This window comes from Equus quagga, chromosome 17 (genome assembly GCF_021613505.1).
Source record: "Equus quagga isolate Etosha38 chromosome 17, UCLA_HA_Equagga_1.0, whole genome shotgun sequence".
Classification (NCBI taxonomy): domain Eukaryota; kingdom Metazoa; phylum Chordata; class Mammalia; order Perissodactyla; family Equidae; genus Equus; species Equus quagga.
This window is the reverse complement of record NC_060283.1, coordinates 51166137-51304852: the sequence shown is the minus strand read 5'-3', so window position 1 is coordinate 51304852 and position 138716 is coordinate 51166137. Positions and strand designations below refer to the sequence as shown.

The following is a 138716-nucleotide window of genomic DNA, read 5'->3' as shown; positions in this document are numbered from 1 at the left end:
CAGCTGCTCCCAGCAGCGGGTGTGTGTCCCCCGGATTACTCCTCCAGTATTTCACTCCCTTCTCTGCTGGAACGTGAACCCTGCACTGTAATGATGTGTTCACATGGGCCCTCCCCGCTGGACCCTGAGCTGTAGAGAGCAGGGACCCTCCGATTCATGGTGGGCTCATCTGCCGGGGAACAGAGGACGCGCTCAACCGACGGTGTGGACTGGGTGACGTCAGACGGATCTCGTCTGATTCACGGAGCCTGGCTCAGCACCACCATTCAGCGTCTGCCACTTCCAGCCACAGCCACACGGTCGCACACAAGGTGCCCCTGAAGGCTCCCCCACCCCCCACCCGCCCGGCCGCCAGCCTGCTGTGTCTGCCGACGTTCTTTCCCAATCCTCCTGTATTGTTTAAAGTCAATGCAAATCTGTTCAGGTATAAAATCCGCCCCTAGTAACACAAAGGCCAGATTTATCACCCCTCTGGCGCCTACAGTTCTGCCACCGCGAGCATATTTTTTAAGCTGTCATGCTCTCCCCCTGGGCTCTCAGATCATGGATAACTGGGAGCAGGATGTCTGAGGAGACACTTGCCCTCAGGTTGCCCATGCTTTGCTTGTTGGACTGCTGTGATCGGATGCCGAGACTCAAAAGGACTTGCAGACGGGGTAGTCGCCGAAGGGCGTGGACATTCCCTCTGTGAGTCACCCAGGGACCCGGAGGCTCCTGGGGCGTAAAATAGTGACTGGAGCCACAGGAGAAAACAGACTGTCTGGGGCCTGGCCTGCGTGTGCACCAGCGCAAAGGGAGGCGATGGGGAAGTGCGTGTCTGCCACAAGGGGGCAGCAGTGGCTGGACAGGAAAGTCCTTGCAGGGGACCCACTGCGAAAGCACAGGGCTGGGGCAACCCCATCTGATCCCTCGTTTGGAGCTCCTCTTTGTGTGTAACTCCCTTCTGCTTTTCCTAAGCCCTCAGTCAAGGCGGCTCAGCATTCCAGTCTATTTCAACGAATGACTGAGGTTTGGAGAAGGGTCTGGTCCAGCCTCAAGCTGGAGGAGTAAAGGGGAACAGCCCTCCGGGTGCTGGTGGGGGCGGCAACCGCAGCAGCGTAGGTCTCCAGTGGGAAGATGATCTGGATGACAAGAGTTAGAAAGACTCTTTCCCCTCGTGGTAGGAAAGAAAATTTCACAGAAGGAGGGGGAAAAGACACCTAGAGATGAGCTTGGAATAAAATTTCACCCACTTGAAAATGTGCCAGCGAGTTCACCCGCCCCACATGTCTTCCATACCACACCTCCCACTTACAACGGCTCCCTCGTCAACAGATCCATGACGTTCCTAATGGGAAAGCATTTCCCCATTCCGTGCAGAACATCCAGCACCAGAGATTGTTGTGACACGTGCAGCCTGAATGCCAGTCCGCTGGCAAACCCAGAGGCCTCTCCTTGCCACTGTGTTTTTAAATGGCAGCTTCTAAGCAAGAGCGTGTGAACGGCACGGCATGGCTGTAAGTACGTCTGCTGTGTCCCAGTGGCAGCTTTGATGCCAGCATCAGCATCCCCTCACATCCCTGCAGAAGACCCACTGGGGACCAAAGCAGAGACCAGAGAGATGGAGGAGAGAGCTCACACCTCTCCCCGGTCCCCATGCCCATCGGCACAGTGACAGGTCCGGGGGTGAGTATGTGACCTAAGATGACCCTCTCCGAGCCAGGTTCAGGTTGTTTGATGACTGCAGGAAAGCAAGTGCATAGTCGTCTTGCTGCTGGAAGCCATTTGCCACCATAAACGGCAAACCCGTCCGAGGACAGAAACTGGCGTGTGGATGGTGGCAGAGAAACGGCACCGGAGTCCTGGAGGCAGGTGCCCAGAGGACATCTCTCGGCACCCTCAGTTATGCGAGCCAGTGCATTATCTCTATTGAGATGACCTGTTCCCCACAACCCACCTCTGCCCAACTGAGGGAGTTCTGGAAACCAAAAGTGACCTAGGCTGAGAGGAGAAGGGAGGGATGTCAGCGCGTCACAGGGTCCAGGCTGCAGTGGTCAGGATGTGGCAGGACTTGACAGAAGGGTGACCCAGGAGGGCTGGTGCGGACCTCCCAGCCCTGCTCACCAAGCTCTGGTGGAGGCCAGACAGGAACCTTGAAAAGCGACATGGGAACCCATCTGAGGACACTCTCCCGGATGAATTCAGAAATCCTCATGAGGGACACAGAGATCCCTGCTTTGCAGTCAGACAGACCAGGATTCAAATACTGGCCCTCCTTTATTCATTTATGACCTTGGGCAAGTTCCTCAAGGTGAATTGAAAGATCTTCATCCATAAAAATGGGAATAATAATGTTTGCCTCACGAGCCGTGTGGTGATGAAATGGGATAAGGTCGCGGGCTCTAGGACCAAACCACCTCAGGGCAAATCCCGGCTCTGCCCACGGCCAGTGTGTGCCCTTGGGAAGCATAGATAGTCACTCTGTGCCTCAGTTTTCTCATCTGTAAAATGGATATAAAAGGAGGACCTAGCTCATAGGATTGGGATGAGAATCAATGAGTTAACACGTGTCAAGTGCTTAACACAGTATCTGGCAGATAATAAATGTTCCATCACTTTTAGCTGTCTTTATACACGCCCCCCAGGGTCCTGTTGGGGGAATACGTACCACATACACTAAACACCGCAGACCCTCTGACCCCGTGATCCCACTTCATGCGAGGAGAGGGAGGGACGGAGGGAGGGCAAAGTTCATCACAGGGTCGTTTATAATGTCCTTCAAAAAACTATTATCCAAATTACAGTAGATTTATAAAATGAAACACTGTGCTTCTATTAAACACAGTAATCTGTAGCCACAATTAGTGCTGTGGGAATGTATCTATACTAGAATACCGAGCAGAAACAAAGGCTCACAAGCTGAATGTTCCGTATGAGAACCTTTGATATAAAGGTGTGTACGCAGGTACACGGGGAAGACACCGGGGAGAGAGGATGAAAATGTCAGCAGTGGTTATCTCGTGGTGCTGGGCTTACTGATATTTGCATTTTTGCTTCTATCTTTTGACGTTGCCCAACTTCTAAAATGAGCATTACTTTTGCAATCAGAAAAAAAAACAGGTATTTAGCTGTTTTCATTAAAAATTAATAAGTAACTCTCCGATGGTCATTGTCCCTCTCCTCACTCAGATCTGCCTGTCCAGCTCCCGGGCCCCAACCCAGTCCCCTGCTGTCAGAGTTTTCAGACTGTATGACGTTCATCTTCAGGCGTCTTTCCCGCTGGACTGTGACACAGAATAGTGATTCAGACAGCACCCCTTCCTTTTCTCCTTGCCCCTCTGTAAAAGAGTCTATTTTGCATCCCCAGTGCCTGAAAAGTGTGTGACACACACCAGTAGACACCTAACAGGGAGCAGGCGTGTGACGGGTGCAGGCGCACGGGGCCCGGCGCTCAGGAGAGCCCGGCAGTCACCTCCTTGAAACTGTTCATAATTTTGTGTTGGACTTTGTGTCTCACGAATGAAGTCTGACAGAACAATGGAGCTTGGAGTTCAGCTCATGTGCTGTCCCACCTCTTGTTGCCTCCCCGGGACGGGGGGCTCAGCCCTCCACTCCCCCATCCCAAGAGCATCTCATGCCTCAGGGAGCACAACATTAAACAACAAATAAAAAAACACTGGTCCCCTTAAGAGAAAGACCAAGGAAGAAAAAGAAACAAGCTTTTCCCCTGCTTTTTCAACAGGGGCCCTCCGTTTTCATTTTGCGCCGGGTCCCGAAAATTACGCAGCCAGCCCTGACACCAAATAAATATCTGTTAGATGGATGAAATGTTGAAGGAGTGGAGGGAAGGTAAACGGCAGGTTGGAACTTTTATCTTAGCTCTGCTGGTGGCGACTTCTTCCTTCCAACAGCTCAAGCCGAAATTCGTGGACTCGTTGTCGACAGCTCTTTATCCCTTACACCCAACATTCAATCTACCAGAAAATTCTGCGGACTCTGCTGGAATAAACTCCGAGTCCTATTGCTCCTCGCCTGCCCTGCTGCTGCCCCGGCCCCGCCACCGTCCCTTCTCACCCAGGTGCCTGTAACGACCCCCAGACTTCCCTGCGTCTGCCCCTCCTCTCTGCGGTCCATGCGCATCGTGCCAGCCAGACTGATCCTTTTACCTTCTAAGTCAGAGCACTACGCTCCATGTCCCAAAGAATGAATTTCGCTGCTTTAATTTTTTTAAGTGCGTTCTAAGTAACTTCGTGGTGGAGAAATCTGGCAAACACCGCCTTAACCAAGTGAGGAAGGCTGACACCACCAGGGATGCTGTGTGGGTTTCATGCGCCCCCCGTACACGTGATGAGAAGGGCACCCACCTCTGTCATAGGCCCTCCACCCATCTAATCATGAGAAAACACCCGACAAGCCCAGACGGGGGCGCTCTACAGGACCCCGCCAGCACGCCTCCGCACCACCAAGGCCATGAAAAACAAGGGGAGGCTGAGCAAAACCCTCTCAGGCCTCAGGAGACTGGGGAGACCTATCCACTGAATGACTGTGGCCCCCCGGGCTGGATCGGGTACAGGAAGAGGAGATCATGGGAAAACTGGTAATGGTGAAATAAGACATGGAAATAAGAAATGGAGATAATGGTGAAATCCAAATAAAATTGGGAGTTCAGTTAATACTTGTCTTTAAAGTTGTTACCTATTTTATTTTATTGAGTTTTGGGGGTTTTTTTAAGATTTTATTTTTCCTTTTTCTCCCCAAAGCCCCCTGGTACATAGTTGTGTATTTTTAGTTGTGGGTCTTTCTAGTTGTGGCATGTGGGACGCCGCCTCAGCGTGGCCTGATGAGCTGTGCCATGTCTGCACCCAGGATCTGAACCGGCAAAACCCTGGGCCGCCAAAGCGGAGCGTGAGAACTTAACCACTCGGCCACGGGGCCGGCCCTGAGTTTTATTTTTTAAATCATGAATAGTTATTGAATTTTGTCAAAGGCCTATGAAGATATATGAAGATAGAAGGCATATGACTTTTTTTCTTCGATATTTTAGCCTGTGAATTATATTAATGGTTTTCTAATATTGAATAATGCTCGCACTGGGGGCATATATCCCACTTAATCCCAAAAAAAAGTGAATTCAGAAAAAGCTAGAATCCTTAACATAGCCTTCAAGGCCTTCTCCACCACTCCTCCAGCCCCGCCCCGGCCCTCCTCGTTATCCTTCTGTACTGGTCCTCTAGAGCCCCACGACAAAACACCACAAACTTGATGGCTTCAACAACACAGATTTACTGTCTCGCGGTTCTGGAGGCTAGAAGGCCAAGATCGGGGTGTCAGCTGAGTTGGTTCCTTGTGAGGGCTGCGAGGGTGCATCTGTTCCACGCCTCTCCCCTGGCTTCTGGGGTTTGCTGGCCATCTTTGGTGTCCCTCTGTTGTAGGAGCGTCACCTCAGTCCCCGCCTTCATCTTCACGTAGCGTCCTCCTTGTTTGCCTGTGTCCGTGGCCAAGCTTCCCCTGTGATAAGGACACTAGTCATATTGCATTAAGGCTCCCTCTAATGACCCCATCTTAACCGATTACATCTGCAACGACCCTCTTTCCAAATACGGTCCCATTCTTGTTTTTTCCTTTTCTCTTTAATAAAATATCTTGTACACCACCCAAAGACTAATTACCATCCGTCCCCGTACACATGTGTGGTGTGTCCTTTTGCCCTCCCCCCTTCCCCACTGGTAACTGACAATTAGTCTCTATGTCTGTGTTTGTTGTTGTTGTTGTTGTTTTTATCCTCCACTTAGGAGTGAAATCATATGGTATTTGACTTCCTCCAAATAAGGCCCCGTTCTGATGTACTGGGGGTTAGGACTTCAACACACAAGGGAGGGGCACAATTCAGCCCACGGCATCCTCTGACCGTATCCTCCTACCGTGCCCCTTAGAGCTCCTCTCCAGCCATACGGGCCTCCGGGCTCAGGACCCTGCCTCTGCGGCTTGCTCTTCTTGGAGTGCTCTCCCGTAAATATTCCCACAGGTGCCTCCCTCACCTCCTCGGAGCGTTTTCTCAAATGCCACCTTCTCACCAAGGCCCCCCATCCACCTGTTCACACTTGCACCCGCCCTAGCGTTCTTGCTGTCCCTTTTGATGCTGTATTTTAAACATCTTCCTCTTTCCACCGCACTCGTACTTCCTAACATACTGTACACTAGGGTTTTTTCTCTCTCTCCTCTCTAGAAATATAAGCTTCACAGGGCAGAGATCTTTATCATTTTAATCACTGTTTCTCAAGTGCCTGGGAGACAGCATGGCAAGGAGGATGCCATAAAAAGTCCTCGAAGAAGGGGCCTGCCTGGTTGCATAGTTAAGTTTGCATGCTCCACTTCTGCTGCTCGGGGTTCGCCGGTTCGCATCCTGGGCACGGATACTCACCACTCATCAAGACATGCTGTGGCAGTGTCCCACATAGAAGAACTAGAATGACCTACAACTAGGATATACGACCATGTATTGAGGCTTTGGGGAGAAAAAAAAGAGAGGAAGATTGGCAACAGATGTTAGCTCAGAGCCAATCTTCCTCACCAAAAAGCAAAAGGAAAAAAAAAGTTGTTGAAGAAAGAAAAGCAAAGGAAAGGAAGATGGATTCTATCTCTAGAGACTGGGAGACCCACAAGTGACTTGGCTTCTGTTGGTCTCCGGCCTCTGGGAAAGTGCACTGGAGGGAAAATTGATACCACCAGCGCTGTAAGAAATGACTTGCGATGCATGATAGCGGTACTGACAACACCTGAGATCAAGCAAGGACGACAAAAAATCTACACCTGGTGGCCAGGGGCTGTATTTGCAAGATCAGTCCAGGAGAGGGCAGCATTACCTTCAAATCAAAGCAAACAAGGGCAGGCGGCGGACAGGGAAATAACCCCAGTGAAGTGGGCTCTACCCCCAGAAGTCGGGTTAGGCAGCGACATCTAGAACCTCGCCCCACCCTTTAAGGTTTGCAAACCCTTTCACATACCTTCGTCCTCCCCTTCAGGTCTTCCCAGATGAGAGGTTAGCAATGGCCAGAGCGTGCGCACAGTTTGAGACAAAGTTCCCGCCCACAGTTTGAGACAAGCAAAGTTCATCACCCCTGTGGTCGCACGTCAATCACAGGCTTGTTGCTTGTCACAGGCTTCAACTGCTTAATAGCCCTGTCGCTGTGGTCACTGCCCTTCCTCCACAGGCCTTTCCTCCAGACCAGCGGCTCTCAGCCTCACGGTGGGAACCCACACTTCCAAATACAGCACGATTAAAATACAGCGAAGCAGTTACAAGCAATCAAAATTAAATTTCAGACAACTGAAAATCTTTTCACTGTTCTCTCACAGCTCACTTTTTGTTCTTCATCAGCCCAGGCTGCCATCACAAAATATGGTAGACTGGGTGGCTTGGACGGCAGGTATTTATTTCTCACTGCTCTGGAGGTTGGAAGTCTGGGGGGTGCCAGCATGGCTGGGATCTTGGTGAGGGCCCACCTCCCGGCGTGCAGAAGTCCGTCTTCTTGCTCTGCCCTCACATAGCAGAGAGAGCTCGGGGCCCTTCCTCTTGTTACAAGGACACCAGCCCCATATGGGGGCCTCACCCTCATGACCTCGTCTGAGCCCAACTGCCTCCCACATGCCCCACCTCCAGATACCCTCACATTGAGGGTTAGGGCTTCAGCAGATGAATTTGATGGTTCCGGCAAATTTGGTGTCTGGCAAGGACTTCTGATTTATCCTTCCATTTTTGTTCCTTTTTTCTAATTCTACTAAAATGTAATCACAAGAAATGATCTCCATTGCAGTATTTTATTTTTCAAAAAACAAAAATATGAATTTTGAGGGGACACAAGTATTCAGTCTGTAACAAGCACCACGTCATGGTTTGAATAGAAGAATTTCCTCCAAGGCAAGAACCGAGGCAAGGTTCTAGCAAGTTCCAACAAACTTCAATCTGCCTTGAATGCAGCCTTGCTTATTTTCGCTTCCGTGCAGTCAGCTGTGCGAGCTCTGTGTGGCCCAGCCAGTTTAAGCAACATTCTGTCTGACAGACACGGCTGGCAGCCTGGCATGCTTGGCCACCGTAAAAACACGCTGTGCGAACGGCTCCCTGGCGGTGGGAGGGCCGGAGGTGGGAGCCGGCAGATGGGGGACAGGTGGGGAGAGGACTTTCCATTACTACTTTTTAAGATGCCTTCTTTTTGAAACATGTGATGTGGTTCCCGTTACAATTTTTCACTGGAAAATATGATCTTAAAATGTTAAAAACTAATTACTGAAGCCTGCGGGTGGGGGGAATGTGGATACTCTGAGGACACTCCGTAAGCTCTGACATCTGCGGATGTGTGTCTTCTGGCTGCTCTGTGTCAGCTTCCACCCAGAGCCAAGGGGGCCTTCAGCCACTTCCAGGAGACATCTTCACTTGTCACTTATCTTAGTTCCCTCCACTCCCACTGACTCCAGATCAGCTCGCTATGGACTCTCTCGGTCCCTGTCTCTTTCCTGTCACTGATCTGCCTAGATCCCCACGATCTCAGTCCCTCCACTGCCATCCAGGGCCTCCTGGCCACTCCTCATCCCCCACTCAGCCCCCTCTGCCTGTACCATTTCCAGATGCAATTCCAAATACCCCAGCTCCCCCAGGCACCAAGGGAAGCGCACGCTCTGGGTTTCCGTCTTGCCCTGCCAGTGAATTCTCCCTGACTGGTGTTGACTACTGAGACCCACCTCCTCGCCCCGGGAATAGTCCCATCTTCTTTCACTTAAAATAATGCCCTTGACTTGCACTTGCACATGCATCCCTCCAGCTTCCTGCCGAAACCCCTCTCCCGGGGCCAGCATCACCCACCCCAGCGCCTGCAGGTCAGTTACCTTGGCTGCACAGGTTGGTTTCTTTGTAATTTGTTCATTTAAACTGGAATTGGTTTCCAACTTTTTTAAAGTTTTGACTTTTCCTCATTTAAAACAATCTGGGTTTCTATGCTGTCTTCTAAAATTTGGAAGATCTAGCAATACTGAGCCCATGGCAAAAAATCGGCTCAAATCTGTACAGAAAAGAGATCCTAGGAAGAGAGCAACACTCACACCGTCATTTGATTTTCAACAAAAGTGCCAACCCAGTCAAATGGGGAAACAAAAATTTTATCATCGAAAGGGTACTGGAACAACTAGGAATGGGAAAAACATGAATCTTGACCCCACATCATACCCAAACATTCTTTTGAGATGAATCATAGGCCTAAATGTAAAAGCTAAAACTGTAAAGCTTTTAGAGGAAAACTTGGATGAATATCTTCATGACTTGGGCGGTAAGCAAAACTTTCTTAGATCAAAGAAAGCAATAACCATTAAAACTTTTTGATAAATTAGACTTCATCAGAATTAAAAATGTCTGCTCATCAAAAAGATACCCTTACAAAACGTAATAGATTAACCTCAACCTAGAACAAAATACTTGCAAAACATGTATCTGACAAAGGATTGGCATCCGGGATATACAAAGAACTCCAACAAGAATAAGAAATAATAAAAGACAATTCCCCAAAAATGGGCAAAAGATTTGAACAGACACTTCACAAAAGAAGATATACAGATGGCCAATACGTACAAGAAGAAGTGGTCAACGTCATTGGTCATCAGGGAAATGCAAACGAGAACCACGATGGAAACACCCCTACACCATCACCAGAATGACCCAAAATAAAAAACAGTAACACTAGCGCTGGGGAGGATGTGGATTAACTGGAACCCGCATGCACTGTCGGTGGGAATGTAAGAGGAACAACCCCTTTGGCAAAAGGTCTGGTGGTTTCTTACAAAACTAGACATACTCCTACTCTATGACCCAGCAACTCTACTCCTAAGAGTACACCCAAGAGACGTGAAAATATATGTTCACGAAAATATTTGTACAAAAATATTAATAGCTTTATCCCTAAGAGCCAAAAACTAGAAACAGCCCAGGTGTCCACCCACAGAAGGATGGATAAACAAACTGTGGCGTGTTCATACAGTGGAATACTTCAGTAATACTACACTTCAGTAATAAATACTCCAGTAATAAAAAGAAATGAAATGGGCCAGCCCCATGACCTAGTGGTTAAGTTTGGTGTGCTCTACTTCAGCAGCCTGGGTTTAGATCCTGGGCGCAGACCTACACCACTCATTGGCGGCCATGCTTGGCAGCAACTCACATACAAAATGGAGGAAGATTGACACAGATTGGCTCAGGGCGAATCTTCCTCAGCTAAGAGCGGGGAAAAAGGGAATGAACTACTGATATACTCAACAACATGGATATATCTTTAAAACGTTATGCTCAGTGAAAGAATTCTTACACAAAAGAGCACATTCTGTGTGATTCCACTTCTATGAAGTTCTAGAAGAGGCAAAACTAACCGTGATGGAAAATGACAAGAACAGTGGTTACTCAGGGGGTTGGAAGCAGAGACAAACCGGGATGCTACATGAGGGGATTTTCAGGGATGCTGGTAATGTTTCCTATGTTGATGGGAATTGGGATGATACAGGAGCATGTATTGGTCAAAACTTAGTGAATATTCACTTAAGATTTGTGCATTTCAGGGCCGGCCCCGTGGCCGAGTGGTTAAGTTCGTGCACTCCACGTCGGCACCCCAGAGTTTTGCAGGTTTGGATCCTGGGTGCAGACATGGCACCACTCTTCAGGCCACATTGAGGTGGCATCCTATATGCCACAACTAGAAGGACCTGCAACTAAAATATACAACTATGTGCTGGGGGGATTTGTGGAGAAAAAGCAAAAAAAAAAATCGGCAACAGTTGTTAGCTCAGGTGCCAATCTTAAAAAAAAGAAAAGATTTATGCATTTCATTGCATACAAATTTCACATCAAAAGAAAAAACTATTAACAAATATTCATATCTAGTTAATGCTGTACATACTGATGTATTTAGGGAGAAGTGTACTGATGTCTGCAATTTACTTTGAAACACATCAAAAAATAAAATGGATTAAGAATATAGGGACGGCTAGATGGATAGATAGGAGATAAAGCAAGTAAATGTTCATGGTAGAATCTAAGTAGTAAGTATACAGGCGTACACGGTAAGATTCTTTCAACTTTGCTGCATGTTTGAAGTTTTTCATGATAAAATGTTGGGGAGGGGGATCAGCTGGCACTCAGTCTTGGCTGACTCATTTAAATAAGGTGTGCACCATCCAGTTTGCCACACTCCCTACCCCTCCTTATTGCCTCGTGCCCACACTGCTTCACTCATTTACGTTACCTGCACCCTTCGGTACAGGGATATCTTATCCTGGGCACACACGGCACATCCTAAAGGTTGTTAAATAAATCTCTGGAGGAGGCAGAATAGCGTTGTACCAATCCCACCACTTACCAGCTTTGTGATGTTGGGCCAATTAATTCACCTCTGTGCCTCAGTTTCCTCATCTGTAGAATGAAGTGAAATGGTGAATGCAAAGTTTCTAGTACCCAGTGGGCACCAGATAAATGTTGATTATCAATACACAGTTTAATATATTGACTTTGTAAATGTCAACAGATAGAGTGATGACTGATTTTCACAGTAAGAAACTCTATAGAGTTTGGACTCACAGGGGAAAGAACAGGAACATTATTTTCCTGGAAATTGAGCTATTTGCTTTCACTAAATTTCCTCTCACATAGAAAAAGCCGTCTTTATTCAACAAGCATTTTAATAAGCACCTCCTGCTACTACAAATGCTACTTGTACCTGTGGGCTAAGCAGAGTTGCTGCCATAGAGAAGTCAATGAGGTAACTGCAGTAGTAAACATATGCTCAAGCTCCAAGGGTGGCCAATTGTTGGGGAAGAGGGATCGCTTGAGTTGGGCCTTGCAGGATGAATAGGAGTTTTCCAGGTAGACGTGGGGAAGGAGGGCTGTCCAGGCAGAAAGAACAACATATGCAAAGGCACTGAGCAATAAAAAAGCAATGGGATTCTCAGATTTGGCAAATAGTTTGTATTATCAGAGCCCAGGGAAGGCAGGAAATGAGACTGGAGAGCGAGACAGTGGCCACTCACACCCTGTTTGTCATGCTATACAGTTTGGGTTTTGTGCTGCTGATAAAGAGCCACTGGCACGTTTTAGGAAGGTACTTCTACAGCAGAGCAGAGTTAGAGTGACAGGAGAGAGGCCTGAGGCAGGAAGACCAGCTAGGGACCAGGGCTCCCCTTGCTGGCAAAAACTGCCCGGGGCACTTGTTAAGCATATGATTCCAGGCCCCGCCCCAGGCCTATCAGATCAGAGTCTAGGGGAAGGGCCTGGGAATCTAGATGACTAACCAGCACCCCAGGTTTCCCAACCACCTTGGAAAACCCTGAGTCAGGAAAACAGGAGATCGCAGCTTCCATCCTCTGAGGGGAAGGAACGCCTGAACTGAGAACTCGGGGAAGGGGAGAGGCGTATTACAGTGTGACATAGGAGAGAGAATCTACATAATGTGGGCCATGACCGCCTGGCATGGCTGTGTAGACAGCTGCACCATTTACCAAGACAGGGAATGCAGGAGAAAGGTCAGGCTCAGGGAGAGGAGACAAGGACTTCTGCTTGACCGGGATGAATCAACGCCCTGAGAGCCGGCGCTGTCTTGGTGGCGGCAAAAGTCACCGCTGGCCGAGGTCACCGAGGGAGAGACTATGGCATGAGGAGGGGGAGGGCCACAGCTCCCAAATGCGCTTATTTTTTCCTCTGCTGCTCACACAGATCTGTAACTTGAATGCCTCAGGTACATCTTCCAACCACGTGGAATCAGCACAATAAATTACACGCATCAAGCTCGGAGATAGACAAGCAGAAACCTAAACACCCGCTAGGACTCCGGAACTCCAATGCCTGACAGAGCCAAGCTGCCTCCTGCCTCCCGCCTTCCGTTGGGGACAGAGCCGATGAGTGACATCGGCAGGCCCCAGAGGAAATGCCGTCTCTCATGCATTTATCCCTTTGTCCTCTGGACGCTGTTTAGGGAATAAACACTTGCCCTTTAAGAATGGTCCTCCTAAAGACAGCACAAAGAATAAGCTAGTCCTCGGAAAACCTGGGTTAGAATCACATGAAGTTGGGCAACATAATCTCTCAGAGCTTCTTTTCCCTCTTGTGTAAAATATGGATAATAATAACTGCTATAAAGAACAAATGAGAGCCAGCCCTCATGGCCTAGTGGTTAAGTTTGGCACACTCCGCTTCAGCGGCTGGGGTTCAGTTCTTGGGCGCAGAACCACACCACTCCTCTGTCAGTAGCCATGCTGCGGCAGCAGCTCACAGAGAATAGCCGGAAGAACTTACAACTGTACACAACGATGTCCTGGGGCTTTTGCAGGGGAGGGGGGAGGGGAGAAGGAAGACTGGTAGATGTTATCTTAGGGCAAATCTTCCCCTGCAAACAAACAAACAAAAAGAACAAGTGAGAAGATACACCTTAAAGCCTCTGCTCCCGGCTATAAAGAGTAGAAACCCACTCCCACTAGCTCAAGTCAAAGCCGTGTTCACGGAAACGATACAACAGGCAATCTCGCCAACTCGCGAGAACAGGCAGTGAAGTACAGTTTGTCACTCAGGGATCGGAGCAGAAAGCCTGTCATTGCTCCCACCTCGGCGTTCTCTCTGGGGCCATCTGGTCTCCCGTCTCTGCTTCTTCCTGCAGGTCCACACATTCCCACATGGCAGACACTGCAGTTGTCTATCCACTACCCATTCCCCTTCCTTCCTCGATAAGGGGACCTCAGTTTGATGGGGATGGTCTGAGCCAATTACAACAATCTGTGGTCTGCCTTCCTAGCCTCCTTTTCACCCGGCAGTGGCCATGCATGTAATCTGGGCAAGTGAGGCTTAAGGAGAAGACTGCTGGGAAATCTGGGACAACTCTTGCTTTTCCAGACAAAAGCCAAAGATGCTGCCTGGTGCCACCTCTTCTTTTTCTTCTTTTTGGCTGTGATAGCCAGAGCTGCAGCAGCCATCATGGGACCATGAGGAAAAGGCCATCAGACTCACAAAGAGTTCTTTCACCCTTGGACATCACTGAGCCCCTGAAACAACATTAGTGGACATTGCGTGTAAAAATAACAAAACCAAAAAAACTCTACTTCTGGGTTTTTCAGGCACTTTGAGTGAGGTTTGTGTTCCTCGCAGCTGAGGGCACTCTTGACTAATAATATTATTGTCTAATTTGGGATTTCCCAAACTTCAATCATCCTCAAACCACCTGAGCATTTTTGCCACGTCTACTCAAGTACAGGGCTCTTCTTAGAGTTGCTTCCCTTTTGCTAACTTAAAGACCTACTTTAGCCTTTGGCTCTCACGTGTGAGTTTTATTTACTCTGATACCCATCAATATAAATATGCAAGGATTAAAATTACAACAGGTTTCCGAATTGCTGAGTACATTCGCCTGCTGGGAGGGTGGTGCACCCCAGCTCCGCAGGGAGCTTCCAGGACCCTTCCAGACACACTGTTCATCTGCTGTCCATTCGTATCCTTTACAATGTAAGTGAAAAAGAATAACAATTTTTAAAATTGAATTCAATTAAATTAAAACAGATTCACGAAGGACCACCCCAGATCATCTCGTTTCTACCACTGGAGCGCTTTGCAAAAGCAAAGCCAAAACCAGTTGTTTCTTTCTCTGATATTCCTATTCCAGATTCCCAGGAGGGAACTTTCCTGATCAGGGTCTTCCCTGAGCCACCTGGTACCTAAGGCCACACACAGCTCCAGGAACTCAAGGGAGAGGGAGATAACTGGCAGGTCAACCACGACCTTATAAAGGATGAGGATGCTGCTGCTGCTGATGATGATGATGATGAAATAGTGTCATTTCAAAATCAAGATTTCTGTGTGCCTGGACATGAAACATTGAGGGAATATTGGTCAATCCTTTATGTCTGTGCAGAGCAAGCTACAAGGCCAGGGAAGAAACAGGAACGCCAGGGCAGCTGGTACTGCTGGTACAGCAGAAGAAGGGCACGCCTTCATACGCTCCTCAGCACGTCGCTACGTCCATCTCCCAACACGGTCGATCTCGTGTTCATTCAATGGTGAAGTAACATTTCAAGTCAGTAGAGGAAAGATGGGCTGTTCAACACATGGTGTCAAGAGAGTTGGAAAATTATTGGGGAAAAAATAAGTTATATCCCTAATTCACTTTACTCACACACTCACACAAAATTCAGATGGATTGAAGACGAACATAATGATGGTACATTAATCCAACAGGCTCTCACGCAGCCAGCAGAAAAGAGGTCAGTCCATAGGTACTGACCAGGAAGTGTTTAACCAATGGTCAAAGACAAAGCAGGTTGCAAGTAACATGTATAGAATGACACCATTTGTGTTAAATAAGTGTGAGTGAATCTCCATGCGGACATATGAGTGTAAACGCTTTAAAAGTCTGAAGGAACACACCTTCATCAGGTAACAGTCCTTATTTCTAAGGTCGTGACTAGCTTGTAATCACATATTGACCATCTAATCAAAAAGAAGCAGAAAAGGATACAATTTTAATGAAAAAAGTTAAACTACGAAGCAACAGAGAAAACTGAAGAATTTTTTAACAATTTTAATGTGACAATCTGCTTTCTCAGTACTATGCCAACGACAAAAACCATAAAGGAAAAGATTGAGAAATTTGACACAAAAATGTAAAATCTCTGTATGGCAAAGCAAACCAACAACATAGCTAAAAGCCAAAGGACAAAATGGAAAAGATGTTCGCAACACGATGGAGAAAGAGCAATATTATTAAACCATGGATTATTTAGAAATAAATAAGATAATTACAAGCCTAATACAAAATGAGTCAAAGGCATAAAGAAGCACGCATACAAGACAGGCAAATGGCCTAAATTCATATTCAAATGTTCAACCTCACTAATAATTACAGATAAGCAAATGAAAATGAGATCTCATTTTTCACTTAGATTGACAGGATTAGAAAGATTTGCAATAGCCAGTTATTGGCAAGGCTCTGGGGAAACAGGCACCTTTGCATTCTGTTGATGGAAGCTGAAATTGGTGCAGCCTGCTGGAAGGTAATTTGGAGATGGGTATGGAAATTTTAAATGTACATGCGTGCTGCCCTCCTCTAAATTTATTTTAAGAAAATAATGGTGCAGTTGTGCAAAGTTGCATGAACAAGAATGGTCATTGTATTGAAAAATTACAAACAACCTAGATCATCAAAGGGTTTTTGTTAAATGAGTGTATGCGAACTCAGAGGTGTTATGGATACCAGGCAGGTGTTGTGAAAGACAGGGCGATCTTTACATATTGACGCAAAGGATACAATGTTAAAGCGAGAAAAACAACCCACACAGTCCGCTCCTAAGGTGATCCTCTCTTGTTTAATATGTAACCCACTGGCAAGGTAGACGCCATTAACAGTTGTTATCTCCGTGGGGTAGAATTTCAAGGGAAATTTTCTACATTACTTAAATTTTTTACAGGGAGCTTTTGTTACGTCTATGAGATCTAAGGTTGATAAGGATTTCATTTTGAAAAATTAAGAAGTATGCTATTTATGCTGTCCTTCAAAGGATTTCTTCACGTACTCTTTCCTCCAACAAATACTAACAGTTTATTATGTAGAAGATGGTGTCTCGGGCGGGCATTGGGGTGGACACAAAAGACAACGGGACCTGAGCTCTGGGAACCTCCCTTCGACGTCCTGACACCCCATCACTGGGACCGCCCCACGCCTTCCTCTGTCACTCATGCTGTCCTGTGGCCACCCCAAAGCCAATCCTGTGCCCTAGAGTCCATCTCCCCGCCATTTCCTCAGAAGCCTCACACTATTAATTATCATCTTCGCTTTCTTTATCTTCAACTTCTTCTTTCTTGCAGCCTACTTGTCGGCAATGAAAACTGCTCAAGTCTCTTCTATACTAAGGGAGGGAGGGAGGAAGGAAGGAAATAAGTCCTGGACAGAATTATTTGGGAGGAGGGAGAAGGCAGGGGACAGAAGGAGAGAAGCGGGGAGGAAGGAGCCCTCTTGAGCATATTCTCCATTCTTAGCATTCTTAAAGAAATATGTCAGCTTGACTATAATAAAAACATGACAGAGAAAGAAGTATACAAGCAGACCATGAGACAGGCAGAGAAGGTGTGCTCTCTCCCCCAGACCAAGAAAGCTGATGCAGTCCTGCGTGCCCCAGCACCTGCCTTGGGCTGTGCTCTCTTGAAGTCAGAAGCTGGATGATCTCAATGGTGGATGACTCATCTCTCTCCTGTTATTACTCAGTCCCTCCAGCCAGACTTCTAGAAAGACTTTTCCATTTGCCCTCCCTCTCCCCACCTCCTGCCTGTTCCTCAGCCCCTCAGGTTGGCCCCTGAGCCCCACCACTCCACCACAACCATTTCTCCCATGGGCACCTCCCAGTCCCGTCTCAACTTCCCAGCAGCATTCGGCACCCCACTCTTGTGTCTGCCCTTTCTTGGTGTCTTTGGCCAGTGTTTCCTCTCCAGCCCAACCTCTCAATGTTGGGGGTCCCAACACTCAGTCCTGACATCCTTGCTCTCCTCCCAATACCCTCTTGCCTAGGCAGGCTCGCCCAAGGCAGCGTGTTAATCACTGCACAAACACCGACGACTTCTGAAAATGGGTGTTCAGTCAAGACCTCGTTGTTGGCCTCCAGGAGATATTGACCTCCTCACTATCTCCACTTGGATGTCTCAGACTTCATTCATTCATTCATTCTACTGAGCACCCACAACGCTGGCAGGAACTACACTAGGCACTGGATAAACAGTGAAGAACAGAATAGGCGTGGTTCATGCCCTTGAGCAGCTTAACTTGACATGTCAACGCCTGAGCTCATGATTTTCCCTCAAGCAACATCCTCCTCCATGTTCTCTGTCTCAATAAATGGCAGAATTTCCACACACCTGCTCAAGCCGGAAATCTAAACATTATAGCTGGCACTTCACTTTCCCATATCCCACCTGTGGGGGACACACTCTAAAGGGATTCCCCTCCAGTGAGTCATAATCTCACTGGAGTTTGCCATCCCCTCCCCTTGAGGCAGAGCCAAAGTGAAGGATGTCAGCCCCATGTTTAGGTTGAGTTATATTGCAAGGGTGACGGGATGTCATGCCTGGGATTACATTAGGTTATAAGAGTCCATCCTGCGGGTTGAAGTGAGAGAGACTCTCTTGCTGGCTTTGAAGAAGTAAGCTGTCCTACTTGTCAAAAACCGTGGCGGGGGGGGGGGGGGGGGGGGGGGGGCTCCAACAGCCAGAAAGAAAATGGGGACCTCAGTGCGACCACTGCAAGGAGATGAATTCTGCCAACAACCTGAGGCAGCTTGGAAGCAGATCTTTCCCCACTTGGGCCTCTGATGAAACCACAGCCCCAGTCAGCACCTAGATTGAGGTCTGGTAAGACCCTGCGCCAAGGACCCGGTCAAGCTGTGCCCACGCTCCCGATCCACGGAAACTGTGAGATAATAAGTTGGTGTTATTTTAGGCTGCTGATTTTGTGGTAATTTGTTCCTCAGCATAGAAAACTAAAGTAGTACCTACCCAGTCCATCACCAGAACTTCTTTTTTGAGTTCACAATAATTTACAACATTGTGAAATTTCAGTTGTATGTTATTACTTGTCTGTCACCATATAGGTGCCCCCCTTCATCCCCTGTGCCCTCCCCCAAGTCCCCTTTTCCTGGTAACTGTTAATCTGTTCTCTTTGTCCATGTGTTTGTTTATCTTCCACATATGAGTGAAATCATGCAGTGTTTGTCTTTCTCTGTCTGGCTTATTTCGCTTAACATAATACCCTCAAGATCCATCCACGTTGTTGCAAGTGGGATGATTTTGTCTTTTTTTATGGTGGAATAGTAGTATTCCATTGTGTATATACACCATATCTTCTTTATCCAATCATGGGTCATGAGTCACTTTGAATTGTTGATTTTAAGTTCTTTGGATAAATACCCAGTAGTGGGATAGCTGGGTCAGATGGTAGTTCTATTTTTAGTTTTTTGAGGAATCTCCATACTGTTTTCCACAGTGGCTGCACCTGTTTGTATTCCCAACAGCAGTGTATGAGAGTTCCCTTTCCTCCACACCCTCTCCAAGATTTGTTGTTTTTTGTCTTGGTGATTATAGCCTTTCTAATGGGTGTAAGGTCATATCTTAGGGTAGTTTTGATTTGCATTTCTCTGATGATTAGTGATGTTGAGCATCTTTTCATGTGCCTATTGGCCATCTGTATATCTTCCTTGGAGAAATGTCTGTTCATCTCCTCTGCCCATTTTTTGATTGGGCTGTTTGTTTTTTTTGCTGTTCAGCTATGTGAGTTCTTTATCTATAATGGAGATTAACCCCTTGCCAGATAAATGATTTGCAATTATTTTCTCCCAGTTGGTAGGTTGTCTTTTTGTTTTGATTTTGGTTTCCTTTGCCTTGCAGAAGCTCCTTAACCTGATGAAGTCCCATTTGTTTATTTTTTCTTTTATTTCCCTTGTCTGAGAAGACAGGGTATTCAATAAGATCCTTTTAAGATCAACGTCAAAAAGTGTACTACTTATATTTTCTTCCAGAAGTTTTACGGTTTCAGGTCTTACCTTCTAGTCTTTGATCCATCTTGAGTTTATTTTTGTGTATGGTGTAAGATAATGGTCTACTTTCATCTTTTTGCGTGTGGCTGCCCAGTTTTCCCAACACCATTTATCGAAGAGACTGTCTTTTCTCCATTGCATGTTCTTGGCTCCTTTGTTGAAGATTAGCTGTCCATAGATGTGTGGGTTTATTTCTGGGCTTTCAATTCTGTTCCATTGATCTGTGTGCCTATTTTTGTACCAGTACCATGCTGTTTTGATCACTATGGCTTTGTAGTACATTTTGAAGTGAGCGATTGTGATGCCTCCAGCTTTGTTCTTCTTTCTTAGGATCGCCGTAGCTATTCTGGGTCTTTTGTTGCCCCATATGAATTTTAGGATTCTTTGTTCTATTTCTTTTTTTTTTTTTTTTTTAAAGATTTTTTTTATTTTTTCCTTTTTCTCCCCAAAGCCCCCCGGTACATAGTTGTGTATTCTTCGTTGTGGGTTCCTCTAGTTGTGGCATGTGGGACGCTGCCTCAGCGTGGTCTGACGAGCAGTGCCATGTCCGCGCCCAGGATTCGAACTGATGAAACACTGGGCCGCCTGCAGCGGAGCGCGCGAACTTAACCACTCGGCCACGGGGCCAGCCCCTTCTTTGTTCTATTTCCATGAAGAATGTCATTGGGATTCTGATTGGGATTGCACTGAATGTGTAGATTGATTTGGGTAGTATGGACATTTTAACTATGTTTATTCTTCCAATCCATGTGCATGGAATATCTTTCCATTTCTGTCTGTCATCATCTATTCCTTTCAATAATGTCCTATAGTTTTCATTGTATAGGTCTTTCACCTCCTTGGTTAAATGTATTCCTAGGTATTTTATTCTTTTTGTTGCAATTGTAAATGGGATTATATTCTTGAGTTCTCTTTGCGCTAGTTAGTTACTGGAGTATGGAAATTCAACTGATTCTTGTAAGTTGATTTTGTACCCTGCAACTTTACTGTAGTTGTTGATTATTTCTAGTAGTCTTCCAATGGATTCTTTAGGGTTCTCCATATACAAGATCACGTCGGGGCCAGCCCGGTGGCATAGTGGTTAAGTTTACTTAGTGGACTTAAGTGGTTAAGAGCTCCTCTTCTCAGGACCGGGGTTTGCTGGTTTGGATCCTGGGCACGGATCTACACACTCCCACGTATAAAATAGAGGAAGATGGGTGCAGACGTTAGCTCAGGACCAATCTTCCTCAGCAACAGAAAAAAAAAAAGAGGAGGATTGACAGCAGATGTGAGCTCAGGGCTAATCTTCCTCAAGGAAAAAAAAAAAGATTATGTCATCTGCAAAAAACCAGAGTTTCACTTCTTCATTTCCTATTTGGATTCATTTTTCTTGCCTAATTGCTCTGGGCAAAACCTCCAGTACAATGTGGAATAAGAGTGGTGACAGTGGCACCCTTGTCTTGTTCCTGTTCTCAGAGGGATGGCTTTCAGTTTTTCCCCATTGACTATAACGTTGGCTGTGGGTTTGTTCTATATGGCCTTTCTTACATTGAGGTAATTTCCTTCTATCCCCATTTTGTTAAGAGTTCTTATCATAAATGGCTGTTGGATCTTGTCAAATGCTTTCTCTGTCTCTAGTGAGATGATCATGCAGTTTTTATTCCTCATTTTGTTAATGTGGCATCACCAGAATGTTTTGACTGCCTCACTGGAATAATTTTTGAAATCATCCAGTTCTCTCCATCTCCACAACTCCACCCAGAGCAAACTATCATCCTCTCCCACCCAGACAAAGAGCATAGCCCTCTGATCTCCCCAGTCGCATTTGCCCCTCCCGGCAGAACTGGGCCAAGACATGAGAGCACTCCTGGCAAGCGAGGAATTTGGCATGCCTTCAACCCAACATTTACTCTACAGAGATGAGAAATTGGTTATCAATAAAAGTAGTGTGCCTCACTTTTTAATGCCAAAATAAGAGGTTCAATACATGTGATCTTCCAAAACAGATAACTTTGGGGGAGGCACATTAAACCACGTAAAATTTAAATAATGAAATAAATCGATTTCCTGTAAATAGCACCACCCAACCCATTACTCATATTCAGACTTTCAGCTGACTCCACGTAATGACAGCTCTTGGCTGACTCATCTCAGGTTTGGAGGTACAGCTTGTGTGTGTCTATCACAAGTTTTATTTAATTTTGATGAAGAACAGTTTATTTTTTCTTTGATTGCTTGTGCTTTTGGTGTCAAGTCTAAGAATCCATTGCCAAATCTGAGGTCATCAAGATTTTACACCTAAGTTTTCTTCTAATAGTTTTATAGTGTCGGCATTTATATTCGGGTTGCTGAGCCAGCTGGAATTAATTTTTGTATCTGGAAGGAGGTAAGGGTACAGCTTCATTCTTCTGCATGTGGTTATCCAATTGTCCCAGCACGATTTGTTAAAGAGAGACTCTTCTTTCCCCCGTTGAATGGGCTTGGCACCCTCGTCAAAGGTCAATTGGCCGTAGATACTGGGTTTATTGCTGGACTCTCAATTCTATTACATTGGTGTATGCCTCTCTGTCTTTATGCCAGCACCACACTGTTTTGATTGCTGTAGCTTTGTAGTAAGTTTTGAACCTAGAGAGTGTGAGTTCTCCAATTTTGTTTTCCTTTTTAAATATTACTTTGGCTATTGTGGGCCCCTTGCAGTTCCCTATAAACTTGAGAATTGGCTTTTCCATTTCTGCACAAAAGGCCACTGGAATTGTGACAGGGATTGCACTCAATCTGTAGATTCCTTTGGGGAATATAGCCATCTTAACAATATTGTTTTCCAATTCATGAACATGGACTGCCTTTCCATTGATTTAGGTCGTCTTTAATTTCTTTTAGCAGTGTTTTATAGATTTTAGCGTACAAATTTTTCAGCTCTTTGGTTATACTTATTTCTAGGTAATTTATTTTTTAGATGCTATTGTAAGTAGAATTGTTTTCTTAATTTCCTTTTCAGACTGCTCATTGCTGGTGTATAGAAACATAACTGGTTTTTGTGTATTAATCTTACACCCTAAAACTTTGCTGAATTCATTTATTAGCTCTAGTAGGCTTTTTTGGTGCAGATTCTATGGGATTTTTAAAAATATAGAATCATGTCATCTGCAAATACAGATAGTTTCATTCTCATTTTCCAATTTGGATGCTTTTATTTATTTTTATTGCCTAATCGCTCTGGCTAGGACTCCCAGCACAATGCTGAATAGAAGTGGTGAAACCAAACATCTTTTTCTTGTTCCTTATCTGAGGGGCAAAGCTTTTAGTCTTTCACCACTGAGTATGATGTTAGTTGCGGGGTTTTTTTGTGAATGTGCATTATCATTGTAAGGAAGTTCCCTTTTATTCCAAATTTTCTGAATATTTTTATCATGAAAAGGAGTTGAATTTTGTCAAATGCCCTTTGTGCACCTATTGAGATGTTCTTTTTCCTTTTCCTTCATTCTATTAATGTGGTGTATTACATTGATTGATTTTCTTAGTTGAACCACTCTGCATTCCTGGGATAAATGCCACTTGATCATGATATATAATCCTTTTAATATATTGTTGGGTTTGGTTTGCTAGTATTTTGTTGAGGATTTTTCTATCCATATTCATAAAAGATACTGGTCTGTAGTTTGCTTTGCTTGTGTTATCTTTGTCTGGCTTTGATGTCAGGGCGATGCTGGCTTCACAGAATGTGTTAGGAAGTTTTCCTTCCTCTATTTTTACTTGGAAGAGTTTAAGTGGGGTTGGTAATAATTCTTCTGTAAATGTTTGGCAGAATTCACTAGTGTAGCCATCTGGTCCTGGACTTTTCTTTCTTGGAAGGTTTTTGACTACTGATTCAATATCTTCACTTTTTTAAAATCTGTTGATATTTTCTATTTCTTCTTGAGTGAGTTTTGGTAATTTGTGTGTTTCTAAGAATTTGTTCACTTCATTTGCATTATCTAATTTGTTGGCATACAATTGTTAATAATATTTTCTTATAATCCTTTTTTATTTTTTTAAGATAGGCACCTGAGCTAACATCTGTTGCCAATCTTCTTTTTTTTTTTTTTCCCTTCTTCTCCCCAAAGCCCCCCCAGTACATAGTTGTATATTCTAGTTGTAGGTCCTTCTGGCTCTGCTATGTGGGACTGTCTCAGCATGGCTTGATGAGCGGTGCTAGGTTCAAGCCCACAATCCCACCAGCAAAACCCTGAGCCACTGAAGCAGAGCACATGAACTTAATCACTCAGACATGGGGCCAGCCTCTCTTATAATCCTTTTAATTTCTTTAAGGTCCCCCATTTTAATTTCTGATTTTAGTTATTTGTATCTTCTCTCTTCTTTTTCTTAGTCAGTCGAGCTAGAAGTTTGTCAATTTTGTTGATCTTTTCATAGAAAAGAACAATTCTTTTGGCTTCATTGGTTCTCTCTAATGTCTTTCTGTTCTCTATTTCATTTGCCAATGCTCTAAACTTTCTCATTTCCTTCCCTTTGCCAGCTTTGGATTTAGTTCACTCTTCTTTTTCTAGTTCCCAAAGGTATAAAGTTAAGGTGTTGATTTGAGACCTTTCTGCTTTTTTAATGGAGGCATTTGCGACTATAAAGTTCCCTCCAAGCACTGCTTTCACTGCATCCCATAAGTTTTGGTATATTGTATTTTCATTTCCTTTCTTCTCAAAGTATTTTCTAAGTTCCGTAGTGATTTCTTCTTTGATGTATTCATTGTTAAAGAGTGTGTTGTTCAATTTCCATGCATTCATGAATTTTCCAGTTTTCCTCTGTTACTGATTTCTAGCTTCATTCTCTAGTGGTTGGAGGAAATATTTTGTACGATTTCAATCTTTTAGAATGTATTGAGATTTTTCTATGGCCTAACATATGCTTATCCTAGAGAATGTTCCACGTACACTTGAGAAGAATGTATGTTTTGCTGTTGTTGGGCGGGGTGTTCTATGTATGTGTGCTAGGTTTAGTTGGTTAATAGTGTTCTTCAAGTTCTCTACTTCCTTATTGATCTGCTGCTGTCTAGATGTTCAATTCACTATTGAAAATGGGATTTTGATGTCCAACTCCAACTATTATTGTAGACCGTCTATTTCTCCCTTCAGTTCTGTCAGTATTTGCTTCATATACTTTGGGGCTCTGTTGTTTGGTGTGTATATATTCATAATTGTTATATCTTCTTAATGAATTGACCCTTTTATAAGTATATAATGTCGTTCTTTATCTCTTGTAACAACTTTTAACTAAAATCTATTTTTACTGATGTCAATATAGCCACCTCAGCTCTCTTTTGGTTACCATGTTCATAGAATATCTTTTTCCTTTTTTTTTTTTTTTTGAGGTAGATTAGCCCTGAGCTAACATCTGCCACCAAGCCTCCTCTTTTTGCTGAGGAAGACTGGTCCTGAGCTAACATCCATGCCCATCTTCCTCTATTTTATGTGGGACACCTGCCACAGCATGGCTTGACAAGCGGTGCGTAGGTCCACACCTGGGACCCAAACCAGCAATCCCTGGGCCACTGAAGCGGAACATGCACACTTAACCACTGTACCACTGGGCCAGCCCCTCTTTTTCCATTCTTTCAACCTATTTGTGCCTTTGGGTCTAAAATGAGTCCCTTGTTTTTTTATTCATTAGGCAAATTTCTGTCTTTTAATAGAATACATTTAATGCATTTACATGTAAAATCATTACTGATAATGAAGGACTTACTTCTACCATTGTGTTGTTTTCTATATAGCATATCTTTTTTGTTCTTTATTTCCTTGAATACTACCTAATTTTGTGTTTGATTGATTTTTCTAGTGTACATTGTGATCCCTTCTTCATTTCCTTTTCCATATACTTTTTAGTTATTATCTCAGTAGTTACCCTGGGGATTACAATTGACATCTTAAATTTATAAAATTTGAATTTGAATTTATAAAATTTGAATTGATTCCAACGTACTTCAATAGCATATATTAACTCTGCTCCTATCCAGCTCCATCCCCCTTTTATCTTGTTATTGTCACAAATTACATCTATATACATTGTGTGACCATTAACATAGATTTATAATTATTGTTCTACACATTTAGCTTTTAAATTATATAGGAAATAAAAAGAGTCACATTCAAAAGTACAATAATACTAGCTTTTACATCTATCTATGTAGTTATTTTTACCAGTGATCTTTATTTCTTTGTAATACTTCAAGTTATCATCTAGCTTCCTTTCATTTCAGTCTGAAGGACTCTTGTTAGCATTTCTTGTAGGGTAGGTCTGCTAGGAATGAACTCCAATAGTTTTTGTTTATCTGGGAATGTCTTAATTTTTCCTTTACTTTTGAAGGATAGTTTTGCTGGATATGGAATTCTTGGTTGATAGTTTTTTCTTTCAGCACTTTAGAGATATCATCCCACTGCCTTCTGGTCTCTATGGTTTCTGATAAGAAATCTGCTGTTAATCTTATTGAGGATCTCTTATAAATGACAAGCCATGTCTCTCTTGCTGCTTTCAAGAGTTTCTTTGTGGGGGCCGGCTCCGTGGCCGAGTGGTTAAGTTCATGTGCTCTGCTGCGGCAGCCCAGGGTTCAGATCCTGGGTGCGGACATGGCACTGCTCATCAGGCCACATTGAGGCGGTGTCCCACATCCCACAACTAGAAGGACCTGCAACTAAGATATACAACTATGTACAGGGTGGGGTTTGGGGAGATAAAGCAGAAAAAATAAAAAAGATTGGCAACAGTTGTTAGCCCAGGTGCCAATCTTAAAAAAAAAAAGAGTTTCCTTGTCTTTAGCTTTCAACAGTTTGATTATAATGTATTTCAGTGTGGATCTCTGAGTTATCCTGCTTTGAGATCACTAGATGTGTATATTCATGTCTTTCATCAAATTTGGGAAGTTTGTGGCCATTATTTCTTCAAATGTTTTTTTCTGGCCCTTTCTCTCTTTTCTTCTGGCACTCCCATAACATGCATCTTGATACACTTGATGGTATCCCATATTCCCTTAGACTCTGCTCATTTCTCTTCATTCTTTTTCTGTCTGCTCCTCAAACTAGGTCATTTTAATTTACCCTATCTTCAAGTTCACTGATTATTTATTCTGTCTACTCAAATCTGCTGATGAACCTCTTTTGTACTTTTCAAGTCAAGAATTTCTATTTGGTTCCTATTTATAATTTTTATCTCTTTATTTATGTATTTATTTATGTATTTATTTATTTATTTAGCAAGATTAGCCCTGAGCTAACAACTGCTGCCACTCCTCCTCTTTTTGCTGAGGAAGACTGGCCCTGAGCTAACATCCGTGCCCATCTTCCTCTACTTTATATGTGGGATGCCTACCACAGCATGGTTTGCCAAGTGGTGCTGTGTCCACACCCAGGATCTGAACCAGTGAACCCCAGGCCGCTGAAGCAGAATGTGCGCACTTAACCACTGTGCCACCGGGCTGGCCTCCAATTTTTTTTTTTAAGATTTTATTTTTTTTTCCTTTTTCTCCCCAAAGCCCCCCAGCACACGGTTGCATATTCTTCGCTGTGGGTCCTTCTAGTTGTAGTATGTGGGTCGCTGCCTCAGCGTGGTTTGATGAGCAGCGCCATGTCTGCACCCAGGATTCAAACCAACGAAACACTGGGCCGCCTGCAGCGGAGCGCGTGAACCCAACCACTCGACCACGGGGCCAGCCCCTGGCCTCCAATTTTTATCTCTTTATTGATATCCTATGCTTGTTAATACATCATTCTCCTGATTTCCTTTAGTTATTTGTCCATGGTTTCCTTCAGCAATTCATGTATATTTAAGACAGCTTATTCAAGTATTTTTCTAGTAAATCCAATGCCTGGGTTTCCTCAGGGATGGTTTCTAGAAATTTCTCTTTCCTCCTCCTCACCTCCCTCCTTTTCTTCCCCCCCCCCCCGCCGCCTTCTTCTTTACTGTGAATGAGCCATACTTTCCTGTTTCTTTGTGTACTTCATAATTCTCTATGAGAATTGGGCATTTTGAATGTTAAAGTGGTAACTCTGGAAATCATATCCTACCCCACACATGGATTATTGTTATTGCTTGAAGGCTGCAGTCATCTGTTTATTTAGTGCATTTTCCAAACTATTTTTGCAAAGACTATATTCTTAGTTGTGTCTGATCACTGAAGTCTTGTTCTGTTATCTCTGCGGTCAACCACAGTGACCTGACAGAGATTTCCTTATATGCTTGTATCCAAAAAGGAAAAAAAGAAAGGAAAAGAACGAAAAGGAAATTTTTTTTTTAAAAAAGAAAAAGGGTGTTCTGTCTCTTTAAATCTTCTCAACTGACACCACTGGAGAAGCCACTTCAGCCCAGCCTGGGGGGGTTAAAACAATGGCCAGCCTCTGTGCCTACCCATTAGCAAACTTCCAGCCAGGTCAAAACATACAACCCTGAGTTTTGGAGGACAAGGTTCCTACTGCTCCCCCTTGCATCAGTGAGCCACAGTGGGGAGATGGACCACCATCCACATGACTACCTGCTGCAGGGATGGGGGATGGTAGCTGCTCCATAAAACACTAAGATTCACCAAAGGCCACCAGCATCTTTCTTCCTCAAGTACTCCCCTGGCTGTTGCGAGTGTCCCAGTAGACTCCAGAGTTCCACAGAGTTGATTCTCACAGTTCTTGCCAGTTCAATAGTTGCTTCAGTGAATGGACCAATTCTGGGAGCTTCCTACTTCACTGTCTTCCATGACATCACTCTCCAACCCCCATATTAGTCTTGCTCCCACAGGAAACAGATGGGACTTACTCAAGACAGGATAATTCAAAGAGAGTGTATTTACAAAAGTGTGGATGTAGGGGAACCATGAGAGAGAGTGCAGTAACCCGGGACTAAGAGCCCTCAAGCCGATATCACTCAGTGGTTATCAGGAACTGGAAGGAAAGAAAGAGTTGTGCTGAGGTGGCCACCTTGAGAAGAGCAGTGACATTTGGTTGAGGGACACAGTTAGCCTGAGGCAACCTCACAAGGAGAAGGAAGCAGGGGTTTAAATACCCTGATATTAGCCTCTCTCTCTCCCTCCCTCCCACCATCCCTCCTCCTGCTGGGACTCCCTATTGGCCAACTAAAAACGCAAACGCAAGGGAGCCCAATTGATCTGGTGGAGGAGGAGGTTGGAGAGTAGACGCAGAGGATTAACGCAGGATAGCCAGACAGCCCCCTAACCCCAAGACAACCTCCAGCCTCTGTCTTTAAGACTGAAAGCAGCCAGTTTCTAGCTGTTGTAGAACAGTCATTTTCCATACATTGACCACCAGGGTTCAGCAGGATGAAGTTTCAATCAAGAAGCTGTTGTCTTTTTTTTTTTTTAATGCCATGTCAGGTCTAGTTTTTTATACTTTGATTTTATCACACAGGAGACTAAAATCCAGAACTATCCAATTCAGCACTGGATACCCGTATTGCATAGTGGTCCAGAGCATGACGTTGGAGTCTGAATCTCAGCTCAATAACCAGCCACACATATGACTCCGGGTACATTCTTCAGCCTCTCAGCATCTCAGTTTCATCATCTACAAAATGAACTAACACTAGTACCTACTTCTTAAGAGTTGTCACAGGGATTCGATGAGATGATACATGCAAAGCTCTTAAAACAGCACCCAGCACTGACTAAATCCACAATCTCAATAAATGTGAGCTGTTATGATGTCTCCAGCTGTCCATCTCTTGGCACCTCTCCCCTCCAGCTCTACCCCACAACTTATTAGTCTGCTTTCACTGTCTACAAGATGTCATGTTCTCTTGCCTCTAGGCTTTCATACACGCCTCTCTATCTGCCTGGCTAATTCTTATTTTAAAAACAATCAGATATATTTTTTTATATCCATCCATTTCAAAGTCTCACAATGCCAAGTGCTAGCAAGGACCGGGAAGAATGAGAACCTCTTACATTGCTAGTGAAGTATAAATTGGTACAACTACTCTGGAGAGCAATTTGGCAACATCGAACAAAGTTGAAGATGTCTGTAGCCCACATCTCAGCAGTTACATTCCTAGCAACATACCCTAAAAACACCTTCACACCTGTACACTTGGCTATTACAAGCACCAGCGCTTGTAACAGCAAAAATATGGGAAAGAACTTAAGTGTCCTTCAACAGGAGAATGGATAAATATCTTGATAACCATAATGTATAATCGTACATTGGAACGCTGCATCACAGTTAAAATAGCTACATGTAACAGCATGGGTCAATCTCAAAAACAGAATGTTGACTAAAAGAAACAAGTTTCAAAAGCAGATGTACAGGATGATCCTACTAACAAAAAGCTGAAAATCATGGAAAATATGTTATACATTGTTTATGGATACACGCAGATATAGTAAAAGTGTAATAACACGCATGGGACCTATAAACACTAAATGCAGGGTGATGGGTACCTTTGCTGAAGAGGGAGAAGGAGAGAAAGGGATGGAATTGGGTGAGGTTCACAGGAAGTTTCAACTGTACTTTTTTAAAAAGCTCTGAAGCAAGTTTAATTACAAAATGTTAAGATTCAAGAAAGCTGCGTGGTGGGTACCAAGATCTTTGTTCTATTAGTCTTGAGTTGAAATAAACCAAAAGCAAGATGAAGAAAATGGGAAGATTGGTTGAAAATGTGTATAAAAAGCCTTTGGTGTTCTAGGTCCCCAACTCGACCCAGCCCATTTGCACCCCTTCCTCCAGCTCCACCACTGGAGTCATCTTCTATAGACTCTACCAGCTAGTGGAAGGCAGGGGGGAAGCAGAGGACTGACAACGGGATTCAGTATAAGTCAGCATTCCTCCCTGGTCCCACACACTCTGGGAATACGCACAGCCATGCTTATAAGCCCCAGACACAACCGGAGGACTTTTCTCTAGAGAAAAGACCCCCCAATATTGACATCTGTACGCCCCAAACGAAATCTAGCACATCATGGGTGCACCTTATAGTGCAGCTGCAAATCCAGTGCTTCTCACGACACAATGTGCATTTGAATCACCTGGTGATCTTGCTAAAATGCAGATTCTGCATCTGTAGTTTATAGTGGGGACTGAGATTCTGCATCTCCAGAAAGCCCACAAAGGAGGCCAATGCTGCTGGTCCCTTTCCAGCAGCAAGGCGCTGGTCAACTCATCTTGCCCACACTCAGCTTCCACTCAGCTTGTTAGAGTCTCATCCCTAAATATGAACAGACTGCTAAGGTAGCCAGACTTCTGAGGACGGCCATTAACATAAAAGAGAGACACCAAAACAAATTAGCATGAAACGGGATCCAAAGAAACAAATCAAAGCAGAGAGCAGAAGACAAACTAAAACAAACCCACTATCATATCCTCAGAGAGAAGATATCCCTGTCCGTAAAACATATTCTATCCTCAGAAAGACAAAAGATATTTCCATCCATAAAACAAGAATAGAATAATACGGGAAGGGAGCAGTTGGGGAAAAAGGTCTCTGGAATTAAAAATAAGAAAACTGAAACTTAATATGGTTGAAGATAATGACAAGGAAATATCTCAGAAAAATAGAACAACAAAAACAAACAGATAATGGGTATAGAGTTTCAGTTTTGCAGGATGAATAGAGTTCTTGAAGATTGGTTGCCCAACAATATGAATATACTTAACACGACCAAACTGTACACTTAAAAAATGGTTAAGATGATAAATTTTGTTACATGTATTTTGTCACAATTCAAAATAAAAAAGAAACAGAAAAATAGAGGAGAAAAGTAAAGGATCAAATCAGAAGTCTAACTTCTAAATAATAGGCATTCCAGAAAGAGAAGAAAGGAAACGGAGAAGTTATCAAAAAAAAAAAAAAATCAAAGAAATTTCCTCCAAAACTGAAGTACGTGAGTTTCCGTTTTGAATGAGTGCTCAGTACAAAAAAGGTAAAGCAAAGCACATCACCATAAAATTTTCAACCAACAGTCTAAAGAGAAAATCCTAATGCTTCCAGAGATGCAGAAGATGTAACATGTGAAGGATCAGGAATATGAACAGGAATCAGGCTTTTTAAAGAGCAACCCTGGAAGGTAGAAGAAAATGGAGTACCTTCAAAATTACAAGGGAAAAAATTTTTTTTCCTGCTTTTTTTTTCTCCCCAAATCCCCCTAGTACATAGTTGTAAATTTTAGTTGCGGGTCCAAAAAATTATTTTCTTTTTCTAAAGATTGGCATCTGAGCTAACAACTTTTGCTAATCTTCTTCTTTTTTTTCTTCTTCTCCCCAAAGCCCTCCAGTACATAGCTGCAGATTCCAGTTGTGAGTGCCTCTGGTTGTGCTATGCGGGATGCCGCCTCAGCATGGCTTGATGAGGGGTGCCATGTATGCACCCAGGATCCAAACTGGCAAAACCCTGGGCCACCGAAGTTGAGCCTGTGAACTTAACTACTCAGCCATGGGGCCAGCCCCAGGGAAAATTATTTTCAAACTTGAAGTCAATAACCAGCCCAGCCACAAATCAAGTGTTAGAATAGAATTTAGATATTTTTAAATATGCAGAGATTCCAACAACATATTCCCTATCTCCCTTCCTTAGGAAGTTACTAAAGGAGGTGCTTTAGCAAAGCAAAGAAGTAAACCAAGAAAGAGGAAGACATGGGATCCAGGAAATGGGCAGAACCAGCCCAGAAGAGCCATGAAGGAAAATCCCAGAATGACAAATGTACAGCAAGTCTAGAGAGTAATCAATCTAGATTGAAACAAGAGGAAGGACAGCTCTGGGACAAAGACTCTAGAGAAAAAGTGGAACTTACGTATTTGGGTATGTTGACGAAAATAATCCATAACCAATCTATAAATGAAAATTTGGGTGAGTTTATTCTCAGCTGAAATCTGAGGACCATGGCCCGGGGCCTTTCTTCCTGAAGGAAGAAAGGGCACCAAAGAAGTGGGGTGCACAGAGTGGTTATATACCCCCAGAGAGGATGTTTCACATAGGATTGAAATGTCCCTTTTACAATAGTCACAAGACTGCTCTGTCAGCACAGCGATTGATGGAAATAGCAGGTAGGTCTTCTGTCTCAGTGAACACAGCAGGGTGGCAGTCTGTTGTCTCCAGCTGAGTGGTCACAGGTGAGCTGGGTGGTCAAAGGTGAGTGCAGCAATCAGTTCCTAGCCTAAGGAAAGATGCTTATCCCTAAGGAAATGCCAATGTGGGAGGGGGAGGGAAGTTGCACCTTTATCTCAAGGGCCTTTGTTCTGGTCATAGGAAATGTCTAAGCAGATATACAATGCGTGCTCAATAGCCACAGTCAGGCCCTTTTGGAAAAAACAGTCAGGCCGAATTAGGTTTATACCAAATGGCTTCCTCATATACTCCATCCTATTGCTTGCCATTTTTATTTGTCAGGTAAATGGAAAACATTGCTAGTCTTTTTGACAGTCTTAGAGCACTTGTGGGGTAGAGGGCAGTCAACTGTAGGAAAATACAGAAAATTGACAAGTGAGAGGAAAAAAAGGCAATAATTAAGTCTAAGAAAAATGAAGGGCTGTAGAAGGAAGAAGGTATGGTTGTGGTCCACTTCTTGGCTCACTGGTAAACAATATTTACATACATAATAATTTAAATTATTACTGATTACTGGTTTAACCAAAACATGTTATATCACTATGCGGAAGTGGGGAACAGAAGTGATAGCGTCTTGTTCTTATCTATCACGGCAGGAGTCAACAGACAATCCTTAAAATTAACAAACCAAGAATTCGTAGCATTTATTCTGATGAATATGTAAAAGAGTAGAGGATATTGCCTCTAAGGCCAGGGAACTGCTTTTTTCATTACAAGCCTATTACCATATGTATATATTTTAAAATTATGTATCTGCGTTATTTTAGCTCAATAATGTTGAAACGTTAGCATATCATTGGGGGAATCTGCAATGTCTTGAACCTTATCCATGGCGTGTAACACAAGGCACACAGGCTGAAGGTGCAGATGTGGTATCAATTGAGTTCAGACTGCACGCAGATGAGTAAGAAGGTACGTCTCTGGCAGAAATACTGGAAGGTAAAGGTTTCAAAGGCAGAGAAATCACCTTCGGGGATCGGGAGGCAGCTCCCAAGACACAGAAGTGGAGGCATGACAGTAACCCAGAGAGGCCTATTCACCAGGGTGACTTCTCGTGCCTTTCCTTCGCTGCCCTCTTAACAACTTGCAGTTACATAAACATAATTGAGAGTTTGTAGTCAGTTTCCTCTACCAGCCTATACGCTCCACGAGGGCAGGACCTCGCCTATTTCATGTGCGCCCGTGTCCTCAGCACAAAGCTGGAGCCCGCTAAATATCTGTTGGAGAAATTAAGGCGTGGTGGTGCCGCTGGAGAGCCACAGGAGTGGGATGAGGAAGGGGCACACCCACAACCAACAAGCGGAGCGCAAAGAAGCCAGCTAGGAGACGACGAGGGCGAGCTTCTTGCAGAGTCTCGGAAATGACAAGAAGGAAGGGTGAAGCTGAACCTCTGGGACGAGCGCGAGGGAGGCTCTGGACAGGCAGCCAGGCCTTGGGGAAAGCCGATTGCCTGCGAACCACAGTCGCAGGGGCTGGAAGTGAGCAGGTCTGTGGGAAAGTGGAGTCGAGGAGACGACACCGCGCATGCGCAAGCGCGGCCTCCATGCCCCGGCGTGCCTGCGTGCGCGCGCACTAGGGGTCGGAGCGGAAATGGCGCCGCGGAGCCGTGCGTCCGGGCGGCGAGCGGAAGTGGGTGTGAGAGCGGAAGTGGCCGGCTGGAGCCGGGGGCTGGGCGGGGACCGGGCTTGTCGGTGAGGCGGCAGCGGCGGCGGCGGCGGCTCGGCAGGCGGGTTCAGGCTTCGGGGGCCAGGTCGGTCGGGTGGTGGGTGTCTCCACAGTCAGGGCGTGCGCGGGCCAGCGCGCGCGTCCTCCCCTTCCCCCCAGCCCGGCCCCTCTCCCCTTCTCCCCTAACCTCCTACCCCACCCAGGCCCCTCCTCAGTGGCCGCGGGCCGCTCCCTCCGTCCTTCCCTCCCTTACCCACCCTCACCTGCCCTTGTTTCTCCTTCCCCTGCCCGGGGCAGCCGCCGCCATGATCCTGCTGGAGGTGAACAACCGCATCATCGAGGAGACGCTCGCGCTCAAGTTCGAGAACGCGGCCGCCGGGTGAGCGCGCGCCCGGGGCCGGTGGGTGGCGGGGGAGGTACAGTTGACCCCCGCTCGTCCCCAGCGTCCTGCAGCCCCCCAGGCCTGGAGGAGAGAGATGGGCACCTGGCCGCGTGCGGGGACTGCCCGGCGGAGTAGACGTGGGAGGCGACTGGGCGCGGTGGGGTGAGGGGCAGAGATGCGCGGGGAGAGGCCGGGAGGAGGGATGCGGAAGCAGTGAGTGGACAGGAGTGCGCGTGCTGAATTGGGGCCGGGGACCTGAGGGACGCGAGGGCAGCTTGGGCCGGAATTGTTGCCGGAGGAGCCCACTGCCCTCTGGAGCGAGCCGGGGTCCCCTTTCCTCTGTGTTCCCTGGCATTGTTCTGAACCCGAAGGGAGCCCGTTTGGGGTTGAGGCGGAAGGAGTTTTCAGGAATTCCCGGGACAGGAGGAGGGAGGAAGATGCAGGCCCAGGTCACCACCAGCCTGCTCGCTCCCCACCCCCACCTCCTCGTCCCCGGGAACGGGAGGGACGACTGAAAGCAGACCCAGTCTTGCAGCCAGAAAACCGCGATCTCTCTCGTTTCCCTTCCCTGAACCCTACGGACACTGACCATCTTGTTACGTATTTCTTCAGCGAAGCTAATAGTCTCCCCCATCCACACCTCTTCCTTATCTCTCTTCGGAGGTTCTGATTCTCCTTTCCCCACCCACTGGCCTTTATCTGGTTGTTTATCTTTTAAATTCTTATACTGGCCCCCTGGTCTGTGATTTCTTCTGTGGCAATCTTGGCCCAGGTACACACTTAAAAGCCTCTGAAGTCTGTAAAGTTCTTAGATAACCTTTTTCTTTTTTTTTACCATTGGTTTTTTTAAAGGTAGGGTTTGGACATATTTCCAAGGCAGCCTCCTCTGTCAAACACAAGAATCAGTAGAAGGCAAAGCTCCCCCAAGGCTGCTGAGCTGTTCTAATACGATATTTAATATATTTAAACCATGAGCCAAGAAATTGGGTTTAGCTTCTAATTTTTGGTGGCCTGCGGCCTCTTCCTTTGCCTCATTTCCCCCTCTGTGAGCATGGGGCTTCACTTCTTGATTGCACAGTTGAGGAAATAAGTGCAAACTGTTTCTGGGGAGCTGGGAACTAGGAAGGAATAGGAAAGTAAGTCCTGGAGATCCACCAATGGGAGAGGATTGGTGGAGGGGAAATTCTAAGTGGTCATGATGAACTTCTGGCTTGGAGGCATTAAAAAAAAAAACACTTCTAACCCACTGCTTAAATTGAGTATATTGTGTCTCCTGTCTCTTTTTTAAGGCCACAGATTGTATCTGTAAAACAGAGTAGGACTTTCCTTGAAGCAGCGCATACAGTGAGCAGTAGCTACTGTTTCCTGCCAGGGGCTGCCCTTGCTTATATTTTAAGCAAACTTGCTTCTCTCTTCAGCCTGGCTTACCAGTTCCTTTGCATTTCAAATGTTCAAGCGAATCAGCTCAGAGTCTTATTTTGGGTGATTGCCGGGTGCTTTTTTGAGCAGTGTGGCACATAGGAGGAAGTTAAATTAACTTCTGCATTTTTACAGCTGATCTTAAGTGCATTCTCAAGTCCAGGCTAGCAAAGAATGAGACCCGAGTGGTTATAAGCTGATCTACAAGATAAATGCCTGTGCATTTTCAGGTAGAAGCATGCCTCATCCTGTAGGAGTGCTTTCACATCTATTTGTGTATTAAGAACTTGTGATTTCAAAGTGTAGCCCCTTATTTAGAACTTCAGCTCTTTTCCTTTTAGAAAATTACCCTTAGAGAGTAACTAACCGTTTCAGAGAAATTAAAGTAGGCACTCAAGTCTGGAAGGCATACATTAGAACTCGTAGGACACTTCTTACAAAACATATGTTGTGGCAGTGTTGGGTTTTGGGGCAGGGCAGCAAGTTTTGGCTTTTGTTCTGGCCCATCTTCCCTTTGAGATGTGACTAAGTGGCCTCAAAACATAGTCTGCTGAAAAGCACTTTGAAAATGTTTGACAAGACCATGATAGCTGGCCTAGGAGATGGGGCTTTCCTGGGATTGCAGATATAACACCCAGCAGAAGCCTGCCTCTAAGCCAAGTGTGAATTTCCAGGCATCCCAGTAAGTAAGCTGAGGCAGCAGTGAAGTAGTTAAGTATTTATCAAGGCGCATGCCTGTGCCAGAACTTCCAGCAAAGGCTAACTAGTGTGATAATCATCAACGTTTATGGGGTTCTACCACTGCCCAGCACTGGGCAGGAACAGAAAAAGAGGGCCTTCCTGAGAGAGCCTATTGGCAGCATTAGAGAGGAGGGAGGGGATGAGATGTGTTGGGGTAGAGATCAGAGAAAGACATTAAAGTAAGGGAGTAGCTTGGAGGAGAGACCCTGGAGATTTGAAAGCCTTTGCCTGTGTGGGGACCTGCTGGCAGAGGTCAGCTCCCCCAGCTCTACACTTCTCAGAGCAGACCAGTTGGGGAGATTATGGTTCAGGGCAGCCCTTTCTAGAATGAATTGTCCAACTCTGCAAAGTCCAATATGATAGCCAGTAGCTGCATGTGGCTGGATAAGTCTACATAAGAATTAATTAAAGTGAAATGAAATTAAGTTCCTCAGTCACTCTAGCCACCGTTCCACTGCTCACTTGCCCCATGTGGCTGGTAGCTGCTGTAGCTGGAGAGCGCAGATGGAAGACATTTCCATTGTGGCGGAAAGTTCTCTTGGACAGTGCTGTTCCAGCTCCTGAAAACGTAAGCACGAGATAGTCTTAACAACAGTTCCGTGGCATATACTTCAGAATGTAGTTACAGTAGTCTTCCTTTTGAGGTTGATCTTTTTTTAAATGATGCCTCTCAGATCATCCTGCTGGATCTTTTTGCCTGTGACATCCTACTAAAAGTCTAGGCTTCCTTTGGGTAGAGTGCTTCTGTCATCTAAACTGTTTAAGAATATATTTGGTCATGATAACCTTTTAATTTGGAGGCAGTTCTGACGAAGCCTACGATTCAATCGAAACAAATTGCTTTTTTATTTTTTCCTACCACACTCCTGGGAAAGTGGGTTATTGGAACGATTCTTATATCCTCACAAAATGATAATTATTGGGAAATCGTCTTCCCAACAGTCTACAAACTAAGGGAATGTGACTGATTAAAAAGCTATATTCAACACTGCGAATAACCTTACGTGCAGGTCTTGTCAACAGCATTGAGTTTTCATTTAGGAATTCTTACCCAGACTTTCAATTAAACTTTCAATTAAAGCAGAAGTAATCTGGCAAATTAATTTAATTCTTTTGTTGTTGTGTACACACCAAGAGCCTTTTCAGCCTCAGAAGCTAGGCCCGTCGACTTCACTAGGGTCTGGAGTCCAAAATTGAGGAAATGCTGTCAGATGCAAATTGCTGTTGATTTTAAGTGCATGCTGGCTCCTTGCCACAGCTGTGCATATTGTGGGGCACTGTGGTTCTGAGGGGGAGTGAGGCTCAGTAAGCAGGCAGTGCCAGTTGGGGTGGGCGAGGGCTGTGGGAGGAGAAATTTGAGAAAGGAATAAATTAAATCTTGCTGATACCTTGTTCTCAGTCCTGAATATGCTGCATATGTCCTCAGAGAGAGAGACTGGTTTGAAGTGATTTGGAATCAGGACATCGTTTAAGCATTTAGAAGAAATGGAATATAGTGGCTGGCTTGTGAAGATGATCTGGTTGGTCTTTTTACAGGTCATTATGGTTACTGCTGCCTGTCCTCTGGCCTCCTTGGGACCACTTTGGGCATGGAGCCCCAGAGCCACACTCCACCAAACTGGGGACTCCTTAGGGACAGGGCCTATCGTTTTAGTGATCTTTGTTTCTCTGCATCCTCGCTGTCTACATAGTTAGCTCAATAAATGTTTTCTTGAAGGAATGGATGAAGCCAGATAGAATGACTTAGTTTCTTTAGGAGTTTATCACTTTTCTAACATTATGTGAATCAGCTTCTGTTTTTTGGTTTTTGGGTTTTTTTAGTGAGGGAAATTGGCCTTGCGCTAAGTAACATCTGTTGCCAATCTTCCTCTTTTTGCTTGAGGAAGATTGTCACTGAGCTAACATCTGTGCCAGTCTTCCTCTATTTTTGTATGTGGGACACTGCCACAGCATGGCTTGATGAGTGGTGTGTAGGTCTGTGCCTGGGATGCGAACCCACGGCCACTGAAGCAGAGCACCTGAACTTAACCATTACGCCACCAGGCCAGCCCCTGAATCAGCTTTTAGATCCCGTTTGTTTTCCATGTTTTGAGATATGGCTTAGCAGAGAGTAGGACCACCTCTTATCTAATATGGTCCATTTTTGTAGGTTTTGCTCAAAAAGGATGATGGGAGCCTTTTAGAGGACTTGAGGGAGATCGATCAAAACCGTTTAATAGTGAAATAGTGAGCAGAATTCAATAGTTCCTCTAATTCAGCTCATGGAAGGGATTAACTAGAAGAGGAACGTAAATGCCCGGATAGAATTGGATGGTTTCAGGAGTAAAAACTCCGAAATCCTTAGTGAGAAGAGAGTATTGGATAATACCTTGCCAGTAGTTCTTTACTGACTGACATTCTAGAAGCTTCCTTAGGAAAAGGAGAGACCAAAATTTTTTGCAAAGGATTTTAAGGATAGCTCTTGAAACCCATCTGAATGAATTGAATGTGTTTTAATGTCTTGAGCTGTTTAGTCAGTAACCCTGAGGACTCATCCAGCTGGCTTGTTCTAGGATTCCAGACATTACAACAGTCTGACACTAATAGGGTTCTGTTTCTCCTTGTACTGCTGACCAATTCTTGATTCTGGGAGTTACCACAATCCCAAAACCTCCCAACCATAGCTTCAAAGTCCGGTCTCCTCTGACTCCACCTCGAAGAAAAATTAACTCATTGATCACCTTACGTTCTATGAACCAGGCTCTCTGCTATAAGCTTTAACATGGTTTCGTTCAGTTTCAGAATTGGCCTGTGTGACAGAGAGCAGTTCCCATTCACAGCTGAGAAAACAAGGGCTCTTGGGAGTTTGCAGAGGGTGTAGACGTGTGTGAAGCATTGTGCAGGCACCTTCGCTGCTGATTACTGGCCTTGTTTGTAATAGTCACACACACAGCATGAGCATATTTGCTTGGCACAGTTGGGTAATGGTCTAGTCAGAGATCCTGCCCCTGGGCTGCCCTAGGGCTGGGGGATCATTATCTCAGCATATCTGTAACTTAGTCACGAGACATTGGGGGGGGGGACTTTGCCGTGCACATATTTCAACTAGTCTTCACAACAACCTTGCGAGGTAGGTGTTTTTAATCTTGATTTTCTAGAAAGGGAACCTGAGACTCAGCACCATTTGAGTAGCATTGCCTATGGTTACATAGCCAGTGAGTGACAGAACTTGAGTTGAACAGTCTTCTCTGAGGGACTTAATTTTTCTGTGACCAAACTCGCCCCCAGCATCTGAAACTTTAGCAAGTGGTAGAATAAAGAATAACTTAACCATTGATCTTTTTGGCCTGGTAAGTGGCACACTTTCTCCCAGACCTGTCTTACTCCCCTCTCGGTCCATGATTTTAAACCACAAAAGTAAATAACAAACACCTGGCCTTGGAATTGAGACACGATCCTATTACGGTATATTTCACACTTGGTACAGTCTCCTTGTTGGGACATAGAGTTCTTGGACCTCTAGCTGCCAGATGACTTTTCGAGAAGACTCATTTGGCCTAATGCTCTCATCAGCAGGCTGTCTCTCTCCTTTACAACCTTTTGTGCAGCCATAAATAGTAAACTAAAATATTAATGGCAGTGATTTAACAAATATTCCCAAGTCAGGCAGCGAACCACTTAGGATAGATCTTAGTGACTTGTCTCAGTGGGGATCTGTGCTCAGGGAAGTGTACCACCTAGAGAAATTCAAATTTTCAGAGTCAAAATGTTTACAGTTTGGAACCCTAAGGTTGGTTGTTTATAGTTGATTTTTCTCAGTGTTGATGAAGTGGGAGAGTGAGGAACTCAGTCTTTTGTTGGCTGAGTTAAGGACTAAAGGTTAAAACAAAACCAGCTACCTGCTAAGTGATGCAGTGTGGGCTGTTATAAGGCTCCACCCTGGCTCTTGGGCACAGCCAGCCTTGCCCAAGAAAATAGGCTTCAGTGCTTCCTGCCGTTGTGCAGCCTCTTCAGACTGCGTTCAAATGGGCCGCAGATGAATGTTTGTACTTCTTCCTTTGCTGCTCTCGTTTTTTAGAGGCGAGGAATGGTGGTTGACCACTTATTGACTTGGTCTCCTGGCTGCAGTTTCAAATGAAAAATCAGAAGCAGTTTAAATTTTTATCTGTACTAGATCCTATTCTGAACTCACTGCTTTTCCATAAACCCACTTGATGCTTTCATTCTTAGGACCCCCAGAGTGCTCTTCCTAAGTCACATATGGATGGCTTTGAAGAAGCAGGCTGGAACTGTGTGTGTGATTTATATGGGTTGATTTCTCGGCCGGGCTGCCATATGCTTAATAGAAGCCAGTTTCCTTGAAAGGTGCTGTTTAGCCTCTGCAGCAGCTTTTGACAGTCATAAACCGTGGTGTATACTCCATTTTCCCAGCAACCCTGGAGGGCAGCTCAGTCTTGCTTCCTTTTACAGGTGAGGGAGCAGAGAGAGTATAAAAGATATGTGCTTGATTCTGAGGACTTGAGCAAGGTAGACAAGAATGAAGGTGCAAATGTGGTCTGTCTTGTCTGCTGGCCCATGAAACAGAGTGAGCTCATTTGAGTTATAAGTAGCGAGCTGATAAAACAGTCTCGTCTTCATTTGTTTCCTGCCATTGGGCTTTGAGAAGTAGGGGAAGCATGTAAAGTAGCTCCTCACTGGGGGTTAACTGACCACTAGTGGTTATAGCTGGGGGGGGGGTGTTGTGCTTTCCAGGTGACAACTCAGCAGCATGCCTCAGTTGAAGCCCCTGCACCAGGCTAAGCTGGGACTCCTACAGAAAGTGTTGGGCTCTCATTGCCTCCAGGATAAGTTCTTTCGTGTCTGCTGTCAGGTTTCTTTTAGCAGTTCTACGAGGTGTGTAGGATCGCTTGTGGTCTCCCGTTTTATAGATGAGTAGCTGAGAAAAGTAAGGGGGTGCGGGTGTTAATTTGTCTGCAAACATGGTCCTGATGAAAGAGCTACAATTGGAAAACAGGTGTCTTGACTGTTGTCAGTGATTTGACAGTGTTATTTTGTGCTACACTTTCTGTGGAAGTACAATACTGGAATCTAAAAACAAAACAACAGAACTAGAGTAGAACCAGTCAAAGAGGCTCCATGAAGGAGGGCCTTGAGTACTTCCGTGCTGTAAAGGGTGAGGAAGGATGTGTAGGAAGACTTACGGGTTGTCTTTGAAATGGACGAGAGCTTTCTGTTTTGTTTTATGGCCTGAAATCATCTTTTCACTTGAAGTAAGTTACAACCATTCTGTATTCTGTTCAGCGGTTTTCCTGCTGACTGTACTTCGTCCATCACTGCTTTCCTCAAGGGGACACATTGACCAAAAGATGGCATTGTCGTTCACATATACAAACGTGTATATCATGGTGTTAAGGAATTCAGAGAACTGAAGGTGAGCACCCACCAGAGCAGAGATTCGAGCTAGAAAACAAAAGCTCTATGTGCCCTGCTTCCTTTTTTATCTCCACCTTAAGTAAGTCCAAAGGGTCAGGCGCATGAGAAAACAAACTGTGCACTCAGATCGGCAGTAACCCTCAGATTTCTATACAATGGTCTGAGCTTGAGGAAAGCTCAGGAGCCTTTGCAAGTCCCCTTAAAGGCAAGCAGCAGTACAGGTATCTTAACTAAGGGACTTTTATTTTGTTTTACAGAAACAAACCAGAAGCAGTAGAAGTAACATTTGCAGGTAAGTATCTTTATCTCACTCTATTAAGAGAAGGCACAACATAAAAAATAGAAAACAAAATTATTCCAAAAATAAACTTTGAAATTTGGGATACTATCCCTTGATTGTCATGTCTTTTTGAGGTCTTTATTTTAGATGATGATTCCATGGATTTAGTGAACTATGTAAAGTTATCTGCTGGTATCTTAGAAGTTTGGGTTTAATTTTGTGGTACAAACTAAAGGTTTTTTAATTTGGAAATATTATGTTATTATCTTTAGCCATCGTCTTAGTTTGCCTAGCACTGGAGTAGTGGGGAAACATGAAAATGCTAGAGACTGTTCAACAAGTCAGAGATGTCACTGCCTTCTTTTCCCAGTAAAGAATTAGGTGTTGGTACCACTCACTTGCTATGTGAACTTTGAAGAGTTATACAGTCGCCCTCTGTAAAAGGAGGGTGCTTGACTAGATGACCTTGGAAGACTTTTTGCAGCTCTGAAGTGCTGTGACCGGGAGGCCCAGCCCCAGCCCTGTCCCCTCCTAACTAGCAATGCCAGATCTCCCTAAAGCGCTGGCACTCAGCACCTAGTTTCAGGAACTACACATGGTGAGTCCTCTGTACTGCAGGGAGATGGAAGCCAAAGAGATGAGAGGCCTATACAGTAGAGGAAACCTAAGGGAAAACCAAATGCAGTGTGTGGGCCTTGTTTTTTTGTTTTTTTCTGCTTTATCTCCCCAACTCCCCACCCCCCCACCACCCGTACATAGTTCTATATCTTAGTTGCAGGTCCTCCTAGTTGTGGCTCATGGGACGCCACCTCAACGTGGCCTGACGAGCAGTGCCATGTCCGCGCCCAGGATCCGAACCCCTGGGCCGCCTCAGCAGAGCGCGTGAACTTAACCACTTGGCCCCGGAGCCGGTGTGGGCCTTGTTTGAATCTTAATTCAAATAAGATAACAGTATTAAAAAATTGTTTTGAAACAGAGAATATTTGAATGCTTGACTGGATATTTGTTATTAAGAAATTGTTTCTAGGGGCTGGCCCCGTGGCCGAGTGGTTAAGTTCGCACGCTCTGCTGCAGGCGGCCCAGTGTTTCGTTAGTTCGAATCCTGGGCGCGGACATGGCACTGCTCATCAGACCACGCTGAGGCAGCGTCCCACATGCCACAACTAGAAGGATCCACAACGAAGAATATACAACTATGTACTGGGGGGCTTTGGGGAGAAAAAGGAAAAAATAAAATCTTTAAAAAAAAAAAGAAATTGTTTCTAAAAATTTTAGGCATGACAATGATTATTATGGTTATGTTTTTTTTAAAAAAACAGTCTTTATCTTCTAGAGATACAATTCTTTCAGCACCAAGCAGTGACTAAGAATAGCTTTGTAATTTTAGAAAAGAACAAAGAGATAAGTACTCGACGGTTCTATCCCAGTGTTTCTGCTGACTTTGCACAGGAATTTAAACTAAATGCCATCTTATTTATCTGGCTGCTTGTAAGTGGGGCTTCCTTGCAGCCTTGAACAAGGTAGGCAGGCGCTTTGAGGTATTATTCCCCAAGTTAAGCAGTCTTCCTTGCTTTCCTCACAGATTTCGATGGAGTCCTCTATCATATTTCAAATCCTAATGGAGACAAAACCAAAGTGATGGTCAGTATTTCTTTGAAATTCTACAAGGAACTTCAGGCACATGGTGCTGATGAGGTAAGTTCCACATCATTTTCCTTAGGACTCTTGTTTCCTCTTCACCTTTTATTGGCAGCTTGCCACTCATAGAAGATCCGTGGCACTAGGTCAACCCCGTTGGTGCCAGGCCACTCGGACCAGCTTGTTCCCCTAACCAGGGGTTCTTGCTTCCATTTCCCATAATGCTGTAAAGAAGGATGCTTCCCAGGTGTTTTGGCTCTTTGCTTTTTACTCTAGAGAAATAGAGATGTTCCCTAACCACTGAAAACAAAAACAGCTTTAGTTCTCAAAAACTGCAATAAGGAATACTTTTCCTTGACTGATACAGAAATAGCTATTGCAAGACTGAGATGGATTCTGTTCTGTTTTTATAATATTGTGAAGCAGGTGTATAACTTCTGGCCTGTTTAAAGTTTATAATCTTAATTTCTCATTCTGGAAATGTAGACACCAATCTGCCCTTTAAATTTTTTAATTTAGTGTTCTTTAGAGCTGGCCCCTTCAAGTGTCTCTGCTTCCTTATGACTACCTTAGGGGAAATAAGAAAGGATGCCTATACGTTATGAAACTTGATGGCCATGCCTTATTTGCTGGCTTCTTTCAGTAGCTAAAGTGGCAGGTTTGGTTCCTGTTGAACTATCTTTGCTGTGGAGAGAGCCATTTATGGAAGAAAGAAAATGCTGTTACACCAGTGTGTGCACGTTGTGGTTGGTCTCAAAGCAGGAAGTATGACTCAGTTCCTGAATCAGTTTTCAAATGTCTTTTAGTTTTAACAAATAGGTTCTCCTTAATCTGGTGAATGGAGACACAGCCATTTCTATTTGCTTTTGATTAAGAGTGGTAACTTTTGAGTTTAAAATTTATATAATGGAAAGCCTTTCTGCAAAAGAATATGATCCAAATTGCAATGATTTTTTGGTATAAAAACTGAAATTGGTGTTAACCAAACAATACCAAGAGCCATAGGCAGTCACTTCCCTTAGTTACTCTGGTGCCATTGATCTGCCCCAGAAGTTCAAGGGAAGAGCCAAAACCTCCTCTGATTTGCCTCATAAGTTCAACGGAGGAAGAACCGTGTAGAAAATTTCTATTCAGGGTTATTTTATCTGAAAAAGAAAAGCTTCAGGAGGTAGACCTAGTCATATAAAGCACATGAAGGATTATTATAGAAAAGACAGTGGCTCACTCTTCTCTTTGCCAGAGGAGGAGCAAGAGGAAACAGGTGAGTGTTCAGGTGGACTAACCTAAGATAACTACCTGAAAAGACTTGTTAAACATTTGGACAGACAACTGAAAAATTGTGTGATCTTTCTCCTAGGCAGTCTTCTCTCTTTAAAGATCCAGGTGCAATAATAACACTAATCCCTGGAAGAGAGAAAGTGTTAAGCTAAATTTCTTAAATCTCCTCTCCAGTCTGTGCTTTCCTTCCGTGGAACTCCAGAACATTTTGCTATTCTTGTAGCTACCGCCAGGGTCAAAGAACCAACCCCACCCACTCAAGTGGGTGGAGTAAGTAACATTCATAGTTCTGGAGCAGAGTGCACAGTAAATGGCTCCCTGGGTTGGTTAAACAGTGACCAGCCTGTGATAACCACAGGAAGCTTGTTACTTTGTCACAGTTCCCTTTCAAGGCAGAAAGGCTCTGCTGCTTAAGTGGAAGGGTCTGATGGTGATGAGTGACAGGTTGCCTCCCCCCATCTCCTGGTGTTACGTTGGAAGAGGGGGCGCAGATTGACAAGTGAATCATGGTTATAAGTGCAAGTGAAGTAAACAGGGAAGCGTTGGCTGCTTGTGCTGGGAGGGAGCAGAGGAGTTGAACATGGTATAAATTTGTCTCTAGAACCTCTTAGATCTCAGAATATTAACTTAATAAGCTCCGAATTAAACGTTTTTTTTTAATACCTAAGGGGCTGTGGTTTCTTCCACATCTGATTTCCCCTTCTTCCTGGTACCAACAGTGCACACAGTACAGAATTGGAGTTCAGAGGTAGCATGCTAGTTAAAATTCTAATGGGATGTGCATGTCACCTTCCCCCCACCCCCCGCCCCCCACTCTTTAGGAGAAGTGTTATATGGGACACCAGAAGGTCAGATCTCTCTGTGCCACCAACAAACTCTGTGACCTTGAACTTCTCTCTTGAGTTCCTCTTCTGTGAAAGATACCTCACAGTGGCTGTACGGTTACCAAATAGGAACTACATGTGGCATTACTTGTCTTTCTTGGCATTTATACAAGCAACTGTGATCACTGGTTCATGCTTAGAGGTCCACTATATTATCCACAGTTTGCAAATTAAGAATTTCTTTCAGGGGCCGGCCCCATGGCCAAGTGTTTAAGTTCGTGCCCTCTGCTTTGGTGGCCCAAGGTTTCGCCGGTTCGGATCCTGGGCACAGACATGGTACCACTCGTCAGGCCACGCTGAGGCGGCATCCCACATGCCACTACTAGAGAGACCCACAACTAAAAAAATATGCAACTATGTACTGGAGGGATTGGGGGAGAAAAAGCCGGGGCGGGGGGAAGAAGACTGGCAACAGTTGTTAGCTCAGGTGCCAATCTTTAAATTAAAAAGAAAATTTCTTCCAGCTCTAGGAAAATGGTTAAATATGTAGAATATTAAAGAATATTTAAGAATAGGGAGAGAGCCTAACTGTGTGATAGTTTTTTGAAATGGGACACAAAATATATGGTTTGCTCCTGATTTTTTTTCTAATACCTAAGGAGTACATTGAAAGTAAGATTAGAAGGAAAGCATTGATATCCACTCAGATCCCTTTATTGCAGTCTGCAGGTGTATGGGCGCTGAGACCACAGCAGTGACCCCGCCTGCCTGCCCACGTGGAGCTCCACTCTGCTGCCTGTGCTCCAGAGCCTTTCTCTGGTTAATGGAATTCTTTAAAAAATGCATGTATAACTCTTAGGATTAAGATGAAAGCTTGTCCTTTTGTTCACTTTTACTTTGGTAACTTGTCGTAGATTAAGTACCCTTTTTTTTTTTTTGGCATCCCGGAAAATACAAAGAGGATCATTAGTGTGTTTGTGGTGAGATAGCGTTAGAAGTTTACTGGCTGTCTAGAGACAAAACCTGTTAAAGTACTGGGGTTGAGTATTGGCCTCAGTTTTACCTTCTTGTGGAATAGTGGTGACACCTCCCCTCCCCAAGTAGAAGTCTTTAGTGAGAGTTAGTAGTAAGCCATGTGTGTGTTTTTCCTCTTGAACATATAAAGACTAGCAAATACAGAAAAGATTATTAAGTTCTAATGGCTTTAATATTTACCTTGTTCTGTCTCCAAATAACCACCTTTCTACTTCTCAGTGTGTCCCATATAACATTTAAGTCAGAACTGTTTCTTCCAAAATAAAAAGATTGTTTCTTAAACCATGTCAGCCTGGGAGCAGTTCCCACCAGGTGAAGCAGTCACACTGGCAAAGAAGAAACAGGAAAGTGTAAAGAGGCTCTTGTTTTATCATTTACTCTAAAACGCTGGAAAGTAGCCAGCACAAGTATTGGTTTTTGGAAAAAGATATTTAGAGAGTACAATCTTCTGGAACCTGTTGGTATAAACAACTGGCTAAGATTCAGTTAGCCATTGTCTTTTGCCTTAAAAACGCTGGTTGGGGGGGTGCTGGCCCCGTGGCGCAGTGGTCAAGTTCACACATTCCACTTCGGTGGCCCGGGATTCGCCGGTTCGGATCCTGGGTGTAGGCCTAAGCAGCGCTTGTCAAGCCATGCTGTGGCAGGTGTCCCACATATAAAATGGCGGAAGATGGGCACAGATCTTAGCTCAGGGCTAATCGTCCTAAAAAAAAAAGAAAGAAAGAAAAAGCTGGTGATGAGCTAAATAATTTGAAAGTGTATAAGATAAGCAGGCTAACTGGAATCAGTTCCGAACAAGTCTGGTTTTATCTCTCCAGTCACCTGGGTTGGTGGTTTGTCCTATACTTAGTTGATAACTAACAATCTGCTCTCGCTTGAGTTTGGCATTCTTCTGCTCTTGAAAACAGAGACGATTATGTGCAGCATATGATCTGGAGAACAGAGAACAGATACAGGGTGTGACTGAATCCTAGAGTAAATGATGAGCCTTGATTGAAAAACAGATCTTAGATACTAACCTTTTGGATTTAGTTTCTGTTCTGTGAACGACTTGCTTATAACTCAGGTAAATCTGCTTCCCCGGCTATACCCAGTTTGCCATCAACCAAATGAAAGTTAGGAAGAACGCTGACTTAAGAAAAGCTTGGCAAATACAGTGCTTTAAAAAAAACGAAATTATCCTGGCCTCTGAATTAACATATTTGTTTTTGTATTTTCTAGTTATTAAAGAGGGTGTACGGGAGTTTCTTGGTAAATCCAGAATCAGGTATGTGGTAATGTGAGCGACTGTGGAATGACATGGACAGAGACCTTCCTGTTTGTACTGTGCTCTTTTTAGCCAAAGGATTTTGTTTAAATATTATTCATTTTACAAATATTTCTGCATGAGCTCAGTTCCCACGTCAGTTCTCTCCATAAAAATACCTTTTAAGGGAGCTGTGCGTTGTCCGGCAATGGTACACAGTGTGGCATACAGAATTGATGCATATCATTTTTAACATTTACTTGATAGGGCCAAGTGACTCTTAATCTTTGAGCCAGAGGATCACCTTTGTTTGCTCATGGTGATTAAAATTCCTTCTGAGGAGAATAAGCAAACATTGATTCCCACCCCCAGCCCCTTGTAACGCCTTTGTCTGTACACGGCACATTTGGAAAGGGAAAAGGAAATTCACAACTATTCTCACATTTTCGAGTAAGGAAAGTTTCAGCCTCTTTAATCCATTCTTCTAACAATATCTTCATCCCCGTGATTAAGTGGGAATCTCAAACTCTGAGGCATTTAGCTGGGCCCCATAGTGAGAACCAAGTAGTAAAACCATTTGAACATATTTGTAACTCAAATACTGTTACTATGGTACCTTGATTAGCAAATGGTTCTAAGAAGGAAGCTGTGTCTGTCTCTTTAAATAGCAGTTATTTTTTGCTAGCTTGTTTCCTCCCCCAGCCTTTTCTTTTTCACATTTTTACCACATGATACCACCTCACCACTCCCATTAGAACACCTTCCCATACCTTCTGTATGCTTCTCTGGAAACAAAATATCAAATACAGAAAGGTGCTTTTGGAATGTAACTTGTCACTAGGAGTGTTTGTGGATGGGACCTTTGCAGTCCATGAAGAATACTGAAATGAGTTGGTCCCCAAATTAATGGTATAAATATATTGCAGAAGTAAAAGCCAAAAGATAAATAACCCTGTAGGCTTTAGGGCGAATCAGGGAATTTCAGAAAGAGAGAAAAACAGAACTAGAAGAGAAAACTCATGTAGGACCTCGTGGGCATGCTTGTCACAGCTTGGATCCTAAAATCAGAACAGCAGAGTATAGCACGGAGAGCTTATGTTTCTGTCCCTGGGCCTTCTCTTACACTTCCTGCTAAAGCACAGACAGTGCCAGGTTGCAGACCTGGTGTTCATGCAAGTGCAAAGTGTAAAAATGTGTGAAGGTAGTGTCTCTTCCTTGTTTTCTGTGGGTTTGTCTGGGCGCGTTTGGAAACTCAGCAGCAACCCATACTAGATTTTGACTGTTTTTCATCCTTACTATGTTCTCTTCATCATATCAGAAGCCTTCCTTAAAGTCTGGCTTCAGCTGTAGTTTTATTTAGTTTGTTTTATTTGGCTTCTTAAAACTAGCAAACCCCGACTTTTTTTTTTTTTCTTTTTTTTAATCTAATCTTGTAGTCTGTTTGCTTATCTGATTTTCAGGTACCCAAAAGGGAATGATGATTGATAGTATTTCATAGTGGAGTGCCAAAAATGTGCTAAGCACTATCTAGAACAGAGATTTAGATAGCCCGTGCTCTCGATGAGGATAGCTCTGACGAAAAACACAGACCTCACAAATGCTCGTGGGAAAAAATTAAATAGTAACAAAGCATAAATGTTTAAGATAGTTGGAAACATGAAATCCATACAGTTCTGGTAAAATTATTCCCATTGGTTGCCTAGAATAGGAAATGATCCTTAGTGATATACAGATATTCTTGCAAAATCATCCATAGGCTTTTTGGCACATGTTAATTGTTTGGTTGTATAATCAAGTGTCCCAGCCTTTTTTGCTGGAATTTGCACTTAGTGTGCTGTAATGAGGCAGAATAGTGTAGTGGTCAGCAGACTTGGATTTCAGTCCCTGTTCTGCCCCATTTGTTGATGACCCGCTGTGCTTCAGGCACTTTAAATACTGTACATCCTTTTAATTCTCCCAAGAGTCTCCCCGTCCCAGCACCCCTTTTTTATAGCTGGAGGAATTGTAGAGGTTAGGCTAGGATTTGGCCCCAGTTCTGTTCAACTCTAAATTGAATTGCCTATACCTCTCTATCATGCTGCATTGCCATGGCTCCTTGCTGCTTTGAACTTCTTTTCTCCTCTAAAGTGAAAATAACCGTATCTGGCCTCCCTGCTTCAAAGAACTCTTGTGGAGATCAAATAAAGGAAGATATTTTAAAACACTGAAAATTTTACAGCATAGACAAGTAAAAGCTACTGGGGAGATATATATACATATATTTAACATATAATTCACTTTCATATATATATTACATAAATCTATGTATATAAATAAAATATATATGTGTATATGTTTTTAGGTTGTCCATACTCTGCCTCTTTCCACAAAGGGTTTGTGATGGCATGTAAGGGGGGGGGGGGTTATTTTATTATCAAAAAGCTGTCCAGCTGCTGACCACGCCAGCACTTGGCAGGTTAAACTGTCAGAGCAAAATCTATAACTCAGATTATAGCTTGATAGCATATACAACCCTGCATCACAACTGTGTCTGGAACACTAAATTTCGTTTTGTTTTTTTTTATTGAGTTATTGATAGGTTACAATCTTGTGAAATTTCACTTGTACATTAATGTTTGTCAGTCATGTTGTAAGTGCACCACTTCACCCTTTGGGCCCACCCCCCACCCCACCTTTCCGCTGGTATCCACTAAACTGTTCTTAGTCCATAATTTTAAATTCCTCATATGAGTGGAGTCATACACAGATTATCTTTCTCTCCCTGGCTTATTTCACTTAACATAATTCTCTCAAGGTCCATCCATGTTATTGCAAATGGAATGATTTTGTTCTGTTTTGCAGCTGAGTAGTATTCCATTGTATATATGTACCACATCTTCTTTATCCATTCGTCTGTTGCTGGACACTTAGGTTGCTTCCACGTCTTGGCTATTGTAAACAGTGCTGCAATAAACATTGGGGTGCATAGGACTTTTGGGATTGCTGACTTCAAGCTCTTTGGATAAATACCCAGTAGTGGGATGGCTGGATCGTATGGTAGTTCTATTTTTAATTTTTTGAGGAATCTCCATACTGTTTTCCATAGTGGCTGCACCAGTTTGCATTCCCACCAGCAGTGTATGAGGGTTCCTTTTTCTCCGCAACCTCTCCAACATTTGTTACTATTAGTTTTAGATATTTTTGTCATTCTAACGGATGTAAGGTGATATCTTAGTGTAGTTTTGATTTGCATTTCCCTGATGATCAGCAATGATGAGCATCTTTTCATGTGCCTATTGGCCATCAGTATATCTTCTTTGGAGAAATGTCTGTTCATGTCTCCAGCCCATTTTTTGATTGGGTTGTTTGCTGTTTTGTTGTTGAGTTGCGAGAGTTCTTTATATATTATGGATATTAAGCCTTTGTCAGCTATATGACTTGCAAATATTTTTTCCCAGTTAGTGGGTTGTTTTTTTGTTTCAATCCTGTTTTCATTTGCCTTGAAGAAGCTCTTTAATCTGATGAAGTCCCATTTGTTTATTCTTTCTATTGTGTTTCCCTTCTCTGAGAAGGCATGGTGTCCGAAAAGATCCTTTTAATACTGATGTCAAAGAGTGTACTGCCTGCGTTTTCGTCCAGGAGCCTTATGGTTTCAGGTCTCACCTTTAGGTCTTAAATCCATTTTGAGTTTATTTTAGTGAATGGTGAAAAAGAATGGTCAATTTTCATTCTTCTACATGTGGCTTTCCAGTTTTCCCAGCACCATTTGTTGAAAAGACTTTCTTTTCTCCATTGTATGCCCTCAGCTCCTTTGTCAAAGATAAGCTGTCCATAGATGTGTGGTTTTATTTCTGGGCTTTCAATTCTGTTCCATTGATCTGTGCGCCTGTTTTTGTACCAGTACCATGCTGTTTTGATTACTGTAGCTTTGTAGTATGTTTTGAAGTCAGGGATTGTGATGCCTCCCGTTTTGTTCTTTTTTCTCAGGATTGCTTTAGAAATTCGGGGTCTTTTGTTGCCCCATACGAATTTTAGGATTCTTTGTTCTAATTCTGTAAAGAATGTCATTGGGATTCTGATTGGGATGGAGTTGATCTGTAGATTGCTTTAGGTAGAACGGACATTTTAACTATGTTTATTCTTCCAATCCATGTACGTGGAATGTCTTTCCATCTCCTTATGTCGTCATCCAGTTCTCTCAGAAAGGCCTTGTAATTTTCATTATATGGGTCCTTCACTTCCTTAGTTAAATTTACCCCAAGGTATTTTATTCTTTTTGTTGCGATTGTGAATGGTATTGTATTCTTGAGTTCTTTTTCTGTTGGTGGAACACTAAATTTCTAATCAAAGTTCTCGGATTATATGTGACTGCCTCCCATTCCTTATTTGTAATCAATCATCTTTGATATTAATTCAAAATTTTGCATAGCATTTGTTAGTTAGCTATATATATTTGCAGTGATTTTTACAAGAATTAAGATTTTATTTCACCTCATTTGCCCTAGAGGTGGATGGGAGTGGACGACATTCTCCCTGGGTTAAAAGCACGAACACAGACAAAGTAAAATGTCATTAGGACCTGAAAAGTTGTTTTTAATGTAACTCCTGGGTGTTTTTTTCCCCTCCAGGATACAATGTCTCTTTGCTATACGACCTTGAAAATCTGCCTGCCTCCAAGGATTCCATTGTGCATCAGGCTGGCATGTTGAAACGAAACTGTTTTGCCTCTGTCTTCGAGAAGTACTTCCAATTCCAAGAAGAGGGCAAGGAAGGAGAGAACAGGGCAGTTATCCATTATAGAGATGATGAGACCATGTGAGTATAGAATTTGGTCCTGAAGTCTGGGTGGGGCTGTCACACGCTTACTGAAAGACACACAGCTAAGTCAATCCTTAAACTCTTTTATGTGACTCTCCCTGACATGTCTCTCTCATAAAATTCTTTAAGCCAGGATGTAGATGATTTGGGGTAGGTGTGAAGGGTCACTTCTAGTCTCCAGATATTGAAAGTTGGTGAAAGATGAAAAGAGAATCCAGTGCTTTCCTTTAAGGCATCACTATTCTGAATCCCCTTCTGTAATATAGCCTTGATAATAATAAGGCAGACGGTGACCACAGGTTCTGTGTTATTGCAAGTCTTAGATCATCTGCATACTGTAAATCTCATATAAAGAAAGAAATTTTTAAAAGTGGAGTTCTGAGAATCACTAACTCTGGGTTCCGTGTCATACTGTATAGACAATTGATAACATCTGCTGTGAGTGATCTTCATCTCCTGCCTCTCTTAGGGCGTGCATTTGTTAGACTTTGTTGGCCATAAACACTTAATCTCACTTGACATGCCTTGTTTTATGAATTAGGACGTTTATGACTTTACCCTCCTGTTTCACTTGCAGATCAAATTCTTAATAAAACCCCGTTCTGATTCTGTACTTACTGTCATGGGTTTTGTTCCCCTCAGGTATGTTGAGTCTAAAAAGGACAGAGTCACAGTAGTCTTCAGCACGGTGTTTAAGGATGACGACGATGTGGTCATTGGAAAGGTCTTCATGCAGGTATGGAGTGGACATCTTGAGGGGGAAGCATGGTGTGATGATTTATACTTTGGGACCAAAACACGCCATAAGCAGAGAAAAGAGATTGGCAGCTGTGTTGGTGCTGGAGCTTGTCAGAGACTTAATTAAACAGCCTCCTCGGACCCACTGAATGTGTTCGTTGGTGGTGGTGGTTTCAGCCTTTTGCAGGACTGGACTAGAGGGTGACCTGAGTGTTAAACACACTAACAACGTGACTGAATCTGAAGCATCCTGCCTGCCATGCGGTCTCTATTTAAAGCTTGGTCACGGTTCCTGCCCTCTTGTGTTTGCTCAGGTTTCCAGCACGGTCTGTTCTTGCCTTGGTTTAGTCCTAAAGTCTTTTCAGAATAGAGTCTACAGGAACTTCTTAAGTAGTAGATAATGCACTCACAGGGCGGAGTTGTTTAACTGGCAGTGAAGAGCTTCAGCCTGTGCTTGACCGCGGTCACCTCAGAAGCGGCTCCTCTGCCAGGGAGAGCAGTGGGGGGCAGCAGGACAGTTTGTGATTGGAATTCTGGGGCAGCTGGACTCAGGGCTGATACAGCACACCCATTGTGGCTTTGTCATGCTGTCTGCTAACTAGTTGCTGTCTCTAGGACATGAGAGCTCGTCGGTGAGGTGGAATCCAGGCTGGTTTCTTCTGAGATGGCTCAGCATTCGAAATCTAGTATAGTCCTTAAATTTTCAAAAAACTTTTGTACGTTCATTCTGTTCCTTGGCAGGGTAATGAGATTTAAAAATTCTGGGACAATCTTTTTTGCCAAGTAGAATTGAAACATAGTTGTGCTTAATATAATGAGGATACTTTGTGTGTAGCCTTTCCAAGTGGCTAGGGAAATCTTCAGAAACAGTATCCCCAATTTGATCTATTTCTAGTGGCTTTTTGTGTTTAGGCTCATTAATCAGAAACTCTAATTTTAGAGTCCGTATGCAGAAAAATTGGAATATTGACACTTCCAGCGTTTGAAAGTACTAAACTTTATACTCTCTAAAGTGTGTGTGTGAATACATAGATATATAGAGAGAGAGAGAGATAGTGGGTCCTAAATGTAAGCCTCTAGACAGGCATTTCATGTGTTTTTATAGAGAATTGACAAGGGAATTAAATTCAGTAGCTCAGAAATTGGGCTAAATCCAGACTGACGGACTAATTTTAAAAGCATTAAAGTATATATTTAGATTTGGCTGGTTTGTTACCAGTCTTGTTCCATTTTATTCTAAGCGACATCTTAACTTATTTTTATACTTTAAACAGATCTTATCTTGGAGAATTTACTGGAGATTTGCTCCTCAGGAGAATTTTGCGTATTCCTTTTCGCCTGTGAAATTAAACTCCTCCCTCACAGTCCGTGTGGTAGGGCGCTTGTCTAAAAGGGTGGACAGAGTCTCTGCATTTTTACACTGACAGTATCTCCAGTGAGTGACTGGCCTGACACCACGCAGGCCCAGCTGTTGTCTAGGAATGTGAGAAGGCTGTGCTCAGGAAGCCATCTGCCCTGCCTCCTCTCCAAATTCCAAGGCGAGGGTAATTTATTTGAAATGACCATAGAAACCTGGACATAGTTTGCTGGGTTTTCTCCCCCAAATAAATCATCAGAACATTTTCCTCGGCCTAGGTAAATTGCTAGGAGAAAGGAGAGCAGTGGATGTCTAGCACACAACGTTGTGACCCAGGGACCCTGATTGAAGTTCCTCATGACCACTAATCTGCTTGCTGTGGGCCTCTGTGGGTTTTGCCATGCCAGCATGCACCTCCAGCGTGGTCAGAACACGATTCCTGCTTTTGTCATTTGGCAGGCAGACGCCGAGGGGTGCTTACTGCCTCTAGGAAGCAGATGGGAGTTCCATTCCCCGCTCACGTGGATGGCCTAGTGCTCGGCTTTGGTGCGTTATCTTTGTAGGCATGCAAGCTTAGCACTAAAGTCTGGTAGACATCATCATTTCATCGCTCGTTCTGTGAAAAGCAGCAGGGACAAGTTACGCCCAGGACCTAAGAAACGTTAAGACAAGTTACGCCCAGGACCTAAGAAACGTTAAGTGGGAACCACAGGTTTCTTTATGTTCAGGGACATGACACACACAATCTGCCTCTTAGGCAATTGTGAAGGTGTTATTTTGAAGACCCTTTCTACCTATATACATATGTGGTTATATCTATAGGATTTTTTTTTTTTTTGAGGGAGATTAGCCCTCAGCTAACATCCGTGCCCATCTTCCTCTACTTTATATGTGGGACACCTACCACAGCATGGCTTGATGAGCAGTACGTAGGTCCACACCTGGGGTCTGAACTGGTGAACCCCAGGCTGCCAAAGCAGAACGTGCAAACTTAACTGCTGCGCCACCGGGCCGGCCCCTAGGATATTGATTTTTTAATATATTAATTATTTTTCCACCAACCATTAGAAGCCAGTGGGAACACTGAGTCCTGTTCAGTAATTTTGGTAGGTACTGCCAAACTCTCCTCCACAAAGGGTGTACCATTTGCCCTCCCACGTGTGGTGCGTGGGAATGCTCATTTCCCCAGAGTGTGTTGTCGGGCTTTTGGATTTCCGCCAATCTGATAGGTTAAAATGGTATCTGCGTTTTCTTATGAGCAAGGTCAAAACATCTTTTCTTGTGTTGAAGGCTATTTGTTTTTGTTTTCCTGTGGGCTGTCTCTTTCTGTCTTTTACCCGTTTCTATTGGGTTATTGATCTTCTCGATTTCTTTATATACTAGGGAGCTAAGCCCTTTGTTAAAAGAGTTGCAAATATTTTTTCTACTTTGTCACTAGACTTTGTGGCTTTGAGTGTTTTCCCATGCAGAAGTTTATTTTCATGTAGTTAAATTGATCAGTCTTCTCTTTTATGGCTTCTAAATTTTGAGTCAGTTTAAAACTCATTCCCTACTCCAAGGTTATGAAGAACTTTCCCTGTATTATTTTTATGGTGTTTTTACAGTTTCGTATTTTACACATAAATCTTTTTCTCTATTCGGAGTTTCTCCTGGTTAAGGTATAAAAGATGTATCCTTTTTTTTCCTAAATGGCTACCCACTTGTCCCAGTAGCAGTTATTTAAAAATCCCTGTTCATACCGCTCATTTAAGGTGCTACCTTTATCATACACTAAATTTCTCTATCTGTTTGGATTTATTTTGAACTTCCTATGATATATTGTACTTTGAAGGAAGAGAGAAGTAGCATTGTGATGCAGGATTGTTGAGACGTATGTAACAAAGACATGGAAGAAAACGGAAAGCCATTTGGGTTGGTTGGTTGGTTGGTTTTTAAGTGTTATTTAAGAGAGAGAAACAACGGATAAAGGGCTAAAGGATGGTCCCAAACCAGAGGTATGTTATTAACCAAGTCTGAAATTTGGTTATTTTCCACGTACAGAATTGCTGAAACTAATAAATCCCCACAGGTTTGCAAATACCCCATCTGGTTGTGAACACACATGTACCAGTGAATTGGAGCCTTCGAGATGCTTAACACAAGAAAACGCCAGCAGACAGTTATTATCTGTTCTCTTTTCTCCCCTGGGGCTACAGACTTAAAACCAATAGAAGTTAGAAAACTTCGCACCCTATTCAGGATGAATGGTGTTTGCTAGAGAGGGCAATCTCAGAAGCTTGGCTTTAGGAATTTCCATTTTGAATGACCTAGACTTCTTCCCTACCTCCCCAGATAGTTTTCCTATGGGGAATAAGATGTGTTTGAAAGGGCGCTAACCTAACCCAGCAGTGTTCATTTTGTGTCCCCTGACCTTTAGAAGCCAAGCCGTGCTGGCTGGGAGGCAGGGTGGGGAGGCAGGGAGGTCAAACCGGGCAGTGTTGCCTTTCCTTGCTGCTTCTTTCCTTAGGGCTTGCTCATCAGTGTGTACTCTCTTATCTGCAAATGGAAGCGTAGTCCTACTCCGTCCTTCCCAGTGAGATGGCGCTGAGTCAGCTTGGGTAGAAGTGCTTTCTTTCATTCCGCAAGCCTTGTGCTGGACACCTCTTTGGGGTTTTTTTGTTGTTTTGGTTTTTTTGAGGAAGATTAGCCCTGCAGTAACTGCTGCCAATCCTCCTCTTTTTGCTGAGGAAACCTGGCCCTGAGCTAACGTCCGTGCCCATCTTCCTCCACTTTATATGTAGGACGCCTGCCACAGCATGGCTTGCCAAGCGGTGCCCTGTCCGCACCTGGGATCCGAACTAGCAAACCCCGGGCTGCCGAAGTGGAACGTGTGCACTTAACCACTGTGCCACCGGGCTGGCCCCTGGACACCTCTTTGAAGGACAGAGGAATAGATACAGAGACGGATAAAGCAGGATCTTTGGCTCAAGGAGCTCACAGCCTGGTAGGGAAGGCAGATGCGTTAATGAATAGTAAAGTGTCACAGTAGAAGTTTGTAGAAAAGCCATGGCAATTCCAACAAGAGAGCACTCCAACAAGAGAGCAGCCCGCTGCCCCGGCCTGTGGAGATGGCATTACAGAAGGGGTCGTATTTGAACAGCAGCCGCAGAACATTGCAGGCTGAATGGCTGTGTAGACGGGTCTTAGGCCTTGTAGAACTCAGAGGCCTTGGAAAGCCCTTGGTTTCTTCTGCCATCACTCAGTGACTTTGAATCATCTGGCTTTACTGGCAAATCTCGTTCTGTTTTTGTAGATCTGGGTTGAGATGGGGATGCCTTCTATCACATGTCTCTTTACACAGGAATGTATGGATTGGAAAAGTTTGAGGTTTAGAGAGTAGAACATGGAAGGAATGGCCTGGTTTTTAATCCTCCGTCGTTTTTCTGTAGTTTGATGAGGATGGATACATTTTGTTAAGGGCGATGAGCTCTTATGCAGAGTAGTGGTTATTTATTTCAGAGCCATTCAAGAGCCAGAATTAAAAACTAGACTGTCATTTCTCATGTTACATGGTCCCCTTTTTTTAATGAACACTAACGCAGCTCAGCTTCTTTAGCTCCGTTGTCCTCTGCCACCAAGAAAGGCTTAAATTTGGTCTAAAGTTCTGATTGATGAATTCTAAGTATCAACAGGATCTAAGACATTTCAGTGAAGGAAGACTCATGCAAAGGCCCGGAGCCCAGAGAAAGTGTGGTATTCGTGAAACTGGACAAGGTGGAGGTGGAATGAGGGGAGTGATGAAAAATGGGTCATCTTGTAAGGGGCTTTATATCTAAAGACAGGAGTTAAGACTTCATCTGAGAGGCCGGCCCCGTAGCTGAGTGGTTAAGTTCGCGCACTCTGCCTCGGCGGCCAGGGCTTCACTGGTTCGGATCCTGGGCGCAGACATGGTCACCACTCATCAAGCCACGCTGAGGTGGCGTCCCACATTCCACAACTAAAAATACACAACTGTGTACCAGGGACTTTGGGGAGAAAAAGGGAAAATAAAATCTTAAAAAAAAAAAAAAGAGACTTCATCTGAAAGTCATAACCAAACTAAAGCTTGGATTCCACTTACCTCGAAATTTTAAAGATTTCCTGAAAAATATAACTTCTTTTCACATTAAATCAAAAGGAACTAATAAGCAATAGTCCTTATCCTAAATGTAATGTGGCTCTCCCAGTGCTCTGCAGTTGGTTGTGTGTTTAGTCTCGGGTGTCATTTTACCCCTGTGCTGTTCCAGAACAAGAGAGAGGGAAGGGGAGTGACAGTGCTTGACATCGCATTTTGAAGCTCAGACTTGTCAAGTGCGTTGTCGTAGCTCCTTTTTGAATCTGAAGTGTGTCAATAGCAGCCAGCACTTGTAATGTTTCCTGTTAGGTGCAGTTTATTTTTAGACATCTGCTGGTCCCCGGGCTACAAAGGTCGTACCCCACAGGGCAAACCCCATAGCAAAAGTTGCTATTCATCTTACACCAGATTCTCTTCTGGTTGTTTGTTGCTTCATCCTGGCAGGAGTTCAAAGAAGGACGCAGAGCCAGCCACACAGCCCCACAGGTCCTCTTTAGCCACAGGGAACCTCCTCTGGAGCTGAAGGACACCGACGCTGCCGTGGGTGACAACATCGGCTATATTACCTTCGGTAAGCGGGGCAGGGCTGCCACGTTCACGCGTTCATATTGCAGATTGCGAGTCTGGAAGGACCTTTGTTCATATGGTAAGGGGGGCAAAAGCAGGCATGCTAAGTTGTTTTTACTGCCATTGCCGTGACTGTAGGAGGGGTGTCACGGGACTCTAATTACAGGTCGTGTGCTATTTTTGTACAGTAATCATTTCCCGTTTTTCTTAATCCTACTGAAGAAAGGGTAGCCTCAGACGCCCAGTGGTGAGGGTTGGGAGCACGTAGGGTCGCTAAGCAGCTGGGTGGAGATGCTCTGTCCTTTGGCATTTCTTGGTTTTCTGCTTATTAAGCCCAGGCTCCAGCCGTGATTCACTTATTCCACTTTTCCACTGAAGAAGTTCCAGTCTGCCTGCCTCACGGTTACTTCAGCCTAGTGAGCTGGCTCATTATCGAGCTGACAGTTGGAAATAACAGCTCATTCACACAGGGCACCTGATTTCACTGAAATGTCTCCTTTTGTGAGGTTCTGTTTGATTCACCTCAGTGTTAAGATGTACCTGTTATATTGGTGATGAGCGACTTGATTTACCATATTTCATGAAGTTTAAGCTGCACCTTTTTTTTCACATTATTATCTTTCGGTTGGGATGCAGCTTACAATTCATGGCATGTCACAGTTTAATTGGCAGCATTTCTCTCTTTACGGTGCATAAACTAATGGTAAACTTATAGTCAGTAGCCTCTTAGATTCTGTGCAGTGTAGTGGTCTCCTGGCCTGGTGCTCATTTCTCTTCAGGGCACATTGACACAGGGCTCCCACCCTTTCTTAGGAAGCATTCCTTTTGATTTCAGCAAAACTTCGTACTCAGAGCATTTAGCTGGCAGTCAGAGTGCTGGGTAGAGTAGGTGCAGAAGGGAGAGGGGATTCCGGAAGCCAAGGAGGGGTGCAGGCCTGCCCAAGGGTACAGGCTGCATGGCGCACAGTCTCCAGGGCTCGCGAGGGCTGTCTCCGCCGCCCTGGCTGGGCAGCTCCTCCTGCCTGTCCTCGTCACGAAGCTGTAGGCCTTACGCCCTGGTGCTTGGTGTCTACCCTAGACTGCGGGGCCTCTCTGGAGTCTCGTCTCTCTGAAGGATGGCTCCTCTTCAGTCCAAGGACCAGGGCAGACAGGCTTTGTATCCTAATCCCGATTGCTTAAGGTGAAGCGTTCTCTCCAAGGTCCACCCAGGTGGCTGAGTGTCTCCTCCCAGAGAGAGTGCTGACTGCAGGCAGGGGCTGGGAGGTGTGTGGTTAACATGGAATAGATTTCAGAACGGTTCCCACCACGCTCTCCTCCGTCGTTCTTGAGGTCCCTCATTTGCTCTCACTGGCACCTGCTGTGGTCATGGTGTCTATTCTTGCCTCTTCTCGAGGAGAAAACCCTGACAAAGCCTGGGCAGAATGAAACAAGTGGATTGTACTTAAGCAGGGAGAGAGTGGGGTTGACTTCCTGCCCTCTGGCAGTGGTGTTACACCCTGACGCCTCGGCTGTGTCCCCACCCACAGTGCTGTTCCCTCGCCACACCAACGCCAGCGCTCGAGACAACACCATCAACCTGATCCACACGTTTCGGGACTACCTGCACTACCACATCAAGTGCTCTAAGGTGAGGGGCCCAGCATCCCCAGCCGTGTGCTCCGGCTCGTTCTCGCCACTAGCGCTGGTAACGTAAAAAGTTGTTCCTGTAGTCCAGGCTGCTGCTATGAACTCTAAGTAGGTGGTTCTAGAAGCTTCGAGAAATCATGGCCTTTTGTCATGTCTCCCCACTCTCTCCCTCAGCGAGGAGACGAATATGTTTCCGGAAGGGCTTGTCCTCCCGCTTTCCCAGGGCATGTGTTCCGTCCTAATAACCTCTCCTGACGAAGGCAAAGCTGTCTTTCTGATCCCGACTCCACTTCAGCCCCACTGTGTTTTCCCTCAGGCCTATATTCACACCCGGATGCGGGCAAAAACCTCCGACTTCCTCAAGGTGCTGAACCGTGCACGCCCAGATGCGGAAAAGAAAGAAATGAGAACAATCACGTGAGTGGGGCGGGGGGCCGGGGGGCGGGGTCCCTTCATACCCTGAGCTCAGCAAGGAGGAGGGCCAGGTGCGGGCTGGGCTGCAGTACCTGACAGAGTAAAGATGGAGGAAGAGGTCACACTGCCGAGGGGCCGGGCTGGGTCCCCTTGTTTCCACATCTTTGTGAGCGAGCAGAATGGCAGCTAGGAAGAAGGCAGAGGGACCTTTTTGCCAAGATAAACTGTGGTCTCTTTGGGCCTAAGTTGAGAGGTCAGTCTTGTCCTTCTCAAGAATTCCATGGAGTAATTTGCCTGAGGACATTTAGTTGCATAAATGGGCCTAGAACCACCCATAAATTCTTTCTCTGGTGCGCCTGTCAGCAGGAATTTTGCATGGAGAGGAAGTGGTCCCCGTCGGTATGGAAATGAGGAGCAGAGCTCTCCGGCCTCACTGGGGTGCTTCGAGGGAGGGCCGGCATGGGAGGAGCCTCGGGAGTTAGGTCTTCATGCAGGGTGCCAGCTCTGGGCTCCCCTCTGGTGGAGCAGGGCCATCCTGACTCCAGAGAGGGTGGAGTGTTTGTCTGCTGTCTGTCATGCCCGTTGCATTGAAGCCTGGAGATGAGCTTGGCCTCCCCGCTCGGCTCACAGCCAGTTTTTTGCCAACACCCAGTACTCTTGGGGGTGACCTTTGGTGGGTGTGGTGTGCACAGGGCTTCAGGCTCCCTCCCCTGGCATCTGAGGCCTCTTCCACCAAGTGTGTTTCTGCTGCCGTGTGACAGGACGAGAGAGGTGCCTGGCTCTTTGTTCCTGAACAGAGGGTTTTCGATCTCAGAAACCTGAGAGCAGAGCAGCTGAAGTCAGACTTCCTTAGGCACAGGCTGTAGAGACGACCCGCTCTCATTCAGAGGTTGGCACCGAGGCCTTTCTCTGGAGGAGTTCTGCCTGCCGCCCAGAGCCTGCGGAGTGGGATTCAGACAGAACTGGCCCCTCTGCTGAGAGACGTGTCCAGACGCCATGGCGACAGAACGGCAGCATCATTCCTTCTACTCCACACGTTCATGGCCCAGCCTAGAACGGCAAACCTACTGCAGAGGAGAGGCAGGGATGTGCCCTGGCCCCCGTGCCTCGCTGCCCCTCCACGCCTCACCTCCGGCCTGGAGTTGACAGGCTCCCCTTCTCCCTCCTTCCTGGGACTTGCAAAGAACAGTTCTGTCTTTTTCTGCCCCGCGATCACTTTTCGGCAGAGGTGGGCCTCAGAAAGGAGGAGAGGCAAACAGCCGCATCCACCCTGAAGCCAGAGCGTGCTGTCAGGGCGAGGGGAGTGGCTGGCATGGCGGGGCGGGATAAGCAGGCCCCCACACGGGGCAGCGTGAGAAGGGCAGTACACCTGCTGTGAGGTGGCCCTGCATCAGAAGCTGACCCTCAGAGGCAGCACCCGCAGCTCAGCCAGGATTGAACACTCATCAGGTTGTTTTTTTTTTTTTTTAAGATTTTATTTTTCCTTTTTCTCCCCAAAGCCCCCCCGGTACATGGTTGTATATTCTTCGTTGTGGGTCCTTGTAGTTGTGGCATGTGGGACGCTGCCTCAGCGTGGTTTGATGAGCAGTGCCATGTCCACGCCCAGGATTCCAACCAACGAAACACTGGGCCGCCTGCAGTGGAGCGCGCGAACTTAACCACTCGGCCACGGGGCCAGCCCCAACCAGCTTTTTATTTGTGGGGAAGGGTAATAAAATGGGGTTTCATTTTGCAGTAGGTGAGCCATTCTGGGCAGGAAAAACTTAGCCCCCATATTTTTGCCTCGGTTTCCCATAGTTCTCAGTTCTAGCCTCCAGCCTGCTTTACCAAATGCCCTCTGCTTCTGGGAACCCGTCTGTTCCCAAAGCCGGCCCTTCCGGGTGGAACAGGACCCACAATTCAGGGCCTGAAGTCAGGCAGGTGTTCCCTAACCCAGAGTGGGGTTGCCCCATGGCAAGAGGAAGAGCCCCTAACCTTGGAAGTTTTGAAAGAGGCTTCTTTGAACATCCTGCCGCAGGGTGAAAAGTTTAAGCAACTGCTCTCTGTCAGCCCAAAAAGATAGAAGCTGTGCAGGAGGAGCCTGAACGCTCTGCTGGGAAGAGGGTTGAGCTGTCTGGAATGCTAGTAGATCTGGGCCATCCAGAGATGGTGGGCACGTGATTCCCCCATCTGACTTGGTGCATTTTGTGTGCCCCTGGCTTAGCATGGTTATTACCCAAAGTCTTCAGTAGGAAGAGGGAGCCGATGGCACCGTTCTGTGAAAACTGGGTCTTCGCCCGTGCCTGGAGTTCCCACGTACCTCTGCCTCAGGTGCCTCTCCACCTCGTGTCGGCTGTCTTCCTTGGGGTCCCCTCCCTGGTGCAGAAGTGTGGGCTGGAACGCACGGTGAGCCAGGAGCTAGCCTTCACACTTACTCTCTGCTTTTGAAGGGGGAAGACGTTTGCATCCCGCTAACTCTTGGGAACAGGAAGAGGAAGCTTCGGCTGGCAACTGAAGGCTGGAACACTTGCTACTGGATAATCGTAGCTTTTAACGTTGCACCTCTTCAGGTTCTTGAGGGATTCTCCGTTTTGGTTCCATTTTGTACACGTTTGGAAAATAATCTGCAGAAACGAGCTGTGCTTGCAAGGACTTCATAGTTCCCAAGAATTAAAAAAAGAAAAAGAAGAATTCCACTTGATCAACTCACTTCCTTTTCTTTATCTTCCCTCCCTCACCCCCCTTCCCTTCCACCCTCCTTTCCAAGCTGTTTCGCTTTGCAATATGTTACTGGTAATGAGTTGCAGGATAATGCAATCTTAACTTGTTTTTTTCCCAAGTATTTGAGTTTAAAACTCCTGTATCTAAAGAATACGGTTGGGGTTATTAATAAAGAAAATCTTTCTATCTTACATAAGAATTTGCTGGGTTTCTGGCCTGTGAGTCCAAAAGAGAGAGGACAGAGGAGGGTAGACCTGCACTGCCCTTGAACCTGCAGACTGGAGCCGGAAACCCTCTGGGTCAGGAGCCCCCAGCCTCCCCTCAGAGGAGAGAATGGCTCACTATTGAGCTCTTGGTTGGTATTTCTGAGTGAGCTTGAACATGCCAACTGTAAAGCTCACTTATGAAGTCTCTCGCTGTGGCCAGGGAGCTCCCAGGATGGTGACAGGCACATTGAAGTGTTTTCTGTCTTGTTCTTTTATCATGAATAATGTATAGTGTTTCCCCAGATGTGTTCCATGGCGTGTGTGGTTCTGCAGGACATTGATGAGTATTAGGCGTGGATCTAATACAGACTAACTCTTTCTCACACAACAGCTCAGAAGACTGGCACTCCCCGCAGCTCACTTTGGGAGAGTCTCACCTAGCAAACAGCACAGAGCCTAGCACAGCGTGCTGTGCCCGAGCAGGACACTGGGCCCTAAAATAAAATTGGTCCAGAAAGTTTGCTTGGTGAAGACTTATCAGGAGGATTGCAGGGTCACTGAAACGGACTTAGGACCGTCCTAATGCTTTCTACCTGCTTCCGCTTTTAATTTGTCTCCGTCTAGGGCAGTGTGCTTCAGACAGGTTTGAGACCCATTACTGAATTGTGAAATCTCCATCACAAATAGCACTTTTTATTTCCTAAATTATTTTGAGATCATTGTAGATTCACATACAGTTGTGAGAAATAATACAGATCCTGTATACTCTTCACCCACTTTCCCCCAGGGTGAAAATCTGCCATAGCTGTAGTACGGTGTCACAACCAGGAAATCGACGTCCACACAGTCTTGGCCTTGCTCAGATGTCGCCAGTTTCATGTGCACTCGTCTGTGTGTGTGTGTTGTGTATTTCTGCGCATTTTAATCACGTGTAACTTCATCGCCAGCATTTTTGAAGAGTGTAGACTAGATCGGTCGGAGTGCATCACAGCTAGTAAGGGTGAGTACTGATTTTGAAATGTGTTTTGGTTCTATGCGCACATCTTGACTGGAGTGTGAAAGTCTCTTTTTACTATGGGTCACAGTCAAGAAGTTTGAAAGCCACAGGTCATTCAGGCATCCAGACTTCATTTTACTTGAGTTGAATGGGCTCTTCGCTCAGGATGCAGTTACGTGCCCATCTCCCCAGCAAACGTGTTCTGGAGAGTGCTGTCCCCTTGGTGAGTGAGGCTGACCCTGTGGCCCCTGGTTGAAAGAGTTCACCCAGCTGAGTCTGCCCAGCGTTTTCCTGGGACGTGGCCCCTGTCACCTACTTCTGGTAGGTGGAAAACCTGGCTAAATTAGATTTATCGAGAGGTGGTGACGTGTATATTCTGTACCCCATGAGCTAGTATTTAAGGGGTTTGCAAGGGTAGTGCTGACTAGAAGCAGTGTTTGCTTTCTCGCTGACTTTAGAACTTGACTCCTGAGTAACTTGGAATTCACTGCGCTCTTTCGCCAGTAGTGGGGGTCAGATTTCTGAGAAGTGCTATAGAATGGCAACACCAAGGTTGCTTAGAAAATATGGAGTTAGAAAAACAGAGAGACATTAAATATTAGAGCAGTAGATGCTAAGGCAGTATCTTACTTCCAAGACTATTTGTCAGCATAAAAAGTCCATGCTGGAGAAAACCCTCTCCAGACTCGTTCCTTTGCCTTCACCTGTTTCCAGAACACACTTGGTGTTGGAGTGGGTCTACTCTCAAAGACCTTCCTTCCATCCCCTTCGTGGGCAAAGGCCCACAGGATTGTGGGAGGAGGGAGGGCTCAAGATGAGGGTCGAGCACTCAGGGGATGTGGGCTGGGGAAAAAGTGTGATCTTGTCTCCGTGACCACTAATCGGCTCACATGCCCAAAGGTCCACACCTGGGATGTGTAGGCGACTGGATATGAGGTCTATAGGTGGGAAACTGCTTTGAAGACAGATCTGGGTTCGAATCCAGGTTCCACCGTTTAATAGCTGTGTGACAGCAGATTTCTTCATCAGAGCCCGGTAGCCTCATCTCTACTTGAACATACCACCGCCTATCTCACAGGGCGTTTAACAGGGAACCAGGACAGATAAGTGCCTATCACATCGTAGGCATTTATAATACCTGTAATTATAACTGATAATGCCATCTAATAAATCGTAGTTCCATTCCTATACTCAAGAGGATCAGAAGTGGCAGACCTGCTGAGGAAGCGAAGTCCAGTGTAAGCTAAGGTCATTCTGTCTTGGGGTTTTCCAGGTCCTGCCGAAGACAGTTGGTATTTTTCCCTGCTTGGGTGGCCTTTAAACTGCAGGGGCCTGAGGAAGGTATTGGGAATCTCGTATCTGGATAGAGTGGGACCTGGACAAGCTAACCAACTAGGAGCTTGGCGGAAAAGGAAATTTGACTTAACAGGAAGTAGGAGGGTGGGATCAGAGAGCAGGAAGTTGAAACCAGGAGAAGGAAGTAGCGCTGCCAGCTGCATCAGCCCTCATGGGGAGCCCGCACTCGGCAGTTGCCATTTCTGCTCCCTTCAATCTCATTCGAAGTAGGCCTGATGGACCCTTGCCCCAAGCCTGCGTCTATTCCAGAGGCTATTTTGAGTTCAAGCAGTGCTGCCCCCTTCTGGGATTGCTAGAGACACTGCAATTTCTGTGGCTCCTAGGGAGACCTGGAGAATCTGGTGGTTTAGCCCCAACAGGAAGAACTAAGGCTGCTTCTGCTCCTATAGCTGAATTAGGGCTCCTGAGGCCAGGATCCTGGCCAGTCACAGTCACAGGACTGTGCCCAGAGCCCTTCAAAACCTCTCAAGGGCTCATGTGCTCTTGCCTACGAGGAGTGAAGAGTGTTGAACAGCAGCTCAAGGAGGCCAACCAGCATCCAAGAAGCCCAAGCGCCCTGCTGCCTCTGCTCATCCAGTTGGTACCCCCAGCCTCTGCATCAGACCCCGAGGTTCAGCAGAGAGAAACGAGAATGGAGTGGACTGAGGAAGCCCAGGAGGATTCCCTGCCCAAGTCTGGCTTGGGCACTGTGATGCAGGCTCTACCTGAGAAGAGGAGAGTGGGGACGGGGTGGGGGCTCTGGAGCCTGCAGGACCTGCTGGATGGAGCATCTGAAAACTGCCCCCCAGCCCTTCCGTGGGCGGAGGGGAGAGGGCTGAGGATGAGTCAGTCCCAGGGACTGAGGGAGGGCAGAGAGGAGCTGGATGCTCCAGTAAGGAAGAAATGGCTGAGCACGGGACAGAACCCAGGCTTCCTGGCTGCCGCCGCCTTTGTCCCCTTCATACATCACCCCACACACAGTGTTTAAAAAGATCCGAGAAGAAGAAACACAGACATCCTGGATCCTGTAGGCCAGGGCTGGGAACAGAAGGTCTGTTTATTTCTGGCAGTCCAATATCCAAGGGGCCCCCCTGACTTGTGTCCCGACGCCCGGCTGAACTCTCCCAGAGCCTCTGACTTTTGCCCAACCAGACAGCGTGGGCCTGAGGGCCGTCCACTGGAGCCCAGCATCCTCCCGCCCACCAGCTCCCTGGAGGATGGCTTTGTGACTGGATGCTTTCCTCTTCCCACTTTTTGTCCCAACAGAAGTCCTGCCCCTCCGGGAATCCTGACTGCTGTGCAGGGTTGGCCGAGCCAGACCCCTCAGGCCTCCAGCCCTTCAGGCCCAGGTCTCCCCCAGAAAGTGCAGAAGTCCCCTTGCTCCATCTTTGTGCTCTGCAGCGAGGAAGTTCTCCCTAATGTCTTACTTCCAGCTTTCTTGCTGTAGTCGTTAGCCTGTTCCCTCCCATTTCAGGCCTCAAGGAAGTGTAACTGGCTTCTCTCCCTCACCCCAAAGCCACACTTGATACAAGATGGAATTTGGGGCACCACACCTGGCGGGATCCCCAGCCTTGAACTTGCCCTTCCTCTCACTGTCCCGAGTGTTTATGTGCCAAGTGCTGATCTAAGTCTTCATCACCCGGTATCTCATTTAATCTCACAATAGGTGAGCACAATATGAGCCCCATTTTACTTTCTGATTCCACCCTGGCTCCTCCTCTCAGTCATCATGGAGTGAGACGGGAGCTGTTTGTTGACACCCTCCCCCATCAGCGGTCAGGAACTGGGGTACATGCAGTTACACGTTATGCAACCGTATTCCCCGCGACCACCCTCAGAAGTGCTTTTCCTCGTTCCCATTTTATGATGGGAAAATTGAGGTCCAGAGGTGGCTTGCCCAATGTCGCACCTCCAGAGCCAGAACCTGATTCACAGTAGTTGAGAAAAGTGTAGAATGAGCCCAGATTCTGGAAGGCAAGGCTGGCTTTATAAGCTGAAAGGCCCACCAGGCGATGGGATGGGGGCTGTGAAGATCGGCAGGCTCCAGCACCACCCCCCACCCCCGACCCCGGCCACCACTGTCACACACACACTGCTCTACTGCAGACCGGCTGAATTATGGAGCTGAGCTGGCCATGCTGTCTGCCGGCTGGCCACTCCAGAGGTTTAAGGCTCATAAAATGTAAATGTGTAAGTGAGGTGGGGGGTGGGGAGGAGTAGACAACATCGTTATTATCCATTAACTGGAATGCATTTCTCAGATCAGCTAGGCAGGAGCAGGCCAGAGGGCTTCAGCTGGCTGACCTGAGGCTGAGGATCCAACACCTAGGTGGCAGGCTATGACAGGTGGCTGGAGAGGGGCGACACTGTAGAGCAGGATAGGGAGGGGGCACTGGAGGAGGGAGAGGAAGGCCTCCCAGTTGCTGCAGTTCAGCCTGTGCCAGGTCCCACCCCCCCAGAGGCGGGGCCAGGGCAAAGCCCAGCCCACCTCAGCTCCACCCCTCCGAGAACCCAGGCGGGGCAGAGCCTGGGTAGCTGAGAGCCCTGGTCCCTGCTGTCCCCGCAGAGTGGAGGCACCGTGCTCTCACCGGCCAGGACACCGGACGTCTTCAGAAGCCCTGCAGGGCTGGCTGCAGCAACTCCCTGAAACTCAGAGGAAGCGCCCAGGCTGGGCAGCAAGACCTGGCTCGAACAGCCATGTGAGTGGCTACCCCCCACCACTCCCTAGCCCCTAGCCACACCTGGGGACCAAAGCCCCAGATCATCCTGAAGAGGCCACTGCACCCAGCCTGAGCCACCAGAGCCTCAGGGTGTGCAGAATGCGGTCACCTGGGCCCAACCCTGCCTTTCTTGCTGCTCTGGTGGAGGTGGGTGCGGGACTCGCTGCAGGGGAGGCTGGGTTTGAAGTGACAGACCCTGAGGTCTCATGGGTTTAATAAAGCTGATGGTGCAGGGACGAGGGGGAACAGAAACTGGAAGGCTTCCGGAGAGAGAAATGTCCTGAGTGGAGGGCCTGGGGGAGAGGGAGGAAGAGGAAACGAGCTGAGGAGAGGGGGAAGGGTGCAGTGGTGGGGGCCCGGCTTGGGAGCCTGTGGGGAATGGAATGGAAGGAGCAGCCTCTCCTGAGCTCAGGGTGGCCATGGGGCCCTGGTCCTCTGACCTGGGGGAGGGGGCAGGCAGGAATCCTTTCCTTATTGACTTTAATCCTAGCAACAGCAGCTGCTCCCCTGTTGACAGAAGCAGGAGTTCCCACTGGGCCCAGGACCCCTCCCTTGTCACCATGATGCGGCAGTGGGGCCAGGGTGCTGGAGGACTGAGTACAGGGAGCCAAGGGAAGGAAAGGACAGGGACAGATCAGAGCCACAGACAGGCCAGGCCCTGCCCAGCCTCTTCCCTCTCCTCTGGGCTCAACTTCCACCCCTGGGCTGTGTGTGGGGGTCCTCCTTGCCGCTGGCATCTCCACATTCACTGCCAAGCCCTCCTCCCCCCGCCCCACTCGTCTCTCTCTGCTGGTTCCCAGGAAGGCCTGTTGCTAGTGTGGTGCGGATGAGTCAAGTTTATGGGCTGGAAGTCCTACCCGGAGGCTGCTCACTGAGCTGGAACCGGCCTCAAGGGCGGATGGGGGAGGGGGTGCAGGGGACAGGGCACCCCGCTTGCTGCCACCCATCGCCCTGGCCTCGTCACTGACGTGAGTGCCCAGCAAGCCCTGCCCCCACCTCACTCCTGCCCCACCCCCACTTCCTACCAACCTACCATCTCTGAATGCTCTGGCGCCAAGCACACCACGAGCATCTGAAGACAGGGACCCCTCTCCTTCATCTTAGCCCCAACTTCCAGCCCCCGGCCCCACTCCAGCCCGAAGGAGGCTCTCCATTATTGGCTGGCTGGCTGGAGGAAGACCACTGCGCACCAGCCGGACCCCATCTCCTTCCTCCTGGCTAATTTAGAGGCCTTGCCAGGTGGAGGCAGAGATGGACAAATGCTCTGGGGCTGGGCAGGTCCCACTTTAGGTGTAAACAGAGGCAGAAACACAGCTGCCCAGAGGAGCCAGGCAGAGAACAGAGATGGGCCAAGTGGCCTGGTGGGGACTGTGGGGACCCATCTGAAGGCAGCCACCACTCAGCCCCCAGCTGTTTGCTGCCATATAGGACATGTTGCCGGACCTGATTTTTTGAGAAGCCAAAAATACGAATTGTATGTAAATTTTAATTGGCAAAGAATTGAAAAAAATGTGTACTAGCAAAGAGGCTATGGCCCACAGTCCATCGGTCTGCAACCTCTGGATGAACATGTGGCCACAGCCCCGCCCTGACCCTGACTGTCCCACCCTCCCTCCAGGCATGCCGGCTGCTGCTCCAGGCTTCCCCTGCCCCCAGGCCCAAGATGACACCCAACGGCACCAGGGAGGCGCCCAGCCCCATTCCTGTGGGGGCCCTGGGGCTCTTCCTGGCCCTGGCAAGTCTCATCGTTGCTGCCAACCTGCTCCTGGCCCTGGGCATCGCCAAGGACCGCCGCCTGCGCAGCCCGCCAGCTGGCTGCTTCTTCCTGAGCCTGCTGCTGGCCGGGCTGCTCACGGGGCTGGCGCTGCCCACACTGCCAGGCCTGTGGAGCCAGAGCCGCCGCGGCTACTGGTCCTGCCTATTCCTCTACTTGGCTCCCAACTTCTCCTTCCTCTCCCTGCTCGCCAACCTCCTGCTGGTGCACGGGGAGCGCTACATGGCGGTGCTGCGGCCTCTCCGGCCCCGCGGGAGCCCTCGGCTAGCCCTGCTCCTCACCTGGGCCAGCCCTCTGCTCGTTGCCAGCCTGCCAGCTCTGGGGTGGAACCACTGGGCCCCTGGGGCCAACTGCAGCTCCCAGGCTGTCTTCCCAGCCCCCTACCTCTACCTCGAAGTCTACGGGCTCCTACTGCCCGCCGTGGGGGCAGTGGTCCTGCTCTCCGCCCGCGTGTTGCTCACGGCCCACCACCAGCTGCAGGACATCCGCCGGCTGGAGCGGGCAGTGTGTCGCGGAGCACCCTCAGCCCTGGCCCGGGCCCTGACCTGGAGGCAGGCGAGGGCGCAGGCCGGAGCCACACTGCTCTTCGGGCTGTGCTGGGGCCCCTACGTGGCCACCCAGCTCCTCTCAGTCCTGGCCTTTGAGCACCGCCCACCACTGGGGGCTGGAACTCTGCTGTCCCTCATCTCACTGGGCAGCGCCAGTGCGGCAGCCGTGCCTGTGGCCATGGGGCTGGGGGACCAGCGCTACACGGCCCCCTGGAGGGCAGCCGCCCGAAGGTGGCTGCGGGCCCTGCAGGGAAGAGTGTCCGGGGACAGTCCTGGCCCCGCCACTGCCTACCACACCAGCAGCCAAAGCAGCGTGGAACCTAACCTGAACTAGCCGAGGGTCTCTGCTCACTCCTGGAAGCCTCCATCCATCTTGGCCACCAAGCCTGTCCAGGCCTCTGGATCAGAGGTCCTACCCCTACCTGACCCCACCCTGGCCGAATAAAGCTCCTCTGACAGAGGAAGGGCTGTCTCTTTCCGTAACTCAGAAAGGCAGAGGCAGGTGGAACAGCTGTGGAAAGAACCCAAAAGAGCCATGTTTCAGGAAAATTCCAACTGCAGACAGGCAAGAGATTGGAGGTGAGGACCAACTACCCCACAAGAGAGAGGGTGAGCTATCCCGAAAGCCAGCAGATGGCGGGGGGGGGGCCTCAGCCTGACTCGCCCCCCACGGTTCCTCCTGTCCCGCCAACACAAACTCCACACAGGCGCTGTCTCTGGGAAGTATATTTTATTTACATTTTTAAAATCTGTAACTAGTATCTCTTCCTCCTTTCCACCCCCAGAGACTCGGGAAGGGAAAGAACGGGCACCTCAGAGACCTACTCCCCACATACAAAGACACCCCCCACGGCTCACACCAGCAAAGGGAAGTCAAAGAGGAGAGCTGACCTCCCTCCGAAGGGTCCGCCAGGGCTGGGCGAGGGGTGGGGGCCCCAGGGCTGGGTCTCTTAGGAGAAGAAAGGGACGGAGGGGACAAGTCAGTTTGCAGGGGTTGGAAAGTAGTCCGAGGACCCCCTCCTCTCCCCTGGTGCCCTCCCGCCTCTGCTGGGGGGCTCCCTCCACCCCTCAACACTGGACACAAAGCAGAGGCTGCAGCCATTAGCGGTCAGGTCTCTGGACACAAAACACTTTTGCTTTGTGGTCTCCTGACGTGGTCACCACCAGGGAGGCGTCTCTGCGGACAGACAGCACAGGTCGCAGGGACTTGGAGACCTGGGGCCCAGGCCCAAGCCCACCCCGTAGGGGCCCTCGGATGCCTCCTCCAGCACCTCGTCAATTCTGACCCCTAAGTGCCTGGCGCTGGCTGACATGCCCACGTCAGGTGAACACACCTGAAGCCAGCAACCAGCAAGGGGATCAGAGGAGGAGGGCCACACATGGGGGAAGCCCTGAGGCCCTGGGACGGAGACGTGACACGCCAAGTCGGCCACTGCCAACCAGAAGTGACAACTCCCTCAGGCTTCCCAGCGTTCCTGCTCACATGATTCCTGCTTCCTTTAGGAATCCCTTCCCATACCCCAAAGACCCTGCGCCCCACCACGGGCTATTCCCACCTTCCAAATACACACAGACCCAGCCCTTGCCCAATTCACTTACTTGCTAAGGGCGAAGTCCAGGATCTCGGCCATGTGGCCCCGGTAGTCAGTGAGCAGACGGCCAGTCCGAGCGTCCCAGAGGCGCACGATGCCGTCCAGGCTGCAGGTGTACACCACGGCGGTGCCCGCCTCCCACAGCAGCTGCACGATGCCCGACTGCACCGGGGCGACAGAGGCGGGCGGGGGTCAGGGCTGCAGAGCTGAGGCCTCTGCTCCCCACTCGGGGTGGTGGGGGGGTGGGGGGGGTGAGGGAGGAGGGGCCATAGGGAAGGACCAAGGAGGAGCCAGGTCTGGAGCAGATACTCCCAACAGCCTGGGCTTCCCCACGGCCATGGCCACGGCTCCAGGCTGCCTATACCTGGTGCTGACACTGGTGCCTGAGGGTCTGCGTAGACAGGTCGTAGATGGCCAAGGTCCCATCTAGGTAGCCGACAGCTGCCAAAGGCATCCTGGGCAGAAGAGAGCACCACGAAGGCTCCAGGAGAGACCTGGACTCATGTGCCTTTCCCTCCGTCCTGGTCCTGCGGCCCAGGCCACCTCCCCCAAGCCCCCGTCACCCCCAGTCCCTCTCAGCTCCAGGCCGAGCCCTGGCTCACACTCACACACTGCAGAAGCCCAAGGACTCCACTGAGTTGGACTCGCTCTCCTCCCCTTCTCCCAGATTGGGCTGGGAGGCCACAGTTTCGGGTCTGAAAACGCCCACCACCTATGAGCCAGGGGAGAGGATCAGAGAAGGGCCTGGAAACGGTCCTCTAATACAGAAGAAAGGCGGTGGGGCGAGAAGGTCGAGTGAAGGATAAGAAAGGATGGGGAGAAGACGCAGAAAGTGGACGGCTCCACAGCCAGGCTCCGGGTCCCACTCACCTTGCCGGTGGTGGTACTGACCAGCTTGGCCTGGCAGTCCACAGAGCCAGTTAGGATCAGGCTGCCATCCTGGTTGGTGGCGACACAGGTCAGAGGGCCCTGGTGACCCTCAGTCCCTAGGATGGAGCAGGGGGATAAGTCAGACTTCATCCTGTGCCCTCCAAGTCCTGCCCGAGGTCTCAGCCCCTTCCCCACAGAGGCCCAGGTCGACCCTTCCTCCACCTCTGATACCTTTTAGTACGTGGATAGGGCTTCCCTGCTTCAGGTCCCAAATCCTGACGGTGCCGTCCTCGTAGCCAACCACAGCCCTCTTCCCTAAAGGGCCAGAGGCACGGATGAAGAGAGAAGGACGGACGGCACGCTCAGACACCCAGCAAGGGAAAAGGGGGAGGGGGTGGGGAGACAAAACGAGGGAAGAGACACTGCTCCAGGGAACAGCGGAGGAGAGCCAGTTCAGGGTGGGAAAGAGGGAGCTGTCTGCTCCAGGGCCTATAAGGCCTGTGCTCTGGGGAGTAGGCGTGCGTCTGCCGGCTGTGCCACGGGCAGGAGCCGAGGGAGGTGGGTAACGCAGGACGCTGCAGTTGGGAAGGGCCACTCAGGGGAGCGGCTCTCACCATCAGGGAGGACTCGGCCACAGGTGGCGGGGCAGTTGGGGCCCTGGAAGGTCTTGCAGTCACCATTCGGGACCTTCCACATCCAGGTGTTGCCGTCAGCAGTGCCTGCCAGTAGGACAGGTGCCCGAGGGTGCCACTCCATCCACTGAGCAGAGAGGAAAGGTCAGCGGGGAAGGCCGTCAGCCCGTCCCACCTAGGAGCCTGCCCCCAGGGCCCCACCGGGCTCTCCTGCTTCTGAGTCAGTGGGACACTCCAGGTAACAGGTAGACAGTCTCGCTGCACCTTGGGAGTACACTGGCTCAGCGCTGGTCCGGTCTGGTCAACGGGGACCCCAAGCTCTCACCCCCACCCAAGGCCCCACAGAGCTGATCCCACTCTGCCGATCTCACCTCCAGATCTCCCGCTTCAAAGGACCAGACCTCCTCCTTGGTGTCCACCTGCCACACTTTCAAAAGACCACTCATGTCCCCTGTGGCCACTAGGGTAGAGTCGTGGCTGAAACCAGCACAAGTCACAGAGTCTTTATGGCCTGCAAGGAACAGCAGGCAGAGAGAAGAGAACATCAAGGGACCTAGTGCTGGGGGCACAGGACCCATGTATCTGGCCCCCAGAAAGGACCCAGAGGGAAAAAAGAAAGGCGGGTCCCAGCAGAATAGATAACCAAGCTCACTGCCACTCTAGGAACCAACATCCCCAGGTCTCCTGGGGAGAAACTGCTGGCCTCCCCTCAACCATGCACAGCCCAGGCCGATGTCCTAGCCCTCGGTCCACTCCGCACAGCTGCCTGAAACCCAGTCTCCTCTCTGTCCGAACATTCCTTTGCCACTGTTGCCTCCTCCTGGGCTTTCCCAGACTCCCCTGGCCAATCAGTGCCTCCCTCCCCTGTGCCTACGACAGACTATGTTATTCTTTGGGGTCCGCGGACCCAGCATAGAACTGGCAAAACGGGGGTCAGTAAATGGCTGTTGGACGTACAACCGCTGCAGGCCAGCCCCCTAAGACGTCAAAAGGGACACAACCTCACCCGGGTCCCCTCACCTGCACACTCAAAGAGCAGCTCCCCATCGCTGAGCCTCCACACGAAGGCTTTGTCGTCTTCACCCCCTGTCACTGCCAAGGTGTTGGTCTTGGGGTCCAGGCTCACACAAAACACAGATGCTGTCCCAAGAGATAGTCCAGGAGTCAGGGGATGGGGCTCCCACCCAACGTTCTGGCCTTCAGGACCTTCAGGAAGCCTGCCCCCTTCCACCCAAAGCAATGTGTCCTTCCTTGTGGAAAAGAAGGAGGCATTTAAGTTCTAAGTTTCCAGCACGAGGTTGTTGGAGAAATCCCTCCTCAAGCTTGCCTGGCCCCAAGTCCTTCTCCAGGGAGACCTCCTCGGGTGCTATTCCTGTCACCCCCAACACTGATGCCGTAGTCAACAGGAGGGTATGTGTGCAGGGCTTACAGTTCTCAGCATGAGATGCCACCAGGCTGGGTACCAAGAGAGGGAGGAGAGCATCACACTGCTGGTTCCTTATTAAGAGCTAATCTTGGAAGGGTTATATAAAACATGCTCAAAAACACACTATGATATCTAATTTATACAAAAATAACTTTTACTAACTTTTACCAAAGGCAACTTTTTAAAAGAAAACTAACACCCAGAGAGGTTAATAAAGACCATAAATCAGTAAGGAGCAAGGCAGGATTTGAACCCGGCTGTCTCCACTGACTCCAGGAGCCAAGCTCTCCTCCTCGGGTCACACTGCCCCTCCCTGTGAGCTCCCCCAGGGCAGGGCCGGCATCTTCCCGCCTCCACATCCTCATAAGGCTCTGCACACGGTGGATGTCTGCTGCTCAGATGCGCCTGGAGGGAGTGTCTGACAGGCCTCCCCCGTGCCCTACCTGAGTGCAGTGCAAAGGTGACCTCGCTATCGTCGGGGCCCTCCATGCTGCCGACCACCCCTTCCTGGGGTTCCAGAACCCAGCCCTCCTCGTTGCCCTCTTCCTCTTCTTCCTCTTCCTCAAAGTCTACATCTTCCATCTCCTGGGCCAGATCATCTGCTTTGGGGAGAGAGTGAAAAGATGGGGCTGGCGGGCGGGAAGTAAGCGGGCTGGGGAGAAGGGTGGGGAGGCCAGAGGCTGGGGTGGGTCATGTGGCAAGAGAGTAAGGTGGGTCAGACCGATGGGGTGAAGGGGGGCGAGAGGCGGCAGGGAGGAGGGGGCGTGTGGGACGGAGGACAGGAGAGGTCTGAGCACCTGGGGTTGGCCAGAGACCGGGTGGGAAGGGAGGACCGAAGGGATGACGGGAAGGGGGTGTGTGAGGGGAAGGGCCAGAGGAGGCGTCGGGGGAACCCCCACCCCGGCCAGGCCTGAGAACTGAGTATGGAGGTCGGGGGAGAGAGGAAGGGCAAAGGAGGTCGGTAGGCATGACCGGTGGGGTGGGGGGGAGGGGAGAGGAGCAGGGGTCAGAGGCCAGGGGTGAGCGCCTCCTGTCCCGTGGCCTGAAGAGCGCCAGTTCTCACCCGGGTCCGGCGGACCAGAATCCAGTTCCACCACCTCGATAATCTCTTCATCACCATGGAAGCTTAGGGTCTCCAGTGGGGGGGTGTCCGCAGCGGCCCCGCTTTCCGATTCGGACTCCATGCGGCGCAAGCGGCCGATCCACTTCTCTGGGCCCAAACGCCTCCCAGAGTCAGCTCTGTGCGACGACGCGGAACTCGAGCCCCTCCTCCCGGGAGGAAGTGGGTGTAGGCAGGAAGAGCGACGGCCGCTTGGCCAATAGCAAAGAGAGTTGACTGGAGGACTCACCAATCGCAGGGAAAAGTTGGGAGAAGGGGCGGGGCGTTGCGGGAGAACCTAAACTCCGCCAGGCCTGACTCCGCCTCCAACAGGAGGGAAACAAGCGAGCGTGCGCGCCTGCGGGGTCTCCTGGGAAGAGTAGTTCCCCTGGGTCCGCTCCGCGGGCTTCTGGGAGATGTAGTTTGTGCTCTGTAGGCAGGACGGAAGGAGCGGGGGAGGCCCCTTACGCAAACTACAATTCCCGGCGGGGAGCGCGGTGAAGGGGGGGTGGGATCTGAACATGGCGGCGGTGGTAGCTGCTACGGCGCTGAAGGGCCGGGGGGCGAGAAATGCCCGCGTCCTCCGGGGTAAGGAGAGGGACCCGGGGGAGGGCAGGACTGCAGAGGATCCCCTTTCTTCCACATCCTGCCCGGCGATAACAGGAGGTCAGGGCGGTCGATTCCTGCCCGCCCTGCTCTGCAGGATCTTAAAGAGTCTGGGGGCTCTCTAGAGGTCACCCCGTCCATCCCCGTGCCTTGGGGTTACACGACATCTCTGGGGTCTTGCTGCGAGAGGGAGCCCCAAGGAAGCCTTTTAGACTTCCGCGCTCCAGGTGTTTCACACTCACCGCAGTGCAGAGGAAAGAGCCCCGGGCTTCTGGAGGCTTGGGTTCTAGCCCCGGATAATGAGCAGTTTGACCTTGGGCGAAGCAGTTCGTCTCTCGGGGCTTCAGTCTCCTCTTCTATAAAATGAGAGGATGGAGTAGACTACCTTTAAGCTCCCTTCCAGTGCTAACATTCTGCAGTTTGAAAACCTTTTCTCGGATTTCCTTCCTACGTCTCATGTGAGCCCCACTGCGGTCCTTCACATCCTGTCGTCTGAGGAGATGAAGAGCAGCGAAGCTCGCTCCCCTGGCACCGGGTGATGAGCCCGCAGTGACGTGGAAGTGGCTTCAAAAGGTGCCACCTCGAGGGCGATTTTCCCATTTCCCTTCGGCTTCTCCGTGGCTCTTGTTACTCCAAACTGCAGTCACTTCCCTTCCTCAGATGGCAGCCGCTCCTCCCCGGGCTTGCTTTTCGTCCTCTCTTACTGACCTTCCTTCCCTCCCTCCACAGGGATTCTCTCAGGAGCCACAGCTAACAAGGCTTCCCAGAACAGGACCCGGGCCCTGCAAAGCCACAGCTCCCCGGAATGCAAGGAGGAGCCTGAGTCCCTATCCCCCGAGCTGGAATACATTCCCAGAAGAAGGGGCAGGAACCCCATGAAAGCTGTGGGACTGGCATGGTAAGTTTTAACTAACCCTTTGCCCACCGATGGGGAGTGGCACGAGGGGAGGGCTGGGCCCAGAAACTGCTGCGAGCTGAATCCAAGGTTGTGGGGACAGCGTTGTTGGGTGCAAGGACTAAAATCTCAGAGGATGGGGCAGGGGAGGTGGGAAAGTGTGTGGAACTGGAGAGAAAGTGCATTTTCTGTGGAGTAAGCTGAGTTAATCTAACTTGGATCCCTGGCTTCGTTCTCTTTTGGGAGCTTGGAGTGAGACCCATTTGAGATCTTTAATTGAGATAATTGATTGAGATCATGCAAGATTATATTAGTTTTATCGTAGCATCTAGAGGGTGTTCAGTACATTGTTATTTGAATCTGACTATGACCTTAATACGTATTAATGATCACTGTTAAAGGGAAAGGAGGTGGACATTAACAGTTTTTTCCAGCACCTGAGGTGTGCCAGTACTTTATGGTGTAATGTTTTAGTCTTTCTGAGATAAATGATTACATCCCCATTTCACAGAAGAGGGAACTGAGGCTCAGAACTGGGATTCTCACCAGCTCTTGTGACTCCATGCCCTTTCGCCCACAGCAAGGTGCCTCCCAAGTAGTGGTTACTCAGATTAAGAAGGGGAGTCTGGGAGGGGGTGTGGGCAGTTTAGGCAGAGGGAACCTTCTCCAAGACTTGGAGAGGGAAAGAGAATGGGCTGTCTATGCAGTCAGTGTGGCAGGATTGCCCGGGCTCATGTTGAGGAGCGGCAGGCTATATGGGAAAGGAACAAAGAGGTGGGCAGAGACCCAACCACACTGGGCTTTTGGGGCTGTGCCTAGGAGTTTGGCCTCGGCCGTGAAGTACTGGAGAGCTGTTACAGGCTTCCGAGCAGGGCAGCGGCAGGATCTGATTTGCGTGGGGCCCTCCAGCAGCCAGCGCGGAGGCTGAATAGACACGAGAGGTATTGCAGTGTTCACGCGATGGATGAAGTTGGAGTGAGATTCCCCCAGCTCCTCTGGCTCAGGCTTGGCCCCTCCCCAAACCCCGTGCACATCTCCCCACCCCTAGGGCCATCGGCTTCCCCTGTGGTATCCTCCTCTTCATCCTCACCAAGCGGGAAGTGGACAAGGACCGTTTGAAGCAGATGAAGGCTCGGCAGAACATGCGGGCATCCAACACGGGCGAGTATGAGAGCCAGAGGTTCAGGGCCTCCTCCAAGCCTACCCCGTCTCCTGATGCTGGGTCCGGGGTGCAGGCCTGAGGAACACTGCAGCCCTCTCCTAGACTGTGTTGACTGTGGTCTCCAGACTGTGGGGTCCCTTGGCTTTGGCCATGATTCTGGTCCTTGCCTCTGAAGTCCACCAGAGGGCGCGTGAAGCCCAGGCTGCTGCCAGCACCTGCCCGTCCCCTCCAGACAAGCCAGCCAAAGGCAAATAAAGTTGAGTGTCTGAGTGGAAAGGCACCAGGAGTGGGTTTGTGAATCCCTTGGGATGGGAGGGGCAGGGTGGGGTTGGTTACTCATGTGTGCTCCCTCTCACAGAAGCCCTCAGTGTTCTTGGCTGGATAGTTGGGGCAACCACAGAGACTTAAGCACAGAAGCCGAGGCTCAGGCCCTGGGGAGCAAGCCCTCAGAGGTGCCGGCCAGGAGGGTGGGGTCCCACTCAGTCTCGAACAAATAATAAAGAGAATCATTGAGGGTTTGGAGGGAAAAAAACACTATTCCTCTTGGCTGAATCCAAATGATTCATCCTCTCTGGGCCTCAGTTTCCTTGTTTGTAAGAGAGACTGGACCAGTGATTTCTAAGGCAGGGGTTCTAAACCTGAACCTGTGGGCCAGCTTCCCCGCCATATGCAAACTAGTTTGTACACATCCAGCCTTGTGGGAAGAGAGCTCAGAGCTCTGGTGTGCTCCTGTAAAGGGTCCCTGATGCAGAACAGGTCACGTGCTCTGCTCGGAGCGGGTACTGTAGGGTTGAGCCTTCCCCAGCCTGTTGCCTCCATCACCAGCAAGTGCTGGGGCAAAGCGTGTTAGGTTACCTTGGAAAGGGTGAAAGACACCAGGCCAGAACACAGAGGGAGGAAGTGGATGCTTTGGCCAGGGCCAGACCAATCCTCCTGGAGCTGACAGCTTAAAGTGAAGAAAACCAGAACCAAACAGGGCTTTAATTTCTAAACAGAAGACTTTATTACTTTTCTAGTTATGTCCTTTGTGTGATATATTAGGACCAAGTACTTACTAGAGAAGTCCTAATTATATACCATGGGCTGACCTGGGTTCCACCCCGACCCGACAGAGTGACCCTTGTCCACTTCCCCATTCCAGCTTCAGGCACTTGGTGTCACAGAGAAAGCAACAGCTGGCTCAAGTCCACCCTCCCCCAGTGCGTGTTAGGAGCAGACTGAGAGGGCAAGTGTCCTTTCACTCAGGGCCCTCCCCGGCTTAGCAGAGGAAAGAACACAGAAGTTTCCATGACCACCACCGTAGGCTTGCATATCCTTCAGACTGGGTGGGGGACCCCAAGGCATTTTCTCTGCCCCCACCCCAGTCCCCCTTCACCCTGGTTGCTTCCTGGCCACACTCATGATCCTACAGACCACCCCAGCTCCTGATCTTTGCCCCTTACTTTCTGCTCTGAGTAGCCTGAGCACAGGAAGCAAGAGGTCCCCAGAGCAGAGACCTCAGAAGCACCAGGGAGGCCCCAGGCGGCTGTGAAAGATGGGGACCAGGGGCTGCAAAGGGCCTGCTGTCGCCATCATCACCACAAGCCATGAGGAAGCGCAGGCCACATGCTGCTCCAACTGGTCCCTGTGCTTGACTCTGCTCACTCTCTTCCTCCCCGACCCCTAACCCAGATAAACAGTATACACATGCAGTCGAAAGAGGGGTTGAAGCAGGGGACCCCCGGGCACAGATCTCTTCTACCTTCCTGAGTTGGAAGGTGCCGACACTTGCCAAAGCAGTACAGGATAATGGCCTATGAGTCCAGGCAGCTGGGGACAAAGTTCGCTGGCTTTCTTGGGGGTTGAGGGAGGAAACAGCTCCAGCTATAGAGCCCAGAGCCTGGGGCAGAGGTGGTAGGGGCCACCTCATCACCTTGATGTCACTTCTACCTCTCATAGTCTCTTTTAGCTATAGGATAGGCTCTTTTCATCCCTCCCTCTCCAGCCCCAGCCGTGCCATACAGTGAGTGGAGGGAGAAGGCACATCTTCAGCCTGGTCCCTGCCAAGTCCACCAAGGGCGAGACTTAGCCCCCAGTTTTTCCGGCCCCGCTAGGTACCTACACATCCACAGCCAGAGCGGCCAGCCATGCCAGGACAGAAAGGAAATTGGGCGTATTGCTTGAGAGGAAGGAAAGGGGTCTGAGGCCCAGGGCCCAGCCCTCTGGGGAAGGGGACGCCCAAGGCGGGGTGGAACCGGGGGTCCTCAGTTGCGATTCCCCACCAGCTGCAGCACAAAGGTGAAGATGTAGATGATGTCCGTGTAGATCTGCAGGGCGCCAGTGATGTAGTCCTCCGGGCTGATGGTGTGGCTCCGGTTCCCCAGGACCAGCTGCGTGTCGTAAGCCAGGAACTGCAGGGACAGGGGCGCCACAAGTGAGGGCCCAGGGGCTCAGTGGCTAGAGCCCGATTCTGGTCAGCAGCTCCGCCCGGGGAGCCTCCGTGCCCTGTGGTGTGCCTAGGGGCCACGTTAACGAAGAGCACAGCACGCGGTCTCCACTCTCCAGCGGTTCCAGTTAGGAGAGACAGACACACCGTCTCTACAGTACGGCCTGCTGAGTGTCCTAAGGCAGGAGGTGTGAACGAGATGGTGGGAATGCCCAGAAAATCAGTGGAACCTCCTGACAGTGGGGAGAGGGAAGGGCAGCTGTGGCCCCCCTCCCTTCCCCCCAAGCAGCCAAAATTCATGCTCCATCTACCCAGTTCCTCCCCTCCAGCCCCTCAGCCCCCATCCTAGAGGGGCAGGGCCTTACTCACCAAGGTGAAGCAAATGGCCCCCAGAGCAGCATAGACCATGTGAAGCCAGTAAATCTGGGGAGAGGACAGGGAGGGCGTTAGAAATCTTAGCAAAGCACAGACCGAGGCAGGCCCTCAGGACCAGCTCCCCCTGGAATTCTGGCATCTGAGTGGGGAGATCACAAAGCTAGCTACGAGAGGCCTACTTCTGCCTTCCAGATCCTGGAAGAAATTAAGAATGGTGACATACGTGGCAGAGAAAACAGAGGCTGTCCTCTAGTGACCATACAAAACCAGTCTCCACGGTTAGTTAAGGTACAGAAGTGTCCACTCTACTTCAGGACAAAGGAGGTGGTGGAACTCTAGCTCTGGGAGGGGTGGCCCCGGGCACTACTGGGGGAAGAGCCTTATCTCCTGTCCCATAGCCATGGTCAACATTCAACAGAGGGCTCCTGCGGCCCAGCCAGGGAGGGACCGACTAAAGAAGAGGGCTGGGAGGGAAGCCCCGACCACCCGGATGAAGATCAGAACCAGGGAGCAGCCCAGCTCAGTAGCCCTCCAGTGCCTCCACAGAAGGGCAAGGCCAGCCCGTGGTCAAGTGGGCAGGCGGCCCCCTGTTCCTATGCTTCCCCTTCCAGTCGGTGCTCCCCTCCCTGCCAGGAGACTGCCCTCATCCCAGGGACCTCACGCTCCCCCCTGGAGAGGAGGAGAAATGAAACTGGAATGAAACAGCAGTTGGATACAGTGATCCTGAAGGTCCTTCTATCCAAGCTATCTCCTCGGTCCTCTGGGTTCCACTCCGGGTCTGCCTGCAGAACCTGGTCTCAGCTGTCAGACAGAGCTCATCCCTCCTCCCCATAGAATTCCATGATGCTGTCCAGGGCCTCAGGTGCCATGACTCCCAGGGCCTCTGTCTCCAAAGAGACACTAGACCCAAAGGACGGCGCTTCGGCATTGGCGTCTTTGCTAGCTAGTTGAGAGGTTCTGGAAACCAGAGCCCACCCAGAGGCCTGTGGGGCCTGCTACAGCTCATTACACAGACAGTCTCCTCTGAGCATGGGGTTCACCGACTGCAGCTCTCCCGGGACACTCACATATTTGAAGGACAGCACAATGGCAGTGACAATCCCAGTCACCATCATCACAATTCCCAGGACACAGAAGAGGCCTGTGCATGAGGTGAAGTCCACCTGCCAGGAAGGGAGAAGGAGGCACCTGTCACATGAGTGCCACAGCTAGCAGCCCAGCCAGACTGGCCCTGCCTCCCCCCACCAGAGAGGGCCAGCGCTGCCTGATGGGGGCATGGGAGTGACCGTGACATTCCAAGGACAGACACAGGAAGCAGTTTTGTTGCTGTAGCCATGAAGAGAAGGGGATTAGGGTGTCTAAGGGAATGCCCCGCATAGGGCTCTGGGCCCTCCCAGGGCTCCTCAAGGGCCCACCAAAGGGCCAGGTCTGTACAAAAGCAGGTTGGGGTGCCAGGGAGACCGTGCAGCTCTCACCTTGGTCTGGAAGCAGAAGACGGTGACTGAGATGGACACCACGGCAGTGATGATCATCGCAATGATGACGGCTTTGGTTTCATACACACTGTGGGGAAGGAGCGAGGAGAGGCCTGAGGCATGAGCCCCCATGATGACTTCAGAGCCCCACTTCCAGAAGGACCCCATACAGATGACTCCAGCCCAGGGATGTCCCACTCCCTAGAATACACACTTCCCAAGAGTGTAGTGCTTTGTCCCTGAACGTACCTGGAAATGGTGCCTGTCATGAAGCCCAGGGCAAGAGTCTGCGGGAAGGACAGAGAGGAGAGGGAGACACTTGAGCAGGAAGGCGGGGCTGAGAGGCACGGCCAGGGTGGACTGCCAGAGCGGGGGTAAATGTGACAGGTGGAGAGGTGGCCCCCAAGGAGACGAGGGGCAGGGCTCAGGATGAGGTGGGAGCGAGCCAGGGACATCTCCCACAGTGGGGTCCCCATCCTTCCCTAGGGCCAGCCCTCCCTCACACCGTCTCCACACCCTCCCTCGACCCTTCTGGACTTACAAAGATGGTCAGCAGAATAATGTTCCATGGGAAACGGCGTCTGAAGGGAAAGAAACCAGGATTGAGTGACTTGGGCCAGCCAGGCATCAGAGACTCCTTTAGCAGAAGGAACCTAGAGACTTAGGCGTTGATTTGGAGAAGAGGCTGTCACGGCCTTGGGTACCTGGTCAGGTGTTCTATGCAGGGGCAGCAGGGAGCAATGGGACAGACCTGGGCTGTGGAGCCACAAAGACCTGGATTCGTCTGCAGCTCTTACACTAACTACCTCTGTGGCCATGAGAAAGTTACTCAGCCTCTCTGAGCCGTGGAGTCTTCCTGTTGGTTCAGTGGTTAAAATGCTACATATCTCGCAGGGCTGCTGTAAGAATAATAGCTGCATAGCTAACAGCTCCCACACATGTGCAGTACTTTGTGCACACCTGAACATCGTCATCACTGCTTGTAAGGCTCTGCCCACCTGCTAGAAGGAACCCCCTTTCTTCCCTAAATACTCCGCCCCTTCCTGTCCCCCACCACCCCTTCTCATTCTCTAAGTCTCTGGGACTCACCTGGGTCCCTGGCAGCAGGCAAGGGTCAGGTAGGTGACCAAGAAGACAGCACTGGGGAGAAAGAGATGGGGAAGTCACCCACAGGCCCTACCTAGCGGCCCTCCGCAGGCCGGCAGGTTGGAGGCCCCCAGAGCTGTGGAGAAGTCAGGGGGAGTGACCCCACAGGCCAGGATGCCCCCAGCCTGGGCCGATCTGCAGTAGGCATGCTGCCACCAGTTCCCACTGCCTGCTCCAGGGCCATGTGATGCTGGTGCTCCTCACTTGGTCACACCCACCCCTGCTTCCCAGCACAGCTGGCAAGCTGGAGGGCCCGTCTCAAAAAGTATTTTGAACATACTTTTTTTTTTGCTCCCCAAAGCCCCAGTGCATGGTTGTATATCCCAGTGATAAGTCCTTCTAGTTCTTCTGTGTGAGCCGCCACAGCATGGCAACTGACGGACGGGTGGTGTGATTCCACAACTAGGAAGCGAACCCAGGCCGATGAAACGGTGAGCGCCAAACTTTAACCACTAGGCCATCAGGGCTGGCTCTCAAAAAGTATTTTGATCCCTGGACTGAGCAAAGCTGCTCAGTTGTCACCCCTCCTCTCCATGCCCCAAGCAGAAAGGAGCCCAGACTCACTAGGATATGTAGTAGACGAACAGGTTTTTCCTCACGAACTCGCCGACCGGCCTCCTGTGGAGCAGGAGAGGACAAGAGAGGAGTCACACCACAGCCTGCCTGCCTCCCTGCTGAGTGCCAGGGACAGCCTGCTGCGCCATCTTCTCTAATCACCCGCATCCCAACTCCTCGTCCAGTCCCCAACTCACACTCCCAGCAGGTAACCCAGAGCCCCGGGCCTAGGACCCCAGAGCTGGCAGGAGTGGGGCAGAGAGGCCTAGGGACTCACACGAAGGTGAAGATAGCAATGATGGCCACCGTGATGAGCAGCTGGATGGAGATGATGCTGTAGACCTGGAAGGCAGACAGCCGGGGGCAGCACGGGCCACCGTCCCACACCCCTGGCCTCTACCCAGACCCTGCCCCGTCCCCCTCCCCGGCCCTGTGTTCACAAGTGGGGAGGGGCTCCTTCTTCACTCTGAAGGATCTCCTCTGCATTCCCACTTGAAAGCCCTCCCCAGCTGCCTCTTGACCGAGAAGCCACCCCCAAGTGAGGAGTCTGGCTCAGACACGACACACCCCTCAGGGCTGACCCCCGCCTCCAGCTGCTCCTTGACATCTCCCGTGCCCACCCGACACCCGGCCTCTCGGCACTCCATCACTGCACTGCCCCGCGTCTGCAGCAGGACAGCTGGCAGCTGTCGGGTCCCTGTGTCCTCTGAGCAGGGCGCTGTGCAGCCTAAGACAAGGATGGGGACTACCAACGAGTGTGGTCATTTCTGGCTTCAAGTTGCTTACAGTCTAACAGGAGAAAGAAGTTTGTGGAGGGCAGAACACTGTCAGAGCCTGTGTAGATCTCCCCAGATTGAATCTGTGCCCCCAAAACCTGGTCAAGGAAGAGAGGAGCAAAAGGCGGGCAAGGGGCCAGCCCAGTGGTGCAGCGGTTAAGTTCTCATGTTCCGCTTCAGCGACCCGGGGTTTGCCAGTTCCCATCCTAGGTGTGGACATGGCACCACTTGTCAAGCCATGCTGTGGCAGGCATCCCACATATAAAGTAGAGGAAGATGGGCACGGATGTTAGCTCAGGGCCAGTCTTCCTCAGCAAAAAAAAAAAAAAAAAAGAGGAGGATTGGCAGCAGACGTTAGCTCAGGGCTAATCTTCCTCAAAAAAATAAATAAAAATAAAAACAAAAGGAGGGCGAGCCCGTGTCAGAGGAGCTGGGGCCTCGAGGAAAGTGCAGGGCCAGAGAGCCTGGGAGGCAGCAGCGTTTGCAATGGAAATGAGCCCCCCCTTCCCACCATCTGAGGGGCCCAGGGACCCCTGCCTCCCAGCCCATGTCTCACCTTTCGGATGAAGGCGTGTCGGACTTTCCTGTCATCCCACTCTCCAGCCCCGAAGCTGTCACTCACTGCTCTCTCCTCCCGGTCGTAGCCCCCGCCTGGGACGGATCACGTATGACCAACTGAGGACCTGGGACATACGGCCTCAACCCCAAAGCCCCCATGACATTTTCGCAAACAAAGTCTCAGGTCTCTCCAGCCAAAAGACAAGTGATAGAATTCAGGATTCCTCGCCCAAGCCGGGTCCTCTAGAATGTCCCCAGAGTGACCCAGAGCTGGCCCGGGCACCAGATGGAGCCAAGGGCCCCTGTCATGAGGGGGCTTAGGCCTGAGCCGTTCCATCAGCACGAATTTATTGAGGGCTCCTGGGTGCTCTGGGGTCTGAACACACATGGTCCTGCCGTCGGGGTCGCAGTCTAGTAAGGAAGCCAGACAGGCACAGGGCTTGGAGTACTGGCCAGAGGAGCTGGCGAGGTCAGAGCGGGGAAGTCAGGGATGAAAGGCCAGGAAAAGGACGGTGGAAACAGCGCATGCATGTGGAGGGTGAGAACAGGGTGTGAGGCCTGATCATCAGGCCTCTGGGGGCCGGAGCCAACACGAGGACTCAGGGCAGACAGGTATGTCAGGGGTACACATGTGCAGGACGGGGCCAGCCATACACGTGACTGATTCATGATCTTCACACCAGAACACGCATGCCTAGAGACCTGGCTGAGCTCCGGGATTCCAGAGATGCTTCAGGGGCTCAAAACGTTCCTTGAATGCCTCCTGGGAACTGCTTTCAAAATCCGCATATGAGCCACTCAGGAAAAATCTCACTGCCTTCGAACCTCATCTCATTTCTTAACAAACAGAGGGTTAACCTCCATGATGTTTATCAAACATCCAAATGACGGCTAGATGGTTACAAAAATCAGATATTACCGGGGCCGGCCTGGTGGCATAACGGTTAAGTTTGCACACTCCACTTCAGTGGCCCGGATCCCGGGCACAGACCTAGCACCACTTATCAAGCCATGCTGTGGTGGAGTCCCACATATAAAGTAGAGAAAGATGGGCACGGATGTTAGCTCAGGGGCAATCTTCCTCAAAAAAAATCAGATATTACCACAAAGGATGAGGATCTGTCAGCACCGAGAATATTCTGAAAAAAGAAAAAAACTGCTTCTGGCTCAAGCCACTTCCTAAGGAAGAAATAAGTCTGGGTAAGGTGGCAACTGCAAGTTTGGAAGCGGAAATGGCCTCCTAAGGTCGCCACTCCAAAGTAATTCATTACTTCACCCACCACTTTCTCATCTGATGTGGAGTTCTGGGGTGTGTCTTATGGACTCGGTCTTCTTGCTGAATAAGGGGGCTAGCAGGTGGTTTGGGGGGCTCGGTGCTGAGCGAAAGAGTAGGGAGGTGACAAAGATGAGGAAACAGAAGGAGAGATTGAAAGGGAAGGTAGAGAAAGAGATTAACGGGAATTTGGAAAGGAGGTGGCCTCATGTGCTCACGTGCTGCCTCCTACCCCCCCACCCCCAGCAACCCTTCAGGGACTCACCATAGTTCATGGGCATCGGGTGGATGGGGGGCATGGGCTGTGGGTAGCCAGCAGGGTGACCATAGCCAGGCTGTGGGTAGGGAGGGTAGGCGGGGTACCCACCGGGCTGCCCGTAGCCCCCCTGGGGAGGAGGGCCAGGGTACAGGGGGTTGCGGTCCTCATATGGAGGGGGAGCACTGGGGGTAGACATGGCTGCTCAAGGGCTGAGGGGAGACCCCAGCTGCTGGACCTGAAATGGGAGACAAGAAAAGCAATCATGAGTGTCCAGGCCCAGCTCACTCAGCCCAGGGCAGGCTGTCTCCATGGAGAGGAGACCCTCACATTTCTCTCTCCATCGCACATGTCGTTCTCTGCCCACAGGCTACCCTCCCACCGCCGTCGCCCCACCAGCTCAGCACCTGCCCCCACCTCCATGCCAGCTTCCTGTGCGCAGCCCTCCTTGCTGTGTCACTGCCTGCCTTAGGAAAGCAGGAGGGGGCACCTAGTGCAGGAGGCCAGAGCACTCACTGGGCAGCAGTGGTGTGACAGACAAGAACCAGGGGCCCTGGGGACCCCATGCTCACAGGGCCCTGGGGCCCTGTGCTCATTAAAGACAGGCTTCCAGTGACCAGGGGAGAAGCCCAATGGCCCCAGCAACGCCTCCCAGTGAGTCGCATGGCCAACTGGGACCCATGGAAGGAGTCAGCCCAGCCCCTAGGGCAGCTGGCAGGAGCAGGAGCGCCAGGCCTGAAAAGCAGAGCTGGGAGGAGCCACAGCCATGGGGGGCAGGGGGGACAACAAAGGCTGGCCCCAGGGCTGGAGCTGCCAGGCCGGGAGGAGGAGAGCCCCTGGATAGTGGCAGGCTGAAGTCAGGGGCCGCTGGTGAGGCCTCGGGCTGGGGGCTGGGAGACTACACAGAGGGCAGGCCTGAGACAGGACTTTCTGGTTCTTCAGTCACAGCTGGGGCTCGGGAGACAGGCGTGGGGCGGCCTGTGGCTGTCACCACTCTCTGCATGGCCTTGCCAGGCAGCAGATAGAGCATGCAGGGCCCTGAAGCCCCAGGGTCCCCGTGATCCCTGCCTGTGCCCCTGTACCCCCAGGGGCCATAGCTAGAGGGGAGGAGGGAGCCCTGAGGAATTAGTCAGTCCCTTCTCTGCGGCAGGAGCCCCACAGCCGGGGGTGGGCTGAGGAACAGGGAGCAAGGAAGCAGAAACAGAGATCAGATTCCCTAAAAGCTCAGGTCAGATGAGGGAACCAAGGCCCAGAACAGTGCAGTGACTCCCCAGGGTCCCAGGTTAATAGCACAGCCAGAATCGAGGCCTTCAGGGTGCTGGGTGTGTGTCCTCTAGATCACGCTGTGTTCTTCATGCCTCTTCTGCCAAATAAGTGTCCTCCGGGCCCTGTGTTCCCCTCCACGGAGGCAGAGATGGGGGCTTGGGAAGGGCTAAGGAGCCAGTCCCTGGAAGGTCCCTATGTCTGGTAGGGCCGAGCCATGACAGAGTCTGGGCCCCTGAGAGCACCTCCCAAGGGGTGGAGTTTTAGGGCCCCACAGGGAGGAAGCACCCAGGCCCAGTCAGCAGGCATCCTGCGAGCCTCTGCTCGAAGGAGGGGAGAACCGGCTTGTCTCTTAGGGCAGCTGCGCAGTTCAGGGAGCAAAGCGCTGCCTCGGCTCTTCTCTCTTTCCACAGCTGGGATCATCCAGAGGGGAAGGTGGCAGGGAGGGTGGGGACGAGCAATGGAATACCGGGCCAGGCCTCTAAATGGGTTACTTTGAGGAAATCTGCTCTGCATCTTCCCAGAGTAAACAGACGACAGCAAGAACGCATCAGGCCAAAAACGAGACAGACCTTCCTCACAGAGAGGGTGTAACACAGCAAACCAGGGCGACAAAAGCGGGGTCGTGGGCAAGGGCCTGCAGAGTCGGGCAGGGTGCCCTGAGGGAATCAGGGAGCAAAACCAAAAACTGGGTGGTGTTTGTTTAAGAAACAGATATTAACTGTTTGTGAAAATGTTTGGGGCTTAGGTAAGGGTAGGAAAATTAGTTATAATACGTGGATCTCCTTAATAGACTTCTAAAAAAGCAGGAAGAGAAACTGGGTTCTCCTCCCCTGAGGCCAGGGCCTCTTCTCCCTACACAGGTCTCCCCGTGCCCTCCAAAAACCCCCTTTAACTCCACCAGAGGCAGGTTACATTCGGAGTAGGGTTATCTGTCATCATTCCTGTCATCTCGGCACCCCAGGCCTATCTGACATCCACCATCTGGGTGGTGGTACAAAGGTGAACAGGCTGAACATGGCCCCAGAGACACCGGCAGGAAAGGCCCCTGTGGTCAGAAGCCCCAGCTGGGCCACCACACAATGATGTCACCACAGCCTGGTCCTGTCGCCTCCTCAGGTGCCCCTCCGTGAAGTGAGGTGGAAGGGCCAGCTGGTCTCTGAGCTCATCTCCAGCTCTAAGAGACTGTAATCCTGAGACTTCCTGAGGAGCCTGGCTACTGGAGGGCCCGCCCTTTGCCTGGACAGCCGGTGGCCCCTCCCTCCTTCCTCTAAGCCAAACCCAACAAACCGGTCCCTCCCCACACCAGAGAGGCTACAGCCACAGCATGCAGGGTGAATCAGGGCAAAGACATCAGCCTTGGATGCACCACCAGGACTCCAGTGTTCCGGTCCAGCCCAGCGGGCCGCTGACTCACAGAGACTCCTTCTGACTTCCTTGCCCCTCCCTTTGACTCGGCTGGCCTCAGAGGAATTCACCAGTAGACCTGCCTTCTGGGAACAGAGCAGGTCACAGTCCAGTTCCCTGGGGCTCGGCCATCAGCCCATGCTCACCAGAGACTGGCACTGACCACTTCACCTCACTAGGCCTCAGCTTCCCCACCTGGAAAATGGGGTTAACATGATCATAGCACCCTCCACAGAGTTGTTGTGAAAAGTAAATGAGAAAACACAGAGTGCCTGGTACAGTGCCCGAGCCCTGATAAACAGTAAAGGTTGGCTATTTTTAGTCATTACTTCACCAAATCCTTACAATAGCCCAACAGTGGAGAGAACGTCATTATTCCCATTCACAGATGAAGCAACAGAGGCTTAGAAGAATTAAGCCACTTGCCCACGGTTCCCTGGCCAGGGGGTCACGAGGTCAAGACTTGAGCTGCCTGACCCCAGAGCCGTGCTCTTGTGTTTTTTTTAAGTTAATTTTTATTGAGTTTATGGTTACAATCTTGTGAAATTTCAGTTGTACATCATTGTCTGTCAGTCGTGTTGTAGGTGCACCCCCACCCCCTTTCCCCTGGTAGCCTCTAATCTGTTCTCTTTGTCCACATGTTTAAACTCCTCATATGAGTGGAGTCATACAGAGATTGTCCTTCTCAGTCTGCCAGAGCTGTGCTCTTACACCCCCTGCTCTGCCTGCTCACAGGCACCGTGTCTGTCCGCCTGCACACGGCTTCCCCTCCAAGACTTTCACAAGAACGTAAGGCTTACACAGCACACGCACGCCAAGCCACTCAGCCCGTCCACAATGCCCCCGCTTCCCCAACCCCGGGCAGCCGCCAGGAGGTGAAGAGGGACGTCAGAGCTGGAAGGAAACTCGCTCATCTGAGGCCAGCCAGCCCTTTGCTTTACTACAGACAGTACAGTGCAGGGGGCAGAGTGACCAACCCTTGTCACAAAGCTGGGCCTGGGGCCGGGACTCCATTCCAACTCTCTAGTGTAGACACCTGGGTGCAAGAGAGGGCGAGAGTGTCCAGGCTGGTCAGGGCAGTGGCTAAGCTCAGCCACCCACCTCCGAGCAAGGCCAGCTGGCCAGGAGCCTCAGGGCCAGGGCTCCCAGGCCACCGCCCGACCTACCTGAGGTCCCTGGCCACTTCCGCGTCATCAGGGCCTCCGCTAGGGATGAGGTTTAGGCTGGCATCTGCCTAGGGAGTGGGGAAAGGAGGAAGTGGGCAGTGTTTGCTTTCCACGCTATGACTAAAGGTGGGAGCTGGAGAAGAACGTAGAGTCGAAAGGGGAGGAGGAGGAGATCCAGAGGCAGAGTGAGGAGGGTTGATGCCCAAAGACTAGAAACCAGGAATCAGGTCCTCTGGGTTCCACTGGTAGCTTTGGGAGGGCTCGCAGTCTCCAGGGGCTAAAAAGGACGTTTAACGTTCCCACTGGAAGCTTGAATTTTCCTAAAACACAGTGTACATTCGGTTTCTACAGAACAACTCCAGCAGCAGGGAGCAGCTTGGGTTGTTAGAACTTTCTTCCTCACAAGACGCTCAGACTCGGCCCCATCCTTGCCCATTACAGATCTAAGTTTGCTCCCCATTCTCATGGCCCCCACCCCCATCAGGAAGGAGCCAGACCCTCTCCTTTCTCCCAAAGGACCCCCAGACCCAGCCATCACAGCAGCCAAGTGCGGGAGCTCAAACGCACGACTTGTTGGCTGTGGAGGTTTTCAGATGCAGCCTTGGGGGACATCTCAGTGTGGCCACCATGCTCGCAGCCAGCTGAGGCCCGGGCTCCAGCTCCCCAGGGAGACTCTGAAGGGTTAAGGCTCTGGCATCTGCAGAGGAGGCCTGAGCTACTGGGGTTACAGCAAGAGGGTGTGTGTGTTGGAGGGAGGGGCGGAGAGGAGCAGCTGACTGATCCAGGCAGCCTGCCCGCCTCCCTGCCAGGAGCCTCCCTGCCAGGAACGGATGCCCAGGGCCAGAGTGGAAAGAATAGCTCAGAGTGCGCATCTCAGGAAACCCCACCCAGCAGGCAGGAGCACGCAGGCGGGGCCCAGGCCTGCCTGACAGTCTCCTTACCTCCCCTTCCCTTCACCTCCCCAACTCCCCCAGCACTCCCCTCCCTGCCAAAAACACTTCCCCTCACCCCAGCACACAGCCACCAGGGCAAAGGAGAAAAAGATGCACCCAGAGTGTCTGGACAAGTCACCAGGCCTGAGGCACACCAACCAAGGGGCCCAGAATCAACTTAGCCTTCTGCCCGCCTGGTCTCTGGGATTAACAGGATGACACTGAAAGGATCTAGAAAGGATCTGGACTTTAGAAACCATCTGGTCAGCTGACAGACAAGGAAACCCCAGAGCCACGAAAGTTCCTGCCCCACCTGCGACAGGCCCTCCTGATCTTGGGTTTGGAACTTCCATCCCCAGCCCAGCCCACTGTCTGAGGACTCAGAGCGACCGACGCAAGCACACACATGCTGAGGCGGAGCCAGAAGCCACCCGTTCCCAGAGTTCTCTGTGCCCTCCGGCTCAGAAACAGATAAGGCTGCCAACCCGTGACTTCCCTTCCAGCCTCCCGGTCTCCAGCCAGGGTGGCCTCTCTCCAATCCAAGACTGAGGGGCGGCTCCAGTCTCCAAGGAAGGGGAGCCGCCCTGGAGAGCAGGGGAGGACCCAGGCACCCGCAGCTCCCCCATCGCCCTTCTCTGGGGGGTAGAGCTGTCATCAGAGTAGGTAACCTCAGAGACTCCAGCCGAGTCAGTGGTCAAACAGCCTGGGTGTGCAGATAAGGAAAGAGGAAGCCATTAACGGGGGCTAGATGCCACTTCAGAAACAGCCCCCTATCCACTGCCTTCTGTGTGTTCCATCTCCTCCTGCCTGGTCAGTGGAAGTTAGGACCGGAGAGGCAGACAGATAATTAACAACCCACAACGGAGAAGGGAGACAAACCTTCACTCCGGTGGGCAGGGAGGGAAGAGAACCACTTATGGTAGTAAGTACTGTGTACTTCCCACTGAGGACTAAGGCACGTCTGAAGTACTGTGTACTTCCCACTGAGGACTAAGGCACGTCTGAAGTACTGTGTACTTACAAGCAGGTCACCGAGACTCACAACGGCCCTGTGAGGTGCAAATTCGTATCCCCACTCCACAGATGAGAAAACTGAGATTCAGAGAAAACCAGGTCTCTGGTCCCAGAGCAGGTGAACAGCAGAGATGGGTCTGAACTCAGATCTGATGGCTGATCTTAACGGTCCTGCCCTCTGCTTTTACACCTGCCTGGAGCAGAAGTCCCCAAGGCACCTCCACGAGTCACCTGTGTGACCAGGCCAACACCTGGGGCGGGCCGCAGTAGCACAGACCTTTGTTGTTGATACCAATCCCCTGTCCCCTGCAGCAAGTCCAGCCAGGCCAGAGCCCTGGGCGAGGAGGCAGGGAGCTGAGTTCCTGTCCTGGCTCTGGTCCTGACTCCACCGTGTGCGGCACGGTAGGCCACTGCACATCTCTGGACTCAGTTTTCTCATCCGTAAAACAAATACCCTGAACCAAGCATCAAAGCCCACTCCACCCCTAACAGTCTCTGGTTCCGAATAAACAGCCAAACGGACCAGAACAGAAGGCTTCAGGACAGAACAACGTACTTCCTAAACAATCTACGCGGGGTCACTACCAGTGTGAAACTGGTCTGGAGGACTCTGCAGAGGGCAGAGGCACATGGCATGGGGGTGTTCTGGGCCTGGGAGTGGCCATAACTCCCTCTCCCCGCACACTGCCCCCATGTTGCCCTCTGGACCCTGTGGCCAGCATCTCCTGGGGCTCACTTAGCCCAGAGCTTGCAGAGACACAGGGGAACTCTGTAGAAAAGAAAGAGTACAAGGCAGGAAGTCAAGAGTCCTGGGTTCAAGTTCTAACTCTGCCACTAACTAGTTGTGGGAATCCAGGCAGATGACCTCCGTTGGCCTCCCTTTCCCCCAAACCAGCCCACACGGGGAAGGGAGGGGGGCTAGTTACCGGGAACCAGAGAGTAGAGAGCCAGCCAGGCTTTTCCCGGACTGCTCGAAGAACACTGCCCTGGAGATGCTAAGGGCCCTGAGAAACAGCCACAGCCCCTTTTGGAAATTCACAGGGCACAATGGCATATGAAGCCTCTTCGAGGTCTGGCGGGGAAAAGCCAACGCTTTCTTTAACCCAGGGCTCCTTCAGACTTCCTTAAGCCTGAAACCTTCTATCAGGGCACAACTAATTAATATCCTGTGGGACGCTGACCAGGCCACCTTTGTGTTACAGACAGACCCAACCCTGAGAATGATTCACGTCCTAACTCCTCATATCTTAAAACCCCTGTCCTTACACCCAGCCCCTCAGAGCAGTCACATCAAGTACCAGGCGTGCCCCTCACTCTCAGAGTTAGCTCGATGCCAGGGTCCTCTGGGAGGGTCGTTCCTCTCCTCTTACTCCCCCACCCCCAGCCCCCAGACAGCTACTATTAGCATCTCCACGCGGGATTGACTGCCAAGGGCTGGGGGACATCTCCAACCAGCACAGAACCAGGAGGCTGGCATCCCCTAACATCACCTTTATGTAATGGGACAAAACACAAATCATTAGATACAGGAAGAACGACTCATTCTCATCTTCCTCCCTGACCAGTGTTTTGAGCATCCTCCAGGCACCCCGCACTGTGGCCTCTGGCCGCCTGGATATCATTTCTACTTCAAAACAATACCCAAGTTTTGGCCTGGAATCCCAGAATCTTAGAGTTGGAAGATTCCATCAAGACCATCCCCGCCATGGCGTTCCCAACAGAATACTCCAGAAAGCCCACATCAGGGTTAACCAAATTGTTAGCAGAGGCCTTCTTCCCAGAATGCTGTATGAGCTTCCACCCCCTGGCCTTCCCAGTGGGGCCCTCTGAAGACACACAAGTGTGTGTCCCTTCTCTGGGGCTTCTGCTCTTTCTGAAGGGCCCAGGGTGAGAAGTTTTGAGGATGGAAGCACTCCGGCAGAAGCCCCGTACCCATGGGGGAGGCTGAGCTGAGGTGGCTATTACCTCAGCTCATGACATGAGCTTCTCCCCAGACTTCAGGTGTAACCCATCATTACCTCTCTGACTTGCTCATTTTTACAAGTGAGGCCCTGAGGTCATGGCACAAGACGACAGAGGAAGTCAGGGCCTTTAACCCTGTGTGTCCCCCACTTCTTTCTAAGTTACAAACTGGGTCTCTGTTTGGGTCTTGGTGACTGGAGAGACAGGCAGGTGAGGAGGAAGCATGGCTGCCCTTAGCCCCAGACCAAGCAGCCCCAAGGAAGCACCTGGCTCCCCTGCCACCACTGGCCAGGCCAAAGGCGCCAGCTTTGAAACCAAAACCCAGCGGTGAGATGAATATTTCAGAGCCCCAGAGAACTGGACACCTGAGGGACCTTCCGTGACATCTGGCTCTGACCCTGGCTCCCAGGCCTAGGCCAGCTTACCAGTCGTCCAGGTTCCTCAGTAGAACCCCACCCCCTGGGTACCACACAGAGGCCACCGCTGAGGGAGAGGGCAGGGAGACCCCCAGAGGACAAGAGCTGATGCAGAGCCCGCAGAGCAGGCCCAGGCCTCCCAGCCGCCTCCCTCCACTCGCCCTCGACGTGCCCTGCTTCTTCCCAGCCTCCAATGGTTTTCCCCTTTGCCGTTTTCCGGTTCGGTTTTCACTCTGACCCAATGAGGCGAGGAGAAAGACAGTACTTTCCTGTAGCTTTCCGAACCCGGCCCGGGACAATGGCTAGAAGCAGGGGCACTGAGGCAAAGTCATGGTGACAGCAGTGGCCACAGCCCCTCACCCAGGACGTGGGCTGCTCACTGCTTCCACCCTGTCTATGAGCTGGGACCCGTTCCCCCACTCACTGAAATACTCATTGACCTGTCTACACCAAGGCTGCCGCCAGGGCCTGCAGGGACAACTTGGGGCCGGCCCTGGGCCGCCTCCCCTCCCCCCAGCAGCTGAGCGCCCTGACTACCCTCATCACACGCACAGCTGGCCACTCTGGGGCTGGCACTCCGGACACGCCCTGCGACAGTCGCGCCAGAAAGAGGGACCTGACACCCTTAGATCCCGGCCCCCTCGCCGGGGCCCACAAACTGTTGCTCGGCTCTCAAGGCTAAACAGGCGCCGCTCGCTGGCCCCAGGAGCACCGGGAAAGCGAAACTCCAGAGGTGACGGCGACAGATCCCCATGTGGGCCGGCCCCCCGCGCACTCCCGGAAAGTTTGGGACCCCGGCCCAGCGCCGCCCAGCCCCTGCCCCGGCCCCGCCGGCCCCGGCCCCGGCCCCGGGCTTGCCTGGCCGCTGCGGACGGTGCGATCCGACTTCCTCCTGGCGGGGCGAGTCCGGCGCCGCCCGCGCGGGCCTGGGCTGGGCAGGGGCTCCGCGCCCCGCCCAGTCGCGCTGCCCCCGGGGGGCGGGGCCTCGGGGCGCCGCCAGGGGGCGCTGGGGGCCGCCGGTCCCGCCCGCTTGCGCCAGGTTCGCGCGCCTCCCAAGACCACGAGGACTTTCTATCATTTTCAGATTTAAAGCGAATATATGATCATTGATGGAAACTTACAAACCCCCAAAATACAGGAAGGAAATCACTTCTCTCCACCTCCTCCCGCCTCCCAGCGGGAAGCGTTTGCTTTTGGTGCTTCTTTGCCTTTATGTATTTTACTTGCTTTTCTAGAGTGGGGTCCTGTTGAATGATGTTTTGTTTATGGCTTTTCTTTTACTTAGTACTTTATCATGAACGTTTTTCTTGTCACTAAGTATTCTTCAAAAGCACAATTTTAATGTCGCAAAGTATTCTATCACATAGCTATACTGATTTATAAAATCAATCTCCTAACGGAGGACATTTATATTTTTACCCTTATTTTACTATTAGACATAAATCCATGATGAACTCCGTGACAATTCTATGCTTTTAAGCCAAATGTACTTTCAAGTGTAAAACTTCAAACGTTCAAACGTAGAGATGGAACTTAGAATCTCTGTCCGTAAGAACTGCAAGTTACTTCAACCAGGAAAGCACATGTTTCAGAGTCAGAAGTCCTGAATGGGATGCGACTACCAGTGCACAACGCTGGGGCGGGGCTTTGCGCCCACCATCTCAACCCTCACAGCTGCTAATGGAAGAATCTGCTAGTAGTTGCATGTACAGATGAGGAAATGGGTTCTAGGAAGTTTTGAAACACTGCTCATTTAGTAATCCAAAGTCCATGTTTTTTCCATTACGCCAAGGCTGCCAGGAGATGAATGGTTTTATTTAAGGTGCTTATCTCATGCTAATAGCCACAGATCAGCTGAGTGTCTTTCACAGCCTGTTGACACTTTTCCTTTTTGATGGTGGGGTGGAGGGGGGGTTGAGTTTGACTTGACAAAACACAGCTAAAAATGAATGCAGCTAGACAGCCTAGACAGCCTGAGCACCTCCTGATTCCAGACCCGTCCCTAAGCACCTACTCTTGGATTATTATCCCAGGCTCTGGTCCAGCTCTTTCCTAGAGCAAGATTTAGGAAGGAGGGGCCCGTGGACTTCTCTGGAAGCTTATTTGCATACTAAGCATGAATGAAAGCAGTGTGCTTCCTGGTAAGCATAGGAAACAAAGTTACCACTTAGATTGTATATTTCAGACCAATTAAAATAGGAATGTTTTTAAAATTGCCTCCCCCCCACACACACACACACACTCAGCTATGTATATTTGTATAGATAGATATAATTTAAGTAGGAGTTACTTAGGGGGAGTAGTGGACATTATGGTGGGCTAACTCCCCCAGCCACCCCAACCCTTCAATCTAAGTTCAGTTCCCAGGGGCCTGCAGACCCCATTTTAGGAAGTCCCCTCCCAAAGTGTGAGCTCACCAGCGAAAGCCCACGGGAGCAAGTATGCCTGTGCTCCGTTTCAGTCACCCCCTTGATCACAGAATAGAGCCTAGAGGAACCGCGAGGCCCTACAGCATCTGACCGGACCTACTGATGTCCCTTCATGCTCTCCACACTTGAGCTCCTCCAGGAAGCACCCTCCACTTTCTAGAAGTGCCAGAATGGTCTCCAAGGAGATTCATTTTCCAGACAGCAATTACATCCGCCCCGTGGGAAAGTGGAACATGGGGACACACACAGCTCCACACAAGCCTTTCTCTTTGCGTTCTTTCTCCTGAGTCTATTTTCTGATCATGGAATCAAGATTGTAGTTTTAAAAGAACATCTGAAGCACCAGGTCCAGGGCGACAGTTCACGATAGGCATTCACTAAATGACTGAATGACGTCTCCTCTTGATGGCTTGATATCCCCAGATAAAATGCAGATTATTAATTAAGCCCCTACTGTCTGCGAAGCAGACAGGAATTTCCGGTTCTGGAGATGACAGGCTGAAGGACACAGCCCCTGTCCTAAGAAACTGACAGTCTAAGGGAGATGGTGGAAGATCAATCACAATTTTGTCAGTTGACAAGTGCTGGGGTCAAGAAGTATTGTCTCTGTGGGATCCCAGAGAAAGGAGCTCGTAGCCCAGCATGGGGTGGGGTGAGGGGTGATTCAAGAAAGGACCCTTGGAGGCAGTAGCACCTGATGCAAGTGTTAGTGGATGTTTAGGAATCAGCCCAGCTGTGGAGGGGCGGGAAGAACGTGCTCCAGGTAGAGGGGACAGCGGCTGAAGCAAGGGGTTTAGGGTCCCTGGTCTCAGCAATCCAGGATTGGGAGGTGGGGTGGGAGTGGTAAGAAATCGGGCTGGGCAAGGAAGCAGAGGGCCAGGAATGGAGATTTTACCCTGAAGGCAATGGGGAGCCATGAAACTGTCACTAGCCATCTGGGGGGAGGGGGCTGGGCGGTGCCCCTGGAGTAGGGCTGCCAGCTTCAGCACAACCAGTTAAATTTGAACTTCAGAAAAACTATTTTTTGCCTAAGTATGTCCCATGGTCCCATACAATCCCAGGGAATACTTAGACTAAAAAAGTATTTGTTGCTTATCTGAAGTTCAAATTCAACTGGGCGTCTTGCATTTTTCTGGCAACCCTACCCTGGAAGACAAGTCAAGTCAAGCGAGAGGCAGCAGGAGGGGGTTGGGCAGAATCAAAGGGATCAGGCTGTTTATTTTAGGGATGGGTAGCCAAAGCTTAGTGATGGATGAGAGGAGGTGGAGGGAGATTAGAAGGGTGGGCCCCTGGTGTGACTCCCCCGGAGCCCAGGTGGGAGTGGGTGGGAAAAGCTGAACCGGAGGCGTGGATCCAGAGAACTCTCTTGCCTGCTGAGCCCCTCCAGCCCAGCCCCACGGCGCCCCTATCAGTCCCACAGACTCCTCCTGCAGTGTGCCTGATTACCTCGAGCTGATGCCTTCCTCTGCCCCAAAGAGGGCTTTTCCTTTATCACTAACTTTCTCAAAAAATTGCCTTTTTTCAGAGGACTTGGTGTTTACTGAATTGAGGCATCTAACGCAGCCTGGGGTAAATATGCCTCTTTCTCCCACTGGAGGGCGAGGACAAAGTCTCATTCATCCCTGGACCACTCACGGCCCTGCCCATCATCTGTTGAACTGAAGGAACTCTGATGTTCAAAACTGGGGCCAGAAAGGCTCGCAGGCACAAATGACAGATCTCCTGGGGTCGGGGGAGGACATGAGAGCTCTTTCCCCTAAAAATTAGCTTATTCTCCATAAACATGAGGTAGCACTTTCATAAAGAAGTAGGGAGTGGAAGAATGGTGGATTTGGACGTCCCGAGAGAGGGTTTGTCCCAACTTTGCCGCCGATTGTCCATGAGGCCTGGGGCCCGTCTCCTCGCCCGTGAGTGAGTCTGCTCATACTGCTCCTCCCTACCTCCTACGACTTTTGAAAGCTCAGGTGAAATCGTCTGTGGGAAAGGCACTGAAAATGGCACATGGTGATGTTGTTGGTGACTCCCAGGCTAGACCGAACAGGAAGCAGGCCAGGTGAGAGTTCCTCCTGCTCAGGAGAAAGCTTTAGCACGTGAGGAGGGCTGGTCCGCCGAGCCAGCCTGACACCCCCGCTGCGGCCACAGCGCACAGGGCCGTGTTTTCCAGTCTCCCCTGATCATCAGAATCACCCGAGGGGCTTGTGAAAACACGTCGATTGCCTTGGGGATACCTCGTTCTAGGCCTCTGAGTCAGAATCTTCAGGGGAGGCAGAAACAAATGTCTCCAGGTGAATCCAATTACCAGCAGCTTCGGTCCTTGACAGGCCAGGGTTCTGTTCAAATCACTTTAGTGCCTGTGTGACAGTGAGCATATTGCTTCTCTGAGCCTTGGTATCCTTATTCATAAAAAGATAATAATATAGGATGATAAGGATTAAAAATAGCAGTTTTCAGGGCCGGTCCCACAGCCTGGTGGCTAAATTTAGCATGCTCCGCTTCTTCGGTCCAGGTTTTGTTCCCTGGGCACAGACGTACACCACTCGATGGCAGCCATGCTGGGGCTGTGTCCCACATACAAAATATAGGAAGATTGGCACAGATGTTAGCTCAGGGCGAATCTTCCTCAGCAAAAAAGAAAAAACAAAAAGCAGTTTTCAAGTGTTGGACATAGTTATTATGTAGTGAGATTCTTACTGTTGTTTGCTATTGTTCTATGTGAGATAAAAGCCCAGTGATTCAGTAATTAACAACCTCAGTTTGGCCAGCAGTAGGATTTCATTTGGAAGATTAAACAGGACCTGGATGGATGAATTTGCTGTAGCACAGAAGGCCCAGGTTCCAGCCATGTGCCCTCATACCCTGCCCACTGCCACCACGGACCTTGGCCTCTTACTCATCCCTACCTGTTGGGGGATTCCCAGCTTTCGTAACCCCCTCCTGGGCAGGAAGCCCTTCCTCATATTTCACTTGTATTTATCTAAAGAACTCCACACTCCAAAAAAAGCCAACACCCATTTCCTCTTCTCTTATTCCCACCCCAAGATAATAGCTGCCCGAGAACCTCTCCTTACCAATAACTGCACCCCCTCCATAATCTCAATTTCCAGTGCCCCAGGCTCTGACCGCCATCTATCTCTCCAGCTCAACGAGCCTGACTCCAACAGATCCATGACTGTATCAGGAACAACGGTCCACACATGGTGCCTCCTCCTCCCTATCCCTCCCAGCCTCGCTGCCCTCCTTACCCAGCTCAGATCCACCGTTAGAATCATCCCAACCCCAACCCCCTCCGCCTTGTGGTACCCAACAGGCAAAACCACCGCTCCACAAAACCACGCGGCTGAAGGAGGAACATAGGCGAGGGGCTGCCCGACCTCACTTGGAGGTCATGAAGCCTGAGGCTTTGCTCATCTGTTCCTACTAACATTCCCATCCCACGTCTTTACCCCACACTTTCTCCAGTCTCTTCAAACCTTCAACACCTTCTCCACAGCCTCACTCTCAGCCTTGACCTCACATCCTAAGTCACTGAGCAAAGAAAAGCAATCAAAGAGCTGCCACCTGTGTCTCCACTTGGCTTCCTAATAGGCGTCTGCCTCTCAAACTTTAATGCGCAAGCAAATCACGTGAGGATCTTGTTAAAATGCAGATGATGCTTCAGTGGGTCGGGGTGGGGCCTGGGCGTGCATTTCTAATGAGCTCCAGGGGATGCTGCTGCCAGACGCACTGAGGGGCGAGGTCGCAGGCATCTCAACCTTAATATGTGCTTAATATAAACTTAACTCCTGATCCCCACCCTAGTGTGGATAAAGATTCTAGCAGCTTCCTCCATCTCCATCAAGGATGCAAGAGGCACAGGAGGGGCTGGATGGAGGGACGTCAGAAGGAACACCAGCCTGGTGAATGCCTGTTCAATAGAAATACAGTGTGAGCCACATAAGTAATTTAAAATTTTCAGCAGCCACATTTAAAAAATAAAAAGAGGGAGCCGGCCCGGTGGCACAGCAGTGAAGTATGCAGGTACCACTTTGGTGGCCCGGGTTCACCGGTTCAGATCCCAGGTACGAACATGGCACAACTTGGTGAGCCATGCTGTGGTAGGCGTCCCACATAGAAAGTAGGGGAAAATGGGCACAGATGGTAGCTCAGGGCCAGTCTTCCTCAGCAAAAAGAGGAGGATTGGTGGCAGATGTTAGCTCAGGGCTAATCTTCCTCAAAATAATAATAATAATAAAAAGAAACAGGTAAAATTAATTTTAATAATATATGCATTTAACTGAACACGTCTAAAATATTACTTCAACATTTAATCAGTATAAAAATTATTTTAGTGGGATTTTTTTTCATGCTAGGTCTTTGAAATCTGGTGTGTAGTTTACACTTACAGCACATCTCAATTTGAATGTTAATTTTTCATCAGAAATGTTGAATCTTTATTTAGATTTCATAAGTGAATGGTTGAAGGAGTAGATGCACATACCCAGATTGTTCCAAACATACTTGAGTGTTTTCCAGTAACTGAAACGCGTCGATTTTTATATTTAAATGAATTAAAATTAAAATTAAAATTCAATTTCACAGTTACACTAGCTGTATTTCAAGTATTCAATAGCCATGTGTGGCTAGTGGCTGCCATATGGGACAGCACAGATCTATAGCCATTGTGCTATGGTCATTAACTGGGGGAAGAATCTAGGGGTCAGGGTCTATGCAGTAATTCATCTCAGAACCCACCACCCAGACGCCTGGCTTAGGGCCTGCACTGAGTGCTTTTTACCAGAATGAATTTATTCCCAAGTCAAAAACTGACCTCTAGGGAGACACGATCAAGTTCCCAAACATGACCACTAGGGGACAGGATCTGGCTGTCATCGCTCGGCAAGAAAAGGGGGAACGCTAACAATTTTCTAGATAGGTGGAAGATCACAGAGTGCGGGGTTCGCGGTACTGCTGCTCATGACCCATTCGTAAAATCAGTGAAGGGGGTCATGCCAACATTTAAAGAAATAGACTGGAAAAAATCAGAATATCAGCACGATTATTGTTTTGTGTAACTTTGTTTTCGTTTTATTTACATACGTATTGTGTATGGGTCTCGAAGTAAAATGTCTTTCTTATTGTAAGTCATAGTCAAAAAAGTTTGAAAAATTCTTCTACTCTCCCTTCCCTACAGAAAAAGAAACTGAACGCACAAGCTGACCCGTGTTGAAGCCAGGAAATGGGCACAGAGAGCTCCTAAGTGTACTGTTTTCTCCTCTTTGTTTAGATGTTCTAAATAATAATAGAAAGTTAATTTAGAAAGACGCCGAGCTCAGAGCAGTACAAGTGCTTACTCACAGGAGTGGCACGGCCAGCACCAAACCCAGTCCTGTCATGCTAACTCACAAGCCTTCCTGAGGGGCCAGCTGTGTGCTGGGCACAGTGCTCAGCAGTGGGAGACAGGAGTGAGGAACACCAACACAGCCCCTGCCCGCGTGGGGCTTGCAGTCCAGAGAGGGGACAGACATTAGCAACTAACGTCACAGATGCTATTTGTGATACCGATGTTGTCGCAAACGGTAATGCCCATGCTGAAGGAAAATGGACTCAGCACCCCAAGAAAGCAGCACATGGGACCCCATTTAGACTGGAGAGGCCAAGGCAGCTGTTCTGAGTCAGACAGGCAGTGTGTGTGTGTGCGCAGTAGAAGGCATGCCGTGACCATTCTCTACTGAAGGAACAAGTCGTGTGAAGGTGGTGGACTCTGGAAACTGAAAGAGCTTGGGGTGTTCTGGAAACTTCAGGGAGACGGGTGTGGCTGGAGGGTGGGAGCCCGGGGGCATGGCCTAAGAGGAGACTGGGGAGGTGGGCTGGGCAGTGTCTGCGGTACCTCCGGGTCTTATTTAGGATTTTGGATTTTATCTTACAGGGAAGGCCCTGAATGGTTTCGAGCCGGAGAGGGACATGATTTGGGGCGCATTTTAAGAAACTCAACCTGGCTCTGGGTGGAGAATGGTGGGGGAGGTGGAGCCTGGGAGCAGGGGGGCCAGTTAGGAGCTGCCTCTGTCCTTGGACGAAAGGGGGTCACTGGCCTCCACCTCTGAAGCGTGGGCCCCCGCCACGGCCACCCTGCACCCACACATCTCCTCTGGCCTCGTCTGGCTGGCCTTCATTGGCTCATGCCCGTCTCCACCCTTCTCCACCGTGCTCGCAGCTGGTCTGTGTGGACACGCCGGTGGGCTCTTTGTCCTCCAGCTTCAGTTGGGTTCGGGCGGATGGAGAGCTCCACAGGAGAGGGGAGGCAAGGAGCCCGCCGGTCAGAGAACTTGCTCCTCTCCCTCCCTGAAGGGTGACCGCGGACTAGCCCATCCCTCAACCAAAGGTCACAGCTCCGGTCAGCTGGCCCTGTCCACACAGCTCGGTCCCTCCAAGTTCCATGGCTGCTCCCTCCTCTCCCTATCAGGCCTAGAGGGGGTGACAGAGCCCCACTGTCACTAGCCCTGGGGAACTGCTCTGTCCCTTGTGTGGCCTGCACCTGCCCGTAGCCTTGCAGAGTAGTCCTTCCGTAAAGCTCTCTGCAGTTACCAGTTCGAGTTGTCGTCTGTTTCCTGGCAGGCTCTGGACTGCTCGCTACCCTGGCTGGCAACGCAGTATCAGTGCAAAGAGCGTGGACTCTGAAGTCAGATAAAACCAGGATTGAATTCTGGCTCTGTCACTTACTAGCTCTGTGATGGGGTGTGTCATTTAGCCTCCCCGAGCCTCAGTCTCTTCATCTCTAACATGGGGACACCATGACCTTCCTTGCAGAGCTGCTGGGACAATGAAATGCACGCAGGGGCTCCGTGCAAGCCTAGTGCACAGTGGACAATCGCAGACGCTTGTTCTGTTCTTCCTTCCCCTGCAACTGAGCGAACACTCATTCCCCCACCTGGGTCCAGCCCGGTGCCAGGTGCTGGGATGAGGGGGAGATGAGGAGGCACAGGGTGCATCTGCCTTCAGGGAGGCTGCAGTCCTGGGAGGGAGCAGCGGCACCCCGCCAGACTCCCCTGGTTCCGAGTGGAGAGTGAGGAGGGTCATCTCCAAACCGTTCGTTTCTTTTTGATACTACAAGGCAGGCGTTTCCAGGGTCTGGAGATGGAGTAGTGACCTGGCGTTGCAGGGTCGTGATGGGAAAGGGCTTCCTAGAGCAGGATGGACCTGTTTTTAGCTTAAAGGAGCTGCTCTCAAGGCTAGGACGGCAGCCTCCCTGGGGACTGAACTCGCTCCTCCCCTCCTCCCCTGGGAGGGTCTGCAAAACTCCCCAGGCTGAGGATCCAGCCTTAATTGGTGACAGTTACTCCCGGGAGCGTCCCAGATCACCTGGGGGCTGGGGCAGAAGTTTCCTTGAGAAGAGCGGCTTAAAGGATTTGGGGGAGGGGGGACAAGCGGAGGAGGGCAAAAACCCAGGACAGTGACCAGTGCAGGCCAATCGAAACAGCGGGGTGTAGAAGGCACTGAGAGCACAGAACGCTAGAAAACTGGGTTGAGACCATATTGCTAAATCAAGCAATGCAAATTTAGTTGTGTAGACGCTGGCTCTGAGCAGGAGGCCGCCTCAGTTCAAAGCTGGGCTTCCAAAGCCTCTGTCGGATAACTCTGTAAGGTGGACAGGGCCTTGAGGTGCCTGCCATGGACCAGGCGTTAGGACTCAAGGGCCCAAACTTGGGTGACGGCAGTGGGAAATGGAGGGGAAGAATCACATTCATTCATTCATTCATTCATTCAGTGTTCATTCATAAAATGTTTATCTGAGCGCCCACAAGGACCAGACGCTGACATTGCAAGAATAATACAAGGTACAATAACATCGATGGACATTTAATGACTGCCTGCTACGAACTGGGCGCTGTGTCCTTTGCTTGGGTAGTCATAATTAATCCTCACAATAGCCCCGTGCGCATTATTGATTCCTTTTGCAGGGAAAGAGACGGAGGCCCTCATACCTGCCCCGCCACCCCTGGAGATGAGCAGAAAGTGGATGGGCACGTAGATTTGGAACTGCAGAGGGAAGCTAGGTGGACGTTCCTCTTTGGGGAAGCAGTGACTGCAGAGTGGGAAGAGAAAAGGGCAAGTAATGAACTCTGGGGAAGCTGACGCGTGAGCTTGTAAGGGATGTGAAAGGAGAACCAGGAGATCCTGCGACAGGGAGGGCAAAGAAAATGAAGCCTGTGCCCAGAGGTTAAGTGACAAGGACCGAACAGTGACAAGTGGATTTGACGTTCAAATGTGAGCCAAATTAGGCTGGAATGGTGGGGGTAGCTCAGTTGGGTGGCCTGAGAATGAGTGGGACGTGAACGTGGAGGTGGCAAGGAGGACCTCTTTCTTCGTTATAATAAAATAATATTTTTTTATTAAAATAGTAATACATTCTCATCATAGAAGTTCAGAAAATATTTTTAAAGTATAAAAAAGAGAACAAGTGATACCCCTTGAGCCCATCAATCAAAGGTCATCACTGGTTACATTTTAGATTTTTTTCTATGCATTTTTGTTTACAGCAATCATATCAATTATACCAAATTTATATAATTTGTACCCTGTTTTTCCCCTCATTTTATATTAAAATGTAAAATTTGCCCACAGTACTAGTTTGGGTGCTTTTGGCTGCATCAAAAAACTCAACTAAAAGTGGCTAAACAATAAGGACAATTTTTCTCTCATATAGCAAGTCCAGGGGCAGGGTAATCCAGCCTGCTTAATCCAGGGACTCAGTTATGTCTTGAAGGACACCGGCTCCATCTTCAGCATGTTGGAATATCCTCTTACGCTGCTCCCTCATTGTCCTAAAATGACTGCAATAGTTCCAGGCATCACAGGCAGGTGACAGCCTCCTGGAGCAACAAAAGAGCCAGTCCTATATCCCTTTCTGACAACTAGGAAAACCTTCCTAGAAGGCCTCCAGCCTATTTTCCACTTCGTCTCACAGCTGTGCTACCTGGAGCAATTGACTTGACTTTTCAGTGCCTCAGTGTTCTTATCTGTGCAATGGGAATTATAACCATATTTGATTCATAGGGTTGTTGTGAGAGCTGAAAATTAATCTGTATAAAGTACTTAGAACAGTGCCTGTCACATGACTGGTGCTATATAAATATTTGCTGTGATTATCTGATGGCAGGAATTGCGACAGATTCCTGTGTGTAACCAGTCGCTTGGCAGGGCAATGAAAACATCAACTGGCTTGGACCAACCAGGATCCACCCACAGGGCTGGTGAGGGGCTCACTCGGAAGCTATGGCTGTTCATAGGAGAGGCAAAATAGGGGATAACCAGGAAGAAAGGAGGAGTGGAGAACGGCTATTAATGAACCAACAGGGTCTGCCACATCTGTATTTTTTTTAAAAAAACCATTATTGACACATGAACACAATTCTGTTTGTGTATTGTTTTTTTAACTTCTTATTTTGAAGTTATTTCAGACACGAAATATTTGAAAACGAGTACAAGGAGGTCGCATATACCTGCCACCTGGCTTCCCCAAATGTTCACACCTTGCTTAACTACAGTATTAGTATCAAAACCAGGAAACTGACATTGATACAACTCTAATAACCTCTCTGCAGTCTTTATTCAAATTTTGCCCATTGTCCCCCTAGTGTCCTTTTTTCTGGTCGAGGATCCAATCCAGGATCATGCATCGCGTTGGCTTCTAATTATAAACACCATTTAAAAGCCACACCGTTTAAAAGCAGAACCCAGCTCTTCCCTTTGCCAGGCCCGTCGGCTGTTACGGTCTCACCACTGTGTGCAGCTCCTTGTCTCTCGGGGCACATTGGCACAGACCTCCAGGGCAGAATTCCTGAGTCAGAGGATGTGAACATTTCAGAAGCCTTGATGCGTATTGGGAATTGCTTTCTAGAAAATTGTACCAATTGAGACCCCTACTAGCAATGTATGATACCCACCTTCCCATATTCTTAGAAGCCTTCAGAATTTTATTACTGTTTTTAATCTTTGCTATTTTAATAGATCAAAATCATATCTCATTGTTTAGCTTGCATTTTCTTGCTTCTTTGAAGGTTTTTAACATTTTTTCATAAAATTTAGCCATTTATCCCTTTATTAATTGCAGTCTTTGTGTTTTCTCATTTAAGAGCTTAATCTATATTAAGTAGATTTGCTCTTTGATAAATTTGAGGCAAATATTTACCACAGTTTTGGGGGGAGCTTTTTCTTTCATTTGTGTTGTTTTTAATGTATGGAAGCTTTAAAATTTTTTAAGTAGCCAAAAGAGTAATTCCTTCCCCTTGTTAGGTCTTCAGTTGCTTTTTGTCTGAGTTCGAGTAATATTACTCTTTAATAGTGTATGTCTATTAAGAAAATTAGAAACATGCTTGTTTTGCTTTTAGCCTTAGAAGGTCTTCCACTGTCGGAGACTGGACATGTGTTAATTTTCTTCTAATATCGTATGGTTTGATTTTATGTCCTTAACACTTTAATTCGCTGGAATTTATTTCGGTGTGCCGCAAGGCTCGGGTCTAAATTGCTCTTTTCCAAATGGCTAATCAGTTCTCCAAGTGCCATGTCTTTCCAGCATCATTAATAACTAATGTTTCTGCTTCCCACTGTCTCTGTCAGCTGTTGTTGAAATAATGCTGCGTAACAAGCAAATCCAAAACTGAGAGGCATACATCAATAAGCATGTATTTCTCACTGGTGCATCTGTGCACAGGCTGAGTTTCAGCTGATCTGGGCTGGGCTCTGCTGGGCTGGGCCGGCTTCCAAGCTGTGAGTAGGGTCAGGTCGGCTCCATGTATCTTTCATCCTCTTTAGAGCAGCAGCTACCAGGGGGATGTTCTCATGGTGAAAGGCACAGATACTAAGGCCATGTCCCACCGAGACAGCACATCTGAGACCTCTGATTGTTTCATGTCTGCATCAGCCATGGCAAAGCACAAGACCAGGCCCAACATTCATAGTCTGGGGGAATAGATTTCACCTCTATCAAAGTGGCACAGTCACATGGTGAAGGTGTGTGTACAGGGAGACATGAAGAATTGAGAACCAAAATGCTGCTACTGCACCCATGGACACAGCCTTCCAGGAAACTGGGTTGTGTTGAGAGAAAGGGACCCAAGGTCATGGGTAGGGTTAAGGCAGGGAGACCCTCCAGTTGGCCCCCAGGCTGAGGAAATGTGGTGGCCAGGAGAAACACCACGTGGAGATACGAGCAAGAGAGGCTAAGAGCACTTGCTCTAAACATTCATAGGTAAGTTGCACAATTTGTAGAGGGGTGAGTGGGCACAGAACTATTTCTTCTAAGAAGGATATTAGCTGAAAGCAGAGGAATTGGAGCGGGTCCTGAGGTTTCCAGTTGTTGGTGCCGCTCATGGAAACAGTTATATCTATTATCCATATTAAAGGTTTTGTTCTTATTATCTTTAAATTAAATCAGGGTCTAAGGTGATGCTCTGGCCTCTGATGCACGTCCAGTGAAACAAAACCAGTGAACTAAGACCAGATGTCTGCCCCACCCAGAGACCAGCCCCTATATGACTGGCCTGGAGTCTCTGTTCTGTAAGGTGGGCTTTAAGGACTCTAGTCTGCCATCTGCCATCTTTGCTGGTAAAAATGAATAAAGTCTTTCTATTCCACCGACTTGCCTCCTGACTTTTTGGCTAGTCTTGTGGCAAGCAGAAGGAGCCCGTTGCTTGGTAACACAATAACAACTGTGGATAATGAGTGGAGACCTCAGCAAAGTAAAAGCCCCGCCAAGCACTGGTGTTGGGGGTCCCAGTAAGGCCTGAATGGCATAGGCCCTGAGTCACATGGGACAGCCATTTTCTCCAGCCCTGTCCGTGAGGCTGGAGCAGGAAAGGTGGGTTGTCAGGTTGGTACAGGCAGGTCTGGAGGTGGGTAGGCTAAGGTTGGAGGGACAAAGGAGAGCGGAAGCTGGTGTCTGGTGAGTGGCTCAAGGGCCTGAACCCAAGTTCTCACTAGGAGGGAAGAAATGTGGGCAGTAGGGGCTGAAGGCCTGGAAGAAAACAACTGGTTTGAGGGGCTGGAGATGGGATGAGGGGGTCAGAGAGAAGAACACTGGAGTTTCGGTTTTCAGAGGTGGAGAAGCTCCAGGGGATCCAGGGTGTGACCATGTGAGTTGGCTGTTGAACTTCACTGAAGGCCTTGGAATTGAGATCCCGAACCGAGGCCAAGGCCGAGTTCAGAATCACCTGTGCAAATGCAGACTCCTGGACCCCAGCCAGACCTACTGAATCTGAATCCCTCAGGGAGGGGCCCGGGGCCCTGTACTTTAACAAGCTTCCTGAGTGGTTCTCAGGCTCCCTAACATTTGAGCACAGCTGAGCTAAAATGTCGAACGAGCCACGCTTGTTGGAATCACCTGATGGCAAGAATCAGGCAGGAAGACTAAAATCGGGAGTCTAACTCCTCAGATCCTGGGCTGGGTCAGCAGCTGGACTGATGGGGAGAGGAGGGAAGTTTTTCAATGAGGCAGGAGGAGCCATGATCTTGACCTGGAATGGCATGTGACAAAGGTAGGAAGCTGAAGGTTTCCCCTCCAGGAGGCAGGACTGCAGGAGGGAGGAGGGAAATGGAAGATAAGGGTCGTATTCCATGAGGACAGGGCAGGGTGTGAGGAGGTGAAGGAAGTTGGCAGGATTTGTTTCCAACCAAACCAGGGTTCCAGCCTGTAGAGCACAGCGGCCCAGAGGGAAGTCCACGAGAGGATGGTGAGCTCAGGGTGAGGTCAGCAGATTCAGGGATGGACTGATGTGAATGGGGGTGAGTGGGGGCCAGATTATTCTAGCCACCACTTCCACATTTGGCTAACTTTTTTTCTAAACTGAACTAATTTCTCCATCCTGGTCCAATAAGTTGTCTCTTTCCTCTAACGTTCAAACAGCTCCAACCATCTCAGCTCCTTCATGATTGTGTCATTGTCATCATCATCATCATCATCATCACCAACCTTATGAATTCCTGAATGCCAGCCAAGCACCAGGCATCAAGCTTGAGCTATGGTGCAAAGACGAAGGCAGGCTTTTGATCCTAAGGGAAGCTCCCAGGCCAGTTGCAAAGGCAGGATTCAGACGCAGGGACAGACAGACAGACAGGCGAGCGGATTGGGGGCAGACCTGAGAACCCCCACCCGACCTGGGGAACCTGGGACAAGGCTTGCTCTCAGTGAGCTAAGCTTTAAAACCACCACACCACAGGCTAAGACTGCATGACTGCCAGTCACCGGACCCAGGTTATTAACGGGTCTCTCCTGGAGAGTCGCAGAGGCAAACCTTAGCCTTGGCAGTGCCCGGCAGGCTGCTCGGGGGAGGCGGTCGTGGGCAAGGACCTTGAGCATGTGAGGTCCTCAGACTCGGCTCTTAGCAGCCTTTCCTGTTGTGAAACACGGGCAGCCGCCAGGCTCGTTCTGACTCCCTGTTCACTAGCCGCCCTCATGAGTATGGCGTGGCTTGTGCACGGTTCTCCTGCAGGGACCGAACCAGCTGGTCAGAGCTCCAGTCTTCTGATGGTCACAGTGCTCAGCAGCAGGAGTGAAATGATCACTCATTCATTCTTTGTTTCTATCATTCACTAGTTTCGACAAATCCTTCACCAGACGCCTGCTCTGAGCCAGGCCTTGTGCACACCACTGGGACTACAGTGGTGCAAAGACAGTGAGGTCCCTCCCTGACTTCATGGGGCTTATGCTCCAGTAGGGCGCAGGCAAGAATCACAAAGTGATGCCATATTGTGAAAGGTGCTATGCAGGAAGGAAGCAGAGTAAAACAATAGAGAGTGATGGGGTGGTCAGCGAAGTCCTTTCAGGGGGGTAAAATTTTTAATTTGATGTAACTTACGTATGGTAAAGTGCACAAATTTTTAGTGTGCAACTTGGTGAGTTTCCACATTTGCATGTGCTGGGGTTTCTTAGCCTCTGTGCTACTGACAGATGGGGCTGGGTAGTTCTTTGTTCTGGGGGCTGCCCCGTGCATTGTAGGATGTTTAGCAGCATCCCTGGCCTCCACCTACTGGATCCCGGTAGCACCCCCTCAAGTCGTGGCAATCAAAAATGTCTCCAGACATTGCCAAATGTCTCCTGGGAGGCATAACCACCCCTGTTGAGAGCCCCTGGTCTAAGCCATGTAACCACCACTCCGGTGAAGATACAGGTTATTTCTAGCACAGAGGGGTTGGCATTTGAGCTGAGACCCAACACATGAGAAGCTGCCACCTGTTCAAAGAATTGGGGGAAGAGTGTTCCACGTGGAGGGAGCATGAGCAAAGGCCCTGAGGTGGGAATGAGCTTGGCACATTTGAGGACCAGTGTGGCTGTGCCATTGTGACAAGGGGAAGATTGGCATCTGAGGAGGTTGAAGAGATAGGCTTGGCCCCATGAAGCAGGAGCCTTGGAGTTGCATATTTCAAAGAACATTTGTGAGTGTTTAATATGTATCTGCCACCACGCCTGAACTGGATATTTGAAGATGAATACATTAAATCGTAGTTTTTAGTGGTTTTTTTTTGCTGAGGAAGATTCGCTCTGAGCTAAAATTTGTTGCCAATCTTTCTCATTTTTTGCTGGAGAAAGATTAGCCCTGAGCTCACATCTGTGCCAATCTTCCTCTATTTTGTATGTGGGTTGCCACCACAGCACGCATGATGAGTGGTGCAGGTCTGTGCCTGGGATCCAAACCCACAAACCCCGGGCCACCAAAGCAGAGTGTGCGGAACTTAACCACTACGCCACAGGGCTGGCCCCCATAGTTCTTACTCTTAAGGAAGACGGTCATGACTTCAAGCCTCTAGGCTCTGAAATAGACATGGAAACAAAAGAATATAGCATGCAGTACTGCACTGAATGACAGCAGTGTGTACAAGGCCTAGAGCTGGCACAGAGCGGGACTTGCTTAAGCCCAAGGTGGGGTGGGAAGGTTCGAGAAAAGCTTCCTTGAAGAGAGCACACCTGAGTGCTTGAGTTTGGGGATTTGGTCACCTCTGTGCTCTCTGCAGGCTCATGCCTGGGCCTGCCTTTCGTGTTTCAGATTTTAATTTCTCAATATAATGCCTGGCACGGCCTCACCTGCAGAAAAGGTGTGTTCACAATGACTATGATGAGGCTCCATAATTCCTCACTTTGCATGTATAGACACAGACTTAGAGACGCACAAACTCCCTTGTCCTGGAAGGGCTCCTGCAGAGAGCGGCTTGTCAGTGTCGTTGTGGTTGTCCTCGCTGCCGCCGTTGTCATCCCTCCCCCCACCCCCGCTCCTCAGCAGCACACCCAGCAGGTGGGAAGTGAACAGCTGGGGTTTAACTCAATTCTCCCTGACACTTGTTTACTGAGAGACCTTTCTGTGCCAGGCGCAGAGAGGAAGCTGAGTCGTGGGCCAGGACTCAGGGAGGGAGCCCGCTACAGGCTCCAGCCCTCAAGATGGACCCACATAAGAGAAGTCTGGGACTTCTCAAACCCAGGACTGAGCGTTGGGATTGCAATTCAGTTTGGGGATAATTTAACCCATCTCTTGGCTTTTGGCAGTGGAAGGGGGAGATGAGGCCTGCCACTTGTTGTGCGTAATGATCCTATACTCTACGCTGGGGACTGAGGCTTGGATCCAAGTATCTAATCAGAGTACATCAGAGGGAGGCAGAATGTGTGTGACTTGGGGGTCGGGTTGTCCAGCCTCTCTGGGGCCAGAGCACAGGATGCAGGGGAGACAACCAGAACTCTGCCTCCCTTCAGGCCCTCCCCACCGTCTCCAGCCAGCTGGACCGTTTGCAGTGTTTCCGTTCCTTCCTGTGCTGCGCCAGGGCAACGGCTGGAGCCACAAAGAGCCGGGCCGCAGCTCTGGTTTGCCCAGCTTTGTAGATGTCACCATGACTGCCCTTAGAGCTCCTTCCACCAACCTTAACAACTTCTGGAACACGGCGGGAAGGCAGCCTGGGGCAGGGCGGGGGGCGGGGGGGGGGGGGGAGTCGGGGGACCTTGGTCCTAGTCCTGTCTCTGCCTCCCATTGCTGCATAACCCTGTCCAGTCACTCCCTCTGAGCCTCTGTGGCCTCTTACCCTTCAGGGCCTGGCTTTCTTGTCACCTGCTCAGGGAGGTCCTCCCCCATCTAAACTAGTCCGCTGTCCTTCATATCATTGCCCCCTCTGTTCGCTTCCTTTATAGCACCACAATTTGTAATCACACACGTATGTATGTATGTATATATACATATATATGTGTATATAAATATAAAGATATATTGTCTAATTGTAGTTGTTTGCTTATTTGGTTGTTTCTCTGCTAGATTCTAGACTGTAGGCTCCAGGAATGCAGAGACTGGCTGTGTGCCTTTGACTCTTGCATCCTCGGAGCTCAGCACCGCGCCTGGCACCTAGGAGGACAGAACATTGCGTGAATGAATCAGTGAATGAATGGCAGCTGACCCACATGCTCTCTTAAGTTCCTTCTAGCCAAAAAAGTTGATGAGGCTAAGGTTTCCCGCCAAGAAGACCATTCCAGGGCCTCTCCTTGAGTCCCCTGGAGGGGGAAGTGGGGAGGGTGTGAGGGGCGGCCTGCGAGCTTTGGTCCCTTTCCAAGACTCAGGCAGCGTGGCCCTGGATCAGCGCAGGTCAGAAGCCCGCTGAGGCCCCGCCTCCTGCCCGCTGGCATTCAGGGCGTGCGCTGGGCCAAGGGTGGCGAGGGGGCGGGTCCGAAAGCGAATCCACGGCGGGGCGGGGCCAGGTCGCCCCCCGCCCCCCAGCCGGCCGGCGCAGGGGGCGGGGCCCCAGCCCCGCAGGTTCCCCGCATGGGGGCCTGGGCCGATCCGTCGCCTAGCAACGCCCCGCCCCGCCCCGGGCCGCGGCGGGCGCCTGCCCCCAGCATGGCCTGGCGAGGCTGGCCTGCGCAGTGGCTGTGGGTCGCCGGCTGCGGGCTGCTGTTCCTCGGGCTCGTCCTGCTGCTCGGCCCCCGCAGCTGCCGAGCGCGGCGGACCCTCCGTGGCCTGCTCATGGCGCGCAGCAGGCGGCTGCTGTTCCGAATCGGGTTAGTGCCGGGATGCGGGGCTCGGGAAGGCAAGCGCGCTGGGAAAGGGGACTGAGAGGCGGGGACCAGGGGAAGACTGGGGATTCGGACGGGGCTAGGGCTGGGGAATCCAGGGCCAGAGAAGAGCGATCAGAGAGGCGGGCTGGAGACCACTGATTTGGGGGGACTGAAGAAGAGGAGTTGGGGGGCTGGAAAATTGGGATGGGCTGGGAACGGAGGCTTGCAGGGGCAGGCCAGGGTAGCTAGGGAAAGGGGGCGTGAGAGGACATCCGGAGAAAAGAGCCACATGAGGGGCTGGAGACAAGGAAGCCGGAACAGGAGGGTCGGTGCGGGAGCCCGGCGGGGAGGCCCCCCCCTTTGACAGGTGCAGGAGAGAAGGAATGCCTCAGAGCATCTAAGTGTTACTTGAAACCGCCAACGCCTTCCACGTGGCCCTGTCCCTTTCCCGGTCATCCACCTCCCCATCACACAATGTAAGCTCTTCTGTCCTGAGCGAGAGTCCCAACTCTGCGGGTCACTCCGTCCCTTTCTTTCTATTCCCACAGCCTGGTCCCACAGCCTGGCTGCTGTCCAGAGCCCCAGGCTGTGAAATGTGAGCCTGCTCACTCAGCCGGGCCTGGCGAGGTTCACCAACCTCCCAGACTTTTCCTTTCAGACCCCTCTCCCCGCTGGTTCTCCCTCTTGCCTTCTCGCTACTTCCTTCCCTTCCTGGGCCTGGCAAGGGTGGTAGCCAACTCTGTTCTGCCCCGAGACCCTAAGAGGAGCTGGAGGAGCCACAAGAAGGTTTCCCAGGACCCCTATCCCCTTTCCACTCCCAGTGAGGCCAGGGGGCAGGACCTCAAGCCCCAGCTGAAGGCCAGTGATGTTCAGACGGGAACTGTGGAAGCCCTGGCCGCAGACCAGGTTCGAGGGAGGGCGTAAGCCTGGGAATTTCCTGAGTTTCAGAGAAGACATTGTACAATTCATCCTCTTCCCCAGAACACCCCAGATTTCCCAGAAGCTTCAGTCCTAGGATGCTACTCACGCTTAGTCTAAGAACTAGAGATATAAGGGCCTAGTGGGGGAAAAACATGGGGGGAGGGAAAGTCTTGTGTGTGTGCTTTTTGGGGCATTCACTTCTTTTAATAGCCCAGACGTTGATTTTATTCTCAATTATGCTCCAGTGAAGTCATCATTGCTCTGCAAATAGCATTAAAATAATCAGACTTACAAATCTTTAAATATCTTCATATCTGGGATTTAAGAAACATTTCTCCCCACCAAATTTCTAGGAATTTTACAGCTCTATTGGGGGAAGCATTTTTAAATCTACTTCTAGCTTTCAACGTTGGTAACATTGGAGTCATACAAACGGCCTGAGGAAGTGGAAAATAGAAGTTTACAGGAGGAACTGAACTCAGAAGTCCTGAGATCAGAATTCCCAAGATTGCCGTCTCAGAATCCTGAGGGTTGGGGCATTCCTAGGACTGGGGATCTGGAAGTTTCTGAATCCCCAAACTTGGGATTCTCAGGGCTTCTTTGGGATTCTCAGAGCTTCTTTGGGACTCGGTATTCCTATGGGCTTTCCTGTGTCTGGATTTCAAGGTTGCCCTGGCATCACCTCCCCAGATGTGCAGAGCAGAAGGGTGTGCCTGGAATCCGAATTCCAGACCCTGCCCCTCTATAGTTTGGGAAACAATGAGTCCAGTCCCTTGGGGGAGAGGCCAGTGGCCGCTGGGAGGGACCGGGGTGTTCGCAGGAAATGGTCGGGGAAATGGGCAGGTGTGGATGCTGTGGGGGTGCCTCCAGGAAGGATGGAGAAGCAGGGGGATGGGATGGGCAGGACGTGATAGGGAGGGGCAGCGTACATGGCTGAGATGGCCACAAATAGAGGATTCCACTGGAGGCTGGAAAGCAGATGGTGGAAATGCTAAGCAACAGCTGGGAGAGGAGCGATTGTTATCATTAATAACAATAATCACTGGTGTCGTGACAATATTATAAAGGGCTTTCCTCAGACATAACCACAATGGTCTTGGGATGGGGATAAATGGGCACAACGGAGGGTGGATCCGGGTTGCCCAGAGGTTGACACATGCGTCTGGACTCCGTGGGGCCTGGGAGACCACGTGGGTGGGAATTAAGCACATGGCATGTGAGTTGGACAGATGCGCTTTTGAATCCTAGCTTTGTTGCCTAGTAGCCCTGTGACCTTGGAAAGATAACTCAGCCTGTCTGTGCGTGCCTCAGTTGTTTGCCTCTGTAAAACGGGCATGATAACGGTACCTACATCCTGGGGCTCCTGTGAGGATCAAATGAAATTGTGCAGTGAGTGCACAGGGCCTAGCTCAGGAAATGTTTGCAGCTGCTCATTCTGGCACATGGCAATGGCCTGGCTCCTTCTGGAGCTTCTTTGCCTACTTCTACTCCTGGCTTCCAAGCCTCTTTTGCCCACCCGTCAGGAAATCCTACATCCCTTCATCCATTCCGTGAATCCCTAAGTAGCCTGGGTCGGCATCGTGGGATCACAGATCTGAGCAGAGTCTGGTCGCTGTTGTCAAGGAGTAAGGAAAGGAGCATGTGAACAGGGACCCACCCTGTGGCAGGAGGAAGGGCGTGACAAGTTCCCTGGGAGTGAGAGTGTATGCCTGAGTAGGCTGGGATCAGGAGTGTGTGTCCCCTGCTTCGTGCCTTAGTTTCCCTTCTGGTCCTTTGCCTTCTCAGTGGTAGTTGAGAGGAGTTCACAGAGTAGGGCCCTGAGTAGGGCCCTGTCTGCAGGGGGGTGGGGTGAGCGGGGACAAGCTGGGCTCATGTGGGGCTGGGCACGTCTCACAGAGCTAAGAAAGTGGATGGCCCCAGCCTTTGCAGATGGATGGTCCTGGCGGGCAGAGCCCTCCTTCCTCCCTCGCCGAGACCTCTCTTCATTCCCGGGCATGACCCTCCTGACCCAAGTAAACCATTGTCCCCTGGACAAGCCTTGCTTGCTCCTCTTCCACAAGAGGAAACCCCTTCCCTGGGGCCAATGAGACCCGCTGGCTTGATTTCAAGAGCCCTGAGCTGCGGGCCTGTTAGTGAGTGATCCACCTGCTTGTGGTCTGAAGGCCGGGTGGAGGCAGTGGTCTGGGCCGTCCATAGCACAGCCTGCGAGCCTTGGGGACCTTGGAGCACTGCAGCCCCGGCAGCCACAGTGGCCCGTTGGCCTCTCTGCTCTCTCTGACCCGGGTGCCCCTGTGTTGTGTGGCTCTGAGCAGGTGCCCCTTCCCCAAGCCACAGCACTTGCGGAATGGAGTCTCCACCCCTCACCCAGGCCTTGGGGCCCTCCCACACTCCCTCCAGACCTGTCCAATTCCATCTTCCCCAGGCCCTGAGCTCTTTCTGTGGTTCTCTCTGGGGCCTCTCAGACCTTCCTTCCTGCCTGTATTTCTACCTGTCAAATTGTGTGGCCTCCTCGAAGCTCGCCTTCAGAATACATCCAAAATCTGAACACTGTCCCCACCTCCACTGCTGCCAGCCTGGGCCACCCCACCATGTCTCTCACCCGGCCTCCCAAGCGGACGGCTGCCTTTGGCCCGCGTACCCTTAAAGCGTTCTCAACGTGGCAGCAAAATAACACTGTTAAGATTTAAGTCAGAAATATGACACTTCGCTGCTCCGATCGCACAGAATGGTCTAAATGCCCTTGTGACTGCCCGTGCCCCACTGCAGGTTTCCTCCTCCCCTTGCCAGTTCTGCCCTGGCCGCACAGGCCCCTTTGCTGTTCAGACACTCCGAGATAGCCTCACCCCCAAGCCCGTCTGTGGCTGCTCTCTCTCACTAGAACCTTCTTCCCCTAGATGGCCACGTGGCTTGTGCCTCGCTTCCTTCAGATCTCTGCTCAAATTTCACCCAATTAGAGAGGCCTGGCCTGAGCACCCCATATAAGAACAGCCACGCCCTCACCCTGCGCTCTCTGGCCTCTGCCCTGCTTTCTTATTCTCTACGGTATTTATCACCGTATGACGTACTTGACTTAGTGACTGGTCTATTTTTTTATTGGGTTTCTCCCCCAACTAGAATATGAGCCACATGAAGGAAGAAACTTCATTCGCTATTGGATTCCAGCTTCTAGAACAGTGCCTGGCACAGAGCTGTCCCTCATTAGTGTTTTTTGAATGAATGAATGAATGAAAGAGTGAAAGGCTTGGCCCAGATGCCGTCTCCTCCATTAAGGCCGCCCGGCCTCCCCCGTCACAGTTTGTCTCTGCCTGCAGTGTGGCCCTGGCTCTGGCTTCCTCTGAGAGTTCTCATTGCGTGTTCTTGCTTGTTCTGGCGGTAGGTGTTCACAGGTCTGATTCCCCCACTGGATCCCACAGGCCGGGCCCAGGGAGCAGGACTGAATCAAGAGGGCCTGGGATCAGGGTGAGGGAGAGTGGGGGAAAGCCAAAAGAAACAGACCCAAACCCAAACCAAACAAAACCCAGGGGCCTTGGCTGGGCAAGTGGCCTAGAATTACGGGCAAGGGGACAAACTAGTCCAGGCCTCCCAGCCAGGAATGAGATACGGTGGAGAGGCTGTCAGCAGTGGCTGCCCCTGGTCCTCCCCGAGAGCCCTGTGCAGCTCCTCCTCCCCTCTGGGAAAGACGGGCGACGTCTGGAGAGGACGGAGAAGTCTGTGGAAGACCCTTCCCGGGAGGGCCCGGAGGCGGTGGACACAGGCCCACCGTCTCCCAGCCAGGCCTGTGTTCGACCACGTGCAGCCACTGCCCCTCTCCTGGGCATGGGGTAGTGCCCGCCCCAGCTGCTGGCAGCTTCAGGAAGCTCCCCCTCCAGGGCCTCTTTAGCTGTCTCATGATCTTCTTCAGTTTCCTCAGTTTTGAGAAAGCGCAAAACACGGAGCAGCTCTCTTTGTTCCCGAGGGAGCAGGCCCCCACTCAGTAGAACTCTGTGTCCTGGTGGCCCTCCAGGTCCTTGGCCCTCAGACAGGCGTTTCCAGGTTTGGTTCTATAAAGAATACCCTGTCGCTGGTCAGATGCAGAGCCTGGGCAGGCTGGGTCCTGGGGACACGAGCCAAAAGCACCCCCCGGCCAGAGGCCTCACCACCCTGGGCTTGCCTGTTGTGTCCCAGTGGAGTCTGGGGCCTCACCAGGATTGAGGGTCATTGGGTGGGGGAGGGGTCAGGTGGGTGACCCTGGCAGCCCAGGCTTTGCAGGTCATTCTGTTGGGTGCAGAGCCCCCATTTATGCTGCTCCCCTCCTGCTCCAGGCTGGGCTGAGGCTGGGGCCCAGGGCCTCGCTGGGATAGACACTTGAAAGCCCTCAGGCCTCTTGGGGCTGCCGGGTGGTGAGATGGCCGAGGGGGGAGGGGAAGAAGAAGAGCTTCATTGTGTGCTCTCCACTGGGGGCCAGAGGGAGGAGGCGTGGGGAGGGCTGCGGCTCGCTGTCCCCAGCTGTCCCACGGCCTCCCATGGGGCCGGAGGTTCAGCCTCAGATACCAGAGAAGCCACGCTCTGGTTCAGTGAGGCGGGGAGTCAGAGTGCACCCATGACCCCTCCCCGGGGTGGTAGTGCTGTGTCTGCAGCTCTCACCCCGGGAAGGGGGGTGGGGGAGCCCTCAGGGCAGCTGCAGGGCCTCACCCCAGGCGGCTGCCCCACCCCCAGCCCCTCCCTGCAGAGTGGTTTTTCTGTCTCCCACCCTGGTCCCAGAGGACCGATTAGAAAACTTTCTTTTCTTTTTGGTGAGGTGATGGTGGGTAGTTCCGGGCCCCAGAACTGCTGAATCAGAATCCAGGAAGGGGGGCCAAAGAGGAAAGGTCAGAATCTTCCTGTCTCACCAGCACCCCAATCATTCTGATGAGGGTGGCCCCAGGCTAGCTGCCAGCTTTCCGACCGTGGCTGGGAACCCCAGGCAGAGGGTTTGCAACCCACAGCCAATATTATCTGTAAGTCACGTGAACTTTCTGGGTTCAGCTGCTCCTTCAGAGAGGAGGAGCACTCAGCTTTTCAGAGAGGAAAACTGAGGCTTGAGGTGTGCGTTCCTGCTTCTCTCCTCAGCAACAGAAGAAGGGAAGCCGTGTGTGTGGTAATGACCCAAGAAACCAAGGGCCCGTTCTGTGGGGCAGGGGCATCCCAGCGGGGTGGGGGCTCAGAGATAGAAGGACGGGCTCTTCCCACTGGCTCCTTCACCTCCACATTTTCCCATCTAGGGTCTGTTCTTTTTTCCTAAATTCTCTTCTCCGTCTGGCTCACACATCAGCCATGTACCATCAACCCAGTCGTAAGTCCAGGATTCGGAATCACAGCTCCTCGATTTGAAAGGGGTCTTTGGGATTCCCTGGTTCGGGGTATCTTATCCTGGCACGAGAGGAGGGCTCTGACCTTCGGCGGTTGCCAGCAAAATGCTGCGTGTGTAATAAGCGGGCCTGGGGAAAGAATTCACAGCGCCCTCCAGGTTCTCAAAGGGGCCTGTGTCTCAAAGAGGCTCAAACCAGTGCTCCGGAGGGCCCGGAGGCCAGGTCCTGGGCTGCGTGGCCGGGTCACTGTGACCACCCTGACATACCGTTTTCTCAGCAGAGGCCCTCGGGGAGTTGGGTCTGCCCCAAAATAGTTCAGGCCCACTCATCTCCTCCTCCCTGCTCATTTGGGGTTTGGCAGTGTGGCCTCCAGGGTCAGGCTGCCAGGGTGAGCCGGCCCCACCACTCACCCCTCTGTGATCCTGACCAAATGCCTTCCCATCTCTCTGGGCTTCAGTGTCCTTGTCTGTAGAATGGAGGAGACAGCAGCCCCCTCCTCGCGGTGGTTTGGAGGATGATGGGAGATAATGGACGGGAGACACTTAGCTCAGGGCTGCCCACAGGCCAGTCAAGGAAAGCTGCGGAAAAGGTCATTGTTACTAAAGATGAGGCCAGCGAGCTCCCGCTTCAACCTGTGTGGGCAGAGCCACGACCGTGGACCCCTCTGCAGACCCCCCCACCCAGTGCTCCCTCCATTTCCTCCACTTCCGGGGCCCTGGGTCCAGACCCAAGGGTAGGGGAAGTTGGGATTTTGTGCCCCAGTGATGCAGACCCACTCAGCAGAGCACCCTGCTCGGCCAGGTGGGTGAGGAGGGGAGGGGAGAGCAGGGGCAGAGGGGGCTGTAACTTGGGCGCCAGACGCCCTGATGGGGCTTCACAGCCTGGCAGGAGGCGGGTTGCATGGGGCCGCAGAGTTGACTGTCCACCTTCTGTGCCCGGCCCTCCCAGGCCAACTGGTCACTAGGCCAGCATTTCGTGAGGGCCAGGTCTGTGCTGTGCTGTGCTGGGGCCCAGGGAGTGCCAGGGAGCCACGAGGCTCAGGCTGGGTTGCCCCTGCGTGGCGCTGATCAGGGTGCCAGGTAGAAGTCACAAAGGCCCTGCCTCTGAGGGGCTCAGCTCCCCACGACGGGGGCTCTGAGGGCTCCTCGTGGAGCCAGGGCAGGACTCTTCCTGTTCAGGGATCATCAGGAGCCGGGACTGAGCTGGGCCCTGGAGGGGCCTTAGGATTCCAGTAAGAACAGAAGCCTGGAGGGTATTCCAGGCTGAGGGGCCTGCAGAAGCGAAGCAGGCCTGTCGCTCTGAAATGCGAGTTATTTCAGGCATTCGAAAGAAGATAATAATAGAACAACCCCTACCTCCCAGCTTCAGAAGGAAAATGTTAGAGCCCTGTGAAGCCCCTGTGCCCCCTCCCCGGCCGCCTTCCTTCTTCTACTGCATGTCTGTGTCCCTGGACCATATAGGTGATAGTTTTGCACACTTTGGCATTTTTAATAAATATCCTCAGACTGTCTGTCTTCTCTGCAGGATATCTGTTAGCTCAACACTGTGTTTGAGCTTTGTGCTTGCTGAGACCTGGTGCTCTAGACTATTCCTTTTCCTGGCTGTGTGGTTTTCCATGGGCTGAATATGTCACAGCGTATTCATCCATCGTGCTGTTGATGGACACTTGGGGTTCACTCTTGGGAGCATGGAGCTTTCACTGGGCCAGACAGAGGGAGCGGGCAGAGACTTGCTTCAGTCCAGTTCACAGAGGCCTGACTGGGAGAAGGACCCTCTCTGGTGGCAGTGGGGAGCCACTGAAGGTTTTTGAGCAAGAGCAGGACTCAGTCAAAGGAAGTGCTTTAGGAGCTTAAATTTTTGCCCGTGGTTCACAGTTGGGTTCAGAGCCAAGAGCTGGGGAAAGGAAGCTTTCGTAAGGGCCCGGTTAAGAGCTTCTGTGGCCTGTTCCCAGGGGCGAGCCCATGTGGTGGGGGTGGAAGGTGAAATCAAGAGGGATTCTGTTTTCGTGCCTCTGCCAGGGAGAGGGTTAAATGGGCCCCAAGCAGTGTAACTGGGAGGATGACAGGGCCCGTCCCAGAAAGAGAAGCAGCAGGAGCCGACAGGCGTGGTTTGGGACCCTTTGGCTGTGGTACAGCTAACGGCAGGCAGACGAAGGAGGAGCCAGGGCTCAGGGACTTGAGAGAGTCATGTGGAAGTCATTGTCAGGGGAAGACCGGGCCTGGGAGTGTCCCAGCGCCCTGGTTCTCAGGCCCCTCCCTCCCTCCATGGCTGAGGCCTGCCTCCCCCTGCTCTGCACAGTGATGGAGAAGTCAGGCCCACAGGGACCACCCTGTCCCTCCCCCCACAGCTGGGGGGCACCTCCCCACCTTTCTCCCTCTCCAACATCCCCTTGAGTCCAGGCCCTTGCCATCTCCCCACCGAGTGATTCGGTTGGTTCCCCTGCCACCTTCCACTCTGCTCCCTTTCGCTGTCCCCTCCACACAGCAGCTGAGCAAGCTCTTAAAAAGGGAAGTCAGAACACATGCTTCCCTGCTTTAAAACCCACCAGAAATTTTCCACCGCCTCTCCGTGGCCTGGCCCCTGCCCACTTCGCTGACCACTCTCTGCCCTCTGGCCCGGCTTAGGGACTCCAAGGCCTCCTGGCAGCTCCTAGGACATGCCCCACTCCTGTCTGCCCCGGGCCTTGGTGCTGCACCCCCAGCCTGCACTGCCGGCCCCCTCCTCTTTCTGTTCCCAGCCCCAGTGTTGCCCTCAGAGAGGGGGCCTTCCTGCCACCTGTCTGCTCTCTCCTGTCCCACCCTTGGTTAACTGCTTGCTCATTGACTGGTTTGTTTTCCAATTTGGTATCTGCTGGCTGCTCCTCTCGCTGTGTCGGCCTCGCTCTCTGCTGTCTGCCCCCGTCCGGCCTGTGTGGTGCGTGTTTGCTGAGTAAAGCGAATGAAAGAGAGGGGCCGTGTTTACTGCAGGTTCTCAGGGCACAGTCCCTGCCCTCGTGGATCCTGACCTTTGTTGGGGGACAAAGCACAGAGAACAGGCATCCAATAAGAGAAGACACAGCATTTCGCAGTCCCTCCCAGATGTGGACAGCCATGTTCTGGCAGCTCTGAGGGGTGCCCGGCTGAAGTTGGGAAGAAACAACAGTTGTTAAACATCTTCCGCCCAGCAGACCCTCGAGAGTGTTAACACTTCTTATCTTGTTTCATGTCACTTAATCTCGCACAGTTCTGCAGCCGTGGGTCATGGTATCACCGCTTTGTAGATGGGTGTCTGGCAGTTGTGCGAGCAGTGCGGGATAGGTGGCGGGGAGACCAAAGGAAAGACCCGGGGACGGCGTATGAGACATAAGGGTCTGTTGGGATCACTTATGGGGAGCGTCCAGTGGTGGCCGGCTGGATGGAGCTGCGCACCACGTCTGCGGGCAGCGAGGGGGCGGCTTATACGGTCAGGGGCCACACAGGCTACGTGCTTGCTCACGGGGGCTGTCCCTGGTCCAGCCAGCATTCCCAGGGACGGTGGCTCACATGGAGGGGCTCTGTGTCCCTCTAAGACGTGATGTTCTTTGAGTGAGATAAGGTAAGATCTGGGCTGGCCAGGCCCTGGATCTTTGCAAAGCCCAGCAGCTGGACGTCCTGCCCAGAAGGGGGCCGGAAGGACACATGGCTGCGAAAGGGCACGCAGGCTAGTGCCCCTATAATGAGGACCCTGATCTGTGAGACCAGTGACTTGCCAACGGTCTCAGAGCTGGGATGGACCACCCTGTGACGAACCCAGAGCTTTCTGTTGCCAGAACCGCTGCACTTTCCATAAGCCTGAGTGGGAAGAAGTGAAGTCAGGAGCAGGACTCTGAGCGTGGATGCGAGGTGGTGTCGGGCACAGAGAAAGGGTGATGTCATGGATTTACTTATTGCTTTTTAACTTTTCATTTTGAAATAATTTCAGACTTGCAAAAATAATACACAGAATTCCCATACACCCCCACCCAGCTCTCCCAAATGTTAGCATCTTTCATAACCACAGTGCGGTTCACAAAACCAAGAAATTAACCTCAATACAAACTATTAACCACTCTCCAAACCTGATTGAAATTTTGCCAATTGTCCCACTAACATCATTTTTCTGGTCTAGAATCCAATCCGGGATGTTTCGGTTGTTCCCACCCATCCACAGGCATCCCTGTCAGGCCAGCTCTTTGTTATGACAGCAGCACGGCAGAGACAGTCTGCAGCTCCCTCCAGCTCCCTCCTTCTCTCCAGGAGTTTGGCATTTCTCGATTGCCTTTTCTTGGCGAGCCTTCCCCAGATTCTCTACACGCCTGCTCTCTCCTTCTTGGAAATGTCACTTCCTCGAAGAGGCCCTCCTTGACCCCTAAAACAGCAGCTCCTGTCATTTAAGACTATGAGCCGCCAGAGGGCGCTGGCTCTGCCTTCCTCGCTCTGTGCCCAGCCGGCTAGTAGCCAGGCCTTACTAAATCCTGTTGCAGGAGTGCAAGTAGGAAGTGGCTGGAACCGACCTCAACGTAAAACGAAAAGAGGGCCTGTGAAAAATGGACATAAAGACACGCAAAAGATGCAAAACCCCTCCACAGTGTGTCCAAATTCCCCACTGATACAAGCACATGGGCACACGGAGCAGGGATCGCAATGATTATAACTGTAGAGAAATCATTTCTACCACATCGTCATGGAAACCCACTTGGTTGTGATCAAATTGTTTCCCGTCAAATCAGCTAGCTCTTGCCCAAGGGGCCTGAACAGCAGCCTCTCTGCCGTCCCCCCGCCCCCAACGTACACAGTGAATCCCGGCAGAGACTTAGGGACCCCCATCTACCCCCCACGTCGACTTTCCTGTCTCCGGTTTAATCAGCCAGAATCCGCCCCCTTTTCTGACTGACTGCTGTATAACCCTAAGCATTGACTGTCTCCCCACCCCACCCCCGCCTCGGTTTCCCCTCTGAGAGGCCAGGACCTGAGACAGCTCCTTCCCGTGCTGGCAGGGCTGGTTACATACTTTGTAGGGCCCAGTGGAAAATGAAATTTGGTGTCTTTTGTTGAAAGGACAGGGAAAAAGTGCCATTAAAGTTACTAAAATACAAAGTTTTCCCTTTCTTCTATGATCTACTTTTGATTTGTCATGATGTTTTTCATTTGCTACTTAATGTCATTCTAAGTAAAGAAAAATTAAAATCTAAATTATTAGCATGAATTTTGCCATCTGTATGTTATGCAATGCCAGTCTTAAATGCAAATGTAAGAACCTTTCAGTCCTCTGTGGAATCGCTGAAACGCTCTAATCACCATCTCTTAGCTTGCACATGGATATGAGTTTTGCTCTTGTAAGAACAGGGGAAATGCTGCACAAAACTAACTCACCTGTTTTTATTCCATTTGTTGACACACGCACATCCTACCAGCTCCCTCTCCCTTCAGCGTACTGATGAGCGAGGAAGGACTGAAAGGAAAGGACAGACTGGTCACCCTCTTTCCCTTTCCTTCTGCAGCATCATTTGCAGCAAGGATGGTTGGATCATACAGGGAAGTAACAGTAAGAAAGGAAGTGGTAGGTCCTCAGCCCTCTGTGTTTCTCAGAACACTGCTGCTTTCTTGATGCCTTTGAAGCAAATTCTGGTTTGAACCAAAAGCGTGACCTCTCAGGCCAGTCAGCGCTCCCCTGACTCAGTTGTAAATGTCGTACAACTCACCTTGTGCTCACTTTGAGTCTTGACTTCCCACGCGGAGTGGGTCCACCAGAATTCTGTGCTCCTGGGACTTTGCAAACGTGGTGTGTATGTGGGGCAGCAAGGAACGAAGCATCCACATACTGGGTATAGCACCTCTGCTCAGGTGTCTGTTCTCTTGTCTCATCAGACTTACAAGATACGGGTTCAAAGGTAAAGTCATTAAGAATTTCAAGATGGCAGGGCCAGCCCCGTGGCCAAGTAGTTAAGGTCATAAGCTCTGCTTCCGTGGCCCAGGGTTTCGCCGGTTTGGATCCTAGGCGCAGACATGGCACCACTCTTCAAGCCATGCTGAGGTGGCATCTCACATGCCACAACCAGAAGGACCCACAACTAAAGATACACAACTATGTACCTGGGGGCTTTGGGAGAAAAAGGAAACACTAAAATCTAAAAAAAAAGATTAAAAAAAAAATGAATTTCAAGATAGCGACAGCGAGCATTAAACGAAGTGCCCGGCCCTATGTGACCTCACAGGTTTCCTGCCTGTGAGGCCAGCCCTATGTGCTGGCATCCTGGGTTTGGAGGACTCTGTCACTCACAAGCTCCCCTCTGTTCCTTGTGCTGCCTCTTCGCCGTGTAGCCTGGGATGGCCTGGAATGGTGGCAGGAGGAGGGAGCGATGGGGGCAGCCCATCCAGCCTCACCTCTCCCTGCTTCCTCCACCAGACAGCCAAACAGAACTTTCTATGGTCTGCTCAAGCAAGCCCTGCTGCCTGCTGCCTCTCGGCCCTGGCCTACTGGGTCCTCTGTCTCAGTGGTTCTCAGATTGGGGCCCCTGGGCCAGCAGCATTGGCATCACCTGGAGCATATTATAAATGCAGATTCCCAGGCCCCACCCAGACCTGCTGAACTGCAAACGTGGGGATGGGGCCGAGATCTGGTTCAACAAGTCCCGGCATGACTGTGATGCCCCACTGCTCTTCCCGAAATGTTTTTCCCACCTCAAGTCAGCTTCCTAACGTCTACACCCCCTTTACCAAATATACCCCTCGCCCTCTGAGTCTCGTCTGTGAATTTGGCAGTTCACATCTCTGCTGGGCGGCGAGCTGGGGGTGTGTATCGTCTCCATCTTGTCTTGCGTACTGACCAGGGCAGGCAGTAGGCGCACAATAAGTGGTGGGGGAGCTGTATTGACTCGGGGTGGCCAGGGGAGTGGCGACATGGGGCTTGGGCCTCCTGGGGACCCCGGGCATGGGGCGGGGCTGAGCCCGGACATCCCACCCGCAGGTACAGCCTGTATACCCGCACCTGGCTCGGGTACCTCTTCTACCGCCAGCAGCTGCGCAGGGCCCGGAATCGCTACCCCAAAGGCCACTCCAGAACCCAGCCCCGCCTCTTCAACGGTGAGCCCTGGCTGCCCGGGCCAGCGTGGCCCCAAGCTGTGCGTGCCCACCCTCCCTGCCCACTCCCCATCACACACCCTGACTGCCGGCTGCCTGCCCGCACCCACCCACGGCCCGTCTCTGTCCCCCAGGAGTGAAGGTGCTTCCCATCCCCGTGCTCTCGGACAACTACAGCTACCTCATCATCGACATCCAGGCCCGGCTGGCTGTGGCTGTGGACCCTTCAGATCCTCAGGCTGTACAGGTGAGGGGAGGGGGCTGCCCGGGGGCCTGGACTCACCTTGGGGCCTGGCAGCTCATCTTCATATAGAGGGGCTGACCCTGGCCCTTCTGCCAACGGGATGTCCCCCCTCTATGTGCACTCACACACCAGCCCAACATGCAGATACACACAGAGGCACCCACAACCACAGCATGGGGGAGCGGTCAGTATCCAGAGCATGGCTGGAGGCGGGGGGGCGGGGGGGCAGCAATGGGGGAACCGTTGCCGAGGGGGCCTGCCCCAGGACCCAGGGTGTAGTGAGTTTCCTCCATCTCTCACTCTGTGGCCTCCTTTCTGACCCTCTTTTCTCTTTGCCTCTGTCTGTTAGCATCCAGGTCTCTCTGACTTTCCCTCCCATTTCTTATTTGTCTGTGTGTGTGTGTCTGTGTGTCTGTCCCCTCCACAAATCTCCCCCATCCCTTGTGCCCATACCGAGTCTCAGCTGCCCCCCTTTCCCCCGCCCTGCCCTCCCCACCCTCTGCATCCGTCCCCTCCTCTGCCTCCTCTCTCCTTGCTTTTCTCCCCTCTCTCCTGGCACCCATGGCCCCTGCAGCCCGCTCCTCAGTCTCTGCGCCTCCTCTCCCCCCAGGCTTCCATTGAGAAGGAAGGCGTTGCCTTGGTGGCCATTCTCTGCACCCATAAGCACTGGTAAGGCACTGGGGGGCGGGGGGCCTGGGTGCAGACGATCATCCCTGGCTGACCCTTGCCCCAGCTGGGCTTGCCAGGCCTGGGCCCGTGAGGACACGCTGGGTGGGGGTCAGGATGGGAGGCATCCGCCTTCCTCACGAAGCCCCTGGGGCACCAGCAGAGAGGGCAGGCAAGGGTGTGTCTCCCACACTCCACGTATCAGCTCCTGAAGCCCCAGAGGAGGGCAGGGCAGGCATTTATCTTTCATTCCAAGGGCAAGTATTAGATGCCTACTGTGTACCAGGCACAGACAAACCTTGTGAGCTCTTCCCTCAGGAGATGATAGTCCAGTAGGGGAGAAAGCCCTGCATGAAAGTGTGCAACGAGGTGGCACTTGGCACAAGGTACAGGGGGTGGGGGGCGCTGGGTGGAGTGTGATCAGATCCACCTGGAGGAATTAGAGGCTGATGACCCTGGAGCTGAGAGAGTCCAGAAAGACCGGTTGGCACTGGCCCGGTGTTGGAGGGGTGAGGGTGGCGAGTTGTGGGGATGACATGCTGGGTTGGGGAACAGCTTGAACGAAGGCCTGGAGATGTGGACAGCTTGGCTCAGTCCAGAAGCCGGGGACCCCAGGGTTCAAAGGCCTGGAGATGCTGTGGGGGAGAGGGAGGCAAGCAGGCGCAGTCCAGGTGCCCCTCCAAGGCCCACCCGTCCCTACATCCTGCAGGGACCACAGTGGAGGGAACCGTGACCTCAGCCGGCGGCACCAAGATTGTCGGGTGTACGGGAGCCCTGAGGACGGCATCCCCTACCTCACCCAGTAAGTCCCTGACCCAGAGTGGGATGGCCCTTCCGTGGGCCCTGTCCCTCACACCCGTCCTCCAGTCGAGTATTTCCGGGGAGTCACAGCTGGATCTTTGCTGATGCCCTTCCTGGCCCCTAGAGAGCAGACTCCAGCCCACCTGAAGAATGGCCCTGCTCACCCCCCGGCTGATCCAGCCATGTTCCCCAAAAGCAGAGGAGGGGAGGGTGTGGGCCTGAAGCCCTGGGCGCTGGGGTGCCTTCTCTCTCTGGGGTGGAAGCCCCCGCTCCTGCAAATCACTTAGCCCGTTGGGCCGAGGGAGGGGCAAGAATCGCATGGCACAAGCTCTAGTACCTTCTCTCCCCTGTTGCCTTGCTCCTCAGCCCCCTGTGTCATCAAGATGTGGTCAGTGTGGGGCGGCTTCAGATCCGGGCCCTGGCCACCCCTGGCCACACGCAAGGCCATCTGGTCTACCTGCTGGATGGGGAGCCCTACAAGGGCCCCTCCTGCCTCTTCTCAGGGGACCTGCTCTTCCTCTCTGGCTGTGGTGAGTTCCACCGAAAGGGAAGAGGGAGGAGGGAGACAGGAGGGAGGGAGAGGCCAGCAGAGGGACCCAAAGGCAGCCACAGCCCCATGCAAGCATTAAAGCCTTGGTTTCAGCACAGACGTGGCCTTGGCCGTTACTCCCACCTATGTTGCCCCGATTTTTGTTATATCTTCCCAGCTTCCCACGGGGTGGGCAGGAGGCAAGGATGCCCGTAACTGAGTACAGAGCTCACGAGACATTTGTTTCCACTGGGGGGAGCCTGGTTCTCTGATATAGTGACTGGCAGGACTAGGTTACAAAGAGGGGAGGACCCCTGAGCGAGAGGAGATCTGTGGGTGGGGAGGATCGTGAGTCCCCAAGGGCAGCACAGGCGAAGGAGGAAGGTCTCTGTGGAAAAGAGCGACCCTACGCGTACCGTGCTTGGTCCTGAAGTTTCGGCACCCCCTCCCCCCACAGGTCAATGTTGCAGTGGAGGCCTTCAAACAGCCTTGGTGGGGGGCGGGTAATTGGACCCAGCTCCCAGTGGGAAGGAGGGAGTGGAGGCCAGGAGGCGGGCATGCAGGGGCATGGTGGAGGGCTGGTGGCCAGTCGCATCTGTACGGGCTGACCCCCACCCCCTCCATGGCCCTTCTAATATACCGTGATGGGTTATCCCTGTACATTATCACGTCTCCCCGGACCCTCACCAGGACGGACCTTTGAGGGCACCGCAGAGACCATGCTGAGCTCACTGGACACTGTGCTGGGGCTTGGGGACGACACTCTGCTGTGGCCTGGTGAGGTGCCCCTCCCACTTCTCCTCCCAGCCCCTCACTCCCCTGGAGCCCCTACCGACCCAAAGCCTGGCCCAAAGGTGACCCAGCTCCAGCTCTGGTGGCTTCTGGGAGCCAGCTCTAGCAGTGGGGCAGACTCCCTTCATTCTGGAGTGCCAGCTCTGCCACACCCCTGCTGCTCACACCAGCTTCCCCTGCCAGCCAGCCTTCGGCCTCTTGGGAGCCCTGCAGGCCCCGGAGCATCCCAAAGAGATGGCGGATTTTTCACAACCAGAGCCTAGAACAGAGAATAGCCTTTGCTTATTAGGGGCGGAAGTCGGTAAATCCACTCTGCAGGTATCCATTGCATGCATGCATATCCACACACATCGTGTCTATCCATCTGTACATAGGTACATTGACGGAATATCCATCCGTCCATCCATACGTACGTGGCATGGCGTGGCATGTCTTACATTCATACATACACCACAAATGCATAGTTTCTAAAACACATCCGCTAATATCTCAGTTCATCCTTAGAACATATATTCACCCATTCATTCATTTGACAGATACTTTATTGAGCACCTAACAGGTACCAGGCTCTGTTCTAGGCACCAGGGACATGTGTGTGTTCTAGTGGCATTATTGATTTTCCCCTCTCCAAGTGAGAGGACTGGCGCAGAGAAGTGCCCTAACTTGTCGGAGGTCGCACAGCTGGGCAGGGGAGAAGCAGGCCTAGAATGCAGGTCTCTGGCTCCAGGTCCGGTGCTTCCCCCTGAACTGCTTCTTTCTCTTCACTCCTGGCTGACTTGTGCCCACAGTCAGAGAAGCAGCTCCGTGGGGTTGGGGTTCTCCTGGAAGCGCCACCCCACCTCCCTGGTGGGCGGTCCCAGAGGCCTGGGCTGGGGAGGACTTTTTCTGACCACACCACCGACCTTTCTCTGCCCTGCCCCTGCGCCCCCCGCGGTGGTCCCCAGGTCACGAGTATGCGGAGGAGAACCTGGGCTTTGCAGGCGTGGTGGAGCCCGAGAACCTGGCCCGGGAGAGGAAGATGCAGTGGGTACAGAGGCAGCGGATGGAGCGCAAGAGCACGGTGCGGTGCTGGGGCGCCAGGAGGGCCTGGCTCAGCTCTGCAGTGTTTGGTACCTGGGGCTGTGAGTGACAGCTCCTGGGCGCCGGGGCGGGGCCGGCCTAGCGACGGGGGTGGGGTGGTGGGGGGGGGTGAGGCGGGGCGGGGGGCAGGCGAGGCGGGGGTGGGGGCGGGGAGAGGAGGCGTCTCTTGTTGGGTCTATTTTCTGGAGTCTTTCCACCAAACCCGGGTGCCTCTCCTCCCGCAGTGCCCGTCCACCCTGGGAGAGGAGCGCTCCTACAACCCGTTCCTGAGGACCCACTGCCTGGTGCTGCAGGAGGCTCTGGGGCCAGGCCCGGACCCCGCTGGGGATGACGGCTACTCCCGGGCCCAGCTCCTGGAGAAGCTCCGCCGGCTGAAGGACGTGCACAAGAGCAAGTGACACCCCCCACCCCACCCCACCCCAGCCCACCTCCCATGGTGGAGAGACCGCCCGTCGCCCACACCATCCCACCCCTCTCACTGTTACTACCACCACCTCCATCGGCGCCCACGGTGGGCATCATTCCCCGACACTGGTCACGGGGAGAGGAGGGACAAGGCGACGAGCGAGCACGTGACACCAGGAGGAGGGGAGCTGGTCGAAGACTGGAGACTCCGTGGGGCGAAGCTGAGTTATACAGGGCGCGAAGAAAGGAGGGGCCTTGGGACATCTCCAGACTTGACTAGGAGGGCCCCCTCCTCCCCTCCCCTGCTCCTGCGATGGCAGTGAGGACCCTGAGGCTGTTCTTAGCCCCTCCCTCAGGAGGCTTCACTCTCTCTGTAGCCCCTGGACCCAGGGCAGCAGGAGCCATGGCCAGGTTGAGTCCATCTTCCCCTCTCTCCCCCCCTCCCCCCCGGGGCTGGGAAACTCAGTCCCCCAAAGTGGCCTACGGTGTGGAGACTTGGCTAGTGGTGGCTCAGAGGGGCCCCGGGCTCTGGTTTACTGAGACGCTGCCCCTCCTCCCCGCCGGGCCCCGCCCCCACAAAGGCGTTTGATGAAAGAGCTGGAGGCTGGCTGGCTGGCTGGCTGGCTGGCTCTGCCCTTACGACTCTCCTGCAGCCTGGAAGAGGGAGGGTCCTGGTTGCCATGGAAACCTTGGCCTAAGGCTGAGGAGACCCAGAGGCTGGGACAGCAGCCCCACAGGCTCCTAGGTCCCACATGCTCCCTGCACAGCTGGCCTGGTCCTGCCAGCCGGCCTCTGCCCCTGCCCCTGCCCAGGGCCAAAAGGGCCCCTCCTTCCTAGGGGAGAGCGCCAGCATCCGCCACAGCTTTCCTCATCATGGCCACTATTCTTAGGAACTTCTGCCTTTCTCTAACTTCTGCTTTATCCTCACCCCTTTTCCTCTTTTAGTTACAGACTCATTCATCTGCCCCTTTGCAGTTTGCTAATAACATTCCCGCGTCCTTTCTCATTTGATCTTTGGCCCCATCCTGGCTGGGGGAGGGGTCCACGCTGCAGATGCAGAAATCGGAAGTCCCGGAGCCAAGAGCCCTGGAGTGGGTGGCAGCTTCTCGGACCCCTGGCCAGGGCCCTTCCCCTCGCTCAGTCCTCCCTCAGCTCCGCTTCTCCTCTGGTCTTGGGTCCAATCCCTCTGGAGCCACAGTGAGGACCCCTGTGGTCCTCGAGCAGGCGTCCCTCGGGTCAGCCAGGAGCCTGCCCTTCCTGCGTCCAAGCCTTCCCTTGGGTTCTGCTCACCTCTGGTGAGCCTCCCAGTGCCCGCTGCCCTCAGTTTCCCCTCGTCATCCGGCCTCTGCCTCCCTCTCCAGTCACAGCCTCTGGTACCAACTCTAGCAATACCGCCAGAGCAGAGTCCCGTCCCCAGACACGCGGTTTCCTGCCTCTGTGCCTTCGCTCATGCCGTCTTTTCCGACTGGAATGCCTGTCCCCTGCACCTGCTGCCTTGTCTGCCTGGCCAACACCTATTCATCTCTCACAGTCCCCCTCGAAGGCCCCCTCCTCCAGGAAGACCACCCCCCGCCCCTCCCCCTCCAGGCTACCTCTGCTCTTTGTAATTGCTTCTCCTGTGGCACTTCTTACCTGTTTACATGTTCGTCTCCCCTTCTAGACTGTGAACCCTTCAGGGCATGGACTGTATCTTATGCATCTCTATTTTTGCGCCTAGCACGGTGCCTGGCACACAGTAGGCGCCCAATAAATGATGAATGAATGAATGATTTAACCGAGGCTTGATCACTCAGTGGGCTTGTGGTTACTGCTGGTCCCGTTTGCCTGTGTGGGTCACAGGTCCACTAACTTGGAGTGACTGCCCTTTCAAGACCTTCGGCCAAAACAGCTACAAACACATCCTTCCACGGCTCGCGTGCGTTGGTGCAGCATTTCCTATTTGCTCCCTCAGTGTTTTCCAGAGTTTGAGAGGCACAGGTGTACGGCTGGCCCCAGGGGAGACGGATCTAGGTGGTCCCAGCACAGCTGTGAAGGGCTCTTCAAGGGCAAGGCCTCGGCCACAGGCTGTCTTTAAGCCTCTCGAAATAACAAAGAGCCAGACTCCACTATCTCAAGATAAACTTGAACAACGGCTCGTTTGTTCTCACTGCATTTATCTTTTGGGGTCAATAATTATTTTTGACAAATGACACCAGTTTTTAATTCATGGTAATTAAAGATGTTTATTGAATCAGGAAAACACGAAGTGAAGGTGACGCTTGGTGATGGCAGAGCTCTCGAAGGTGACCCTGGTGTGGCTGAAGGCTGGAAAGCCTGGCCTAGCTCCACATTCCCTTGGGGCCAGTCCAAGGCATAGTGTTCCCGCCCTGGCCACAGCTCAGCCTCCCCGCTCAGGCGTCCCTCAGGATGAGCCAGGGCCTTGGCACTGGTCCTGGCTGTCCTGGGTCAGGTCTGCATCCGTGCTTGGGGACCAGGCTGTGGTTCTCGCCTCCTGAAGACTGGCGGCTCTCTGCTCTCTGATTGTCTGTGCATCACTGTGTCGAACAGGGGAGCCCAGGGCCAGCTCACTCTGGGTACGCCCACCTTCCAGGGCCACTTAGTGACAGCTCTCTAGGGCAGCTGAAGCATTTCCCTAGGGCCTTAGGTGGTCCTCCCACTGAAGGATGGCACATGCTTCCTCTGGAGCTGGCACTGACCAAAACAACAGGGCCACCTGCTCTTTGCTTGCAGGACAGCAGGTGTCACTGACTTTAGAGACCCGGATTCCAGTCCCAACTCACCACTCAACATCCAAATGACCTTGGAGAGGTCACTTCCCTGACCTCAGCTTCTCCACCTTCCAGTGGAGATGACAGCCTTGAATGAGTCAGAACCATTTTGGGTGCAAGTGAGAAATACTCAACACTAAGGAGCTTAAACCAAGGGGCAAATGTATCAGCTCATGCAATTGAGAAGTGTGAGATTATGTCATAGTGACTTCAGGCGTGGCTGGATCCAGGGATTCAAAGAGCATGTTTATCTTTCAACTCTGCTTTCTTCTGTATTGGTATCATTTGCTGTCAGGCTTTCTCCCTGCAGTGGAAAGATCATCCCTAGAAGTTCCAGGCTTACAGGCGACTAGTTCACTGAACCTAGGAGAACCTCCAATAGTCCCAGAGATTGAGTTTCATTGGTCCAGCTTGGGTCATGTGCCCGACCCTGAACCAATCATAGGAGTTAGGGGAATGGGCCGCTCTGACTGGTTAGGTTAGGCCACATGACCACAGCTGGAAGGGCAGCGTCAGACCCAACTGGAACACAGTGCACTGAGAGTGGGGAGGGAGTTCCCCAAAGGAACAGGCAGGCTGATGCCAGAAACCATGCAAGGCAGCAAGATCATAAACCTGCACGACAATTCACTTATTGGGGGCCATCGGGAGGGTCAGATGAGAAGAGGCATATAAAGTCACTTTGGAAAATGCTACATCAGATTTCTGGTGCTATAATTAGTTACAGGGAAGAAATGGAGGGAGACATGTGGCCTCAAAGGTGTTTGAATGAGATGTAGTTTTAAAAATAACCGGCAAGAAGTTCAGTTATTCCATTTTTTTCCTGAATCACAGGCTGTCTCTTTGGGGGTAGAAAAGGAGAGGGATTGGGGTTAAGTGGGCAGCCTTAGGTGTCCCGGGGAAGAACAGAGAAGAGGGAACACTGCAGACATGAATGTGAGGAGCATGTGTGTGGTCAGGAGCGCGAGACTCGGGCAGAGG

General features: G+C 50.5%; 6 protein-coding genes across 9 annotated transcripts; 4 read left to right on the top strand and 2 right to left on the bottom strand.

Moving 5' to 3' along the window:
• The first annotated feature begins 34239 nt into the window (after nucleotides 1-34239).
• On the top strand, nucleotides 34240-65031 carry ARPC2 (actin related protein 2/3 complex subunit 2). The gene is made up of 11 exons (XM_046643683.1): nucleotides 34240-34378; nucleotides 34591-34672; nucleotides 42505-42539; nucleotides 44110-44222; nucleotides 48524-48569; nucleotides 53156-53342; nucleotides 53988-54081; nucleotides 59978-60104; nucleotides 61627-61727; nucleotides 62043-62143; nucleotides 64570-65031. The coding sequence occupies exons 2-11, from the start codon at nucleotides 34599-34601 to the stop codon at nucleotides 64592-64594; spliced, it is 903 nt and encodes a 300-aa protein (XP_046499639.1). The 5' UTR covers nucleotides 34240-34378; nucleotides 34591-34598; the 3' UTR covers nucleotides 64595-65031.
• Nucleotides 65032-65143: 112 nt separating this feature from the next.
• GPBAR1 (G protein-coupled bile acid receptor 1) lies at nucleotides 65144-72998 on the top strand. Of its 2 annotated transcripts, XM_046643681.1 has the most exons (3): nucleotides 65144-66046; nucleotides 69945-70077; nucleotides 71717-72998. In XM_046643681.1, the coding sequence occupies exon 3, from the start codon at nucleotides 71762-71764 to the stop codon at nucleotides 72752-72754; it is 993 nt and encodes a 330-aa protein (XP_046499637.1). In that variant the 5' UTR covers nucleotides 65144-66046; nucleotides 69945-70077; nucleotides 71717-71761; the 3' UTR covers nucleotides 72755-72998. The 2 variants fall into 2 exon arrangements, with proteins under 2 accessions (XP_046499637.1, XP_046499636.1); XM_046643680.1 differs by lacking the exon at nucleotides 65144-66046 and having other exon boundaries at nucleotides 69720-70077.
• Nucleotides 72999-73133: 135 nt separating this feature from the next.
• AAMP (angio associated migratory cell protein) lies at nucleotides 73134-78188 on the bottom strand. 2 transcript variants are annotated; one of them, XM_046644565.1, is made up of 11 exons: nucleotides 78004-78188; nucleotides 77384-77542; nucleotides 76535-76654; nucleotides 75886-76025; nucleotides 75497-75641; nucleotides 75114-75197; nucleotides 74883-74998; nucleotides 74621-74724; nucleotides 74377-74467; nucleotides 74020-74174; nucleotides 73134-73597 (listed from the first exon to the last, which is right to left on the bottom strand). In XM_046644565.1, the coding sequence occupies exons 1-11, from the start codon at nucleotides 78122-78124 to the stop codon at nucleotides 73522-73524; spliced, it is 1311 nt and encodes a 436-aa protein (XP_046500521.1). In that variant the 5' UTR covers nucleotides 78125-78188; the 3' UTR covers nucleotides 73134-73521. The 2 variants fall into 2 exon arrangements, with proteins under 2 accessions (XP_046500521.1, XP_046500522.1); XM_046644566.1 differs by having other exon boundaries at nucleotides 77384-77539.
• Nucleotides 78189-78486: 298 nt separating this feature from the next.
• Nucleotides 78487-80982, top strand: LOC124229379 (probable hydrolase PNKD). Its single transcript, XM_046644570.1, has 3 exons — nucleotides 78487-78627; nucleotides 79375-79543; nucleotides 80589-80982. The coding sequence occupies exons 1-3, from the start codon at nucleotides 78561-78563 to the stop codon at nucleotides 80779-80781; spliced, it is 429 nt and encodes a 142-aa protein (XP_046500526.1). The 5' UTR covers nucleotides 78487-78560; the 3' UTR covers nucleotides 80782-80982.
• Nucleotides 80983-81681: 699 nt separating this feature from the next.
• TMBIM1 (transmembrane BAX inhibitor motif containing 1) lies at nucleotides 81682-98688 on the bottom strand. 2 transcript variants are annotated; one of them, XM_046644568.1, is made up of 12 exons: nucleotides 98560-98688; nucleotides 89551-89779; nucleotides 88011-88105; nucleotides 86956-87020; nucleotides 86688-86741; nucleotides 86067-86117; nucleotides 85519-85558; nucleotides 85227-85264; nucleotides 84978-85065; nucleotides 84570-84665; nucleotides 83497-83550; nucleotides 81682-83092 (listed from the first exon to the last, which is right to left on the bottom strand). In XM_046644568.1, the coding sequence occupies exons 2-12, from the start codon at nucleotides 89738-89740 to the stop codon at nucleotides 82946-82948; spliced, it is 918 nt and encodes a 305-aa protein (XP_046500524.1). In that variant the 5' UTR covers nucleotides 89741-89779; nucleotides 98560-98688; the 3' UTR covers nucleotides 81682-82945. The 2 variants fall into 2 exon arrangements, with proteins under 2 accessions (XP_046500524.1, XP_046500525.1); XM_046644569.1 differs by lacking the exon at nucleotides 98560-98688 and having other exon boundaries at nucleotides 89653-89779.
• Nucleotides 98689-116929: 18241 nt separating this feature from the next.
• PNKD (PNKD metallo-beta-lactamase domain containing) lies at nucleotides 116930-136741 on the top strand. The gene is made up of 9 exons (XM_046644567.1): nucleotides 116930-117129; nucleotides 130338-130453; nucleotides 130585-130697; nucleotides 131305-131363; nucleotides 132070-132162; nucleotides 132528-132691; nucleotides 133381-133467; nucleotides 134427-134542; nucleotides 134787-136741. The coding sequence occupies exons 1-9, from the start codon at nucleotides 116969-116971 to the stop codon at nucleotides 134958-134960; spliced, it is 1083 nt and encodes a 360-aa protein (XP_046500523.1). The 5' UTR covers nucleotides 116930-116968; the 3' UTR covers nucleotides 134961-136741.
• The last annotated feature ends 1975 nt before the right edge of the window (nucleotides 136742-138716 follow it).

Excerpts from the sequence above, each read along its gene's own strand:
- LOC124229379 (XM_046644570.1), top strand. The coding sequence starts at position 78,561 with ATGGCGGCGGTGGTAGCTGCTACGGCGCTGAAGGGCCGGGGGGCGAGA. Across the intron at positions 78,628-79,374 it reads AAATGCCCGCGTCCTCCGGG|GGATTCTCTCAGGAGCCACA; the intron begins GTAAGGAGAGGG and ends CTCCCTCCACAG. Across the intron at positions 79,544-80,588 it reads AAAGCTGTGGGACTGGCATG|GGCCATCGGCTTCCCCTGTG; the intron begins GTAAGTTTTAAC and ends CCCCACCCCTAG.
- GPBAR1 (XM_046643681.1), top strand. The coding sequence starts at position 71,762 with ATGACACCCAACGGCACCAGGGAGGCGCCCAGCCCCATTCCTGTGGGG.
- ARPC2 (XM_046643683.1), top strand. The coding sequence starts at position 34,599 with ATGATCCTGCTGGAGGTGAACAACCGCATCATCGAGGAGACGCTCGCG. Across the intron at positions 34,673-42,504 it reads TTCGAGAACGCGGCCGCCGG|AAACAAACCAGAAGCAGTAG; the intron begins GTGAGCGCGCGC and ends TTTGTTTTACAG. Across the intron at positions 61,728-62,042 it reads ACCACATCAAGTGCTCTAAG|GCCTATATTCACACCCGGAT; the intron begins GTGAGGGGCCCA and ends GTTTTCCCTCAG.
- TMBIM1 (XM_046644568.1), bottom strand. The coding sequence starts at position 89,740 with ATGTCTACCCCCAGTGCTCCCCCTCCATATGAGGACCGCAACCCCCTG. Across the intron at positions 88,106-89,550 it reads CCCGATGCCCATGAACTATG|GCGGGGGCTACGACCGGGAG; the intron begins GTGAGTCCCTGA and ends GATCCGTCCCAG. Across the intron at positions 85,559-86,066 it reads GCCTGCTGCCAGGGACCCAG|ACGCCGTTTCCCATGGAACA; the intron begins GTGAGTCCCAGA and ends CTTTCCCTTCAG.
- PNKD (XM_046644567.1), top strand. The coding sequence starts at position 116,969 with ATGGCCTGGCGAGGCTGGCCTGCGCAGTGGCTGTGGGTCGCCGGCTGC. Across the intron at positions 117,130-130,337 it reads CGGCTGCTGTTCCGAATCGG|GTACAGCCTGTATACCCGCA; the intron begins GTTAGTGCCGGG and ends TCCCACCCGCAG. Across the intron at positions 134,543-134,786 it reads GGATGGAGCGCAAGAGCACG|TGCCCGTCCACCCTGGGAGA; the intron begins GTGCGGTGCTGG and ends CTCCTCCCGCAG.
- AAMP (XM_046644565.1), bottom strand. The coding sequence starts at position 78,124 with ATGGAGTCCGAATCGGAAAGCGGGGCCGCTGCGGACACCCCCCCACTG. Across the intron at positions 75,198-75,496 it reads TGGCCGAGTCCTCCCTGATG|GGAAGAGGGCTGTGGTTGGC; the intron begins GTGAGAGCCGCT and ends CTGGCCCTTTAG. Across the intron at positions 74,468-74,620 it reads TCCTTGGGCTTCTGCAGTGT|GATGCCTTTGGCAGCTGTCG; the intron begins GTGAGTGTGAGC and ends TCTTCTGCCCAG.